The sequence below is a fragment of the Mustelus asterias genome, chromosome 24, assembly GCF_964213995.1.
Source record: "Mustelus asterias chromosome 24, sMusAst1.hap1.1, whole genome shotgun sequence".
Taxonomy (NCBI): domain Eukaryota; kingdom Metazoa; phylum Chordata; class Chondrichthyes; order Carcharhiniformes; family Triakidae; genus Mustelus; species Mustelus asterias.
In genome coordinates this window covers 56566477-56710655 of record NC_135824.1, presented here as the reverse complement: position 1 = coordinate 56710655, position 144179 = coordinate 56566477, and the positions used below count along the sequence as shown (strand labels likewise).

Genomic DNA, 144179 nt, shown 5'->3' with positions numbered 1-144179 from the left:
CCACTCCCCCCCCACTAACCCCCCGCCCCCTTCCCCATGCCACATTACTGCCCATCGGCCATTCAATAAGCTGTTCTACCACAGCAGCATCACAGTCTAACTCCCAAGTGGCAAATAACAACCTGCAGATATGACCTACTCAATAATTGTGTTTCCCCTCCTCCCCCCTTCCGCCTCGCTTCTCTCACCCTCTCCCCTCCCCTTCTTTTCCCTCTCTCCCCTTCCCCTTCTTCCCATCACCACTTCCCCCTCTCTCCCCTCCCTCTCTCCCCTCCCTCTCTCCTATCTCCCTCTCTCCCCTCCACCTGTCTCACCTCCCCATCGCTTCCCTCACCCTCCCCTCTCTCCCCTCCAACTCAGTTCTCACACCCTCCCTCCCTCTCTCCTCTTCCATTCCCTTCCTCTCTCCCCCTCCCCTCTCCTCCCTCCCCTCTCCTCGTTCTCTCCCCTCTCTCACTCTGTCCATCCCTTGCCCTCTCTCCCCTCTCCTCCCCCTCTCTGCCCTCCCCTCACCTGTCCCTCCCTCCCTCCTTTGTTCCCCTCCCCTTCTCCCCACTCTCTACTCTCTCCTCCCTCTCTCCCCTCTCCCTCTCTCTCCATCCTCTCTTCCCTCCTTCCTCTCCCCTCTCTCCCTCCACCTTTGCCCCTCACTCCCTCCCTCTCTCCGTGCCTCTCTCCCCCTCTCCACCCTCCTTCCCGCTCGCCTCTCCCTTTCTCTCCCCTGTAACTCCCCTCTCTCCCGTTCCCCCTCTGTCTCCTCCTTATCACCCCTTTCTCTCCCCACTCCCACTTTTTCCATCCCCCTCCACCTCTCCTCCCTTCCCTCCACCTTGCCATCCCTCCCCTCCCAGCCTTCCCTCTATCCCGCCCCCTCTTCTCTCCCCTTCTATCTCCTCCCTCTCACCCCTCAACCCTTCCCTCCTCGTCCCATCATGATCCACCTCCTTCCAACCCCTCTGTCCCCCCCATCATCCCCTCTCTCTTCCTCTCCCCTCCCTTCCGCTCACCCCCTCTCTCTTTCCTCTCCCCCCTCCTCTCCCTCTTGCTCACACCCCTCTCTCTTCCCTCTCTCCCTCCTCCATCTCTCTCTCTCCCTCTCTCCCCCCCTCCTCTGTCTCTCTCTTCCCTCTCCCTCCCCCTCTCTCTTCCCTGTCCCTCTCTCTCCCTGTCCCTCTCTCTTCCCTGTCCCTCTCTCCCATCTCTCCCTCCCCCTGTCTCTTCTCTCTTCCCCCCCCCCCCGCTTGCTCAGAGAAAGTGAGGACATGGGCCCTGGGTCCCGCTTCCCGGTGACCCCGCATCGACTATTCCCCAGGGTCAGACACGCACCAACGTTCCGGAGTTCGATCTTCGACTACTGGAGACTCCAGGCTGATCCTGGAGGGTTGGTGGGGGGGAGGGGTGAAGTTCTGGCGGGGTGGTGGGGGGGATGTTGGTTGTCTGGGGGCTCGCAAGGGAGGAAGTGATTGGATGATGGCTTGGGGTCTAATTTCTTCAATTCTTCTCGTCTCTCCTCCGCCCGCCCCCGCTCCCAGATCTGAGGCCGAGGGTTTTATCGGAATCCGTGAAGATGGTGATTATCGAACACATCGAGGAGACGAGGATAGTTCACCTTCCGGAGCCTGAGGATGAAGATAAGGAGGAGAGGATACTCGCCATGTTGGGAATCAGTGGCACTGTCCTCAATCTCCTTGTTATTATATTTGTCTACATCTACACCACGCTGTGACGACCAGAGACTAGGAGCGACGGCGAGAGAGAGGGAGGCGTACGGGAAGAGGTAAAACCGGGAGGGGGGGGTCACCCCCCGCCGAACTGCCCTCCCCCCCCCCCACTCCCATGGAAACCAACGACCCAACGGACGCCCGACTCCGGGAATGGCGACACGGGAATTGGAGCCCGCGCCGAGGTTAAACAATGTGGAACTTGCTGCGAGTATGGGATGACCTTTCGCCTTGGCTCGGGGTGGTCGGAGAGGCCTGAATTCCGGCTTCCAAAAGTCTCGCTGGAAAGTGACAATCGAGCGGCCACGTTTCTCCTGAGGGCGCTGAGAGTCGGGGGGAGGAGGGGGGTGGGGGAGAGAGGTTGAGGAACCTGAGATTCCTGAGCGTCATCGCTTGCCTCCCTCCCGCTCCGCCCCAACACCGCCCCCCCCCCCCCCCCCCCCCCCACCGCCACCCCAAATACCCACTTCCCTCCCCAGCCGACGCAGCCTTCGAGCCCTCCAGGTCGCTTCGCGTCCCCATTGCTCCGCGTCCGAGGGGAATCGGAAAAGCACAAGGGATTAAACCTTCCTTGGGGGGGACACGCGGAGGATATCCGAGCGACGCCTCGAGATGGAGATGGAGATGGAGGGAGCACCGAGTCGCTGAGGCTGATGCGAGGATGCGAGGCTGAGGAGGAGATACGGCGGGCCTTGCCGAGGGGTCGCTGGCTGTTCCGTCGCTGGAGGAGCGGCCATTTTCTTTTCATCTCTGTCTCGAGCGGGCGAATCAGAGGGGGCAGCTACGGCGCAGACGGAGATTCCTTTTCAGAGATTCTTCTTATTTTTATTTATTTTTACTCGCCAACTCAATAAGGATCCAGCGGGGCGGGGTGGAGGGGGGGGGGGGGGGGCGGCGGGGGGGCGGGGGGGGCGGCAGGGGGCTTGGATTTTCCCACTCGGTCCCGCCTGGCTCTGCTGGAAATTTGTCCATGGCAACAGGTTGCCAGCTGTTCCCTCCCTCCCTGTGGCCATCGTGTTGGCGTGGGTGGCAAACAGCGCCACTTGGTGTGGCACTGAATCCAGGGTCCATAGCTGCGTCGCTGGTCAGGCTTTGACCTCGTGGGGTTGGGCTTGGGGTGGGGCTGGTGGAGAGAGAATCATTCAGAGACTCCCTGCCCCTCGTCACCATTCACTGGGGCGAAGACAAAGGTTTACCGTGATTCAGATACTGAGTGCCTCCTCAGTTCAGGTTATGGACTGCCTCCCTACTCCCCTCTCTGTGATTGTGACTGAACCCCCCCCCCCCCACCTCTCCAAGTGAGAGATTTTCCCCTCCCCCCAATGCAACCCCCCCCACTCTGACGCAACCCCCCCCCCGCCACCAACCTTCCTCTCCCCCCCAAGGCAGAAAGTATCTATCTGCTGGCTCATTCTTTTCCCTCCTGTGTTCGGCCCAGGCCGGATCACACATTCACAAGGCTGGTTTAATGAGAAGGACCCAAACATGAGATCCTTAAAAGGGGCCATCCTGCCAAACTCAAAGTCCTTTCCAGCCATTGATCTGGAGGCAAATCCCACTGGCAACCATCATTCCCAATACAGGTGAAGACCTTCCCCTGTAAGTGCCTAAGAACTCGAGTCATTCCAGCCGAGTAGTTTCCTGATCGTTGCACAGTGTGCAACGTGACTCCTCACACACTGAAGCAGTCCATGTCCAAATGCAGCTAGACCCTGGACAACATCCAGGCTCGGGCTGACAGGTGACATGCAACATTCGCGCCACGCAAGTGCCAGGCAATGACCATCTCCGATGAAAAAGAATCCAACCATCTCCCCATGATGGTCAATGACATTATCATCATTGCATCTCCCCATCAATATCCGGGGGGGTTACCATTGACCATTGCTGAATCCCCCCCACTATCAACATCCTGGGGATTACCAATGACCATCACTGAATCCCTCTCCACTGTCAACATCCTGGGGGTTACTATTGACCATCAATGAATCCCCCCACCCTCCCTGTCAACATCCTGGGGGCTACCATGGACAAGAAACTGAACCGGACCAACCCTATAAATACTATGGCTACCAGAGCAGGTCAGAGGCTGGGAATCCTGCGGCGAGTAACTCACTTCCTGACTCTCCAAAGCCTGTCCCACCATCGACAAGGCACGAGTCAGGAGTGTGATGGAACACTCTCCACTTGCCTGGATGGGTGCAGCTCCAACAACACTCAAGAAGCTCAACACCATCCAGGACAAAGCAGCCCCGCTTGATTGCTACACCATCCACCAAACATTCACCCCCTCCACCACCGACACACAGTGGCAGCCGTGTGTACCATCTACAAGATGCACTGCAGCGACTCACCAAGGCTCCTTTGCCAACACCTTCCAAACCCACGACCGCTACCATCCAGAAGGACGAGGGCAGCAGACGCATGAGGAACACCCCCACCTGTGAGTTCACATTGAAGTCAGCCACCATCCCAACTCAGGAAATATATCGGCTGTTCCGTCACTGTCAAAATCCTGGAACTCCCTCCCTAACAGCACGGTGGGTGTATCTACGCCGCAGGGACTGCAGCGGGTTCAAGATGGCGGCTCACCCACCACCTTCTCAAGGGGCAACTAGGGACGGGTGATGCCAGCGATACCCAGATCCCCAGAATTATTTTTCTAAACGCGCTTAAGGGAGAAAGGACTGAGAAGACTGACTCACTGAGTTCCTCAGAGACACAGCCTGCCATCATGTACTCAAATAATTCAGCTAGTGCTTCAACCTTGGTGCAGTCTTTGTCACTGTATCTGCCTGAAAACTGTACTCCGACAATAATATAAAAAGGAATTCTGAATGTCGCACACTCCCATCACAGTTCCGTCTCTAATGGTGTCATTCCCTTATCACACGCCACTACGATGGGTTCCTAATCACGTAAGTGCTAACAACGCAGTGGTCACACATTCAATTCCTTTGCCGCCCATTCGCTTTTTTCTCTGTAGATTGTTGGTCTTGATCCCAGAATCCACAGAATCTCTGCAGTGCAGAAGGAGGCCCATCGAGGCTGCACCGACAACAATCCCACCCAGGCCCTATCTCCGTAACCCCATGTGTGTACCCTACTAATCCCCCCTGATACTAACGGGCAATTTAGCATGGCCAATCCACCTAACCTGCACATCTTTGGACACTCAGGGGCAATTTAGCATGGTCAATCCCCCCAACCTGCACATCTTTGGACACTAAAGGGCAATTTAGCATGGCCAATCCCCCCAACCTGCACATCTTTGGACACTAAAGGGCAATTTAGCATGGCCAATCCCCCCAACCTGCACATCTTTGGACACTAAAGGGCAATTTAGCATGGCCAATCCACCTAACCTGCACATCTTTGGACACTCAGGGGCAATTTAGCATGGCCAATCCACCTAACCTGCACATCTTTGGACACTAAAGGGCAATTTAGCATGGCCAATCCCCCCAACCTGCACATCTTTGGACACTAAAGGGCAATTTAGCATGGCCAATCCACCTAACCTGCACATCTTTGGACACTCAGGGGCAATTTAGCATGGCCAATCCACCTAACCTGCACATCTTTGGACACTAAAGGACAATTTAGCACGGCCTATCCCCCTAATCTGCACATCTTTGGATGCTAAGGGGCAATTTAGCATGGCCAATCCCCTTAACCTTCTGCCTGATTCAGAGTGTTAAAGCCTTGTTTAAGTGCATAATGAGGGAGTGCTGCACTATCAGACACTCACCTAGAACATAGAATCCCTACAGTGCAGAAGGAGGTCAAATGACCACAATCCCACCCAGGCCCTATTCCCGTAACCCCATGTATTTACCCCGCTAATCGCCCTGACACCAAGGGGCAATTTATCATGGCCAATCCACCTAACCTGCACACCTTTGGAATGTGGGAGGAAACCGGAGCACCCGGAGGAAACCCACGCAGACATGGGGAGAACGTGCAAACTCACACAGACAGTGACCCAAGCCGGGAATTGAACCCAGGTCCCTGGCACTGTGTGGCAGCAGTGCTAACCACTGTGCCACCCTCAATCCCAGTTAAAATTGGAAAATTATTCTGGTTCTCTGGTGGGATAAAGAAAGACACAAACTTCTTGATATCAGGCTGGGGGAGATCCATACAACGTCTTAGTGTCTGAGACCTGGTTTCGGCCTATATGTGACTCCTGTCCCATGTCAGCCCAGTCGGCTGGAGGAATGATGCATAGTGATAATGTCACCAGGCTAGTAATCCAGAGGCCCCAGGTTAATGTTCTGGAGGACATCCAGTCCCACCATGGCAGCTGGTGGAATTTAAATTCAATAAATTCTGGAATTGAAAGTAGTCCCAGTAACGGTGACCATGAAACTATCACCGATTGTCATAAAAACCCATCTGGTTCACTAATGTCCCCTTTAGGGAAGGAAGTCTGCCATCCTTATCCGGTCTGGCCTACATGTAATCCAGACCCACAGCAATGCAGTTGACCCTGAACTGCCCTCTGAAATGGTCGAGCGAGACACTCAGTTCAAGGGGCAATTAAGGATTGGCGATAAATGCTGGCCCAGCCAACGACGTCCACATCTCGTGAAAGAATGAATAAATTCATTGCAAAAATAAGTCAGAGCTTCCTGAAGGCAGCTTGGCATCCCTTGCAAGAGGCAACTAGAGATTGATATTAAAGTGCTGACCGAGCCAGTGATGTCCACACCCCAAAAAATTAATTGCAAAGTGTGATAATCCCCATGATGTCCATGGGGAATCACTGACTGATCTCCCTGCGGGGTTCATTGGGTACGAGTTCCCCTGGTAACAGTAGCCTGCACTGCTGGAACTCATTACCTGAGCCTTTTATGAGGCAGGCCCAGGACTGTGCCTGCTGAACGGCAGCCCCAGAGTCTAGTGTGCATACACCACGGTAGGAGTTTTACTTTGCATTCTGTAATGAACTATGTTCCTTTCCAGTCGGGGTTCCCGAGTCATTACACTGGCGACGAGGAACAACAAAAGTTTTGGATAGCCTTCCCTTTCAACGGACCCAGTCAGACAGTGATGGGGAAATACTGCAAATGTCGCTGTTTGGGAAACTGATGCGGGTGAGGAGGATTGGACCTAGCACGCCAAAAGAATGAGATATTACTTCCGGGAACACGGGATAGAAGTGGATAATCGGGAAAGGTCATCCTCCTGACTGCGGCCCCAACATCCAGCATCATAAAAAGTTCAATCGACCCGGCACCGACTTTCAAATTATTTGATCTTGGAACACTACCTTCCTGAACCGCCTGTTATCTTGCAAGGCTACAGGTCTAACACGTTCTCCTTGGGGAATCAATCACTGAATTCTTGACGAGACTGGGGAAATTGGCAGAACACCGTGAGTACAGGTCAGCACTTTAGGATATGTTAAGAGACCGATTGGTATTCGGAATTAATAGTATTACAACGTCAAGGAAGCGACTGATCAAACCAACTCCAGTGCCCAAGGAAGCCATGGAATTGGCCCTTCCCCTTGAAAATGCTGGAAAAAGAGGCCCAGGATCTTCAGGGATCCATCGGCGCTTCCGCCCAACCAAGTCACCAGTGGATAACGCTCACGTCTCCCAGTTGCTGCCACGAAAGGGCGATTGGAGTCGCGAGATTCCAGAACTAGATAGGAAGACTCTCCACATAAGTGAGCACATCCGTGCCACACTTGAAGTCATCGGGTCCGCCCCAGACAAGGCTACCGAAACAGGCAAAGCACCTACTGCTGAGGCCAAAGCCACTTCAGGACAGGCCTTTACAAATAAACCAGCCCCAGGATGTGGAATTGCACCCAAAGTAGCCCCAATCAAGATTAGCCTCCAGGTAAATGGCCACCTCCAAGACATGGAGGTCAACACAGAAGCCGCTGCTTCTGTTATTGGGGAGCAAAGTGACTTCGATTGGGCATCTTGCCTTTAAGCCTGCGAGATACCAAGGCTAGATTGTTCACCTACACTGGGGGGGAGCCCTTATGTATTGTTGGAACCACTGTAAGCCCAGTTATGCGCGTAACAGTCCCACCACCCCACGTATGTGGCGCAAGGACCAGGGCCCAGCCTTTTGGGATGGGGCTGGTTACAGAAAATCCATCTGGACTGGCAACAGATCTTTAAAATGGTGACTGGCGATTTATATAATGTCATTGGGAAGTATCCCAAAGTGTTCCAAAAAGGCCTCGGGAAGATGAGAGGCGCGAAGGCCAAGATCTGCGTGGGCCCAGAGGGCCGACCTGAATACGACAAGGCACGACCGGTCCCCTATGCCCGACGTGCAAAAGTAGAGGCCAAATTGGAATGTCTAAAGGAACTCGGCATTATACCCAAAAGTACAATTTGCTAAATGGGCCACGCCGGTAGTGCCAGTATTAAAACCCGACAACTCGGTCCGTCTCTATGGTGATGAGAAGTTGACCGTCAACAGAAACTTCCCAATTAGACAAATAGCCTATGCCACGCATTGAAGACTTGTACGCGAAGCTGGCTGGAGGGGGGAAGGTCACATATTTTCCAAATTGGACATGAGGCCATGCCGACCACAAACTGGAGCTTGAGACGTCTTCTGGGAAATATGTCACCATAAATACTCACGAGGGATCATACAAGCTTGCCCATTGGGGTGTCCTTGGCTTGTGCCATTTTACAAAGAGTGATGGCGAACGTCTTTAAGAGCGGCAGTCGATCTGGATGACATTTCAATCTCAGAAGCCACTGGATGTTTGGAGGAGGACTTGTGGCATATTACTGATGCTATCGTCTGATTAAAAAGGGAAATGCGTGTGTGTTCTCGGTCAATGAGGTAACGTACCTCAGATACAGAGTTGACAAGGCCATAAAAGGGACGGTGAAGGCCATAAAAGGGACTCCAACTCCAAGGAACACAGTGAATATAAGTCTTTCCGAGGGCTCATAATTTACTATAGGAAATTCATATCGCGCTTGGCGACCCTCTACGTATTGTCAAAACAAAATCAAAAATGGTCCTGATAAGCGTCAGGAGAAAAAGCCTTCGCAAATCAAACAACAAGTGCTCGCAACAAATATACAAGCTCACTATGACCCCCTGAGATTCAGTGGATCCTCCAATGCCTCCCCCTATGGGATGGGAGTGGTATTATTGCACCATTGGGATGATGGGACAGAACGTCCAAACGTGGTACGCATCACGAACCCTGGTGGCTGCAGAGTGGAAGTGTGCCCAGATTGAAAAAGGATGAGGCCATGGTGGTCACGGTGGCATTTCACCACAGTTACATCCTTCTACAAACCTCTGCTGGGCCTCGTCAAGGAAGATGAGGTGATTCCTCCCATCGCGTCAGCTCGGATCCAACGCTGGCCTCTTATGATAGGTCCTAATGAATAGACCTTAGAACGTCGTCGAGGGAGACATGTGGCCAACGCAGGTGCCTTGAGCTGCCTGCTGCTACCCACCAGCCTACCCTCCCCACCGAAGTCATCATGGCTCTGATCTTCATGGACGCTCTGCCAAGCAAATCCGGGCATGCACCCAAAGCGACCCCACGCTGACGAAACTACATCGCGTCATCCTAAGTGGTGGACCACAAGAGAGGGTTCCAAATCCTTCTACGTATCAGGAGTTGAGGATTGGAAGATGGCATCATCTTGTGGGGAGCCCGAGAGGGGGCGTTGTTCCGCAACCAGGCCAACTTCAAGAATTGCGCAACGGCCCTCCAGGAATCTCTAAGATGAAAATGCTATGGTCTGGCATGGCCAGTGATACTGAAAACATGGTCAAGTGGTGCAAAACTTGTCAAGATAACTGGAAGGCCCCACCAGTGCCTCGCTGCACCCTGGCGAATGGCCGGGGAGAGCCTGGGAGAGCATGGGACTGCGCGGGGCCATTTATGGGTTGCATGTTTTTAATTCTCATCGACGCCCATTCAGAATGGATCGACATGCATCGATGATCTCTGTTATCTCTTACACTATCACAGAGAAACTCCATCAGTCTTTTAGTATACGTAGTATACCCGAGGTTCTCGGGACAAACAATGGGACCTTATTTAGCAGCGGGGAGTTTCAGGCCTTCAGTAAGGCACTCTCGCCAACTTCTACAGATGCATCATAGAAAGCACCATTTCCGGATGTATCACAGCCTGGTATGGGCTCCTGCTCTGCCCAAGACCACAAGGAACTACAAAAGGTTGTGAACGTAGCCCAATCCATCACACAAACCAGCCTCCCATCCATTGACTCTGTCTGCACTTCCCGCTGCCTCGGCAAAGCAGCCAGCATAATCAAGGACCCCACGCACCCCGGACATTCTCTCTTCCACCTTCTTCCGTTGGGAAAAAGATACAAAAGTCTGAGGTCACGTACCAACCGACTCAAGAACAGCTTCTTCCCTGCTGCCGTCAGACTTTTGAATGGACCTACCTTGCATTAAGGTGATCTTTCTCTACACCCTAGCTATGACTGTAACACTACATTCTGCACTCTCTCCTTTCCTTCTCTATGAACGGTATGCTTTGTCTCTATCGTGCGCAAGAAACAATACTTTTCACTGTGTGCTAATACATGTGACAATAATAAATCAAATCAAACATCCACCCGACCACCTATCCTCAAACGGCCCGTTTGAGCGAGAGGTCCCGACATCCAAAGGTGGGATGAAGAAACCAACCATGGTTCCCCAGAGACAAAGCTCGCATGTTTCCTTTTTAACCACAGCGCCGGTAGAGTTATTGATGGGCTGAGGCCTTCAGCCTAGGCTTTAGCCTGAGTTCCCAAATGTGGCCAGCAACGTCAAGTTAAAACAAGGCGCCCAGAAAAGTGTCCACGATGGTCGGAGAAAAGATAAGAGACTTCAAACCGGGAGATACGGCCCACACGAGGAACTGCGGCCATGGCTCTCCGCGGGAGTCATCCTCAAGCGAACAGGACTGGTGTCTTACGTGGTTAGAAACCAGGGAGAAGACCTTAAAGACATCTGTAGATCACCCACCATCACGGGGATTGGCAGAGGCAACTGTTTTGACGGATGCGCCACCCTCGGCGTCCGTGGCACCAGCCCGTGCGCGGGAAACTCCGCCTGCTTAAAACTCAAGAGCCAGTCAGCAGAACGATTTTGGTTCAGGTGTGGAGGTAGAGGTGACGGGCACCCAGTCAGAAGTCACCACTGAGGACAAACCCCCTGTAGTGGCTCTTCCGGCGTTTACTTATCCATTGACCCCCCCCCCCCCCTTTACCCGACCCTACAAGCGACATGGATGAGGCCACAGGGCAAAGTGACGGAGAAGGCCCCATTGTCATGGGAGTGAGGGGGGAACCCTCAGATTCGGGGGTGGTGCTGGGGAGGGGTGTTGATAACCCCCCCCCCTCCACGAGATCCATGGGGGAATCACTGGTTGATCTCCCCATGGAGCTCGCTGAGTACGAGTTCCCCTGGTAATAGGCGGTGGTGGCCTGCCCAGCCAGAACTCATTACCCGAGCCTTTTAATAAGGCAGGCCCAGGACTGGGCCTGCTGAGTCCCAGGCAGGAACTCGTGTGTGTGTGTGTATACACCACGGCAGTGGTTTTACTTTGCATTCCATAATAAACGACGTTCCTTTCCAGTCCGCCTTCCTGAATCATTACCAAAAAGAAAAGAATTCAATCAGGATCTCCCAACCTTGCTTTGTGGCCACTGCTGTTTATGCAGCTCACGTGGAACCTCTAGTGGTGAATGGATTCCCCTACAAGGGGATCTTTCACAACTACAGATTAAAGGCACTCACCAATTCACAATCTCAGCAACAAGAGGGTGAAAGTACAGAGGACTAGTGGGTGGGGAGGGGGGGGGCGGGGATTGTGGGGAGGGGGGGGGGCGGCGAGGGTTGTGGGGGGGAGGAGGTCCAGCAACACGGAGGAAGGCAAAGGAAGGGAGGGGAGAATTCCAATCTCTCACAATGTCTTTCGTCCACCGAATCTCACAGCAACGGAGAAGGCTATTCGGCCCACTGTGGCCCTGCTAGCACTTTGAAGGAGCTGTCCAAATAGCCGCACGCCCCTTACCCTTTCCCCACAGCCCTGCTAGCGTTTATCCGATTCCCTTTTTGAGAGTTCCTATTGAATCTGCTTCCACCGCCCTTTCGGGCAGCGCCTTCCACATTTGATGCATTTTTAAAAAATAAACCCCTCATCTCCCCGTCCCCTCCTTAAATATCTTCAATCTGTGTGCCCCCTCCTGCCCCCCCATCCCATTTATGGACTGTCCTTACTGACCCTCTGAGAGGAATTCAGACAGTTATATCCCAGACATTTCAGACCGTAATCTTAAACGGGTTTAACATACGCGAAAACAAAATTAAAGGTTCAATTCTAGTATAAGAAATCGCCAAGAGTCGGAAACGATTTATCACATTGCCTGCGTGACAGGGTGGCAGGGATTTGAAGTACTTTATTCAGGAGTGTGGGAAATTATTAACAAAAATGTATATTTTTTGATAATTGTCTCGTATCTTCAAAACCTCAAAGCTTGGGGTGGGATTTTGTCTCCCTCTCTGTAGCGTGTTTCGCTGTGGTGGGGGGGTAGTGATTGCGCCATTGTCGGCCCGGTTTCCCGTTGAATGCGCCCCCCTCGCCGCGGGGTAGCGCGCGGTGGTGTGGCATCAGCAGCACGGTAAGATCCCACTGGTGTGAACGGCAGCGGGATTTCGGCACAAGATGACTGTGTGGTTGGTCACAGAATCGTGGATGCTGTCATTCATTATTTGTTCATTGAGTGAAAGGAAGAGTGGGGGGGGGGGGGGGGGGGGGCGGCGGATGTGGGGGGGGGCGGCGGATGTGGAGGCAACGCTTTCTGTCTGTGATACCTGGAGAACGCGGGTACAGATCGTCCTTTCCTTCCCCTCAACACCCCCCCCCCCCCCCGCCCCCTCCCCGAGATCCATGGGGGAATCACTGGTTGATCTGCTCATGGAGCTTGCTGAGTATGAGTTCCCCTGGTAATTGGCGGTGGTGGCCTGCTCAGCCAAAACTCATTACCTGAGCCTTTTAATAAGGCAGGCCCAGGACTGGGCGTGCTGAGTCTCAGGCAGGAACTCGTGTGTGTGTGTGTGTGTGTATACACCACGGCAGTGGTTTTACTTTGCATTCCATAATAAACGACATTCCTTTCCAATCCGCCTTCCTGAGTCATTCCCAAAAATGACCGTGGAACCAGCTCTTCCACCCAACCTGTCCCCGACATGTACCATCTACGCCTGCTTACAGAGATTGCACCTGCCTCATTGTGGCAGGATTGCAGCATTAATGTGGGACACACAGCTGGTACGGCTAATACGGGGAAAGTCGTTCGAACCTGGCTTTTGCCTCTCAGCCTTTTGGCTAAGATCAAAAGTCCCTAAAGCTGGAGTCCAACACCTTATCTCATCCGCTTGGCTCTCATTTGTCTCTCGTGTGGGAATAGAATCCCGACAGTGCAGAAGGAGGCCATTCGGCCCATCGAACCTGCACCGTCCACAATCTTACCCAGACCCTATCCCCGTGACCCCAAGTCTTTACAATGCTAATCCCCCTGACACTAAGGGGCAATTTAGCATGGCCAACAATATCTTTTACTGTATCTCGGTACATGTGACAATAAATAAGTCTAAATCTAATACTGGGACACTAAAGGGCACTCTAGCATGGCCAATCCACCTAACCTGTACACCTTTGGACACCAAGGGGCAATTTAGCATAGTCAATCCATCCAACCTGCAAATCTTGGGGCACTAAGGTGCAATTTACCATGTCCAATCCCCCAAACCTACACATCCTGGGACACTAAGGGGAAAATTTAGCATGGCCAATCCACCTCACCTGTACATCTTTGGACACCAAGGGGCAATTTAGCATGGCCAATCCATCTAACCTACACATCGTTGGACACTAAGGGGCAATTTAGCATAGCCAATCCCCCTAATCTACACATCTTTGGACACTAAGGGGCAATTTAGCATAGCCAATCCCCCTAATCTACACATCTTTGGACACTAAGGGGCAATTTAGCATGGCCAATCCACCTCACCTGTACATCTCTGGAGTGTGGGAGGAAACTAGAGCGCCCGGAGGAAACCCACACAGATAGTGACCCGAGGCTGGAATTGAACCCGGGTCCCTGGTGCTGTGAGGCACCAGTGCTAACCACTGTGCCACCGTGCCATCCCAAAATTGAATTTGAATTGTTTTTTGGAGCGAGTGAAGAGATGGATTAAGGGCTCGCGCTGTCCATTCCACACATCGGTTTCGTAGTGTTAAGAAAGGAATAAAAATGAAATTTTAAAAAAACGTTCCTGGCTGGCTTTCGGCTGTGGAGGGGATATCAGGCCCCAGAGCTGAGGAAGAGGGGAGAGGCGGGACCTGGTTACCTTCCTGAGTGGCAGGGATAGCACAGAGGTCTATTGCGATGCACCCCTTGGTGCAACAGCCACTCATTGACTCCTCTGGTGGGGGGGGGCGGGGAGTAGTTGACTGTCCCTCCATCCACAGACGACGGGGGGTGTTGTGAGCATCAGAAGCCGAGAGGAGCGATTGGGGGGGGGGGGGGGGGGGGGTGAAGGGAGGGGGGGGGGTGTCAAAGGAAGTGGAGATTGAAGAAAAAAACCTTGCCTGCTCTGAATTCAGAGAATGCTACTAACTTTCCAACAAATTGCAAAGCCAATGTTTCTTCCCTGCCCAGACATGTTGCGTGCTCCACTAAACTGGTTCTGAAAGCTGTTTTACTTTTGAGAGTAGTAAGAAGTCTCACAACACCAGGTTAAAGTCCAACAGGTTTATTTGGTAGCAAATACCATAAGCTTTCGGAGCACAGCTCCTTCGTCAGATGGGGTGGATATCTGTTCTCCAACAGTGCACAGACACAGAAATCAAGTTACAGAATACTAATTAGAATGCAAATCTCTACAGCCAGCCAGGTCTTAAAGGTACAGATAATGTGGGTGGAGGGAGCATTCAACACAGGTTAAAGCGATGTGTATTGTCTCCAGACAGAACAGCTAGTGAGATTCTGCAAGCCCAGGAGGCAAGCTGTGGGGGGTTACTGATAATGTGACATAAATCCAACATCCCGGTTTAGGCCGTCCTCATGTGTGCGGAACTTGGCTATCAGTGTCTGTGCACTGTTGGAGAACAGATATCCACCCCATCTGACGAAGGAGCTGTGCTCCGAAAGCTTACGGTATTTGCTACCAAATAAACCTGTTGGACTTTAACCTGGTGTTGTGAGACTTCTTACTGTGCTTACCCCAGTCCAACGCCGGCATCTCCACATCATTACTTTTGAGAAACAGTGTCTCTTTAAAGGTAAAGTGGCCACAGTCTCAGATGACCATAGGCCCTTTGCAGTGGAGGGGGGGGGGGGGGGGGGGGTGGGGTGGGGGGGGGGGGGTGGGGGGAAGGAAGAGAGCTGACGAGGGGTGATTTAACCTGAAGGTCGCCACACCTCAGGCGAGGGGCAAGGGTGAGATGACGGGGGCCTCCATAGACAACTTCAGCCGGTACGGGAATCGAACCCAGGCTGTTGGCGTTGCAAACCAGCCGTCCAGCCAACTGAGCTAAAGTGACTCACCAGGTCTGTTGAATGACTTTTGCCAGCAGGCCAGGATAGGCAGACGCTGGTGAGTTGTCTGGTTGTGTGTCAGGTGGAGTGACACACTGCCGATAACTTACCGCTGCCCGGGTTTCTTTCCCTGCTTGACCTAAGGGCGATTTAATGGAGGTGTTCAAAATAGTTATAGATCTCAAAGGAATGAATAGAGGAAAAGCACTCGGGGGAGAGTCGGGGTAAGGGGAGCAGGGAGTCGAACCACTCCCAGTCTAATGTAACGTGCAGCGAGTGATGGCTGTGACCTTATTTCTATCTGGCGAAGAGAGGGCCTTACCCAGAATTCTCTGATCTCGCCACCGCTGCCAGCGAGAATGGAAAATTTGGCGCTCGGCCGAATCTCCGTTCACTGCGGCGGGACTGGAAAATCCCAGCCGCGGGCGAGGCCGGAGAACTCAGGTCTCCGTCTGTCCGAGAAGCCAGTGCCTTTGTTGACTGAACCGCGCGGGCTGCCAAATCTGTGTCCCTTGGTATAACTTACTTTGTGGTCTCGCGCTGACTGTGTAGCCCTCTCCATCAGCAGAATCCGCACCCTCTCCCCCATCCTCACTTGCACCCCCCCCCCCTCCCCCCTACAACCCCGTTACTTGTTGGTGTCTTGGGTTTGAGCGGTTGCCACATTTGGTGAAGGGGTACCTGAATTGGAGGTCGGAGGTCAGAGTTCGGTCTGGACAGGGGTGGAAATTCATGGGGGGGGAGGGGCGGGCGGGCAGAGACAGGCCTTTCAACCTCTGACCCTTTGAGATCCAATAGGCCAGGGTTAAGACATCTAGTTTGGACAATGCGTGATAGGAGATGGGTACAGTGAGGTGCTATGACACTTATTTCAGCCGCAGTTATCATGCAGTTTCACTGAAGGTGACTTTAAATGTATAAATTACTCTTTTTTTTCCAAATAAAATCAGTATTACACTTTTGTACTTAAAGAGGCTTCCGTCAATTGTATTGTCGGCTTGCTGTTTTCGAAATCTCGCTCCATCTGGGAAATGTCACAGAAACGGCTCAGCTACTAGTCATTGCTAGTTAACCATGAGAGGCTGCACCCTCAACAACAACAACCCTGGGCACCTCCTCCTCTGATACCCACACATCGCTCTGATTACAGCAGATAGGTCTAGACCAGGCAGGGTAGATGCTGGAAGGATGTTCCCAATGGTGTGGGGTGTCCAGAACCAGGGGGTCAAAGTCTGAGGATACAGGGTAGACCATTTTAAAGTTTATTTATTAGTCACAAGTAGGCTTACATTAACACTGCAATGAAGTTACTGTGAAAATCCCCTAGTCGCCACACTCCGGCGCCTGTTCGGGTACACTGAGGGACAATTTAGCATGGCCAATGCACCCTAACCAGCATGGCTTTGGACTAGACAGAGATAAGAAGACATTTCTTCATCCAAAGAGCGGCGAGCCTGTGGAATTCGCTACCACAGGAAGCAGTTGAAACCAAAGCACTGACTGTTTTCCAGAATCAGTTAGATAAGGCACTTGGGGCGAACAGGACCAAAGGATATGGGTGAGAAAGGGGGGGATCAGGATATTGAGTTGGGCGATCAGCCATGATCAGAATGAATGGTGGGGCAGGCTCGAAGGGCTGAATGGCCTCCTCCTGCTTCTAAATTCTATGTTTCCAACCCAAACTGAGATGCCCAGCTCTATTCCCCATGAGGAAAGTTCAGAACAGTTAGGATTGTTCTCGGGAACAAGGGTGAGGCTGGAGGGGGAGTCGGGGGTGGGGGGGGGGGGGGGGCGGGGGGTGGTTGTCTACTGAGGAGAGTTTGAGCAAGTTGGCCTCTACACATTGGAGTTCAGAATGGTGTGAGGTGATCTCATTGAAACATATAAGACTCTGAGGTGGGGTGGGGGGGCTTGGATGCTGAGAATATATTTCCTCTCGTATTGGAGAGGGGGAATCTAGAACTAGGGATGGAATAATCCAGCCCTTGCATTTGAGACTGGAAAATCCAGGCCTGAGGAAGGTAGGGGGCTGTGGAGAGGGGGTTGTTTGGGGAGGGGGGGAAGGGAAGTGTCGGGGGCACAGTTTAAAGACAAGGGATCCACCATTTAAAATGGAGATGAGGAGGAATTTCCTCTCTCTGAGGGTTGTTAGTAATTCTCTCCTTCCCCCCTCCCAGACAGCAGTGGGAGGGCTGGGTCTTTGAATATATTCAAGGCTGAGTTATATTTTTGATCGACAAGGGACTCGGTGGGGGTGGGGATGTCCTTATCTGGCCTTACTCGTGGCCTTCCCAGGTTGGGTCACTGTCTGTGTGGAGTTTGCACATTCTCCCCATGTCTGCGTGGGTTTCCTTCAGGTGCTCCAGTTTCCTCCCACACTCCAAAGATGTGCGGGTTAGATGGATTGGCCGTGCTAAATTGCCCCTTATGTCCAAAGATGTGCAGGTTAGGTGGATTGGCCATGCTAAATTTCCCCTTAGTGTCCAAAGATGTGCAGGTTAGGTGGATTGGTCATGCTAAATTGCCCCTTATGTCCAAAGGTGTGCAGGTTAGGTGGATTGGCCATGCTAAATTGCCCCTTAGTGTCCAAAGATGTGCAGGTTAGGTGGACTGGCTATGCTAAATTGCCCCTTAGAGTCCAAAGATGTGCAGGTTAGGTGGAATGGCCATGCTAAGTTGCCCCTTAGTGTCCCGAGCTGTGTTGGTTAGGTGGATTGGACATGCTAAATGTGCGAGGTTATGAGGAGAGGGCAGAGATAGGAGGGGCTGGGTAAGATGCTCTGTCAGAGAGTCAGTGCGGACTCAATGGGCCGAATGGCCTCATTCTGCACTGTAGGGATTCTATGAACAGCTTGGGTTTTGCCTGGCACAGAGGGAACAGGTCTGCATCCTGCGCTGTATATTTTCTGTGCTCTGACATATGTGATTGAATCGACCAGTTTGATACACATAAAAACTGATGCTTATTAAAATCTGTGGCTTTGGGTTGCGACATGATGCAGGGTGAGAGTGCCAGATTCATGGATGGATCGGTCGACTTGGATGCATTTCAAATGTTCTCTCCTTCCAGAACATTCTGAAAGGTGGAGGCTTTCTCGCCGTCAGGACAGTGTGAACTGCTGCTTGGTGAGAGCAGACAGCAGACATTCCCCAGGGCGAGAATGGATATTAGGACAAAGCATCAGAGAATCTGCTCTGATTTTTATCTAAAGCTCTGCATCGAGTTCCCCCGAAAGCCCAGCAGGAAATCTCATTCTGGATTCTTCAACAAAAGAACGGTAAGGGGGAGAAATACAGAGATGGCACAGTGGCACTGCTGCCTCACAGCACCAGGGACCCGGGTTCGATTCCCACCTCGGGTCACTGTCTGTGTGGAGTCTGCACGTTCTCCCTGTGTCGGCGTGGGTTTCCTCCGGGTGCTCCGGTTTCCTCCCGCACTCCAAAGATGTGCAGGTTAGGGTGGATTGGCCGTGCTAAGTTGCCCCTTAGTCTCCAAAAATGTGCAGATTAGGGAGATTGGCCATGCTAAATTGCCCCTTAGTGTCCAAAGATGTGCAGGTTAGGGGGATTGGCCATGCTAAATTGCCCCTTAGTGTCCAAAGATGTGCAGGTTAGGGGGATTGGCCATGCTAAATTGCCCCTTAGTGTCCAAAGATGTGCAGGTTAGGGGGATTGGCCATGCTAAATTGCCCCTTCGTCTCCAAAGATGTGCAGGTTAGGGGGATTGGCCATGCTAAATTGCCCCTTCGTCTCCAAAGATGTGCAGGTTAGGGGGATTGGCCATGCTAAATTGCCCCTTCGTCTCCAAAGATGTGCAGGTTAGGGGGATTGGCCATGCTAAATTGCCCCTTCGTCTCCAAAGATGGGCGGGTTAGGTGGATGAGCTATGCTAAATTGCTCCTTAGTGTCAGAGGGATTAACAGAGTCAATACGTGGGGTTATGGGGATAGGGCCTGGGTGGGATTGTTGTCGGTGCTGGCTCGATGGGCCGAATGGCCTCCTTCGGCACTGTAAGGATTCTATGATTCTAAGTGTGAGGTGATACACTTTGGAAGGAGTAATTTGACAAGGAAGTATTCACTGAACGTCACGGCACCAGCAAGTTCTCTGAAACAAAGGGACCTTTGCAGCATTGGTGCAGAAGGAAGAAGGATCTTTTCTGTGCTGTGTAACTCTGATCCTTGTTCTGATACGTCTCTGCTTCTCTGGCTACCTCCTACATTGTCTTTTCTTCCTCCTGTCAGCTGCGGGGTTCAGCACTCTCCGCCCCCCGCCCCCACACCCCGAGTCAGGTAGTTTGTTCCATTTGGGAGATTTAAGCACATGATCCAGGTTGCCAACAGCAGAACAACAAATAGAGACAGAGATGGGTAGTGACAGATGGAAATTAGCGTCAAGGATATTCATGCCACTCTGAAATTTCACAGACATTCAATTTAGGTTTGGTTGCTGCCTCAGTTAAAATAATGAACAGAGGAATCTCTTGCAAAGAAATTCAGAGGTTTTGACGTCAGATTATGGGAAAGCAAATGAGCCTGGCATCGACCAGTGAGTCATCCAGTCAGAGCAGAGGCTGTCCGGTTGGAGAGTGTCTGCTCACTCGTATCTTGATCCTCCTTCCCAGTTCCGAATGTATATCACTTCCCTTGTGTGTGAGGAAGTCCCGGGGCTGCCCTGACAGAGATGTGGTCCAATTCCTGAGCGCCGTCTCAAGCTGGGCAAGGGGCTGGGCACTAATTACTTCATCCCGGCTTTGACTACTCGCTGGATTGAGGAATCACAGAGCACGGGAAGCCATTCAGCCCTCTGTGCCAGCATTGAGCCACTTGCAGTTATGTAGCAGCTTTCAGATAATAAAGGCATGCTGAATGCTCGCCTTCATTAGTCAGGGCATAGAAGAGCCTGGAGCAGAGGAGGTGAGGGGGGGAGCCGATAGACGTATACAAAATTGAGAGACATAGATAGGGTTAAGTATCTTTTCCCCATGTCAGAGGTGCCTAACACCAGAGGGCATAGGTTTATAGTAAGGAGTAAATGGCTTGGAATTATAGAATTCCTACAGTGCAGGAGACCATTCTGCCCATCGAGTCTGCACGAGAGCATCGTACCCAGGCTCTCTTCTCCGTCCTATCCTTGTAACACCACGCATCTACCATGGCCAATCCAACTTAACCTGCACATCTTTGGACACTAAGGGACAATTTAGCCTGGCCAATCCACCTAACCTGCACATCTTTGGATACTAAGGGGCAATTTAGCACGGCCAATCAACTTAACCCGCACATCTTTGGATACTAAGGGGCAATTTAGCATGGCCAATCAACCTAACCCGCACATCTTTGGATACTAAGGGGCAATTTAGCATGGCCAATCAACCTAACCCGCATATCTTTGGATACTAAGGGGCAATTTAGCATGGCCAATCCACCTAACTTGCATAGCTTTCGACACTAAGGGGCAATTTAGCATGGCCAATCCACCTAACCTGCACATCTTTGGATATTAAGGGGAAATTTAGCATGGCCAATCCACCAAACCTGCACATCTTTGGATACTAAAGGGCAATTTAGCATGGCCAATCCACCTAACCTGCACATCTTTGGACACTAAGGGGCAATTTAGCATGGCCAATCCACCCGAACCTGCACATCTTTGGACACTAAGGGGCAATTTAGCATGGCCAATCCAACTTAACCTGCACATCTTTGGATATTAAGGGGCAATTTAGCATGGCCAATCCACCTAACCTGCACATCTTTGGATACGAAAGGGCAATTTAGCATGGCCAATCCACCTAACCTGCACATCTTTGGATACTAAAGGGCAATTTAGCATGGCCCATCCACCTAACCTGCACATCTTTGGACACTAAGGGGCAATTTAGCATGGCCAATCCACCCGAACCTGCACATCTTTGGACACTAAGGGGCAATTTAGCATGGCCAATCCAACTTAACCTGCACATCTTTGGATATTAAGGGGCAATTTAGCATGGCCAATCCACCTAACCTGCACATCTGTGGGAGCACCTGGAGGAAACCCACGCAAACACGGGGAGAACGTGCAGACTCCACACAGTCACCCGAGGCCAGAATTGAACTTGGGTCCCTGGTGCTGTGAGGCAGCCGTGCCAACCACTATCCCACTGTGCTGCCTATTAGAGGGGATCAGAGGAAACATTTTTCACGTAGAAGATAGTGGAAATATGAAATGTGCTGCGTGAGAGGGTGGTGGAGGCAGGGACTCTCGCAACATTTAAGTAGCATCTGGATGAGCACTTAAATCATCAAGGCTATGGACCAAGTGCTGGCAAATGGGATTAGTGTAGATTGGTATTTGATGGTCGGCATAGACATGGTGGGCTGAAGGGCCTGTTTCTGTGCTGTATTGCCCTATGACGCCATGGTGTTTCACAGGAGCATCGTAAAACTAAATTTCACATTGAGCCACTTGGCCTAAATCTCAGTTATCATGGAATCGCTACAGTGCAGAAGGAGTGCTAGTTGGCACATCAAATCTGCACCAACTCTCTGACAGAGCATCTCACCCAGGCCCTAATCCCCGCCCTCTCCCTGTAACTCCACACATTTCATGGCCAACCCACCTAACCTGCACATCTTTGGACACTAAGGGGCAATTTAGCCTGGCCAATCCACCTAACTGGGGCTCGAGGAGGAAACCCGCGCAGACATGGGGACAACTTGCAAACTCCGCACAGTCAGTCACCCAAGGCCAGAATTCTATTTAGGTCCTTGGCGCTGTGAGGCAGCAGTGCTAACCACTGTGTGATCGTGCCGCCCAGTAGTTTCAAGAAAAAAAGTGCTGCAAAAGTTTAGGGAGCAAATTTTAGAGCTTGGGGCCCACTTAAATGTCCAATTATCAACGATGAAGCAATTATGGATGTTTGCTTTTCAGGAGATAGGTCTTTTTTTCATCCATCATATTCACATTAGTAAGGTTGTGATTACATGAAAGATCTTGCACTTAAAAGAGCTTCAATTTTAACCTCTTGTGCCTGGCGAGAATGGGGTTAAAGTCCCGGCAATAGGACACCGCCTCCATTTTAACAGGCAGAGTTTGGGCACCACATGATGCCCTCATTCACATTTGATGGTATAATTCAGAAACCAATGGCAATTTCAACCATAAACAGCTACAGTAGCGTTATATATTTAAGTGGTTGCAGATTGCTTTGAGAGCTGATCACATGATTTACTGGTGATGTCATTAGGGTGTTGCACAGTCTGCCATTTTAGTTAGTTTGTATTCTGTACAAGCCAGAGCTCTTAGAATAAATGCTGTTGTTAGTTTGAGTCTACATGTGCAAACCACAGGCGTGCTTTTCCCAAAATAAATCTTAAGTGCCCGATGATGGGAAAATGGGAGGTTTTCCCACCCATTTTTTGGGCGAGCTGACTTTTGATAATTTATGGCACCCTGTGCAAGAATCACGCCAGTGGGGCAGGGGACAGGGGGGTGAGACTTATCCTGCTGGAGAGGCCGCAGCAGAGTGCTCAGGGGGCCATTTTGTATGTGCCGATCTCTCAGTGTACTGGGAGATCGGCTGACATGTTCGCCCCCCCCCCCCCACCCCGCCGATTTCCAGCTACAATACCACCCCCCCAATCTCTGGCTTCCTAATGGCTGGCCCTGACCACCCACTGGCCGGGCCCACATGCAGAGTTCCCACCCTCCTACATTACCCCCACTCCCCAGCCTGGCTCTGCACCTGCTTGGCCCCACTCCGCGAGGCCCCGATCCCTTGGCACTGCCCAGTGCCAGAGTGTGCCAGGCTGGCAGTGCCAGGGTACTGTCCCTTAAAATAAAGCACGTCCAAAGGTCAGCAGAATCCCAGGTGCATCTCCTCCTTGTGGAGGCCCTGTACTGAGAATGTGTTGACGCAGATCCAGCCGGCTGGATTGATATAGAGTGATTGAGAGTTTAATGATATTCAAAGGCTCTCAGAGTTTGCTCTTTGCATATGTGACTTTCCCTAATGTTCAGTGATGGTAAAGGAGTGTGAGAAGCAAATAACAGTAGAATTGGCAATAGTGCATTGACTTACCTTACTTAGCTGCCCTTGTGAGCTCACTGAACTTCTTCCTACACCTGTACTCTTGGGATGGCTTAGGCCCCTTTGCCAAAACTATATTCCACTCTTTGCTTTAAAAGAAATCTCAAATAAACTTTTTATTTTCTATTTTTTTTCTCTCAAAACATAAATAACATTGTAAAATGTCACAGTCTACGGCAGAGTTTGATACAGTTTTCAGAACACGACTAAACCACTTCACAACGGAACTAACCAGAGATGTGCTAGAATCCTGCGGGATGGGCAGAAGAGGTAATAACATTTTTTTTTGAAGGGTCTCAATGTTGTCTGTACAAAGAATCTGTAGCTGTTTACTCGGTCCGAACTGGGCTGACATATCGCCCCGCACTTCTTACAATCTGCTAAAGCCTCTCGTGCGGAACATCTGGGGCGGATCTGAGATCTGTGCTTCCCCCCCCCCCCCCCCCCCTCATTTGACCTGGGTTCGTACGCCACTTGTCAATCAACATGTGTGGTCACTGCACAGTTGGAGTCACATTTTGGCATGCTGGGTCCATCAAGCCATTTGAACGGAGCATCCCCCCCACTCCCCCACGTTTTGCGAGTAACCTGTTCTGGGGGGTGGAGGAAAGCTCTGCAATGTCTAAACCATTCATCGCTTCACCTGTGTCTGGCCGGCAGACTGAGTGCTACAGGTGCCTCCCCTCCCCTAAGGACACTAACAGAGGCAGATGCAGCCAGAATGCGGGGCGTTCTGACCACTCGCACCGGGAGAGAGCTGCCTTTTAGGCCGACTGGATTCTGTCACATGGATTGGATTAGAACGGTGCAGCAAAAGAAACAGCGGAATGGATAGGGACAAAAAACACAAAACTGGAAATCATTCAAGAGGCAGTTGAATGACGTCTCTGTGGGCGGACGAGTGCAGTGTCTCCTGCAAACCTGCTTCACTGGGGGAGGGGGACACACACACACACACAGCAGAGGAGGAGGCCATTGGACCCATCGTGTTTGTACTTAGGTAGCATGCCACCTTTAAAAAAAAATGACAGAAACAAGGGGCGTGCTAACATTTCAGGTGCAGTGAAGGATCTGGTGAAAGACTTTGCTCTTTTAGACACTGGAGGTTGCAAGTTGCTGCAAACTCCTGATGCGGAACATTTGATGGGGGGGGCGGGGGCTACAAGAACTGGCCAGCTTTCAAATCAAAAGAGGAAATCACTGTTTAGGTTTATTTATTAGTGTCACCAGTAGGCTGACATTCACACTGCAATGATGTCAATGTGAAAATCCCCTAGTCGCCACACTCCGGCGCCTGTTCGGGTACACCGAGGGAGAATTCAGCATGGTCGATGAACCTAACCAGCACGCCTTTGGACTGTGGGAGGAAACCCATGATGTGGAGATGCCGGCGTTGGACTGGGGTAAACACAGTAAGAGGTTTAACAACACCAGGTTAAAGTCCAACAGGTTTATTTGGTAGCAAAAGCCAAATAAACCTGTTGGACTTTAACCTGGTGTTGTTAAACTTCTTACGGAGGAAACCCACGCAGACACGGGGAGAACGTGCAAACTCCACACAGACAGTGACCCAAGCCGGGAATCGAACCCGGGTCCCTGGCGCTGTGAGGCAGCAGTGCTAACCAGTGTGCCGCCCCATAGACCCTCTGGGACAAACGGCCTGTTTGCATGACTGTGAAACCTGTTGTTCATCGATGACGTATCCGGCACCGGTCGTGAATTGGCCCAGTTGGAGTACAGAGAGGCGGAGAGGTCTAATTTTAACCCCGGCAAGCTGGGAGGGGCAGAGGCTGCCCAAGGAGGGTTAAAACACGGAATATATTCCAGAAAGGTTATGAGATTGGGTGGACTGTTCCCGATCTAATGGGGGTGCATTTGAGGGCAAAGCTGGATAAATGCATGAGGGAGAAAGGGGAAGGATATGTCGAGGGGATGGGATGAAGAGGAGACTCGCAGGAGGTTCGAGTGGAGAATAAAGACGGGCACGGAGCGGTGGGGCTGAATGGCCTCGATGATGTAAATGCTGCATAACTATGTTGTGCATACAATCATTGCAGCCACGCCTCGGAGATGAATGAAGAGTATTTGGCTGCACCTTATACCATGCTAGTTGTTAACCTCTGACTTTGCAACAACTGGAAGCCCCGTCTGTGTGCGAGTGTGTGTATTAGTGTATGTCTAGGTGTGTGGGAGGAGTGAGTGTGTGCATGTGTGTATTGGTGTATGTATGCATATGTACTTGTTGGATTATGTATGTGTGTGCATGTGTGTTGGTATATCTATGTGTGTACGTGTGAGCATGCTTTGGTGTATGTGGGTGCCTGTTGGTGTATGTGTGCACATGTGTGTTGGTGTATGTATGCACGTATGTGTGCGTATTGGTCCATTTGTCGGGGAGTTTGCAGAGTACACTGTAGAGTCCTGAGCAGCTTCACATGCTCCCGATGCCAGTGTGTCCTAGCCCGACTCGGTCAGAGAGCTGCGGCGTGCCAGGTGGGTGTGGCTGGTGCTCAGAACGCGGGATTCCGTCAGGCTGCTGGTCAGCTGCTGCAGCGGGACAGAAAGAAACAGGGGAACAGTGAAGGCCGAGATACTGCCCTGGAAATCTCTCTCATGGATCAGGTCAGAGACGGAGGCCGTTCGGCCCATTGGGTTCACCCGTGACTGGCCTTGCAAAATATAAATGTCTCAGGCTCTTAGGGAATATGCTAGTTCAAGAACAGAAGAGTGGCCTGTGACTACTCTTGGACCCAGAGGATATGATTAACTCCCCTCAGTCATGAAGGGTCACACTCACCTCCGAGGAGCAGGGCAAGTTTGTCAAGTGCCCATCGCCAAAACTCACTGCATTTTTCACAAAAGAAAGACTTGCATTTCTACAGCGCCTTTCATGACCTCCTGGATGTCCCAAAGCACTTCCCAGTCAAGGAAGGACTTTGTGGTCATTGTTGTAATGTAACGCGACAGTCCGATTGTGCACAGCAAGCTCCCACAAACAGCAATGGCATAAATGACCAGATAATCTGGCTTGTTATGGTGAGGTTGAGGAATAAATATTGAGCAGACCAGCGGACAGAACTCCCTTCCCTGACTGGTCGCAGAGTACTTTACATCCACCTGAGAGAGAAGACAAGGCCTTGGTTTAAAAGACGGCACCTCTGACAGTGTAGCACTCCCTCAGTACTGCACCAGTGGTGTCAGCATGGATTGTTCTACCATGGAATCCACTGCCAGAGAAGGCTGTGGAGGCCGGGTCATTGAGTGTATTTAAGACAGAGATAGATGGTTTCTTGATTGGGAAGGGGATCAAAGGTTAAGGGGAGAAAGCGGGAGAATGGGGTTGAGAAACTTATCAGCCATGATCGAATGGCGGAGCAGATTCGATGGGCCGAATGGCCGAATTCTGCTCCTAGATTTTATGGTCCAAGTCTTGGAGTGGGACTTGAACCCACAAACTTTGGGGTTAAAAAGTTAAGGTTTATTTATTTATTAGTCACAAGTAGGCTTACATTAAGTTGCAATGGAGTTACTGTGAAAATCCCCTAGTCGCCACACACTCCAGCGCCTGTTCGGGTTACACTGAGGGAGAATTTAGCACCTAACCAGCACGTCTTTCGGACTGTGAGAGGAAACTGGAGCACCCGGAGGAAACCCAGGCAGACACGGGGAGAACGTGCAGACTCCGGACAGACAGTGACCCAAGCCGGGAATAGAACCCGGGTCCCTGGCGCTGTGAGGCAGCGGCGCTAACCCACTGTGCCACCGTGTCGATAAAGGGTGTTCGGCACGACTGGGTCTGCGTAACTTTGTGACGCCCGAGTCCCAGCATCTCCGACAATGAGGCACTCACTCAGTGCTGCACTGTGGCGGCAGCAGAGAGCGGGGAGCCGGTGCCCCAACATTCGGAGCAACAGGGGGTGGGAGCTATCTACTGAGCCAGGACTAATACACAGTGGTGAATGTGAGAGAGAGGTGGCACTAATGGGACTGATAAACCCCATCGTAAAAAGCTGGAGGACGGATCAATACTGGTTTAAAAGATCTGGTCTTGTAGGTACAGAGCGGGGTAAGAGTTTACCTGGTAGGTGTCTCCAGTTGTCCTGCTGCTCACGTTCAAAACGTTCAGGGAATTTGCTCGCTTCATCCTGCAAGGCAAACATTTCTTTCATTTTTAACCTGCTGTAGGACCATGCACCATCCCCAGTGGGGTGAGTCGCTGACAGGATTTCTAACTCGCTCACAACCTCCAGCAACCCAGTTAGATACTCATCTCCCCTGATCAAAATGTCCAGCCTTTTTATTTATTAATTATTATCGTCACAAGTAGGCCTGCATTGACACTGGAATGCAATTACTGTGAAAATCCCCCAGTCGCCACACTCCGGCGCCTGTTCGGGTAACACGGAGGGAGAATTCTAGCACGGCCAATGCACCCTAACCCAGCATGTTTTTCGGACTGTGGGAGGAAACGGGAGCACCCGGAGGAAACCCACGCAGACACGGGGAGAACGTGCAGACTCCGCACAGACAGTCATCCAAGCCGGGAATCGAACGCGGGTCCCTGGTGCTGTGAGGGTCAGCTAACCATTGTGCCACCGTGTCGTGCATTGGCAACTTGGCACTATCCTATTGGGAGCCTTGGGTTGCTCCTAATAGGATAGGGGGGTAATCTTAGAGCCTGATGTGGTCTTGTACTGAAATATGCACCTTAGAATGTACCGCCAATAATCCCAGCGTAGGCACAGCATTGATTAGATCGAATAAAGCTCCCTTTACACTAGTACGGCACAGTGGCACAGTGGTTAGCGCTGCTACTTCACAGCGCCAGGGACCTGGGTTCGATTCCCGGCTTGGGTCACTGTCTGTGCGGAGTCTGCACGTTCTCCCCGTGTCTGCGTGGGTTTCCTCCGGGTGCTCCGGTTTCCTCCCACAGTCCAAAAGACGTGCTGGTTAGGGTGCATTGCCCTCAGTGTTACCCGAACAGGCGCCGGAGTGTGGTGGCTAGGGGATTTTCACAGTAACTTCATCGCAGTGTTAATGTAAGCCAATTGTGAGGCTAATAAATAAACTTGAAAATTTAAACAGATTTCCATTTGCTTAGGGATACAGGAGGGCAGGAGTAGGGTTAAGGTTTAAAAAAGCCGATTACAAGGAGGAGGGAGGTGGAGAGTTTTATCAAGGGAATTCCAGAGTTTCGGACTCAGACAGCTGAAGGCAGGGCTGCCAATATAAGGCAGTGAGGAAAATCTAAGAGATCAGAACCGGGGCGGGGAGATGGGGGCAGGCAGAGTCCTCAGAGACTTGTGGGGCTGGAGGAGGTGACGGGAATGGCGAAGGGGCAACAGATGGAATTTTTAAAGCCTGTTAGATTGCAAGGCCGCTGTGGCACAGTGGAATTATCATAGAATCATAGAAACCCCACAGTGTAGAAAGAGGCCATTCGGCCCATCAAGTCTGCACCGACCACAATCCCACCCAGGCCCTACCCCCATATCCCGACATATTTACCCGCTAATCCCTCTAACCTACCCATCTCAAGACACTAAGGGGCAATTTTATCACGGCCAATCAACCTAACCTGCACATCTTTGGACTGTGGGAGGAAACCGGAGCACCCGGAGGAAACCCACACAGACACGAGGAGAATGTGCAAACTCCACACAGACAGTGACCCGAGCCGGGAATCGAACCCAGGTCCCTGGAGCTGTGAAGCAGCAGTGCTAACCACTGTGCTACCGTGCCGCCCTGGGCTATAGCCCTGGGCTATAGCCCTATCATTGGGCTAGTAATCCAGAGCCCCGGGGTAATGCTCTGGGGACTAGGACTCGAATCCCACCACAGCAGATGGTGAGATGTGAATTCAATTAAAAAAAATCTGGAATTAGGAATCTACTGACGACCATGAAACCATTGTCGGAAAAACCCATCTGGTTCACTAAAATGTCCCCTTTAGGGAAGGAAATCTGCCATCCTTACCCGGTCTGGCCTACATGTGACTCAAGAGCCACAGCAACGTGGGTGAATCTCACCTGCCCTCTGAAATGGCCGAGTGAGACCCTCAGTCCAAGGACAACTAGGGATGGGCAATAAATGCTGGCCCAGCCAGCGACGCCCATGTCAATTGTCATAAAAACCCATCTGGTTCACTATAATGTCCCCCTTTAGGGAAGGAAATCTGCCGTCCTTACCCGGTCTGGCCTACACGTGACTCCAGAGCCACCTTTGACTCTCAGATGCCCTCTGAGATGGAGGGAAGCTAGGGGATAAACGCTGGGCCCAGCCAGCGACGCCCACGTCCCATAAAAATGAAAATAAAGGCCAGCCGCCGGTCAGGAGTTCCGTACCCGGGGTTCCTCGGCCGCGCATCCTGCGCCGTCACTCCTTTCAGCTTCCGGACCAACTTCTCGCTGCTTCTCCGGATGGAGTCGCGGAGCTTGGTGAAGGACCCGCTGCGCTTCAGGCTCCCGAGCGTGTCCTGCGGGCGGGCATTTCAAAAGGAGAAAATTAAAGCTGCGAGTGTACTTCATCCGCGCAAGACCAACCTGCAGCAACGCTGGTAGAAAGGGTTAATTCAAACACAAGCGCTGGGGGGTGGGGGGACTGAATACATGTAAACCCTTCGAAAAGACATGATTTTAGCTATAAACACGTGCATTGTTTTAGGCTTCACTTCAAAGAAGGCTGTGTTGCCCTGGTAAGCCTTTGATTAGCTCTTAGGTAGATTGAACCTGGATACACATCCTTGACTATTTGCCAGCAGGCGACGCTTTACAGGGTTCAATAGCTGCTGCTCGCTGCATACACCCATTCCAAACACAAACGCCTGGCATGAGTGGGTTTATTGACTGCAACCGGCATCCGAGGCTGTTGACAGCCTGCGCATGCCCGGTGCAGTTTGAATCTGCTTTACCCCAGCTCAGTCACTTGGCAGACTCTTGTCACGATTAATATTCAGAGAGGGAAATAAAAACAAAACAGACAGTGTTCTTGGCACACCCTCCCTCGCCCTCTGCCTTAACACAGCAACAAGGTTATCAGACAGCAGAGAAGGAACAAGAGGTAGATGTTATTTAGTCTTCACGTGGTGGGTAAGTGTTAGTGTCAGGAAGGTCGCTGCATCGAGGAAACTGAAAAAGAGCAGAGAAAGGGAGGGTTAATGTGGCTAAAGAAAATGATTGGACCCATTACAGATTTTAAAGTAAAATTGATCAGTGAATTATTGTGTTCATCAAACACAAACACGTCAGGTGCAGCTAGGGTTAGAAGCAGCTATCTTCACATCCCCCATCCACCTCCTGGCAGGCATGGGGAGGTTCCGCTTCCAACCGGCTTGCCAATTTGTCCACTACTAGGCGTGAACAAAGAGAATGCGGCCTCGCAGGGTCTGGCTTTGCCACTTCCCTCCTCATCAGTATCAGGACCAGGGTAAAACGCACTCTACACCGTTCCATCAAACTCTCCCAGGACAGGTACAGCACAGAGTTAGATACAGAGTTAAGCTCCCTCTGCACTGTCCCCATCAAACAACTCCCAGGACAGGTATTACACAGGGTTAGATACAGAGTTAAGCTCCCTCTACACAGTCCCCATCGAACACTCCCAGGACAGGTACAGCATGGGGTTAGATACACAGCAAGGCTCCCTCTACACTGTCCCCTCATCAAACACTCTCAGGATAGGTACAGCATAGGGTTAGATACACAGAAAAGCTTCCTCTACACTGTCTCCTCATCAAACACTCCCAGGACAGGTACAGCACAGGGTTAGATACACAGTAAAGCTCCCTCTACATTGTCCCCATCAAACACTCCCAGGACAGGTATAACACGGGGTTAGATACAGAGTAAAGCTCCCTCTACACTGTCCCCATCAAACACTCCCAGGACAGGTACAGCACGCGGTTAGATACAGAGTAAAACTCCCTCTACACTGCGCCCCATCAAACACTCCCAGGACAGGTACAGCACGGGGTTAGATACAGAGTAAAGCTCCTTCTACACTGTCCCCATCAAACACTCCCAGGACAGGTACAGCACGGGGTTAGATACACAGTAAAGCTCCCTCTACACTGTCCCCATCAAACACTCCCAGGACAGGTACAGCACGGGGTTTGATACCGAGTAAAGCTCCCTCTACACTGTCCCCCATCAAACACACCCAGGACAGGTACAGCACGGGGTTAGATACAGAATTAGGACCCTCAAGCCTGTTCCACCATTTGATACAATCATGGCTGATCTGATTGTGGCCTTGAATCTAACTTCCTGTCTACCCTTGAAACGTTTGACAATTTAGGGCTGGACTGGGGAGGGATTGTATATTTACGGACCCAGGAACTGATCGAGTCTCAATGTAATGGGGTGAGTGGGTAAGCAGCAAACGGTGGGGTTGAGAGCCAGTTGTAGATTAGCTGCCTATGAAATGCCCCTGTGCAGTTTTCCTGTGCATTGCCGTGGGGTTGCAAACCATCATCACGGGTGCCTGCACTTTGGGTGAAAACTACCTCTGGGATCGATGAACAGCTAGCATGCAGTGCCAACTTATATTGTCAGTGTGGAATCGTACCAATCTCCTGGAGTTTAAAGGTCAATCACATCAATTACTTTAAACAATGTTCGCTGAAACTTTTTTTTGTTCAGTATTTTCGTAGAAGTTTCATAGAATCCCTACAGTGCAGAAGGAGGCCATTCAGCCCATCGAGTCTGCACCGACAACAATCCCACCCAGGCCCTAACCCCGAAACCTCACATGTTTACCCTGCTAATCCCTCTAACCTACACATCCCGGGACACTATGGACAATTTAGCACGGCCAATCCACCTAATGTGCACATCTTTGGACTGTGGGAGGAAACCCACGCAGACACGGGGAGAATGTGCAAACTCCACACAGACAGTGACCCAAGCCGGGAATCGAACCCGGGTCCCTGGTGCTGTGAGGCCGCAGTGCTAACCCACTGTGCCACCGTGCCGCTCCCCTGAGGGACAGGTTTTGGCCCAGATCAGCAGGGATAACTCCCCTACTGGTCTTCGAAACGGTGTCATGCCATCGCTTCCGTCAACACAAGGGGGCAGCAGGCAGGCCCTGGATTGAACATTATTATCTGAAAGCCAGCAGGCTTCGACGGTGCGGCACTCCCTCAGCACTGCACCGGGAGAGAGTTAAGTCACTGAGGTCTGCTCATCACCCAGCCCCAGCCACTCCTTTACAGCTGGTTCCTCTCCAGACACCATCGACGTCCTTCAAATCGCACCCCCAATTCTCGGAACGCAATGACTGAATCACTGCACCTCATTCTCCACCTTACTTGCTGGAAGATTAAACCCCAGGCCTTCCCCTGACAAACCCATTCCTTCCGTGGCTAACACTGGCACCAAAAGGGTTTGATTTTACGCTCAATACTTTTCCCTTCGATTCTCTTTAAAGCTCAAAGTTGGAACAGAATTCATTCTTGCCCCTGTATCTGGGGAGGCTCCTCCAGGGGCCCTCTGGTCCAGCACACCAAGGGAACACATGCCTGTACCCTGGCAGGACTGTTATTACCTCCAGCTCCTAATCTCTCTTTTGCACCTTCTATAGAAGCAGTGTGATGGTATATTTTCTGTTTAAGATGGGGCTGCCTTAAGAGGCAATGTTTTGTCACAGGAGTCGATTTGGCTGGGAAAACATGCAGCTCAAGTGCTGAGAATACAGCATTATGTCTAATTTTAGATAGGGATGCTTTGTAGGGATGGCAGAGTGGCAAAGTGGTTAGCACTGCTGCCTCACAACGCCAGGGACCCGGAGTCAATTCTGGGGTGACTGCCTGTGCAGAGTCTGCACGTTCTCCCTGTGTCTGCGTGGGTTTCCTCCGGGTGCTCCAGTTTCCTCCCACAGTCTGAAAGGCGTGCTGGTTAGGGTGCATTGACCTGAACATGCTCCGGAGTGTGGCGACTAGGGGAATTTCACAGTAACTTAATTGCAGTGTCAATGTAAGCCTTACTTGAGACTAATAAATAAATGGAGTTTGCACTTTCTCCCCATGTCTGCATGGGATTCCTCTGGGTGCTCCGGTTGCCTCCCACAGTCCAAAGATGGACTGACCATGCTAAATTGCCCCTTAGTATCCAAAGATGTGTAGGTTAGGGGGATTACCCATGCTAAATTGCTCATTTGTGTCCAAGGATGTGCAGGGTAGGTGGATTGGTCATGCTAAGTTGCCCTTTTGTGTCCAAGGATGTGCAAGTTAGGTGGATTGACCATGCTAAATTGCTCCTTAGTGTCCCAAAATATGTAGGTTAGCGGGATTAGTGGGTTAAATACATGGGGTTATGGAGATAGGCCTGGGTAAGATGCTCTGTTGGAGACATGGTGCAGACTCGATGGGTCGAATGGCTTCTTTCTGCGCTGTAGGGAACCTATGATTCTAATCGACCTTTTGTTTACTTGTGTTCTCCTGGGATTTTAAACTAGGTGTGCAGAGTCCTGTGAGTTTTGATTAAGTTGATGGACAGGCACAATGTCATGTGGTTAGTGGGAGGAGTTAAGCTTGTCAGAAAAAACTATTTCATTTTCACGTTAAACTAAGAACAGTTGCTGCCTGAAGCTGGTTGAAGAAGTATCTCTTTGTCTGGCGCCTCTCTGTCTCTCTCCTCAAAGGTTTTCTGAAAGCTCCAGGCCTGTTAACCTAAGTCAAAGCAAGTATGCCTGTGTTTTGCTAACTAATTTTAAAGAGGGGTTTGAGTCTATAAGAGAAGTATTGCTTGATTGGAACCAATAGTGATAGGTTAGCAATTAAGAATTGTATCTTGTCATGTTTAAGTACTGTTCAATTGTTAAAGGTTAAGCTAATTCATTTGTTATAGTTAAACTGTGTTGTTAAATGAAATTTGTTTTGGTAAAAGCTCCCTGGTTTGTCAGTAGAATCGTGCCTGGAATGAAACACCTTATTCCCCCATATTAATGCCAAAATAGCTAATTGATGGGTCTTGTCTGTGTAATATTCCTTGGGGTTTTTGATCGGTACCCTAACAACAGGTTCACCAACATTCGAAGCAAAGGAGACTGGAGGGGATTTGATGGAGGTGTACAGGATCAGGACACGTTGGACAAGGCTGAGAAATGCCATTAGATATAGGATCAAAACTGAGCCATTCGGCCCATCGCGTCTGCTCCACTATTCGATCGTGGCAGATACATTTCTCAACCGCACTCTCCCGCCTTTTCCCCGTAATCTTTGATTTCCTTTCCAATCAAGAACCTATCTATTTCTGTCTTAAATATATTCAATGACCTGGCCTCCACAGCCTTCTGTGGCAATGAAATCCATAGATTCACCACCCACTAGCTGAAGACATTCCTTCTCATCTCGGTTCCAAAGGGGCGTTACTCTGAGGTTCCTAGTCTCTCCTGCGAATGGAAACATCTTCCCCATGTCCTCGCAAGTATAGAGGTATAGGGGAGACAGATGTGAGATCTTGGGTGAAGAGGTGAGGGCGGGTGGGAGATGTGAGGAAGAACTCTCTTCATGGAGCGGGTGGCAATGACCTAGATGGAACTCATTATCTATGAGGAGAGTCGCAGCGGAGACAACAAATGGTTTCATAAAGAAATTGAGTAGATGTTTGAGGGAAATGATTCCGCAAGGCTAAGGGGATAGAGTGGTAGTCGGGGGGGGGTGGGGTGCGATGGGGGGATGGGGGGGGGGTGCGATGGGGGGATGGAGGAGGGGACAGGGCTGATTGGATTGCTCCACAGTGGGTCAGCACAGATTTGATGAGCCGAATAGTCTCCCTTATGAATAATAAAGCCGCTTTCCTCTTTTATCTTCATTGCAGTGGCTTTTACTATCGGCTAATCTCCACCCCTCTGATTTACCCTGCAGCACTTTCCCGGTTTCCCGTCCTGGGTGGGGTCCTGCACTCTGGGACACTGCCGCCCCCCCCCCCCCTCCCCCACCTGTGTTTCGGAATGAAAATATTACCGCGTTTGCAGCGGTGGGAATTGATAATAACGGTCACCGGTCAAATTTCGTTTCCCCACCGCGCCTCCCATCCACAGTCCCTCGAGGGATTCACTGAGCTGCTGGAGTACATGCAGCAATATCACTCGAGAAAGCAGCTAATTCCTAATAGCTTATGATGTACTCACCCCATTCCATTCCAGTGCCATACTCACTTCCTCGCAGCCCTCCGGCCCATTTGCAAATAAGACAGTGGTGGCGTCCAGGTAGTCACAGGGGTAGGGCCGCCAGTAGGGACGGGCGTCGAGTGCGCTGCCCAGTGCCTGAAGAGGAAGGCATACAGATCAGTAAATGGGCGCTGTTGACATCTGGAAGATTCAATAAGTTTGTGCACCTATTGTTCTCCCGATTCCAAATCAGATATTACTCTCCAACAACAGAATGCATTTGTATTCACGGGTTCCTGCGACAGGTGAAGCCAGAGGAGTGGGGACTGAATGGATTAGATGGATCCCCCGCCATTTCAATATAGATAGGACGGGGTGTCCAGACTGGCCTCGATGTGCCTGGGCACAACCAATGAAATCACGTTCCCAATTAGATTATTATGATATTAGTTTATTTGTGTCACAAGTAGGCTTACATTAACACTGCAATGAAGTTTCTGTTAAAAATCCCCCAGTCGCCACACACTCTTCCTTCAGATCAAAAGAAAACTTGCATTTCTATAGCGCCTTTCATGAGCTCAGGACATCTCAAAGTGCTTTCCAGCCAATGAGGTGCTTTTTGAAGTGTGGACATTGTTGCAATGTAGCGAACGGGGCAGCCAACATTGGCACAGCAAGATCCCAGAACCCGCAGAGATAAGTTAAAATTTATTTATTAGTGTCACAGGTAGGCTTACGTTAACACTGCAGTGAAGTTACTGTGAAAATCCCCCAGTCGCCACACTCTGGCGCCTGGTCGGGTACACTGAGGGAGAATTTAGCATGGCCAATGCACCCTAACCAGCACGTCTTTTGGAGTGTGGGAGGAAACCGGGGCACCCGGAGGAAACCCACGCAGACACGGGGAGAATGTCAGACAGTGACCCGAGCCGGGATCGAACCCGGGTCCCTGGCACTGTGAGGCAGCAGTGCTAACCACTGTGCCACCGTGCCGCCCAATTAAAGGGAGTGCGGGAGCAGGCGCAGCTGAACTACAGGCCAAGCCACGATCTAACTGAAAAGGGAACAGGCTCAAAGGGCTGAATGGGCTCCTCCTGCTGTTCCTTATGTGGGTTGGGCAGCTGAAACATGAGGGGAAAGGCAGGAAACCCAGCCATCCTTTTAATTTCAAAAGAAGGCAAGGCTGTGCTCGTCCCCATTGGAGCTTTCACCAGCTGGGCGTCCTCACCCACTGGACTAGGAGTACGTCCGGGGCCAGAGCGGTAGGGAGAGAGTAGCAACAAAATGGGAACATAGCAAATAGAAGCAGGAGTAGGCTATTTGGCCCTCCAAGCCTGCTCTGCCACTCATTATGATCATGATGTGGGGATGCCAGCGTTGGACTGGGGTGGACACAGTGAGTAGTCTCACAACACCAGGTTAAAAGTCCAACAGGTTTATTTGGAATCACGAGCTTTCAGAGCGCTGCTCCTTCATCAGATGAGTGGAGAGGTAGGTTTCACAAACACGGCTTATATAGACAATCGTGCCTTTGTCTATATGTGCCCTGTTTGTGAATCCAACTCTCCACTCACCTGATGAAGGAGCAGCGCTCCAAAAGCTCGTGATTCCAAATAAACCTGTTGGACTTTAACCTGGTGTTGTGAGACTTCTTACTGTGCCCATTGTGATCATGGCTGATCTTCCAACTCAGTAGTCTGATCCCGCCTTTCCCCCATATCCTTTGAGCCCCTTCGCCCCTTAGCCTTACTAACCGTACCCACTAGAAATCCATCATTCCAGTTTTGGCTTTTCAATTCTGGGGAGATTTCCACTCCCCCACTGTGTGAAAAAGTGCCATATCTAATTGCTTCTTGAAAACATTCAGTTTTTGGCTTCAATGCTTTTTGTGGTAGCCAATTCCACAGGCTGACCACTGTCCGGGTGAAGCCATTTCTCCCCATCTCCGTCCTAAACGGTGTACCCTGTATCCTCAGACCGTGACCCCTGGTTCTGGACACCCCCACCATCGGGAACGTCCTTTGTGCATCTACCCTGTCTAGTCCTGTTAGAATTTTATAGGTTTGTGTGAGGAAATCCCCTTGTTCTTCTGAACAAGTACAATCCTAACCGACTCGGGTCACTGTCTGTGTGGAGTTTGCACGTTCTCCCCGTGTCTGCGTGGGTTTCCTCCGGGTGCTCCGGTTTCCTCCCACAGTCCAAAAATTTGCGGATGAGGTGGATTGGCTGTGCTAAATTGCCCCTTAGTGTCGGGGGATTAGCAGGGTAAATATGTGGGGTTACAGGGATAGGGCCTGGGTGGGATTGTGGTTGGTGCAGACCCGATGGGCTGAATGGCCTCCTTCTGCACTGTAGGGATTCTATGACTCAATCTCTCCTCATATGTCAGTGCTGCCATCCCAGGAATCAGTCTGGTAATCCTTCTCTGCATCCTGAGCAATCAGTAAAGTTAATTTATTAGTCACAAGTCAGGCCTACATTAACACTGCAATGAAGTTACTGCAAAATTCCCATAGTTGTCACACTCCGGCGCCTATTCGGATTAACGTACCTAACCAGCACGTCTTTCAGAATGTGGGAGGAAACAGGAGCACCCGGAGGAAACCCACACAGACACGGGGAGAATGTGCAGACTCCACACAGACAGTGACCCGAGCTGGGAATCAAACCCTGGCGCTGTGAGGCAGCAGTGCTAACCGCTGTGCCACCGTGCCATTGCAGCGACTCAGAAGGGGCCACGTTACCCAGGGGTGCCATCACCTTCGGGAAGGAACCGGTGAACCTTTTGCTGGGGATCGGGACGATCTTGCTGCCTTCCTTTTGCAGCTGCGGGGTTCGGTCACCGTCCGGCAGTCCTGCTGTATCACTGAAAAGGGCAGATTCTGTCAATGTTTAAATCCAGCTTCTGATTGAGAGAACAAAAACATCATTAGTGTACATTTTCACTTGCCATTCGGATGATCCGAGCTTCCCGACAGCTGAGCAGACGCCACAAATCCAATGGCACTCGGGGAGTCCATTCGTGCCCCCTCCCGGTGCCTGCGCTGTCTCTTTGAAAAAGCTGTTCAGTTCCCCCACAAACCACCCTGCACCCCGCCCCGTGAAATTTTCTTCAAGTATTCATCAGATTCCTCTCCTGGAAGTTCCTACTGAATCTACTTCCACCGCCCTTTCGGGCAGCCCCTTCCCCATCACAGTGACTCTCTGCGTTAAAAAAAAGCCTGGCTTTATTGTTAATTATCTTCAATCTGTGGTTACCCGATTACCATCAGTGGAGACTGCTTCTTTATCTATCTTTATCTATGGGGCCGCACGGTGGCACAGTGGGTTAGCACTGCTGCTTTACAGCTCCAGGGACCCGGGTTCGATTCCCGGCTCGGGTCACTGTCTGCGCGGAGTCTGCACGTTCTCCCCGTGTCTGCGTGGGTTTCCTCCGGGTGCTCCGGTTTCCTCCCACAGTCCAAAGACGCGACACCAGAGCCATAACAATGTGGTTGACTCTCAACTGCCCTCGGGCAACTAGGGGATGGGCAGTCGCAGGTGGAGGAGGTGGTTAAGAAGGCGTATGGTGTGCTGGCCTTCATCAATCGAGGGATTGAGTTTCGGAGTCCGGGGATAATGATGCAGCTTTATAAGACCCTCGTCAGAACCCACTTGGAGTACTGTGCTCAGTTCTGGTCGCCTCATTACAGGAGGGATGTGGAAATGATTGAAAGGGTGCAGAGGAGATTTACAAGGATGTTGCCTGGATTGGTTGGCATGCCTTATGAGGATAGGTTGAGGGAGCTCGGTCTTTTCTCCTTGGAGAGACGAAGGATGAGAGGTGACCTGATAGAGCTGTACAAGATGTTGAGAGGTATAGATCGGGTGGATTCTCGGAGGCTTTTTCCCAGGGCTGAAATGGCTGCTACGAGAGGACACAGGTTTAAGGTGCTGGGGAGTAGGTACAGAGGAGATGTCAGGGGTAAGTTTTTCACTCAGAGGGTGGTGGGTGAGTGGAATCGGCTGCCGTCAGTGGTGGTGGAGGCAAACTCGATAGGGTCTTTTAAGAGACTTCTGGATGAATACATGGGACTTAATAGGATTGAGGGTTATAGGTAAGCCTATATATAAGCCGAGGTAGGTAGGGACATGACCGGCGCAACTTGTGGGCCGAAGGGCCTGTTTGTGCTCTAGTTTTTCTATGTTCTATGTTCTAATAAATGCTGGCCCAGCCAGCGACACCCATGTCCCTCGAATGAATAATAAAAAAACGCTAGCTGAACAGGGTTTGAACCGCACACTGTTGGCACCAACACTGACCATCCAGCCAACTGAACCCACCTCCTCCCACCAAGGAATTCGAGCTGCCGGGGCAACATGAACTTTTACACGCATGGTGTAACCTGGAGCTATTACTAGTGACGTTCGAGGTTCCAACTTTCTTTCTGTCACACGGCTGACCAGGAGTCTCTCCTGCTCTTACCGCCAGCCATTGGTGCAAGTCGGAAGGATATTGCAGGCTTTTATTCAACCTATTTGGTTGCTTTACGATGGAAGCTCCCTTGGCCATTGAGATCCAGCGTGGGGCTCAAACCCGGAGCTTCTGGCTCCAAAACATCGCAACAAAATGTCTTGACAAAACTAAATTTTGCCGAACAGTTCACAACCAGAGGAAGCAGTCCTTCCGTGGTCAGCATCATAATATATAAAAAACGTAATAAATCTCCCCTAAACTTCCTCCGTTCCGCTGGATACAGTACTAGTGTCTTAAGTTCTTGGATACATTTATAACATTACACTCCGAGCACCATTCTGGTGAATCTCTCTGCAATGGGGACATGAACAATAGATGCAAACTGTCAGAGGTAGGGTTGGATGCTTTCCACATTGCATTTGGCATTCTGAGCGGCACGGTGGCGCAATGGGTTAACACTGCTGCCTTGCAGCGCCAGGGACCCGGGTTCGATTCCCGGCTTGGGTCACTGTCCATGTGGAGTCTGCACGTTCTCTCTGCGTGGGTTTCCTCCGGGTGCTCCGGTTTCCTCCCACAGTCCAAAAGACGTGCTGGTTAGGGTGCATTGGCCGTGCTAAATTCTCCCTCAGTGTTACCTGAACAGGCGCCGGAGTGTGGCGGCTAGGGGATTTTCACAGCAACTTCATTGCAGCGTTAATGCAAGCCAACTTCTGACACTAATAAATAAACTTTAAACTTTATATAATTTTGTCTTTTAAAAAGCTTTTAGACAGTTACATGGGTAAGATGGGTATAGAGGGATATGAGCCAAATAGCTTCGGGGTTTAAAAAAAAAGGGCGGCGTGGACAAGTTGGCTGAAGGGCCTGTTTCCATGCTGTAAACCTCTTTGACTCCAGTGCATTCCCTGACCTGAAGTGAACCCGGTCACCGGTACAAGATAACCATTGTAAAACTACTGTGGCATTGGGTCTTCCCCACTACCCCTCTCCGCTTCTTGGCTTGAGAATTCTGTGCAAGAGCAGCGCAGTTTTGTGGCATCAGATTGGCATGCAGTTTCAGAGACTGAATACTTTTGGCGGGGGGGGGGGGGGGGGGGGGGGAGTTGAGCTGCAACCTGGATTTTCATTGCACCTTTCCACCCCCTTGACTGAATCCATTGTTTGAGTCACATTTTTCGTTACTGATAAGCAGCAGGGTTCAAAGTTCTTGCTCGAGAGCAAAGCGGCTCGGTACGGGACGCGAAACGGTCGTACGGGTACCTACCTGCAGGCTGTGCAGTAGATTGAAGGCTCGATGGGCTCCCAGTAGCTGTCTGCAGGGATCAGTCTGCCCTAAATGTCAGAAAAAGAGGGGGGAAAAAATCCTCTTCAGAGGGTCCCAGCTGTTCATTCACCCTCGCAGCAGGAAAGGAAGGGAGAGAGAGCGAGAGGGAGGAGAGAAAGAGAGAAAACGAGAGCAAGAGAATGTGCGAGCTAGAGTGAGGAACAGAGAGAGAGAAAACAATGTGGAACAGACAAAAGGAGAAAGAACTCAAAAATTGCTGAGATACAGATCGGGCATGATCTAACTGAATGGCAGCGCGGGTTAGAGGGGCTGAATGGCCTCTTCCAGTTCCTGTGAATCCTCTCTCAGCCTTTCTTGAGCAATCGATCATGCAACATGTGAGCAAACACCAGGGTGGCACAGTGGGTTAGCACTGCTGCCTCACAGCGCCAGGGACCCGGGTTCGATTCCCGGCTTGGGTCACTGTCTCTGCACGTTCTCCCCGTGTCTGCGTGGGTTTCCTCCGGGTGCCTCCGGTTTCCCTCCACAGTCCATAGATGTGTGGGTTAGGTGGATTGGCCATGCTAAATTGCCCCTTAGTGTCAGGGGGACTAGCTCGGGTAAATGCATGGAGTTAGTATTTGTGGGGATAGGGCCTGGGTGGGATTGTGGTCGGTGCAGACTCAATGGGTCGAATGGCTTCCCTTCTGCGCTGTAGGATTCCATAAAAATGGAGATTGAAAGCAAACTGAGAAGGCGGCAGGGAGCTGGGGCACAAACAGAAGAGAACTCGCAAATATTTGAGGTACTTGCTAGATAGGTAGGTATCTCAAACAACTAGAGGCACCCTCAATCTTTCTTAATACTATCAGATGTAACCCAGGGTACAGGCTCCCTCCCATTCACTCTGACAAAGGTCCTATACCTTCAGAAACAGCGCCAATGGAGTTAAACCCTAGCCTATGTTTATCTTGTGACTGACTATTTGGATAGATGGTCAAACAAAACTGTTGCCCTGTCTACCTGTGCTACAAGTTAATCATTTCAGTGTAATTCACTATCCATTAAGCAATGGGAAAAGAGATAAGATAAATTGATAGCAAACTGCACAGGCTTATCAGGGAATCAAAACGCTCTCTATTCAACACTCTCTCAGTAGGCATGAACGTGATCTAATTGAGGTGTTTGAGATGATCAAAGGATCTGATCGGAAAGATAGGGAGAAACTGGTGGGGGAATCGCAGAATTGTTTACTGCGCAGGAGGCCATTCGGCCCATTGTGTCTGCACCAGCTCTGCAACTGGGAATCAGGAAGAACCTTACAGCCAGGAAGCACTTCTTCACACAAAAGGCTTGTGGGAATTTGGAACTCTCTCCTTTAAAAAAACCTTTGAGGCTGGAGGTTAATGGGAAATGTCAAAACTGAAATCATTCGGGATGGGTATGAAGAGATGCAGAACCCAATGGCATTGGGATATCGATCAGCCATGATCTAACTGAATGGTGGTAAAGGTTCAAAGGCCTGAGTGGCCTCCTCCTATTCATGTCAACCCCATTCACATCCTTTTTCAGCAAATAAGGCATGTGCCAGAATAAAATAGCACGTCCAACAAAACGCCCCACAGCAATGGGCGGCATGGAGGCACAGTGGTTGGCACTGCTGCCTCACAACGCCAGGGACCCGGGTTCGATTCCCAGCTTGGGTCACTGTCTGTGTGGAGTTTGCACATTCTCCCCATGTCTGTGTGGGTTTCCTCCGGGTGCTCCAGTTTCCTCCCACGGTCCAAAGATGTGCAGGTTAGGTGGATTGGCCGTGCTAAATTGCCCCTTAGTGTCAGGGGGACTGGTTGGGGTAAATGCATGGGGTTACGGGGATAGGGCCTGGGTGGAATTGTGGTCGGTGCAGACTCGATGGGCCGAATGGCCTCCTTCTGCACTGTAGCACTCTATGATTCAAAGCACACACCATGATTAAATATCATCGCAAGGTTTTTCAATGTGAGCCTCGATGTCAGAGACATGGTCCCAAAATGTGAGGAGTCAGTGGTTAGAATGAGCCTCTTGTACTCTGTCAGGTTGGAAGGGTCGAACGGAGATGAGGAATTTGATGACGTCTGGGGATCAGAATGTTTCTGGGGAATGCAGTTCGCTCCTGACAGGAAGGGTCAGAATAATCTGAGAAATCGATTGGAATTTACTCTGTGGATTCCCTCTGCCTGTACTTGAATGTAAAGGATTGCATCTCCAGACCTTGAGGAAAATCAGGAGGCGGTCCCCACTTGCTCTCTGCCTTCAGCAGAGAACAATCCGCTCAAATATGTTGTTCCTCGTATCTAAACGTTCCCCATCTGCCTGCTCCCATTCATGATATATCCCATCTTCCGACTGTCACTGGACCCCGAAATCGGATATCCCTCCAATTCTGAGTCTTCTCTCCCACCTCTAAATGGTTGAAGATTATAACAAACAGGAGCTGGAGTGGGGCATTCAGTCCATCAAGACTTCCGTCATTCGATAAGATCGTGGCTGATCTGATGGTGGACTTAATTCCATTTTCCTGCCTGTGCCCCATAACCCTCGACTCCCTGGTCGACCAAAAATCTGTCTAACTCAACCTTGAATAGATCCAGCCCCCCACTGCACTGGGGAAAAGAATTCCAAATACTAATGAACCTCTGAGAAAAGAAATTCCGCCTCATATCCATCTTAAATAGGGGGTCCCTTGTCATTAATTGATGTCCCCTAACTCCCACGAGAGGAAACATCCTCTCAGGATCTTATATGTTTCAATAAGATCGCGTCCCATTCTTCTTAATTCCAATGAGTGTGAGGCCAACCTCATCAGAAGACACCTTTATTCCAGGAATCTGCCTGGAGAATCATCTCTGAACTGCCTCCAATACAAGTTGACTTGTTACCTCACTTGCTGCCCCATTCTTCAACCTGAATGGTGGGCCGCAACCCTTCAGTTGCTGTCTCCATAAAAATAAAAACAGCCTACTTCTCCTACTCCCATATCCAAGAATCAGAAGGGTTTCCTCCGGGTGCTCCAGTTTCCTTCCACGCTCAAAAGATGTGCAGGTTATGGGAATTGGCCGTGCCAAATTGCCTCTTAGTGTCCAAAGATGTGTAGGTTAGGGGGATTAGCCAGAGTAAATTGCACCTTAGTGTCCAAAGATGTGTAGGTTAGGTGGATTGACCATGCTAAATTGCCCTTAGTGTCCAAAGATGTGTAGGTTAGGTGGATTGGCCATGCTAAATTACCCAAAAGTGTCCAAAGATGTGCAGGTTAGGTGGATTGGCCCTGCCAAATTGCCCCTTAGTGTCCAAAGATGTGTGGGTTAGGTGGATTGGCCATGCTAAATTACCCAAAAGTGTCCAAAGATGTGCAAGTTAGGTGGATTGGCCCTGCCAAATTGCCCCGGAACGTCCAAAGATGTGTAGGTTAGGTGGATTGGCCAGGCTAAATTGCCCATTCGTATCCAAAGAACTGCAGGTCAGATGGATTGGCCGTGCTAAATTGCCCCTTAGTGTCCAAAGATGTGCAGATTAGGTGGATTGGCCAGGCTAAATTGTCCATTAGTATCCAAAGAACTGCAGGTCAGATGGATTGGCCATGCTAAATTGCCCCTTAGTGTCCAAAGATGTGTAGGTTAGGTGGATAGGCCATGCTAAATTGCCCCATAGTGTCCAAAGATATGCAGTGTTAGGGGGATTGGCTATGGTAAATGCACGGAGTTACAGGGATAAGGGGTGTGCCTGGGTGAGATGCTCTTTCGGAGAGTCGGTGCAGACACGATGGGCCGAATGGCCTCTTCCTGCACCGTGGGGATTCTAAGAGGGCAGTTGATATCAAAGTGGCTGAATACTGCACCTGCTAGCTGACTTTTCAATGGGGAGCAGGGCTGACTAGAACCTGCACCGCCAGGGACCACTTATTGCAACAAGCACTTCAGGTTCTGAAAAATCAGATGTACCAGCCCCAAGTGGTTAGAAGGAATAGTGCAGACAGCAAAAGGAATTAGGAGAGGAGACATCAGGCAGAACAAGAGGCAGCTCAGGAAACATCTCGTGGGATGCACTAGAGAGAGAAAATGGAGTTAGATCACATCGAGCAACAATTATAGCGGAGTTTCGAACACTTCTAGGGCTGGTTGTCTTGTGGAGCCTCGAGTGGACAATGTTGAGTAACTTTACTGTGACAAGAAATCTTATAATGAGGCTGCGCTGGACAATCATCAACCCAAACATTATTGTCCCAAGCAACTTAAAAAGAGACGGCTCACTCAGTGGCTCGCTGCACCAGGCTGGTGCGAGAGACCTGCGAGATCTCAGATTTGATCGCTGGTCTGTGCTGAGTACTCCAATCTCAATCTGGAAATGCTCCGATGGGCCTCAGAACGTCCTGGCTACTGGGAGAGGAAGGAGAGGATTTCAGCCACAACCCCCCACGCCATTACTGATAGTGACCCTCCTGAAAAGCACAAGGAGGCTTAGATTGAGAAAAGACAGGAATGTCGGAACAAGAGGCCATTCGGCCCCATGAGACAGCTCTGCTATGAACCGGATGGCGGGCGGGGGCAGGACTGGTGGCGATGTGGCCCTCATGGCACAACGGCTGGACTCTGTTGCTGGGCTGGTCAGCAGGGTTGGGAGGGGAAAGGTCACGCATACGATGCCATCAAAAGCTTCAGGGAGGAGGAACTTAGGATGAAAAATAACACATGAATAGCATTTGTGTGTGGACTGCGGCGTCCCAACGCAATTGAGAGGGCAGCTCGTCAGCGTCGGAATGTCAGGAAAGCTGAGATGAATATGTGGCTTGAGGGTTGGTGTAAGAGGGAAGGATACAAATTCATAGAATTTCATACAAAATAAATCAATCACCTGTGCGGGTTCATTTCTCAGAACCAGGTCTAAGGTAGCCCCTTCCCAAGTTGGGAAATTCCTGGGACATTTGAACCGGTTCTGGGGGAGATGGGAGCAGCACAAATCGGACGGTCTGCACCTGGGCAGGACTGGAACCACTGTTGAAGACGGAAGTGTTTGCTCGTGCTGTTGGGGAGGGTTTAAACTAATGTAGCAGGGGGATGGGAACCGATGCAGCAAGTCAGGGGGAAGTGGGGACAGAAACAAAAGACAGTCGGGGTAAAGTGAAAGGCAGAGGAACCAAAGACAAAAATCAAAAAGGGCCGCAGTACAGAGACAGTGGAGAACTCAGTAAGGCTGAGAGGAATAAAAACGCAGGGAGAGTGTACTAAACGTGGCAGGAGACTTACCTGGATAGTCACATGAGCAGCCTGGGAATGGAGGGATACAAACGATTGGTCTAGTTGGACCAAGGAGCGGCACAGGCTTGGAGGGCCGAAGGGCCTGTTTCCTGTGCTGTACTGTTCTTTGTTCTAGGACAAGATGGTCTGAGGTGTGTTTGCTTTAACGCAAGGAGTATGACAGGTAAGGCGGATGAGCTTGGATTACTACATGGAACTATGATGTTGTGGCAATTACGGAGACTTAGATGAAAGAAGGGCAGGACTGGCACCGCAGCATTCCAGGATTTAGATGCTTCAGGCGAGATAGAGAGGGTGACAAAAGAGGTGGGGGTGTTGCTTTACTGATTAGGGAGAACGTCACAGCTATACAGAGGGAGGACACCTTGGTGGGATCATGCAGTGAGGCTATATGGGTAGAACTCAGGAACAGGAGCGGTGCAATCACACTGTTGTGGTTATATTACAGACCTCCCAACAGCCAGTGTGAAGTGGAGGAACTGACATTGTTCCTCTGTTTAATAAGGGCAGAGGAGACAATCCGGGAAATTACAGGCCTGTGAGCCGTATGTCAGCGGCGGAGGAAATAATTGGAGAACACTCTTAGAGACAGGATGTACTCACATCTGGAAGAGAATAGGCTTATTAGTGACAGGCAGCATGGTTTTGTGAAGGGGAGGTTGAGTCTCACTAACTTGATTGGAGTTCTTTGAGGAAGTGACAAGAAAGATTGACCAGGGCAATGGATGTTGTATACATGGACTTTAGTACAGCCTTCGATAAGGTTCCTCAAGGCAGGCTGATACAGAAGGTGAAGTCATATGGGATCCGAGGTGAGCTGGTAAGATGGATCCAAAACTGGCTTGAGCACTGAAGGAGGGAGTAGCAGTGGAAGGGTACTTTTTTTATTGGAGGTCTGTGACAAGCAGTGTTCCACAAGGTTCAGTGCTGGGGCCTCTGATTTGGAGGAAAATGTAGGCAGTCTGATTAGTAAATTTGCAAATGATACAAAAATTGGGGATAGTGAGGAGGATTGTCAGAGGATACAGCAGGATATAAATCGGTTGGAGAGCTGGGCTGAAAGATGGCATTTGGAATTTAACCCGGACAAATGTGAGGTGATGTGATTTGGAAGGTCTACTGCAGAAGGACAGTCTACAGTAAATGGTAGAGCCCTTAGAAATATTAGCATACAGAGGAATCTAGGCATGCAGATCCACAGTTCCCTGAAGGTGGCAACTCAGGTGGACAAGGTGGTCCTGCCCCCCTACCATAGCATCATGTGACTATCAGTGATGTTCTAGCATGAGGGGGAACCAATAAACAGAGTTCATGGTGAGACACTGGATGGGCAACAGTGGCTGAATAGAGACTATAACCTCTTGAATCTAGCCTCAGCTCAAATGGAGAGGATTAATGTCTCTGGCTGGAAGCAACCGGTCAATGCGAATGAAGTCTCAATCCAGCTCCTAAGGTCCTATCTGTCATTCTCAGTGGGTTAGCACTGCTGCCTCACAGCGCCAGGGACCCGGGTTCGATTCCCGGCTTGGGTCACTGTCTGTGCGGGAGTCTGCATGTTCTCCCTGTGTCTGCACGGGTTTCCTCCCACAGTCCGGAGGACATGCTGGTTGGGTGCATTGGCCGTGCTAAACTCTCCCTCAGTGTACCCGAGCAGGCGCCGGAGTGTGGCGACTAGGGGATTTTCACAGCAACTTCACTGCAGTGTTAATGCAAACCTACTTCAAACTTTAAACTCATTCGGAGGAACAACAGCCAGTGTGGGGGAAATGGAAAAATCTGACGGTAGGGCTGTGAAAGGAAGCTCTCCTGAGAGTTGGGCCTGGATAGTCGGAGCTTTCCTCTGTATCTAACCATGCGACAGCTGACCTGGGGAGCGTTTCATCTGTGTACAAAATGAAAGCGTCTCCCTCCCAGTGCCAACAATTCTCACAATTAACCAACACAAAACTTCACACACACACACACACACACACACACACACACACACACACACACACACACACACACAAAATCAAATTAGAAACAGCCATGGATGGCCGTCGCAACAAATCCTAGTGACACGAGCGAGTCTTAGCGGCACTTGCCTGTTGACAACATGGCAAAAAACACAACCTGGATGAGGGAGCGACCAGAAAAAAAAAAGCAAAACAAGAATAACCTCTTTTGTTTGCAAATATTAGAAAGCATTTCTGTACAAAACCTTTTCGTTTCGCAGAGCTGTGAAGGAAGAGTTACCGGCGACAGAATTCACAAAACATTACGGAAAGAACGTGAGGCAACCAACAAGACTACGCACTGCATCGGAGAAAGAGGCAGCTGCCCTTCAAACATACGGCAAAATGCTAAAGGTGCTGTCCACAGGGGGAATTAAAACCAAATCGCACCTTCACTGCTTACTCAGATGCAGGGTTAGTTTGATGCTTGCTGACTGTTGAGTCGTGCCAGTTTGTGACTGAGTTTAGGGATAAAGTGGTCATGATTTGGTGTCATAGTTTGGTATTTTCGAGCACTGAAACAGGTTTTTGCTCTTCATCGTACGCCTCCCACTGATCCTCGACTCACCCTATATCCCTTTCCCCATTTTTTAAATCTAGCTTTCGTTTAATGCACCGAACTGTTTGACCTCAACTACTCGCCCGCCCTACCTCCTCACCACTCTCTGGGGAGAGAGGTGCCTCTCCCCTGTTGAGTCTATTCCACACTTGTGACCCCCCCCCCCCCCCCCCAAGTTCTGAAAGTATTGCTGGAGGGAGAAGGCTCCAGCCAGCCGAGCTTGCCAGCTACGACCGAGACCCAAGTCAATGTCCTTCACAAAAATGGTTTGACTAAAAAGCCTTGCTACCGAGAATGCAAAATCGAATGAATAACTTGACAAGATCACATCCCTCACTCATCCCAGAAAAAAAGACTGCTCGCCTCATCAAAGCATCCACTTGGCTCTTGGGCGAGATTTGGCTTCAGAATGGCCTTTTAACAAGAGCTGAACGCGTCAAACGTAAAACTCGCCATCAAAATCAAACCCAAGTTCTCCCCTAACCTGTGCTCCTAGCCTTATGATCAGGGTTGGCAGGAGGCTGCTTCTGTTCTCGACTGCTTAGTAGCACATCTCCTCCTACAGGGAATGCCCATCTCACCGCCTCAGTCACCTTCTGCGCAGGCTTCAGCATTCTAGTTTCTCTGATCTTTCCTCATGGCTCAGCCCTCTGATGTTGGGGATCAGTTGTGGGGTTCTCTTCTGCTCCGCCTCGCTGACTTAAGTACAACGCGCGGATCATCGTGACCAGGGCTGGACCTGATTATCTTTAAAAAGTTGAAATGATATTGGTCCAAACATGAATCCCTTGAATCAAGTGATTCAATTCCTCATTCAGTACCAGGTTCTGCATCGTGCAGTTCAGCCAATACCTTATCTCAGTTTCAGCTTTGGAATTCAGCTTGTAACCAAGCAGCCAAGGCAATACAATCGACTCAGTGCCTGGCTCCCTGCAATAGGCTTAATATCAAGCTTGGCCCTTGCAGCGGCACGGTAGCACAGTGGTTAGCACTGCTGCTTCACAGCGCCAGGGTCCTGGGTTCGATTCCCGGCTTGGGTCACTGTCCGTATGGAGTTTGCACGTTCTCCCCGTGTCTGCGTGGGTTTCCTCCCATACTCCAAAGATGTGTGGGTTAGGTGGATTGGCCATGCTAAATTGTCCATTGGTGTCCCAAGGTTAGGTGGATTAGCCATGGTAGGTTACGGGGCTAGGTTGGGGAAGAGGGCCTGGGTAAGAGACTCTGTCAGGGGGTCAGTGCAAACTTGATGGGCTAAATGGCCTCTTCTGTGCTGTAGGGGTTCAATGATGACCAGCCAGCCCAGGCCAATTTGGAGTAAATATTCAGGTCAGTAACATAAAATAAACTACCTGAAGATAACTGAGAGTTCAAACAGGACTGCTCACAAGCATTGGCTGATCTAAGAGAAAAAAAATCCAATGCATAATGATATATTTTTGTTGAAGCCCGGTAACAGATGTAGAGTATGTGAGGAGACAGATTAAAGCCCACTTTAATCCTGAGTGGGAGTGGTCCTATTCCTATTGTCCCAACGCGATGCATTGAAACTCTGATTCCCACCATTCCCAATTCTCCACAGCAAAGCTTACGCGAGAGCTTTCCTGAAATGGGTTTGGGCTCCTTGTTCACAGACTCCCTCCTCCAGTGCCAGAGTTTGGAGGACACTGGGTCCCACTGAATGGCAAGCCACTCAACAGCCTACAGCTGTACAGCCCACAAGGCGGCCATTCAGCCCATCCTTCCTGTGCCAGCCCTTTGAAAGAGCTACCCCTGACTGGCGGAGGCAAGCGATGAGGGAGAATTTGGCACTCAGCCAAATCCCGGTTCACTGCTAGTGGGACCAGAGAATCCCACGTGCACGAGTTGGCCGGGAGGTTCCGGCCATCGGGCGGGATTTTATGGCCTCGCGCGTCTTGAAACCCCGCCCGAGGTCAACGGGACCTTCCCGTGGTCCGTCCCTCGCTGGCTCCAATTCCCGTGACGGGAGGGGTGTTAAAATTCCAGTCATCATGTCTGAAAAAGCGTTGGTTCACATTCTGGCGGGGGGGGGGGGGGGGGGGGGGGGTGGCGGCGGGGGGGGGGGTGAGGGAGTGAAACAGAAAACTCTCACAAAACTCTTCCAAAACTCTTTGCCGTCTTTGCTAATTGCAGAACTTTCTGTTTTTCCTTTTATTTCATCTTTGCAGCATTTGTGGCTTTATTTCCTATTTGCTTTCTTTGGTAGATACCGACCGGGCTCCCGTAGTGTTGCTTACAGCGGCCGCAGCGGGGGAAAAGGAACAGCTTGGAGGCTGAATACTGCGATGGATGTGTTGTTATTACCTTGTTCGAGTCATCTCCGCCCTCAGAGTGTATCCACACCCGTCTGTGGTCACCTGCACGAGAGGCAAGAACACGTTCAACATGATGCTCACTTTTGTTGAGGTTTAAATCCTCGGTCCTAAAACGGGTTCCCTTAGCTCACATTATGCTTCACACACCGATACCTCTCAGGGCCCTGACTAGGACGGTTAAGCAAGGATGCAAAGGAAGCATGGGACACAGTAACATGGGTGGCACAGTGGTTAGCACTGCTGCCTCACAGTGCCAGGGACCCGGGTTTGATTCCCGGCTTGGGCCACCGCCTGTGTGTGCACTTTCTCTCCATGTCTGCATGGGTTTCCTCCGGGTGCTCCGGTTTCCTCCCACATCATGAAGAACGTGCTGGTTAGGGTGCATTGACCCGAACAGGCGCTGGAGTGTGGCGACTCGGGGAATTTCACAGCAACTTCATTGCAGTGTTAAGCCTTACTTGTGACTAATAAATAAACTTTAACTTGTAACTTTCCTCACTTAATGTCCCAGTTACTTGCCTGAAAATTGCAACAAGCGCAATATTAAGCACATCAAATTTTCTCCACAAGAACTAGAATCATAGAATCCCTACAGTGCAGAAGGGGGCCCATCGAGCCTGCACCAAAAACAATCCCACACAGGCCTTGTCCCCTTAACCCCACAAATTTACCCTGCTAATCCCCACACACTCCCCCACACACTAAGGGGCAATTTTGCACGGCCAATCAATCTAACCAGCAGGTCTTTCAGACTGCGGGAGGGAACCAGAGCGCCCGGAGGAAACCCACGCACGGGGAGAACGTGCAAACTCCGAGCAGGTCAGTGACCCGAGGCCGGAATCGAACCCGGGTCCCTGGCGCTGTGAGGCAGCAGTGCTAACCACTGTGCTGCCTCTGCAAACTGGAGTTAAGCTCTTTTTGATATTTCTTGTTGAAAGAAAATAATTATAAGTTGACCCTCTGTAATATAGAGAACATTGCTAAACTAAATTACAGAACATTGCTAAACTAAACATTGCTAAACTAAATTACAGAATTCCCACTCACCTGAAGAAGGGGCTTGGAGCTCCGAAAGCTTGTGTGGCTTTTGCTACCAAATAAACCTGTTGGACTTTAACCTGGTGTTGTTAAACTTCTTACTGTGTTTACCCCAGTCCAACGCCGGCATCTCCACATCAAAACTAAATTACTTACAGGGCTTGATATTTCAGAGATAGATGGGAATTTTAAAAAAATTCTATCACAGGATGTGGGTGTTGCTGGCTCGGCCAGCATCTGTTACCCATCCCTAGTTGCCCTTGAAAAGGTGGTGGTGAGCTCCCTTCTTGAACCACCGCAGTCCATATGGTGTAGAGACACCCACAGTGCTGTCAGGGAGGACGTTCCAGGAATTTGACCCAGCGACAGTGAAGGAATGGTGATACAGTCCCAAGTCAGGATGGTGAGTGGCCGGGAGGGGAGCTTGCAGGTGGTGGTGTTCACATGTTGTCTGCTGCTCGTGCCCTTCTAGATGGTAGAGGACATGGGTTTGAAAGGTGTCATAGTCATGGAGTTCTACAGCACAGGAAAGGTCCTTTGGCCCATCATGTCTGCGCCAGTCAAAAGAAAACACCTCACTATTCTCATCCCAGAGCCTGGTATGTCTTGGCATTGCAGGTGCACACAGAATCATAGAACCAGAGAATCCCTAGCCCATCAAGCCTGCACTGACAATTATCTCACCCAGACCCTATCCTCATAACCCCACATATTCACCCTGACCCCAAGGGGCAAATATTAGCATGGCCAATCCACCTAAAATATTTGGACACGAAGGGGCAATTTAGCATAGCCAATCCACCTAACCTGCACATCTTTGGACACTAAGGGGCAATTTAGCATGGCCAATCCACCTAACCTGCACATCTTTGGACACTAAGGGGCAATTTAGCACGGCCAATCCACCTAACATCTTTGGACACTAAGGGGCAATTTAGCATGGCCAATCCACCTAACCTGCACATCTTTGGACACTAAGGGGCAACTTAGCATGGCCAATCCACCTAGCCTACACATCTTTGGACACTAAGGGGCAATTTAGCATAGCCAATCCACCTAACCTACACATCTTTGGACACTAAGGGGCAGTTTTGCATGGCCAATCCACCTAACCTACACATCTTTGGACACTAAGGGGCAATTTAGCATGGTCAATCCACCTAACCTGCACATCTTTGGACACTAAGGGGCAATTTAGCACGGCCAATCCACCTAACATCTTTGGACACTAAGGGGCAATTTAGCATGGCCAATCCACCTAACCTGCACATCTTTGGACACTAGGGGGCAATTTAGCATGGCCATCCACCTAACATCTTTGGACACTCAGGGGCAATTTAGCATGGCCAATCCATCTAACCTACACATCTTTGGACACTAAAGGGCAATTTAGCATGGCCAATCCACCAACCTACACATCTCTGGACACTAAGGGGCAATTTAGCATGGCCAATCCACCTAACCTACACATCTTTGGACACTAAAGGGCAATTTAGCATGGCCAATCCACCAACCTACACATCTCTGGACACTAAGGGGCAATTTAGCATGGCCAATCCACCTAACATCTTTGGACACTCAGGGGCAATTTAGCATGGCCAATCACCTAACCTGCACATCTTTGGACACTAAGGGTCAATTTAGCATGGCCAATCCACCTAACCCGGACATCTTTGGAGTGTGGGAGGAAACCGGAGCACCTGGAGGAAACCCACGCAGACACAAGGAGAACGTGCAGACTCCGCACAGACAGTCACCCAAGGCCAGAATTGAACCTAGGCCCCTGGAGTTGCAAGGCTAACCACTGTGCCACCATGCTGCCCATCTAAACACTTCTTAAAGTGCTGCTGGAGATGATGAAAAAGGCCACAGGACGCGAAAGAAGCAGTGCGTTGAGAGTGAGAATGATTTCTGTGGTGAAGAGGTTAACAAGCGGACAGGTTGGGGTTTCTGCAATTCTGCAATTCTGCTCCATTATGGTGATTGGCCAGACCTTCCACACAACTTTCCCTCAGGAGATTCAGTGAGTGGGCAGAGGACGTGACAGTACAGATTATACAAGGATATGGAAGCAGTTAGCCTGATGGTTTTTTCCTCTTGTTTGTTCCATATTTCCTAGGATTCATACATAATGTGATAATGGTCTCTGCCTGTTATAAATCTTTATGAGTACCACTTCATCGCACTTGTCATAAATCAGCCTCTTTTTTGTATTCTTTTTGGGTCATCATTGGTCATCATTTATTATTACCCATTCAAGGCAGGCGATGGCCTAATGGTATTATCGCCAGACTATTAATCCAGAAACTCAGCTAACGTTCTGGGGGACTCGGGTTCAAATCCCGCCATGGCAGATGGTGGAATTTGAATTCAATAAAATATATCTGGGATTAAGAATTTACTGATGATCATGAAACCATTGTCAATTGTTGGAAAAACCCATCTGGGTCACTAATGTCCTTTAGGGAAGGAAATCTGCCGTCCTTACCCGGTCTGGCCTACATGTGATTCCAAAGCCCAGCAATGTGGTTGACTCTCAACTGCCCTTGGGCAACTCGGGATGGGCAATAATTGCTCGCCAACCAGCGATGCCCATGTCCCACGAATGAATAAAAAAATAAATAAAATTGCCCTTGAACGGAGTGTCTCGCTCGGCCATTTCAGAGGGCAGTTGAGAGCCAACCACATTGCTGGGGTTCTGGATCACATGTAGGCCAGACCGGGTAAGGATGGCAGATTTCCCCTAAAGGGGCATTAGTGAACCAGGTGGGTTTTTCCAACAGTCAACAATGGTTTCATGGTCATCAGTAGATTCTTAATTCCAGATTTCCTTTATTGAATTCAAATTCCACCGTCTGCCGTGGCGGAATTCGAACCCGGGTCCCCAGAACATTAGCTGAGTTTCTGGATCAATAGACAATACCACTCGGCCATCAGCGCCCCAAAATAAATGACCAACTTGTTATCCCGGAGGGAGGTGGGGCTCAAAATGTAATAGTTCACTCAAAACATTTAACTCACCATCGACAGAGCCAAACTCCCTCTCGTGAGCCCTGGTTAGGATCTCCTTGTACAGAGCCTCAGCCTGTCTGTACTTGCCTTGCTTTAAGTAACAGGAAGCCTAGAACACAGAGAAAAACCAGAACTCAGGGTCAGCTCATTGACACAAACTGTAATCCAGGCAGGAGTTTCTCCTTCAGTGACAAACGCATATTCCGGTGCAACTTCTTATATCTCATATCACTGTCACCAACCCATCTGCTTCATTAAGGTCCTTTAGGGATGGAAATCTGCCGTCCTTACCCTGTCTGGCCTATATGTGACTCCAGACCCTGGCCCTGGACCAAGACCACAAGAAACTACAGAAGGTCGTGAATGTAGCCCAGTCCGTCTCACAAACCAACCCTCCCGTCCATTGACTCTGTCTACACTTCCCGCTGCCTCGGCAAAGCAGCCAGCATAATCAAGGACCCCACGCACCCCGGACATTCTCTCTTCCACCTTCTTCCGTCAGGAAAAAAGATACAAAAGTCTGAGATCACGTACTAACCGACTCCAGAATAGCTTCTTCCCTGCTGCCGTCAGACTTTTGAATGGACCTACCTCGCATTAAGTTGATCTTTCTCTACACCCTAGCTATGAAAGTAATATTACATTCTGCACCCTCTCCTTTCCTTCTCTACGAATGGTATGCTTTGTCTGTATCATGTGCAAGAAACAATATTTTTCACTGTAGACTAATCATAGAAATCATAGAAACCCTACAGTGCAGAAGGAGGCCATTCGGCCCATCGAGTCTGCACCGACCACAATCCCACCCAGGCCCTACTCCCATATCCCTACATATTTACCCGCTAATCCCTCTAACCTACGCATCTCAGGACACGAAGGGGCAATTTAGCATGGCCAATCAACCTAACCCGCACATCTTTGGACTGTGGGAGGAAACCGGAGCACCCGGAGGAAACCCACGCAGACACGAGGAGAATGTGCAAACTCCACACAGACAGTGACCCAAGCCGGGAATCGAACCCAGGTCCCTGGAGCTGCGAAGCAGCAGTGCTAACCTACTGTGCTACCGTGCCGCCCATAATACATTTGATTTGATTTATTATTGTCACATGTATCAGTATACAGTGAAAAGTATTGTTTCTTGCGTGCTATACAAAGCATACCATTCATAGAGAAGGAAAGGAGAGAGTGCAGAATGTAGTGTTACAGTCATAGTTAGGGTGTAGAGAAAGATCAACTTAATGCGAGGTAGGTCCATTCAAAAGTCTGATGGCAGCAGGGAAGAAGCAGTTCTTGAGTCGATTGGTAGCGCCACGAGGTGTTGATTAGGAAGCAGACACCACCTCCCCTATATGTGACATGAATAAATCACAGCAATGGGGTCGACTCTTAACTTTCCCTCTGAAATTGTCAAGCAAGTCACTCAATTGAGTTCCAGAATACGACTCAATACCACCTTCTCGAGGGCAATTAGGGTTGGTAAGTAAGTAGCACTGGCATCCTCTGAATATTTGCGTTTCCCGAAGCTGTAAATAACCCACATTCCTCCTCCTTTCCTGCATGCAGACCCCACTGAAACCAAGGCTCCGTGCATCATCTTTTATTCCAACTCACGCTTTCGTAAAGACTTCACACGAAACCTTTCACCACCCTCAGTATTCCCTTCAAAGGTACAAGACCCTGAGGGGGCTTGACAGGGTGGATGCTGAGATGGTGGGAGAGTCTCGAACAAGGGGACAGAGCTACAAGATAAAGGGCCGGTCATTTAAAACTGAGGGACGTAGGAATTTCTTCTCGCAGAGGATGGTGAGTCTCTGTCATTCTCTGCCCCAACGGGTGGTGGAGGCTGGATCATTAGAAGTAGTTAAAGTGGAGGTGGATAGATATTTGATAGATCGAGGAATAGAGGGCTATGGGGAAATGGTAAATTTCTCCAAGGCGGCCTTCACGACAGCGCAGAGTCGCTGAGCAGAAACTGAGAGCCAAGTTCCACACACATGAGGACGGCCTCAACCGGGATGTTGGATTTATGTCACATTATCAGTAACCCCCACAGCTTGCCTCCTGGGCTTGCAGAATCTCGCTGGCTGTTCTGTCTGGAGACAATACACATCTCTTTAACCTGTGTTTAATGCTCCCTCCACCCACATTGTCTGTACCTTTAAGACCTGGCTGACTGTAGGGATTCGCATTCTAATCAGTATTCTGTAACTCGATGTTGTGTCTCTGTGCACTGTTTGAGAGCACATTTCCACTCCATCTGACGAAGGAGCAGCGCTCCGAAAGCTTATGGTATTTGCTACCAAATAAACCTGTTGGACTTTAACCTGGTGTTGTGAGACTTCTTACTGAAATGGTACAGAACAGGAGCTGAGGCCGGCATAGATCAGCCATGATTGTATTGAATGGCGTGGCAGGCAGGAATGGCCTGGTGGCCTCCTCTTCCTGGTGTTCCCTCATACAGTCTAAAGGCTCTTTAGATAAGCTTGAAGCCTTCTGACTGGTGATTTCTTCAATCTCATCTCCAACTCTTTTCAATCTTGATGCCATCTGTAATATATTCACAGTACATGGACATCGCTGGCCAATCCTAATTGCCCTTGAGAAGGTGGTAGTGAGTTAGTTGTCTTCTGGAATACAATCGAGTGTCTCGCTGGGCCATTTCAAAAGGACGTTAAGAGTCGACCACATTGCTGTGGCTCTGGAGTCACATGTAGGCCAGACTGGGTAAAGATGGCAGATTTCCTTCCCTAAAGGGGCATTAGTGAACCAGGTGAGGTTTTACAACAATCAACAATGGTTTCATGATCACCATTACTGAGACTGGCGTTATATTCCAGATTTATTTGATTGACATTTTCCAGCTGCAGTGTTGGGATTTGAACTTGTGTTTCGAGACCATTAGTCTCGGAGTTGGATTCTATGTTTTCAGCCTGGGAACTCACCCCCCTTAAATGTGACGGATGACCACCCCACTACCTTCCTGCCCGTCCTGTAGTCTTCCAGCTCACTCCGCTGCCTTCCCGCTCACCCAGCTGCCTTTCCGCTCACCCCGCTGCCTTCCCGCTCACCCCGCTGTCTTCCCGCTCACCCCGCTGCCTTCCCGCTCACCCCGCTGCCTTCCCGCCCACCCCGCTGCCTTCCCGCCCATCCCGCTGCCTTCCCGCTCACCCCGCTGCCTTCCCGCTCACCCCGCTACCTTCCCGCTGCCTTCCCGCCCACCCCGCTGCCTTCCCGCTCACCCCGCTGCCTTCCCGCCCACCCCGCTGCCTTCCCGCCCACCCCGCTGCCTTCCCGCCCACCCCGCTGCCTTCCCGCCCACCCCGCTGCCTTCCCGCCCACCCCGCTGCCTTCCCGCCCACCCCGCTGCCTTCCCGCCCACCCCGCTGCCTTCCCGCTCACCCCGCTACCTTCCCGCTGCCTTCCCGCCCACCCCGCTGCCTTCCCGCTCACCCCGCTGCCTTCCCGCCCACCCCGCTGCCTTCCCGCCCACCCCGCTGCCTTCCGTCCCACCCCGCTGCCTTCCCGCCCACCCCGCTGCCTTCCCGCCCACCCCGCTGCCTTCCGTCCCACCCCGCTGCCTTCCCGCCCACCCCGCTGCCTTCCCGCCCACCCCGCTGCCTTCCTGCCCACCCCCGAACCGTTCTACCATTTTTTAAAAAGGCAATTAATGGACGATTGAGCTTGTCAACAAGCAGTGCCTTGTCTGAAAATAAATTCCTCCCGACTTCGCTGCTGCCCTGTGAAATCTGCCCACCTCTGTTTAAAAACTACGAACAATCAGCTTAGATGACAAGTGAGCCATACTGGCTAAGGGAGTTCTCAGCAGTGCTGCCCAGTCTGTGTCGGGTTCACTGATTTGCCATTTGCTTACGAGTGCTCTTGGTGCCTCTGGGCGACAGGGAGAAAGTTCAGCCACTGACTTTTCTCAGCGTTCTTGGGTTGCGAGTGTTGCCCGCAAGGCCAGCATTCATTGCCTGCCCCCAAGTGCCCTCGAGAGGGCTTTTGCATCCTGGTGACGCTGGTCATGCAAGGACAGGGGTTTGGGTGGACGGTGATGCCCTGAGGATCAAACAGCCTGCTGACACTCAAATTGGGTGGGCTCATTGCGTGAAACTCAATAAACTCAAACTTAAACCTATCTCTCCTGAGATGCTGCCAGACCGGCTGAGTCTGTCCAGCACTCCCTGTAAACACTTGATAACATGCTGGTGAATCTGTACTGCACTCTTTCCAAGGCCAATATATCCTGAGGGGCAGCGCCCAGATTGTATACAGCACTGAAGGGCTTTGTGTAGCTGTGGAAAAACTCCCCCTCCTTTATACTGTAGCTTTTACACACTAGTTCTTTCTATAAGACCAACAAGTCATCAGCCTTTAGAGCAAAGTTGACATTGGGGGGAATCTGTCTCCTCGCTGGAGGACAGCGGCGAGCCGAGCTCCTCACCAGGTTATTCTTCGTCTTGGCCACATTGGGATCCTCTGACCCCAGCTTGGTCTGGTAGATCTCCAGGGCTCGCTCATAGTAATACTCCACCTCCTCATACTTGCCCTGGTTCTGGCACAGTAGCGCCAGGTTATTCAGCTGCTTTGCCACGTCGGGGTGGTCCTTGCCCAGCACCTGAGGATTCAGAACACAAACGTTAGCAAAGCTCATTCAAGGAAGCCTCACACATCCACGATGCCTTTATACATCTACCCAAATGGGCTTGACTGCCACGAACTGCTTTGAAATGCAGCGAGCTGGTTGCTTGAGCGGCCGGTCTTCAGATAACAACGCTTCAACCAGCTGCTTTCAGGAGATGTTGGTCATTGAGTCATAGGGGTTTACAGCATGGAAACAAGCCCTTTGGCCCAACTTGTCCATGCCACCCTTTTTTTTAAACCGCTAACCTAGTCCCGATTGGCCCATATCCCTCTATAGCCACCTTAGCCAGAGAACTGTCTAAATGCTTTGGAAAAGACAAAATTGTACCTGCCTCTACTGGTCGAGGAAGGAACGCTGGCCAAGATGTGAGGCGAACCCTCTGATCTTAGAATCATGCCGTACAGAAAGAGGCCATTGGGCTCATTGTGTCTATGCTGGCTCCTAAAAAGGAGTTATCCAATTAGTACAATCTCCCGCTCTTTCCCACAAAGCCCTGCACATTCCAGGCATTTATCGAATCCCACTTTGAAAGTGCTGTTGAATCGGATTTCTCCACCTTTTCAGGTAGTGCATACTCCAGTCATAATGGCTTGCTGCGTTAATGAAGAATTCTCCTCACCTCCCCGCAACTTGGTGATCGTCTTAAATCCTCACCTCCCTTACCAGTAGAGACAGATTTTCTTTATTCCTATGTAGAAAAGCAAAATACCGCGGATGCAGGAATCTGAAACAAAAACAGAAAATGCTGGAAAATCTCAGCTGTGCATCTGTGGTGAGAGAATGGTGATGCTGTGCACTGGAAAAATTAGAACCAGACTTTTCGGGAGAGATGTTGGGAAAGGGTGGAACAGTGGTTACCACTGCTGCCTCATGGCGCCAGGGACTCAGGTTCGATTCCGGCCTTGGTTGACTGTGTGTGAAGGTTGCATGTTTTCCCTGTGTCTGCGTGGCTTTCCGCCCACAGTCCAGAGATGTGCAGGTTGGGTTGATTGGCTGTGCTAAATTTCCCCTTTATGTCCCAAGATGTTCCAAAACTGCATGGGATTTGGGGGAAGTGTATTGGGATGGATAGAAAACTGGCTGGCAGAGAGGAAACAAAGAGTAGGAATTAATGGGTGCTTTTCAAATTGGCAGGCAGTAACTAGTGGGGTGCCCCAGGGATCGGTGCTGGAACCCCAACTATTCACAATATATATTAATGATTTGGATGAAGGAACAAAATGCAACATCTCGAAGTTTGCAGATGATACCAAATTGGGTGGGATGAGGATGCAGAGATCCTTCAGAATGGACAGGCTGGGTGAGTGGCAGATGCAGTATAATTTGGATAAGTGTGAGGTTATTCAATTTGGAAGCAAAAACAAGAAGGTAGATTACTACCTGAATTGGGAGAGGGGAGTGTGCAGCGGGACCTGGGTGTCCTTGTGCACCAGTCGCTGAAGGTAAGCATGCAGGTGCAGCAGGCGGTAAAGAAGGCAAATGGTATGTTGGCCTTCATTGCGAGAGGTTTCGAGTACAGGAGCAGGGATGTGTTGTTGCAATTATACAGGGCCTTGGTGAGGCCACACCTAGAATATTGTGTGCAGTTTTGGTCTCCTTTTCTGAAGAAGGATGTTCTTGCTCTCGAGGAAGTGCAGCGCAGGTTTACCAGGCTGATTCCGGGGATGGCGGGACTGATGTATGAGGAGAGATTGACTAGGTTAGGATTGTTTTCACTGGAGTTCAGACGAATGAGGGGGGATCTCATAAAGACTTATAAAATTCTAACAGGACTGGGCAGGATAGATGCAGGGAGGATATTCCCGATGGTGGGGGGAGTCCAGAACCAGGGGTCACAGTCTGAGGATTCAGGGTAGACCATTTAGGACGGAGGTGAGGAGACATTTCTTCACCCAGAGAGTGGTGAGCCTGTGGAATTCATTACCACAGGAAGTAGTTGATGCCAAAACATTGAATGTATTCAAGAGGCGGCTGGATATAGCACTCGGGGCGAATGGGATCAAAGGTTATGGGGAGAAAGCAGGATTAGGCTATTGAGTTGGACGATCAGCCATGATCGTGATGAATGGGGGAGCAGACTTGAAGGGCCGAATGGCCTCCTCCTGGTCCTATCTTCTATGTTTCTATGTGTAGGTTAGGGGGATTAGCGGGGTAAGTATGTGGGGTTATGTAGATATGGTCTCAGTGGGATGCTCCGTTGGAGAGTCGTCGTAGATTCGATGGGCTGAATAGCCTCGTTCTGCACTGTAGGGATTCTATGATAATGTTTTGTGTCTGAATGACCCTTCGCGTTGGCTCTATTCTCTCTCCACAAAGCTATCGGACCTGCTGAGATTTTCCAGCATTTTCTGCTTTTGTCCCTTTATTCCTGCTCCTTTTTGAATCTGTAACATTACCTGGCCAGATACTGGCGGCACGGTGGCACAGTGGAGAGCACTGCTGCCTCACAGCGCCGGGGACACAGTTCAATTCCGGCCACTGTCTGTGTGGAGTTTACGTGTTCTCCCCGTACTGTGTGGGTTTCCTCCCACAGTCCAAAGATGCGCAGGTTAGGTTGAATGGCCATGCTAAATTGCCCCTTGGTGTCTGGGCGATTAGCAGGATAAATACTTGAAGTTACTGGGATAGGGCCTGGGTGGGATTGTTGTCCCTACACTCCCTTCTGCAGTGTAGGGATTCTATGATTCTAGGTGAGTGTCTAATTGTGCAGCACTCCCTCATTATGCACTTAAACAAGGCTTCAACATTCTGAATAAGGCACAAGGCACACATACAAAGTGCAATCATATGTTCAGGCACATAGGCACAACTGTGCACGCTCAAAGAACACACACACACAGAAATGTGCACAATCAGATGCTCAGGCATACACACATGCAACACACACACACACACGTACACACACGCACACATATGCACAGACACACACACATGCACACACTCTAGACACACACGTGTACACTCGCACACAAACTCACACCTGCCATTTTCGGGAGAGGGGAGAAATTTGAAAGAAGTGTCACGAGAAATTTTAAGTGTCGTGGGATCCTCACTGGTGACCAATATAGTTAAGTAAAAGCAATAAAAACATACTCACTATGGTTCTGCCCCTAATCGCAATGCACAAGGCGCCTCTGGAGCTCCGCTGCTAATTATATATCCCCCAAAGCATTGAAGAAATAGCATTTTAATCCTTTCAGCCTAATTTGCAGGCAGCTCATTTGAGACCCAAACTGGCTAAGGTTGAAAGACAATCTGGGATTAGTTAAAAGTCTCTGCAGCAAAGAATTCCTCAGAGGCCACATGGAATACAAAGTTGGATTCAGGCGGGCTAAAATCAAATTAGCTGCTGTTAGGACTCAGGACCCTACGCTGGTAGGGAGAAATGTTTTTTGAAATATTAGGAGATCTTCCATGAAATTACATACACAACATCAAAGGATTCACTCCTCACCAGGAGCAGAGTATCCAGCCTGCCTCTTTCAGCCAGGTTGCTATCTACAGCGGAATGATACATAGATTTCCACAGCATAAAATCAGTCAGCAAGCTACTGGACCGAACTGGTCCACATGTTTATGTGCCACTTAGGCCTCCTCTTGTCCCTATCAACTCATCCTTCTCTTCCTTTCTTAAGGCCAGAAGATATAGGAGCAGAAGCAAGCCATTTCTTAGAATCTTCGAAACCCTACAGTACAGAAAGAGGCCATTCGGCCCATCGAGTCTGCACCGACCACAATCCCACCCAGGCCCTATCCCCATATCCATACATATTTTCCCGCTAACCTACGGACACTAAGGGACAATTTAGCATGGCCAATCAACCTAACCCGCACATCTTTGGACTGTGGGAGGAAACCGGAGCACCCGGAGGAAACCCACGCAGACACGAGGAGAATGTGCAAACTCCACCCAAGCCGGGAATCGAACCCAGGTCCCTGGAGCTGTGAAGCAGCAGTGCTAACCACTGTGCTACCGTGCCGCCCTCAAAAATCCAGATATGTTTTATTGAATACAAATTCCACCATCTGCTGTGGTGGGATTTGAACCCAGGTCCCCAGACGATTAGCAGAGTTTCTGGATTAATCGTCGAGTGACAGTACCACAAGGCCATAACCTCCCCTAATAATTTGGCCCATCATGTCTGCTCCGCCATTCAATGAGATCATAACTGATCTGACGTGATAACCCTCAACTCCACTTTCCTGCCTTATCCCCATAACCCCTTGATTCCCTGACTGATTAAAAATCTCAGCCTTGAACATACTTAACGACCCAGCCTCTACAACCCTCTGCGGTAAAAGAATTGCACCGATTCACTCCCCTCTGGGAGAAGAAATTCTTCCTCATCTCTATAAATTACTGCGGATGCTGGAATCTGAAACCAAAAGAGAAAACGCTGGAAAATCTCAGCAGGTCCGGCAGCGTCTGTAAGGAGAGAAAGGAGAACTGACGTTTCGAGTCCGGATGACCCCTTGTCAGAGCTTTGACAAATGATGAAGGAACAGCCGATGTGTTTTCCAAGTCAGGAAGATGTGGGACTTGGACAGGGGACTCGCAGGCAGCATTCCCACTTGCCTGTCGCCGCGTCCCTCTGGATAGTAGCAGTCGTGGTTTTTGGGAGGTGCTGTCAGAGAAGCCTTGGCAAGTTGCCGCAGTACATTTCAACCACTCCATGTGGAAGCAAGTTCCACATTCTAACCACTCCGGATAAAGTGGTTGTGGGTAGAGGGGAAACTGGTATTTCATCAATTCCTTATTGAATTTATTAGTGACATTCTTATCATAGAATCCCTATAGTGCAGGAGGAGGCCATTTGACCCATCCAGTCAACACTGACTCTCTGACACAGCATCTTACCCACGACCTCCACCCTATCCCTGTCACCCCTGTATTTACCCCACTAATCATCCTAATCTACATATGGGGCAATTGGGACATTAAGGGGCAATTTAGCATGGCCAATTCATATCTTTGGACTGTGGGTGGAAACCGGAGCACCCAGAGGAAACCCACGCAGACACGGAGAGAGAATGCAAACTCCACACAGCCTGACATCACCCGAGGCTGGAATTGAACCCGGGTCCCTGACGCTGTGAGACAGCAGTGATAACCACTGTGCTGTCCCCTATACCCTTGTGATACAGCTTAGCAGGAAATCCTTTGATTCCCCTGTGCTTGCAGTCTTTGTTAATAGCTCACCAATTAAAAATTACCCATCTAACGAGTTCCCAGGTCCACACTTTGAGAAAAATAAAAATGTTGCCCCTCTAACTGTCAATTGGTGTTAGTTACCTCAGTCCTGGAGCTGAAATTGAAACTGGGCAGGCCATTCAGCCCCTCAGTTCTGTTCTATCAGTCTATTAGATTATAGCCAATGTGCATCTCAGTTCTGTCCAGCTGCCTTTCCCCTTGGGTGTTTTATAGGTGGATATCAATGTACGGGATCGGGCAGCAGACGGAATTCTGTGGTTCACAACTGTTTTATTGTTACATTATGGTCCAACACAAATCTGAGTTTCCCCTCGACCCATCTGGATCCTCTCCCTGTCCAGAGGGGCGGCACGATGGCACGGTGGTTAGCACTGCTGCCTCACAGCGCCAGGAACCTGGGTTCAATTCCGCCCTCGGGGTCACTGCCTGTGCGGAGTCTGCACATTCTCCCCGTGTCTGCGTGGGTTTCCTCCGGGTGCTCCAGTTTCCTCCCGCAGTCCAAAGATGTGAGAGTTAGGTTGATTGGTCGTGCTAAATTGACCCCAATGTCAGGGGAGAGTAAGTAATGTGGGGGGTTAATGGGATAGGGCCTGGGGGGGACGGGATTGTGGTTGGTATGGACTCGATGGGCCGAATGGGGATTCTATGAAGCAATAACCCCCTACGAGAGGGAATCCCAGCTCTTAAGTACAGGCTTCAGTGAAAATCACCTGCTCTCAATCCACTCTTGATACAAGACTTGGTTTACTCTTGAAGGGACCTGCCTTTTCTAACACTGTCACTGGGTACAACGACCCAACAAAATCCTATCCATCTCAGTCTTTGATGCTTTCATCCACAGCCTTAACGGGAAGGAGTTTCCCAGATTTCCACCAGAATGCGTGTGGATAAAGTGCATTCTAATTTCACTCTTGAGTGGTCGAAGATTTATTGGGTCAGAGAAGAGACACTTTATGCTTCTTCCCTCCACATTTGGTATTCTTGCGAAGAGTTATGGTGAGTGCAAGACAAAAAGCTTTGACATGTCTCTTTTTTTCCAGCAAATTCAAGTTCTGTACCACCAAACGATTATGACACAATCATACTTCTATGGCCTTGCCTCTTTAAAAGAATCATGCATTACCTGTGTAATATCCTGCTGTTATAAAGGGGGTTCACTGCACTCACCATGAGCAATGCCACAGGACCATCAGCTCGTGAACATATTAGTGGACCTCCCAATGGCATTACTCAATCTCGGCCTTCGGAATGGGGCGAGAGGGGGGTTAGCACGCGGAGTGAGGCCCAGGGAAAGGCAGATATGTTGAGGAAGGTGTGGAGAAAGGTTAGCACACTGAGGAGGGGATGGAGAGTGGTTAGCACACTGAGCAGAGGATGGTGGAGAGGTTAGCATGCAGGGCAGGGTAGGGGGAGAGGCTAGTACGTTGGGGAGGAGATGGGAAATGGTTAAGACACTGGCCAGGGGATGGGGAGGAGCACGCTGGCAGGGAGAGGATGGGACACTGAGCAGGGCACAGTAGGGTGGGGAGAGATTAGCACGCAGGGCAGGGTACAGGGAGAGGTTAGCCCACTGGGAGGGTACGGGGGGAGGTTAGCCTACTGGGCAGGGTATGGGGGGGGGAGGTTAGCCCACTGGGCAGGGTATGGGGGGGAGGGGGAGGTTAGTACATAGGGCAGAGTATGGGGGGAGGTTAGCCCACTGCGCAGTGTGCGGGGGCGGGATGGGGAGGTGTTAGCATGCTGGGAACAGTACGGTATGAGGTTTGGACACTGAGCAGGGGGCTGGGGATGGGGGAAGGTTAGCACAGGTTAGCACACTGGGCAGGGTAAGGGGCAAGATTAATACACTGAACAGGGGATGGGGAGAGATTAGCACACTGGGAATGATACAGGAAGTGGTTGGGACATTGAGCAGGGGACAGGAGCGGAGCGGGGGAGGAGGTCAGCACATTGGGCACGGGATGGGGAGAGGTTAGCACACTGGGAATGATACAGGAAGAGGCTGGGACACTAAGCAGGGGACAGGGGTGGAGGGGGGGGAGGAGGTTAGCATGCTGGGCAGGGGATGGGGAGAGATTGGGACACTGAGCAGGGGGCAGGGACGGAGGGGGAGGGGGTTAGCATGCTGGGCAGGGGATGGGGAGAGATTGGGACACTGAGCAGGGGACAGGGACGGAGGGGGAGGAGGTTAGCATGCTGGGCAGGGGATGGGGAGAGATTGGGACACTGAGCAGGGGACAGGGACGGAGGGGGAGGGGGTTAGCATGCTGGGCAGTTTCAGCAGCGTCGCTGGACTGTGGCCCTCTGTTTCTCACCTTTTCTCGGATTTCCAAAGCTCTCTTGCACAGCGGCTCTGCTTCCTTGTATTTTCCTCTCTTGCCAAAAAGTACAGCAAGATTATTCAAAGTGGCAGCGACCTGTGCAGGAAGGATCAAAGGGCCAGGTTAGCACGCAACGGTTTGTGTTCTGCACTCTGTAACTAGCTGGTTCTGAAGCTTCCCCAGAGTTCAGCGTTCTCCCGGTACTTCTCCTAGGACCATTTGGGTGGTGGGGTGTGTTAAACTGATTAATCAGCGTCCAGTGATCGTAGGCATGCCTGCTGGGGCCACCGTACGGTGCTCAGCAGCTTAAACACTGGCCCATTTCTCACCAACCTCTCTAATTCAGGGGCATTCCACCCAACCACAGGACCCTGTTGTTAGTCTGGCTGAGGTTAACCCACTCAACACAGAGCAGCGATTCGGTAACTAACTCAGCTTCAGTTACAGCACAGAAAGGCCATTCAGCCCAACAGCTCCAACACCACATGAGCCTTTTCCCATCCCATCAGCGTATCCTACTATGCCCTTCTCCCTCATATGCTTATCAAACTTCCCCTTAAATGCATCTATTCTGTTCACCTCAGCCAGGCCCTGTGGCAGCAGGTTCCACACCCTCACCACTCTCGAGGTAAATAAATCTCTCCTGAATTCCCAATTGACTACCTTCTACTGATGCCCCCTGGTTCTGGTCTTACCCTCGAATTACACCATCCAACACTTCCATAATCCTGAAGGTATTTATCAACACAAAATGGCGCAGGTCTTAACGCATTAAGTTAACTCACATAATTTGCATTTATGTCGCACCTTTCACGACAAGTTCAAGGCCCTAAGTGCCTATTATTTACTTTCCAAAGTAGTCAGAAACACGGAAGCCAAGCAGCGTAGAATCCCTACAATACAGAAGGAGACCACTTGGCCCATTGAGTCTGCATCGACCACAATCCCACACAGGCCCTATCCCCGTAACCCTACACATTTACCCTGCTAATCCCCCTGAGACTAAGGGGCAATTTAGCATGGCCAATCCACCTAACCCGCACATCTTTGGAGTGTGGGAAGAAACCAGAGCACCTGGAGGAAACCCACGCAGACACAGGGAGAACGTGCAAACGCCGCACAGACAGTAACCCGAGGCCGGAATCAAGCCCGGGTCCCTGGCGCTGTGAGGCAGCAATGCTAACCCACTGTGCCACGTGCCGCCCAGTGTGATAATGTGCAGCAGTGTGGTAATGACCAGATACTTTGTCTGCAGTGCAAACTGGGGGATTGAATACTGGCTAAGTCTCACTTGCTCTTCTTCGAATAGTCATTGGATGTTTTCTCACATCCATTTGAGTGGGTAGGCAGGGTTTAACATCTGATCCAAAAGATTACACCTGCGGCAGGGTGGCACTCTCTCAGTGCTGCACCGACAGTGTTAGAGTGGAAAACATGCTCAAATCTCTGTGGTTGCAGCTGGACCCACAAGCTTAAGCTTAAAATGGAAATGGTTGAGAGCTTCAGGTTTCTAGGTGTCCAGATCACAACAACCTGTCCTGGTCCCCCCACACTGACATGATAGTTAAGAAAGCCCACGAAAGCCTCCTGAGAAAGTAGAGGCAAAGAAAATTTGGCATGTCCGCTACGGCTCTCAGCAACTTTTACAGATGCACCATAGAAAGCATTCTTTCTGGTTGTATCACAGCTTGGTATGGCTCTTGCTCTGCCCAAGACCACAGGCTGAGTTAGAAAAGGTCAGAAAAGGTTAGAAAAAGGGCGGCACGGTTAGCACTGCTGCTGCACAGCTCCAGCGACCTGGGTTCGATTCCCGGCTTGGGTCACTGTCTGTGTGGAGTTTGCACATTCTCCTCGTGTCTGCGTGGGTTTCCTCCGGGTGCTCCGGTTTCCTCCCACAATCCAAAGATGTGCGGGTTAGGCTGATTGGCCACGTTAAAATTGCCCCTTAGTGTCCTGGGATGCGTAGATTAGAGGGATTAGCGGGTAGAATATGTCGGGATATGGGGGTAGGGCCTGGGTGGGATTGTGGTCGGTGCAGACTCGATGGGCAGAATGGCCTCTTTCTGTACTGTAGGGTTTCTCTGATTTCATGAACGTAGCCCAATCCATCACGCAAACCAGTCTCCCATCCATTGACTCTGTCTACACTTCCCGCTGTCTCAAAAATGCAGCCGACATAATCAACGACCCCACGCACCCCGGACATACTCACTTCCATCGGGAAAAAGATACAAAAGTCTGAGGTCACGTACCAACCGACTCAAGAACAGCTGCCATCAGTCTTTGAATGAACCTATCTTATATTAAGTTGATCTTTCTCAACACCCTAGCTATGACTGTAACATTACATTCTGCATTCTCTCCTTCCCTTCTCTATGAATGGTATGCTTTGTCTGTATAGCGCGCAAGAAACAATGCTTTTCACTGTATGTTAATACAAGTGACAATAATAAATCAAATTAAAATAAAAGTGAGAGGGGTGCTAGGCTGGGCAAAAGGTAACGTGTTGATGCTTTAATGAAGCAGGGGTTGCCTATGGAACTGCAGTCCAGTAATTATGAAGAGCACTCGAGAAAACTCAAGTGAGGCAACCTCCCCATCTTTTAACATCCACCAGCATAAAGCGCCAAAGAGCCCACTGCGTCCTGACAATCCACTTTTCCAAATCCCTTCATGACGTGGCCCCTTTCCTTGTTTGTATCCATCTCGCTCCCCTACAACCCTCCCACGTCCAATTCTGGACTCTTACATCCCCAAAATAAATCGCGCTACTGATGTCGGCTGGGACAGCAGCTGCCCGAGCCCCAGATATCGCCAGGCAGCCGCTGATCAGCCCATTGCCCAGCCAGTTACTGGCCGCACATCACAACAACAAGACTGACCGCCGGGTGATCCTGGCCTAGGGTTTTCTCCCGGATTGTCAGGGCATCGTTCAAAAGGTTTGCAGCTTCCTTGTATTTGTTCTGATCTCTGCAAAACAGGAGAGGAGGGATTGTTAGGAGGGTCTCCGAGAGGCACAGCGAAGATATAGCAAACAATTAACATCACTAACTGTCCTTGGAGCGGCTAATAAAGGACAGACAGCGAATAAAGGAAAATCTCATAGAATCGAATCCCTACAGCGCAGAAAGAGGCCATTCGGCCCATCAAGTCTGCACCAACTCTCTGACAGAGCATCTTACCCAGGCCCCACACATTTACCATGGTTAATTCCCCAAACTTATACATCTTTGGACACTAAGGGGCAATTTAGCATGGCCAATCCACCTAACCTGCACATCTTTGGAGTGTGGGAGGAAACCAGAGCACCCGGAGGAAACCCACGCAGACACGGGGAGAACATACGAAACTCCACAGAGACACCCAAGGCTGCAATCGAACCCGGATCTCTGGCGCTGTGAGGCAGCAGTGCTAACCACTGTGCGACCGTGCTGTAACCTTGCCTGAAGATGCAGATTTCCTCATTAACAAGACATCAATGGCGCCCTCTAAATCGCCCAAGGATGATGGTGCCATTGGGTAACTAAAGCAATTGCTCTACTCGGAATTTGGTCACAGAAATCAGGAGGCTCCTGGGCGGAAACATTTGAGAGGATGCCCTCAAAGCATCTCTGAAGAGGTCCAACATCCTCCCCCCTCTGCAGACCCATGCGAGACCATGGCTTGTGACTGACCAAAAATGAGAAGGTTCATTCTGGAAGACACCGGACACGGCGAGAACTCTGTTGGGAACACGCAGGCACAAGGTCAAGGCATCGGAGGGAGTGCACACACCTCATCTACCCAACGCTTCAAGCATCGTCTGCCCTGCGCGTGGCTGAGATTGTAGATCACACACGGGACTGATCAGCTATCTCAAAACCCATCAAAATAGAGTAGATGCCAGTCATCCTCGATCCTGAAGGACTGCCTAAGGTAAGCAAAGAGAGGATGTGGCAGCCGAGCCCGACACCATCTTTGGACGTGCACGTGCAGTAATGGCCAATGGACAGTAATTAGAAGTTAGAATCTCATGCAGTATTATATTCCTTAATGCACGGGGTACTGCCCCAGCTGTGAAGAGCTGATTCATTGAATTCATTTTTACAGATGCACCATACAATACATCCCTTCTGGATGTATCACAGCTTGGTCTGGGGCTCCTGTTCTGACCAAGACTGCAAGAAACTACAAAGGGTTGTGAATGTAGCCCAATCCATCACACAAACCAGCCTCCCATCCATTGATTCTGTCTACACTTTCCGCGGCCCCGGGAAAAGCAGCCGGCATAATCAAGGACCCCACGCACCCCGGACATTCTTTCTTCCACCTTCTTCCGTCGGGAAAAAGATACAAAAGTCACGTACCAATCAACTCAAGAACAGCTTCTTCCCTGCTGCTGCTCAGACTTTTGAATGGACCTACCTTATATTAAGCTGATCTTTCTCTGCACCCTCGCTGTGACTGTGACAGTGTATTGTGCACCCTCTCCTTTCCTTCTCCCCATGTACTCTATGAATGGTATGCTTTGTATAGCGCGCAAGAAACAATACTTTTCACTGTATTCCAATACATGTGACAATAATAAATCAAATCAAATCAAAAGTCTCTCCCCAACTCTGCAACCTCCTCCATCTCTTGAAGCCTCTGAAATCTCCAAATCCCAAACTTTTATCATTCCACCATTGTCAGTGGCGCCTTTGTCGGTCTGGGCCCCGAGCTCTGGAATTCCCTGTCTAAACTTTTCCCCCCTCTCAGTATGAAAAGATGATGCTGGGTGACATCTTGACTTGCGGGTGTCTGCATTGCAAAGATGGTCTCACGATATCATTAGGTAGGGAACTCCAGGAGTTCTGCCCAGCAATAAGGCACGATGGCACAGTGGTTAGCACTGCTGCCTCACAGAACCAGGGACCCGGGCTTCAATTCCGGCCTTGAGACACTGTCTGAGGAGTCTGCACGTTCTTCCCGAGTCTGCGTGGATTTCCTCCGGTTTCCTCCTACGATCCGAAGGATGTGCAGTTAAGGTGGATTGGCCATGCTAAATTGCCCCTTAATGTTTCCTCCCACAGTCCAAAGATGTGCGGGTTAGGTTGGTTGGCCGTGCTAAATTGACCCTCGTGTCAGGGGGATGAGCTGGGTAAATATGTGGGGTCACGGGGATAGGGCCTTGGTAGGATATTGTGGTTGTTGCAGACTCGAATGGTCAGCCCATCGAGCCCATCAATCCCACCCAGGCCCTATCCCCACAACCCCTGCTACTTTATATTTACCCTGCTACTCCCTCTAAACTAAGCATCCCGGGACAGTAAGGGGCAATTTAGCATGGCCAATCAGCCTAACCCACACATCTTTGGAGTGTGGGAGGAAACTGGAGCACCCCGAGGAAACCCACGCAGACACGGGGAAACCGGGGCACCTGGAGGAAACCCACACAGACACGGGGAGAATGAACAAACTCCACAGAGTCAGTAACCCAAGCCGGGAATTGAACCCAGGTCCTTGGAGCTGTGAGGCAGCAGTGCTAACCGCTGTGCCACCGCGCCGCCCGCTATTCTATGATAATTCTTCAGCCTGCTGCCAGAGATGAACACTCACTGTGGTGTAGGAGTCTGGAGCCAAATCGAGAATTAACGTTTTAGCCCGGTTCCATCTCCTGTACCCCCTGTTTATATCATGCACACCAAATGGTGAACTTTGGGATTGAGCGGGGGGGGGGGAGGGGGGTTGGTGGAGGAACCTGATAATTCCAGTCACCGGGAAGAAGAGACCTTGTTCTAACCTTTTCCTAAGCAGCAAGTCGCTCACATACCCACGCTCTGGTCCTGGAGATGAAATACAATGTGGGGTTAGGTTGTGGGGGAAAGGAAGAGGCAGATAGGAAATAAAAATCTAAAGAGTAGGGAAAAAGTAATAAAACAGAAAAGATGCGCGATGTGGGGCTGCTTGCTGGAATGAAACTCTCTCATTTTCCTTGTGGAGAAGCACATTTTTCTCTTCTACCCTTCCTCTTTTCAGCCTCTTTGTGTCCTCCTCACAGCTTCTATTCCCACCTTTATTTATTTTTTCTTTATTTAGTTTATTTTTAAAATTAGTTTCACAAGTAAGGCTTACATTAACAGTGCAATGAAGTTACTGTGAGAATCCCCTCGTCGCCACACTCCGGCGCCTGTTTGGGTTTACTGAGGGAGAATTTAGCACGGCCAATGCACCCTAACCAGCACATGTTTCGGACTGTGGGAGGAAACCGGGGCACCCGGAGGAAACCCATGCAGACATGGGGAGAACATGCAAACTCCACACAGACAATGACCCGATCTGGCAATCGAACCTGGGTCCCTGGTGCTGTGAGGCAGCAGTGCTAACCACTGTCCCTTGTTTTGTATCATCAGAAAAATTAGATACAATACTCTCTGTCTAAATCATTATTATAAATTGTATTTTTGAGAGAACTTATGAGAGAACTTATATATGAGAGAACTTCTTCTCTCAGAGGGTAGTGAATCTCTGGAATTCTCTGCCCTTTGAAGTGGTGGAGGCTACCTCGTTGAATATCTTTAAATCACGGGTAGATAGATTTCTGATCGATAAGGGAATTATAGGGTATGGGGAGCAGGCGGGTAAGTGGAACTGATTCGCTTCAGATCAGCCATGATCTTGTTGAATGGCGGGGCAGGCCCGAGGGGCTAGATGGCCTACTCCTGCTCCTATTTCTTATGTTCTTATATAGTTGAGGCCCCAGTTCTAATCCTTACAGAATTCCACTGGTCATTTAATGTTATATTAATTCTATTGCGAAGGTTAAGGATAAACAGGTGGAGGTTGTTGACTGATCAAGTATCCAGAGCACATATAAAGAGAGACTGCCCCTTTAAGAGGCAGCTAACTTGTTTATTAGTTAATTTGTTTATTTTTATTGGTTAGAGAGTATAAAGAGACATTCCCTTCAAGGGTTGGGTCTTTACTTTAATTGGTTTAATTCTTTATTTGACTTACTCAAGGGTATAAAAACAGACTGGTGACAGCTAGTTAGCTTGGATGGTTGGAGCATTGTGCTAATAATGCCAAAGTTGAGGATTTGATATCCTTAAACTGGCCAGTGTACCTGTTCTAAAATAATCGGAGGCGTTCATCAGTCCATTAGTTTATTTGATACACAAAAGAATACCAAGGGGGACTGCTGGGACACTGGGTTGGTTAATAAGTTCAGCCAGTGGGCGATTGAGGGGGCCCTCCGACCCCCTGACTGTCTGCCCCTCTACCATGGCTACATTTGCGGCCGGTTGTCCCGAGAGAGGGAGCACACAGAGTCGACCAGAGTCTACTCTCGAACACATTTCTGTGGCTTTGGAGTCACAGGTAGGCCAAACGAGATAAGGACGGTAAATTTCGTTCTCTAAAGGACGTTAGTGAACCAGATGGGTTTTTAGTGGTTAGCGCTGCTGCCTCACAGCGCCAGGGACAGATACGATTCCCAACCTCGGGTCACTGTCTGGGTGGAGTTTGCACATTCTCCCCGTGTCTGCGTGGGGTTCCTCTGGGTGCTCCGGTTTCCTCCCGCAGTCCAAAGATGTGCTGGCTTTGTTGCATTGGCCATGCTAAATTCTCCCTCAGTGTACCCGAACAGGTTCTGGAGTGTGGCGACTAGGGGATTTTCACAGTAACTTCATTACAGTGTTAATGTAAACCTTACTTGTGACTAATAAATAAACTTTAAGACTTTAACTTTTAAGACAATCGACAATGGTTTCATGGTCATCAGTAGATTCTTAATTCCAGATTTTTTTTACTGAATTTAAATTCCGCCATCTGCCGTGGCGGGATTCGAACCCGGGTCCACAGAACATTAGCTGAGTTTCTAGATTAAAAGTCTAGCCGATAATACCATGAGACCATTGCCTCCCCTAACCTACACATCTTGGGACATTAAGGGGCAATTGATCATGGCCGATCCACCTAATGTGCACATCTTTGCCCTCTTTTTAGATCAAACCAAATATGTGCACATCTTTGCACAGTGGGAGGAAACTGGAGCACCCGGAGGAAACCCACGTAGGCACAGGGGGGAACGCGCAGACTCCGCACAGACAGTGACCCTGGCTGGAATCGAACCCAGATCCCTGACGCTGTGAGGCAGCAGTGCTAACCCACTGTGCCGCTCCTATGATAACGTCAAGGAAAACAATCATCTTTACACCAAATGAGTCTGAGTGATCTGAAAAGCATTAATCCAATTCTGGGACAAAGGAAAGCCTGTTAAAATCCTGATGACCTCTGTAAACCCCTCAACAGCATTAATGCCTTTAGGTGCTCAGGATCCTCTTAGAGAACTAAATATAGTTAATCTGCTGCAAACATTCACCTGGAGAAGACCCAATTTTCAGATGTTTGAGGGAAATGAAAGAATAATACTGATTCTTTTGCTCAGATGTTTGCGATTTGGACACAAGTTCACAGCAAAAGGAAGACTCAAGGCGTGGGACTAAGATCTCCCAATTATTCAGCGTCCTGAACCAAGGTGTAATCTTACTATAATTATGCATCTAGCGATGGGAGTACTTTAACAAAAAGTAAGACACTGCAGCTGCTGCTTGAGGTCTGAATTTAAAAGCAGAAAAATGTTGGAAACGGTCGGCGGGTCTGGCAGCATCCATGGAGTGAGGAACAGAGTTAACGTTTCAGGTTGATAACTTACATCGGAACTGCAAGTTGGATTTAACCGTTTACCGGTATCTGTATTTTAGTTTCTTTTTAATCAACTCTAATGCCAGCATTTTACATTGAGATGGAGGCCAGAGTGCCTGGATGGACAGCCCAATTGGTATTTGCCTTGTGTGGAAAGGAGCTATTCTGTTACCTTTAATGACTGGTTATTGGAAAGGGAACTCATTGCAGGCACAGCGTTTACCTGCTGCAAGAAGAGAGGACGAGCCCTAAACTGTCTTCAAATGAAAGGACAACTTACTACATAATTTAAACAGGTTTTCAAGTAGTACAAGGAAGGTTAAGTCCTGAAGACCACAAGCTATGACAATAGGAAAAGAAGCACAGTTTCAACGAGCTACGAGCTCCAGGGTCGATTCTCGTACAAGTACTGATATTCTCCCAGGGACCCCCAGCAACTGCTGACATGCTCCCCAGGGACCCCCTGTAAATACTGACACACTCCCCAGGGACCCCCTGTAAATACTGACACACTCCCCGGGGACCCCCCTGTAAATACTGACACACTCCCAAGGAGCCCCTGTAAATACTGACACACTACCCAGGGACCCCCTGTAAATACTGACACACTCCCTGGGGACCCCCCTGTAAATACTGACACACTCCCAAGGAGCCCCTGTAAATACTGACACACTACCCAGGGACCCCCTGTAAATACTGACACACTCCCCAGGGACCCGCTGTCAATACTGACACACTCCCCAGGGACCCCCTGTAAATACTGACACACTCCCCGGGATCCTCTGCAAATACTGACACACTCCCCAGGGACCCCCTGCAAATATTGACACACTCCCCAGGGACCCCCTGCAAATACTGACACACTCCCCAGGTACCCCCTGCAAATACTGACACACTCCCCAGGGACCCCCTGCAAATACTGACATACTCCCCGGGAACCCCTTCTAAATACTGACACACTCCCCAGGGACCCCCTGCAAATACTGACATACTCCCCGGGAACCCCTTCTAAATACTGACACACTCCCAAGGACCCCCTGTAAATGCTGACACACTCCCCAGGAACCCCTTCTAAATACTGACACACTACCCGGGAACCCCCCGCAATGAATGACACATTCCCTGGGGACACTCTGTAAATACTGACACACTCCCCGGGGACACCCTGTAAATACTGACATACTCCCCAGGGATCCCCTGTAAATAGTGACACACTCCCCGGGGACCCCCTGCAAATACTGACACATTCCCCGGGGACCCCCCTGTAAATACTGACACACTCCCCGGGGACCCCCCTGTAAATACTGACACACTCCCAAGGAGCCCCTGTAAATACTGACACACTCCCCGGGATCCCCTGTAAATACTGACACACTCCCCGGGATCCCCTGTAAATACTGACACACTCCCCAGGGACACCCTGTAAATACTGACACACTCCCCAGGGATCCCCTGCAAATACTGACACACTCCCCGGGGACACCCTGCAAATACTGACACACTCCCCGGGGACCCCCTGTAAATACTGACGCACCCCCAGGGACCCCCTGTAATTACTAACACACTCCCCAGGGACCCTCTGTAAATACTGACACTCTCCCCGGGGACACTGTAAATACTGACACACTCCCCAGGGACCCTCTGTAAATACTGACACTCTTCCAAGGAGCCCCTGTAAATACTGACACACTCCCCGGGGACACTGTAAATACTAACACACTCCCCGGGGACCCTCTGTAAATAAACAAAGAACAAAGAACAGTACAGCACAGGAAACAGGCCCTTCGGCCCTCCAAGCCTGTGCCGCTCCTTGGTCCAACTAGACCAATCGTTTGTATCCCTCCATTCCCAGGCTGCTCATGTGGCTATCCAGGTAAGTCTTAAACGATGTCAGCGTGCCTGCCTCCACCACCCTACTTGGCAGCGCATTCCAGGCCCCCACCACCCTCTGTGTAAAAAACGTCCCTCTGATATCTGAGTTATACTTCGCCCCTCTCAGCTTGAGCCCGTGACCCCTCGTGATCGTCACCTCCGACCTGGGAAAAAGCTTCCCACTGTTCACCCTATCTATACCCTTCATAATCTTGTACACCTCTATTAGATCTCCCCTCATTCTCCGTCTTTCCAAGGAGAACAACCCCAGTCTACCCAATCTCTCTTCATAGCTAAGACCCTCCATACCAGGCAACATCCTGGTAAACCTTCTCTGCACTCTCTCCAATGCCTCCACGTCCTTCTGGTAGTGCGGCGACCAGAACTGGACGCAGTACTCCAAATGTGGCCTAACCAGCGTTCTATACAGCTGCATCATCAGACTCCAGCTTTTATACTCTATACCCCGTCCTATAAAGGCAAGCATACCATATGCCTTCTTCACCACCTTCTCCACCTGTGTTGCCACCTTCAAGGATTTGTGGACTTGCACACCTAGGTCCCTCTGTGTTTCAATACTCCTGATGACTCTGCCATTTATTGTATAACTCCTCCCTACATTATTTCTTCCAAAATACACACTCCCCAGGGATCCCTGTAAATACTGACACTCTCCCCGGGGACACTATAAATACTAACACACTCCCCGGGGACCCTCTGTAAATACTGACACACTCCCCAGGGACCCACTGTAAATACTGACACTCTCCCCGGGGACCCCCTGTAAATACTAACACACTCCCCGGGGACCCTCTGTAAATACTGACACTCTCCCCGGGGACACTGTAAATACTGACACTCTCCCCGGGGACCCTCTGTAAATACTGACACTCTCCCCAGGACACTGTAAATACTGACACTCTCCCCGGGGACACTGTAAATACTGACACACTCCCCAGGGACCCACTGTAAATACTGACACTCTCCCCGGGGACCCCCTGTAAATACTAACACACTCCCCGGGGACCCTCTGTAAATACTGACACTCTCCCCGGGGACACTGTAAATACTGACACACTCCCCAGGGACCCTCTGTAAATACTGACACTCTCCCAAGGAGCCCCTGTAAATACTGACACACTCCCCGGGACCCCCTGTAAATACTAACACACTCCCCGGGGACCCTCTGTAAATACTGACACTCTCCCCGGGGACACTGTAAATACTGACACACTCCCCAGGGACCCTCTGTAAATACTGACACTCTCCCAAGGAGCCCCTGTAAATACTGACACACTCCCCGGGGACACTGTAAATACTAACACACTCCCCGGGGACCCACTGTAAATACTGACACTCTCCCCGGGGACCCCCTGTAAATACTAACACACTCCCCGGGGACCCTCTGTAAATACTGACACTCTCCCCGGGGACACTGTAAATACTGACACACTCCCCAGGGACCCTCTGTAAATACTGACACTCTCCCAAGGAGCCCCTGTAAATACTGACACACTCCCCGGGACCCCCTGTAAATACTAACACACTCCCCGGGGACCCTCTGTAAATACTGACACTCTCCCCGGGGACACTGTAAATACTGACACACTCCCCAGGGACCCTCTGTAAATACTGACACTCTCCCAAGGAGCCCCTGTAAATACTGACACACTCCCCGGGGACACTGTAAATACTAACACACTCCCCGGGGACCCTCTGTAAATACTGACACTCTCCCCGGGGACACTGTAAATACTAACACACTCTGGAGATTCTACTGTAAATACTGTCGCACTCCCCGGCTCTAGGTGCTGACACATAATTTTTCTATTATAAATGTTGTGTTTTTAAATAAAAATTCAGCACACCTGTTATTAGGTGGGCAATTTAAAGAAATACTCAACAGAAAATTTTGTTTGAGGAAATTATTTTAAAAAGAGTACACCGCAACAGCGAAAATGTACCGGTAACTCAATAAAGACAGAGAGGCAGAAACTCATATCCCTGCAACCTCCGTGCTTGTATGAAATGGTCAGAACAACAAAAAAGCAAGTTGATGTTTTGACTAAGAGGATCACACAAGGTGCAAGCTGATGTAATAAGTATAATAATCTCGCCGTGGCCAGGCTCCAGTCACCTTTATTTATAAAGTGCCTCTTGGCTGTTACAGAGTGCAGGTCAAGCCTCGGACTCCTTAGACTTCTGGCTTGAGTGGAGCCAGCTGGTTTTAACAACACCGCGCCCCCCCCCTCCCCCCACCTTCCCTCCCACCTCCCACCCACCACAGCTGTACCTTCCCTATTGTGCAAGCCTCCGATTGCCCAATCGAGGAGCTCGTACTCTACAAGCCTCATGGGGAGAGATCTATTGACGATTCCCCCCAACCCCTCCTCCCCCACCCCGAGGACAATAAGGTACAACAACAGCAAATGCTGTAAAATCTCAGCAGGTCTGACAATCTGTGGAGAGAGAATAGAGCACTGCTGCCTCACAGTGTCAGGGACTCGGGTTCAATCCCGTCCTTGGGTGACTGTCTGTGCGGAGTCGGCACGTTCTCCTCGTGTCCAGGTGGGTTTCCTCTGGGTGCTCCGGTTTTCTCCCACAGTCCAAAGATGTGCGGGTTAGGTGGATTGGCCATGCTAAATTGCCCCTTCGTGTCCAAAGATATACAGGTTAGGTGGATTGGCCATGTTAAATTGCCCCTTAGTGTCCAAAGATGTGCCGGTTAGGTGGATTGGCCATGCTAAATTGCCCCTTAGTGTCCAAAGATGTGCCGGTTAGGTGGATTGGCCATGCTAAATTGCCCCTTAGTGTCCAAAGATGTGCAGGTTTAGGTGGATTGGCCATGCTAAATTGCCCCTTCGTGTCCAAAGATATACAGGTTAGGTGGATTGGCCATGTTAAATTGCCCCTTAGTGTCCAAAGATGTGCCGGTTAGGTGGATTGGCCATGCTAAATTGCCCCTTAGTGTCCAAAGATGTGCCGGTTAGGTGGATTGGCCATGCTAAATTGCCCCTTAGTGTCCAAAGATGTGCAGGTTTAGGTGGATTGGCCATGCTAAATTGCCCCTTAGTGTCCAAAGATGTGCAGGTTTAGGTGGATTGGCCATGCTAAATTGCCCCTGCCCCTAGGGAATTGTGGTCAGTGCAGACTCGATGGGCCAAATGGCCTTCTTCTGCACTGTTAGGGGTTCCACGATTTTAGCGTTTCTAGAGTCGAAACATTGGCTCTATTCCTTCTCAGTAAGAAGTCTGACAACACCAGGTTAAAGTCCAACAGGTTTATTTGGTAGCAAACGCCACTATTCCTTCTCCACAGATGATGTCAGACCTGCTGAGATTTTCCAGCATTTTCTGTTTCAATTTCCGATTCCAACATCCGCAGTATTTTGCCTTTGTAACAGGGGAATTTCACAGTAACTTCACTGCAGTGTTAATGTTAGCCTTACTTGTGACTAATAAATAAATAAACTTAAAACTTAAATAAACTTTATAATAAATAAGTCAGGCCCATTGACCTAAGTGACCAGTCCTATTGTCCCGACAGTCGGAGTGTTAAGCAAGCCTGTGGCTCTGGAGCAATGAAGGGGCCATACCTGTAGACCAAGGCAAGAATATTTAGCATGGTGGCTACATCAGGGTGGTTGTGGCCTGACGTTTTCTCCAGGTCCTCCAGTGCTTGTTTACAGAGGGGGACAGCCACTTCATAGCGGCCTTGTGAAGCATACTGTATGACCAGGTTGTGCAGGGTCCGCAGTCGTGCAGGGATCTCGTAGCCGCCCTGCTGGGCTGCAGCTGCTGCGCTGCTGTGCGGTTGGTGTACTGCAACACACAAGGAGAGAAATCAATCACTCGCGCGCTCAGCGTCCCCTCTCTCTCTCTCTCGATAAACACTACTTCCTACTCCAAACCGTCTTCCCTCCCCACAATGACTTGCGCTCACGGCCCTCACTTACCTCTTCCAAGGAGGCCTAACTGAGCTGAGGCAACAAGTATCGTAAGTAGTCTCGCAACGCCAGGTTAAAGTCCAACAGGTTTATTTGGTAGCACGAGCTTTCGGAGCACTGCCCCTTCATCAGGTGATGAAGGAGCGGCGCTCCGAAAGCTCGTGCTACCAAATAAACCTGTTGGACTTTAACCTTGGTGTTGTGAGACTACTTACTGTGTCTACCCCAGTCCAACGCTGGCAACTCCACATCATGGCAACAAGTATCGACAGAGGATTCAGTCACTGCCAAAGCCGAGGTCCTCAGTCTAAATTGACTATTAACTGGAATTTAACTCAACAGCCACGTCACACAATCATTACAGCATGGGAGGAGGCCATTGGGCCCATCACGTCTGCACCAGCTCCATGAATGCGCAATTCACCTAGTTCCATTCTCCTGCCTTCTCCCCGTAGCCCTACACATTCTTCCTTCTCAGATAACTACCCAATTCCCTATTGAATGCTTAAATTGAACCAGCCTCCACCACACTCTTGGGCATTGCATTCCAAACCCGACCTCTCGCTAAAAGAGAGAGTTTCTCCTCACATCACTTTTGCTTCTTTCTTTAAATCCGTGCCCTCTCTGTCTCCATCCTTCCATGAGTGGGAACAGTTTCTCCCTCTATACTCTGTGGAGACCCTTCATGATTCTGAACACCTCTGTGAGATCTCCTCTCAAACTTCTTAAGGAAAACAGTCCTAACATAGAAACATAGGAGATAGGAGCCATTTGGCCCTTCGAGCCTGCTCTGCCATTCATCACGATCATGGCTGATCGTCCAACTCAATAGCCTAATCCTGCTTTCTCCCCATAACCTTCGATCCCGTTCACCCCAAGTGCTATATCCAGCCGCCTCTTGAATACATTCAATGTTTTGGCATCAACTCCTTCCTGTGGTAATGAATTCCACTGGCTCACCACTCTTTGGGTGAAGAAATGTCTCCTCACCTCCGTCCTAAATGGTCTACCCCGAATCCTCAGACTGTGACCCCTAGTTCTGGACTCCCCCTTCATTGGGCGTATCCTTCCTGCATCTACCCTATGAAATCCCCCCCCCCTTCATTTGTCTGAACTCCAGCATAAACCTCTCCAGTATAAACAGTGTGGCTACAAGAGCAGGTCAGAGGCTGGGAACTTTGCGGTGAGTAACTCACCCGCTGACTTCCCGAAGCCTGTCCACAAGGTACAAGTCAGGAGTGAGATGGAATACTCTCCACTTGCCTGATTGAGTGTGGCTCCAACAACACTCATGAAGGTCAAAGCCATCGGGGACAAAGCAGCCCCGCTTGATTGGCACCCCAACTACCTCCTTCAACAACCTCCACCATTGACGCAGCAGTGTACACCATCTACAAGATGCACTGCAGCAACGTACCATGATTCCTTTGACAATATCTTCCAAACCTCCGACTTCTACTGCCTAGAAGACCAAGGGCAGCTGGCATCTGGGAACACCACTATCTGAAAGCCTCCTCACCCACCACCCTGACTTAAAATAAATCACTGCTCCTTCAGTGTTGCTCGGTCAAAATGCTGGCACTCAGATCAAGGTGACCCACCACCAGATTCTCTAGCCAGCAACCCCAGCAGCCGCTCCCACTAAGACTGGTTAATTCAACACAGACTGGGGTCAAACATGAGACCCTTTCTGACCTGTATAACTCAGCGACTTCACTTAGAGGAAATATTGACTTGGGAGTCCTTGGGAGAAGTTCGCCCAAGATCGCTTCACCTGGCACAATGAAAAAAAAGGTGTGGCCTCCTTCGAATATTCAGAAAACGCAAGGAGAGTTGTCTCAAGGGACTGCGGAACTGTACAAAAAAAAAAATCAGCAGAAAGACTTTGCCTCAAGTGTGTAAGCAGCACAATCAAGTACAGGCCTCAGTCCCTAGACGCGTTTGTCAATTTTTTTTGAGCCCTGAATTTCATCCTGTTCCGGATCGAGGTTGCAGCTAAAACATAAAGGCTGCCTGGCCTATCAGCCCGCCTGCCGACCGTAACAGCAGACGGGCAACATAAAATTCCAGTCAATTGCTGCTTAATTAATCTTAATTTGCTTCGCCATTGTCAGCAGGGCCGCTTCCAACTCGAACCCGACATCTTCTCACACAAATATACACGCTTCCAGATCGGGCTCACGCCCAAGCTTGATACATAGGTCGGGCGGCACGGTAGCACAGTGGTTAGCACTGCTGCTTCACAGCTCCAGGGTCCCGGGTTCGATTCCCGGCTCGGGTCACTGTCTGTGTGGAGTTTGCACATTCTCCTCGTGTCTGCGTGGGTTTCCTCCGGGTGCTCCGGTTTCCTCCCACAGTCCAAAGATGTGCGGGTTAGGTTGATTGGCCAGGTTAAAAATTGCCCCTTAGAGTCCTGGGATGTGTAGGTTAGAGGGATTAGCGGGTAAAAATATGTGGGGGTAGGGCCTGGGTGGGATTGTGGTCGGTGCAGACTCGATGGGCCGAATGGCCTCCTTCTGCACTGTAGGGTTTATATATATGATTATACAATTCTGGCCCAAAACTGGACTCAGTACTCCAGATGTGGTCTCAGTAATCATAGAAACCCTACAGTGCAGAAGGAGGCCATTCGGCCCATCGAGTCTGCACCGACCACAATCCCACCCAGGCCCTACCCCCCTATCCCTACATGTTTTACCCGCTAATCCCTCTAACCTACGCATCTCAGGACTCTAAGGGGCAATTTATAGCCTGGCCAATCAACTTAACCCGCACATCTTTGGACTGTGGGAGGAAACCGGAGCACCCGGAGGAAACCCACGCAGGCACGAGGAGAATGTGCAAACTCCACACAGACAGTGACCCGAGCCGGGAATCGGACCCAGGTCCCTGGCGCTGTGAAGCAGCAGTGTTAACCACTGTGCTACCGTGCCGCCCTGTACAACTGCAGCAGAACTTCTCTATTTTAATATTCCATTCCCCTTGCGATAAACAACATTCCATTTGCCTTCCTAATTGCTTGTGACACTTGTATACTAACTTGCAGTTGTCTCTTAATGAAATAACTTGGCAAACCACTAAACACAGGAACACAAGAAATAGGAGCAGGAGTCAGCTACCAAGCCCTTCCAGCTTGCCCTACATGGCTGATCTATGCTGCTCAATTCCTGTTCTGTACCATTTCGTGATTTCCACTCCATCTGACGAAGGAGCAGCGCTCCGAAAGCTAATGGTATTTGCTACCAAATAAACCTGTTGGACTTTAACCTGGTGTTGTTACTGTCTGTACCATTTCCCCATAGCCCTCTATTCCTCGATCTATCAAATATTTATCCACCTCCACTTTAAGTACTTCTAATGATCCAGCCTCCAGCATCCTTTGGGGCAGAGAGTCCCAGAGGTTCACCACCCCCTGTGAGAAGAAATTCCTATGCCCCTCAGTTTTAAATGACCGGTCCTTTATCTTATAGCTCTGTCCCCTTGTTCGAGACGCTCCCACTCGTGAACCCATCTCACCATCTACCCTGTCAAGCCCCCTCAGGATCTTCTACATTTGAATAAGGTCACCCCTCACTCTTCTAAACTCCAAGGGATACAGACCCGGATCATTTAGTCTCACTTGATAGGACAACTCGAGGAGTTAACCTGGTAAATCTTCTTTGGACTGCCTCCAATGTTACTATACCCTTTTTTAGCTAAGGGGACCAAAGCTGTATACAGTATTGCAGGTGAGGCCTCACCAACCCCCTGTACAATTGCAACAAAACCTCCCCATTTTTAAACTCCAACCCTTTTGCAATAAAGGCCAAAATGCCGTTTGCCTTCTTAACTAGAATCATAGAATCCCTTCAGTGCAGAAGGAGGCCATTCGGCCCATTGAGTCTGCACCGACCACAACCCCACCCAGGCCCTATTCCCGTAACCCCACATATTTATCCTGCTAATCCCCCTGACACTAGGGTCAATTTAGCACGGCCAATCAACCTAACCTGCTCATCTTTCGGACTGTGGGAGGAAACCGGAGCACCCGGAGGAAACCCACGCAGACACGGGGGGAACTCCGCACAGACAGTCACCCCCGAGGCCAGAGTCGAACGTGGGGTCTCTGGCACTGTGAGGCTGCAGCGCTGACCACTGCGCCGCCTTGCCACCCTTGACTTGCTGCACAAGCCTGCTCGCATTCTGTGGTTCAAAATAATAATGTGTGAGTAATTGCTGCAACATTCGCAGCGCTGCTCGGAGTGCGGGTGGCCTTGACAAGCGGCACCCTAAATTCCTGAGGGCATGTTTTTTCAAAAAGAATTACTGGATCAGAGAAGACTGTTCAAGGAGGATAGGAAGGAGGAAACATTAATTATTTAATCTAAAAAGGAAGGTGAAATGAGACAGCCACCTAGCTCTCTGTAAACTTCCACCTACCAAAGCCAACCAGGTATCCAGCGTTGTATAAAACAACAAACAGCAACATGTTTCAGTCTGAACCCTTCAATTATCCCCACCCTTTGTTTGTCAGTTGTCTCCATTCCTTTTATCAGATCATTTTTCATCTTTCAGGTGCAGAGTCTTGCCTGCTTTTTACTTTTTGGGATTTTTTCCAAACAAAAACCCTTCTGGATCATCTCCCAGTATGGGTGGTTTGTTTTGTATGCTCAGTCACGTCTCGCAAGTTTGGGGGGCGGGGGGGGGGGGGGGGGGGGGGAAGGTGGAACCTGAATTTTCTTTCAAAAGGGAAGCAATGAAATGCAAACGTTAGCTCCCGTAAGGCGTGCAGGGTACGTACGTTGAGTCGGCTCATCCTCATTGGGGAACAGGTCATCCAGTGGCCCCTTCTCGAACTCACTGACTTTATCTTCCTGTCAAACAGAGAAGGGAAGCGGGAAGAACAGTCGTGAGAGAATACATTACCACAGTGACTATGCTTCAAAATGTGCCTCCGTTGAGTGTAAGGTTTTTTGGGATATCTTGTGGCTGTGAAAGTGACCCCTTGATAAAGGAGGCTTGATTTTCAACACCCCACTGTCAGGAACGGGGGGGGGGGGGGGGGGGGGGGGGGGCGCGCGCGGGAGGGAGCGGTGCACTTTGATTATAGCACTCCGAGAATCATAGAATCCCTACAGTGCAGAAGGAAGCCATTTGGCCCATTGAGCCTCCACCGAGAACTATCCCACCCAGGCCCTATCCCGTAACCCCACATATTTACCCTGCCAGTCCCCCTGACACTAGCAATTTAGCATGGCCAATCCAACTAACCTGCACATCTTTGGACACGAAGGGACAATTTAGCACGGCCAATCCACCTAACCTGCACATCTTTGGACACTAAGGGGCAATTTAACATGGCCAATCCACCTAACCTGCACATCTTTGGACACTAAGGGGCAATTTAACATGGCCAATCCAACTAACCTGCACATCTTTGGACACTAAGGGACAATTTAGCATGGCCAATCCACCTAACCTGCACATCTTTGGACACTAAGGGGCAATTTAACATGGCCAATCCACCTAACCCGCACATCTTTGGACACGAAGGGACAATTTAGCATGGCCAATCCAACTAACCTGCACATCTTTGGACACGAAGGGACAATTTAGCACGGCCAATCCACCTAACCTGCACATCTTTGGACACTAAGGGGCAACTTAGCATGGTTAATCCACCTAAACTGCACATCTTTGGACACTGATATATTAGTGTGACAAGTAGGCTTACTTTAACACTGCAATGAAGTTACTGTGAAAATCCCCTAATCGCCACACTCCAGTGCCTGTTCGAGTACACTGAGGGAGAATTTAGCATGGCCAGCGCACCCTAACCAGCACGTCTTTCGGACTGCGGAAGAAACCGGAGCACCCGGAGGAAACCCACGCAGACACAGGGAGAACATACAGATCCCCACACAGTCACCCAAGCCGGGAATCAGCAGTGCTAACCACTGTGCCACCAGGAAAAAAGGGAAGAAATAAAGAAAAAAAATGGTCGAATCATATAGCACAGGTGGTGACCATTCAGCCCATCATAACTGTGTTGGCTCCTTGAAAGAGCTCCAATTAGTCCCACTCCTCTGCCCAAAGCCCCTTCAAATTTCCTTCAGTTGAAGAACTGGAGCGTAGGAGGATGAGGGGGTGACCTTATAGAGGTTTATAAAATCATGAGGGGCAGAGATAAGGTGAATAGCCAAGGTCTTCTCCCCAGGGTAGGGGAGTCCAAAACTAGGGGGTATAGGTTTAGGGTGAGAGGGGAAAGATTTAAAAGGGATCTGCAGGGCAACTTTTTCACACACAGGGTGGCACGTATATGGAATGAGTTGCCAGAGGAGGTGGAAGAGGCGAATACAATTACAACATTTAAAAGACATTGGACAGGGACATGGATAGGAAAGGTTTGGAGGGATATGGGCCAAAGACAGGCAAATGGGACTAATTCAGTTAGAAAACCTGGCCAGTATGGATGCGTTGGGCCGAAGGGCCTGTTCCGTGCTGTATTTCTCTATGACTCTAGAGTCACAGAGGTTTACAGCATGGAAACAGGCCCTTCAGCCCAAATTGTCCGTGCCGCCCAGTTTTTACCACGAAGCTAGTCCAAATTGCCCGCGTTTGGCCCATGTCCCTTTATACCCATCTCACCCATGTAACTCTAAATGCTTATTAAAAGACAAAATTGTACCCGCCTCTACTACTACCTCTGGCAGCTTGTTCCATATACGCACCAAAGTCTGTGTGATAAAATTGCCCCTCTGCACCTTTTTGAATCTCTCCTCTCTCACCTTTAACCTATGCCCTCTGGTTTTAGACACTCCTACCGTTTGGGAAGAGATGTTGGGGGCGATTCTCCCAAAAAAATTCAAAGTGTCAAATTGCATGAAAAGTATGTGGAGTAAATCCTGGTGGTCAGCGGGCGGGGCCTATTTCTGCCCAAGAGGCTGGCAGCATAGCGCTGAGTGGGCCATAGCGCGTGTGCTGATCTGCCAGAGCCGTGATCGGCGCGTGCGCAGTAGCCCTGCACTGCCGGCCTCCCGATCGCTGGCCAGTCCCGTGACCCCCGCAACGCCGGCCCCCTCACCCCTCCCCACGGCCTGATCGCTGGCCCCATGAATATGTCCGGGTCCAGCCTTGACCCCGCCAACCCCCACCCCCCGGCCCGCCTCGATCTCTTCCCACCCCCCACAGATCCCACCCCTCCCCATGCCACCAATTCCACCCCCCCCCCCCCGACCATAAACCAGCCCCCGCCCCGCAGCCCCGAACTCCTCCCAGCAGGCTGCCCGCCCCCACCCCAATGGCCAGCCCCGAACGCTGACCTCCCACCCTCCCCCACCGATCCCGACTGCAGAGTAGCAGCGGGACCCCCCCCACCCCCACTGATTGCTCCCAGAGGCCCTGCCCCATCAAGCTCCACCCCTTTGGCACTGCTCCATGCCCAGTGGGCAGTGCCAAGGTGCCCTTGGGGGCCCAGGTTGGCACTGGCAAGGTGCCAATGCCAAGGAGGCAGTCTCCCGGTGCCCGCAAGTGGGGAGCTACTGTAAACCCCGCTGGAGTGAAATACTCCTGGTAGGGTAGGGGGGGAGATGTTAGCAGGTCCGGAGATTCCAGTCCTGGGCTTACTAATGGCATTGAAATGATATGTAAATTGAGGGCTGTGCACATTATGGAGCTCCGTGCCAGTTTCCGGTGTAGAGCTGACAGCGCTGGAAATACGGCGCTGGGAGACGCGCTGAGACCCGGATGCCCAGCACGGATCGCGCATATCAGGCGCCGCTAGAATCGCCTGGCCCGCTGCGCTAAAAAAACCAGGGCAGCGGGATGGGAGAATCGCCCCCGGTTGAATATCTAACTAGCTTATCTATACCCTTCATTATTTTATAGACCTCTATAAGATCACCCCTCAGCCTCCTACGCTCCAGGAAAAAAAGTCCCAGTCTATCCAGCCTCTCCTTATAACTCAATCCATCAAGTCCCGGTAGCATCCTAGTAAATCTTTTCTGCACTCTTTCTAGTTTAACAATATCCTTTCTATAATAGGGTGACCAGAACTGTACACAATATTCCAAGTGTGGCCATACCTCGTGTGGAGGACGGAGAAGATCTGCAGAGAGATTTGGACAGGCTGAGTGAATGGGCGAGGATATGGCAAATGGAGTATAACGTTGATAAATGCGAGGTTATACACTTTGGAGGAAATAATAACAAATGGGATTACTATCTCAATGGAAACAAATTAAAACATGCTACTGTGCAAAGGGACCTGGGGGTCCTTGTGCATGAGACGCAAAAGCCCAGTCTGCAGGTACAACAGGTGATCAAGAAGGCAAATGGGATGTTGGCCTATATCGCGAGGGGGATAGAATATAAAAGCAGGGATGTCTTGATGCACCTGTACAGGGCATTGGTGAGGCCGCAGCTGGAATACTGTGTGCAGTATTGGTCCCCTTATATGAGGAAGGATATATTGGCATTGAAGGGAGTGCAGAGAAGGTTCACCAGGTTGATACCGGAGATGAGGGGTTTGGATTATGAGGAGAGGCTGAGGAGATTGGGTTTGTACTCATTGGAGTTTAGAAGGATGAGGGGGGATCTTATGGAGACTTATAAGATAATGCGGAGGCTGGATAGGGTGGAGGCGGAGAGATTCTTTCCACTTAGTAAGGAAGTTAAAACTAGAGGACACAGCCTCAAAATAAAGGGGGGTCGGTTTAAGACAGAGTTGAGGAGGAACTTCTTCTCCCAGAGGGTGGTGAATCTCTGGAATTCTCTGCCCACTGAGGTGGTGGAGGCTACCTCGCTGAATATGTTTACAGCGTGGATGGATGGATTCCTGATCGGTAAGGGAATTAAGGGTTATGGGGATCAGGCGGGTAAGTGGTACTGATCCACGTCAGATCAGCCATGATCTTATTGAATGGCGGGGCAGGCTCGAGGGGCTAGATGGCCTACTCCTGCTCCTATTTCTTATGTTCTTATGTTCAATGTCCTGTGCAACTTCAACAAGACGTCCCAACTCCTGTATTCAATGTTCTGACCAATGAAACCAAGCATGCCGAATGCCTTCTTCACCACTCTGTCCACCTGTGACTCCACTTTCAAGGAGCTATGAACCTGTACCCCTAGATCGCTTTGTTCTGTAACTCTCCCCAACACCCTACCATTAACTGAGTAAGTCCTGCCCTGGTTCAATCTACCAAAATGCATCACCTCGCATTTGTCTAAATTAAACTCCATCTGCCATTCGTCAGCCCACTGGCCCAATTGATCAAGATCCCGTTGCAATCCTAGATAACCTTCTTCACTGTCCACTATGCCACCAATCTTGGTGCCATCTGCAAACTTATGAACCATGCCTCTAAATACTCAATTGTGATGCTGCTCTTTGACGTACCGCTGCCTCCTCGTCATCATACTTTTTGATTTGGTTCATGAACTCCAGATGCTTCTTCTCCTCCTCCAGCTGGGCCACCATCTGCTCGCTCTTCTGCAGCTTCTGCTGGGTGCCCGCCAGCTCATCCCGCAGCCACTGGTTCTCCTGGCACAGCCTCCGCACCTGCGCTCGCAGCTTCTGCTTCTCCGCCTCCACCATGCCGAGGTGGGTAGACAGAGCGGTCACCACCTGAAACACAGGGGGAAGAATAAAAACGGGCAGGTGAGTCACGCAAATCGTAGAATCCCTACCGTGCAGAAGGAGGCCATTCGGCCCATCGAGTCTGCACCGACCATAATCCCACCCAGACCTCATCCCCATAGGTTAGCACTGCTGCTTCACAGCTCCAGGGACCTGGGTTCGATTCCCGGCTTGGGTCACTGTCTGTGTGGAGTTTGCACATTCTCCTCGTGTCTGCGTGGGTTTCCTTCGGGTGCTCCGGTTTCCTCCCACAGTCCAAAGATGTGCGGGTTAGGTTGATTGGCCATGCTAAAAATTGCCCTTAGCGTCTTGAGATGCGTAGGTTAGAGGGATTAGTGGGTAAATCTGTCGGGATATGGCGGTAGGGCCTGGGTGGGATTGTGGTCGGTGCAGACTCGGTGGGCCGAATGGCCTCTTTCTGTACTGTAGGGTTTCTATGATAACGCCAGGCATTTACCCCAGCTAGTCTCCCTGACACTAAGGGGCAATTTAGCCAATGCACCTAACCTGCACATCTTTCGGACTGTGGGATGTAACCGGAGCACCCGGAGGAAACCCACGCAGACACAGGGAGAACGTGCAGACTCCGCACAGACAGTGACCCTAGGCTGGGAATTGAACCTGGGTCCCTGGCGCTGTGAGGCAGCAGTGCTAACCACTGTGCTACCATGGAATATCTCCAGTTCCTCCGGGAACTTACTTCAATGGCTTCTCCACTTCCTGCTTCTCTGAAAAAGGAAAAGAACATTAAAGTGGCAACTGCTAAGGAGCCAAAGTGCTATTCAATATAATTCTGGAGTCGGTCATGTCCAGGAGTTGGGATTTGCAAGCAACATTTAAAAAGTATATTATAAATATATATATTAAGGTATGTGAGTGTCGCCGGCTGGGCCAGCATTCATTGCCCATCCCTACCTCCCCCCTCCATTTCAGAGGACAGTTCAGAGTCAACCACATTGCTGTGGCTCTGCAGCCACGTGTAGGCCAGACTGGGTAAAGACAGCAGATTTCCTTCCCTACAGGGCATTAGTTTTGAGAACAAGCCATGGTTTCATTCCTTATTTTTAGTGAATTCAAATTTCACCATCTGCCGTGACAGGATTCGAATCCAGACCTTGTTCTGGGTCGTTGGATTATTAGCCCAGTGACAATACCACCATGCCACCAACCCCTCCCCTTACGATTTCCTTCCCTATAGGACATTGGTGAATCAGATGGGTTTGTTTTACAGAATCGGTGATAGTTGTCATGGTCACCCTTATTGTGACTAGCTTTCAATTCCAGATTTTTATAGAATCTTAGAATCCCTACAGTGCAGAAGGAGGCCATTCGGCCCATCAGGCCTGCATCGGCAACAATCCCACCCAGGCCCTATCCTCGTAATCCCACATATTTACTCTGCTAATCCCCCTGACAGTAAGGGGCAATTTAGCATGGCCAATCCACCTAACCTGCACATCTTTGGGCACTAAGGGGCAATTTAGCACGGCCAATCCACCTAACCTGCACATCTTTGGGCACTAAGGTGCAATTTAGCACGGCCAATCCACCTAACCTGCACATCTTTGGCACTAAGGGGCAATTTAGCATGACCAATCCACCTAACCTGCACATCTTTGGGCACTAAGGGGCAATTTAGCACGGCCAATCCACCTAACCTGCACATCTTTGGGCACTAAGGGGCAATTTAGCACGGCCAATCCACCTAACCTGCACATCTTTGGCACTAAGGGGCAATTTAGCATGACCAATCCACCTAACCTGCACATCTTTGGCACTAAGGGGCAATTTAGCATGGCCAATCCACCTAACCTGCACATCTTTGGGCACTAAGGTGCAATTTAGCATGGCCAATCCACCTAACCTGCACATCTTTGGCACTAAGGGGCAATCTACCATGGCCAATCCACCTAACCTGCACATCTTTGGAACTGAGAGAGAAAACTGGTGCACCTGGAGGAAACCAACGCACCACGGAAAGCACGGGGAGAACATCCAAACTACACACAGACAGTAACCCGAGGCCGGTATCGAACCCGGGTCCCTGTTGCTGTGAGGCAGCAGAGCTAACCACTGTGCCACCGTGCCGCCCCTATCTTTGTTGACTGAACTGAAATTCCACCAGCTGGCGTGCTGGGATTTGAACCCACGTCCCCCATGAAGCCTGGGGCCTCTGGATTACTAGCCCAGTGAACAATACCCATGCTATTTGAGGGCTGTTGGGCCTGTGGAGTTAAACAGAAATGAAGCAGTTTTGAGCGGCAGAAGGGGAGGCACTGGAGTCTCCATGACTCAGAGAAACTCCAGCCATCCAATAATTGGTACTGCAGCGTTACAGTGTGAAGACACATTCTTGCCAAATACCGAACGATCTGATTATTTTAGCAACGTGTGGGGAAAACGTTTCACTCTTTTTCTGTCTGCCTTTCTGTAAAACCTTTCGGCTACAGACCAATTCTGGGACAAACTGTCAACGAAGAGTAGGATTTAAAGATTGGATTCGAGATCCTCGAAAGCAAACGGGCAAAGTCGTTCACTTGTGGAAGGTGCTGTGAGGTTTTCACTTGCAGACGTCTGTCAGGTTTTTAAACACCAGAGTCCTTCGACAAAGGATTTCAAGTTGCTGAGGTAAGGTGTCTCTGCAACCGAGGGATGGGGAGTATTGGCTAGGTGGGCGGCGTGGTGGCACAGTGGTTAGCACTGCTGCCTCACAGCGCCAGGGGCCCGGGTTCGATTCCCAACTTGGGTCACTGTCTGTGTGGAGTCTGCACGTTCTCCCCGTGTCTGCGTGGGTTTCCTCCGGGTGTTCTGGTTTCCTCCCACAGTCTGAAAGGCGTGCTGGTTAGGTGCTAAATTCTCCCTCAGTGTAGCCGAATAGGTGCCAGAGTGTGACGACTGGGGGATTTTCCCAGTAACTTCATTGCAGTGTAAATGTAAGCCTACTTGTGACACTAATAAGTAAATATTTAATTAAACGTATTTAGTGAAATGCTTCAGCCAAACATTAGGATGGATTTCGGGGGGAGGGGGGGTGGCGGGGGGCGCTTGCCGAATCTTCCAATCCCCTCGCCAGGGAGGGCAGGAAAATCCTGCCCATTGCTTCAAGGAGTTTGATTTCTTCACAGGTCAGGGACCCATTCATCAAATCCACAAGTTTAGTTTGCATCTCCCGCAGCGGGTTGGCACAAGTGATGCTTTTTGGGATTGAAGTATTCAACTAGAGTGGGTGGTCTGGTACTCCGACAACCCCTTTGCAGCAGAGGGAAGGATAGGCCTGTGGAGGAATGATAGGGGAGGAAAAATCCAGAAATGCACTCCAATTGGATTGGATGCACATGAGCTACGAAAAGGAAGGAGTACGTGGTGGGAGTATGGGGAACTGACAACTGTGTAGAAACAGAGCAACACTGAATGTGCTCAGTGAATACAGGGGAAATGCCATTTGGAAATCATAGCCCATAATTTGCTTCCAGGTCGATTTGCCATGTTAAATTGCCGCTTAGTGTCCAGACATATTAGGTGAGGGGCAATGGCCATGCTAAAATGCTGCTTAGTATCCAAACATGTGGAGGTTAGGGGGATTGGCCATGCTAAAATGCTGCTTAGTATCCAAACATGTGTAGGTTAGGGGGATTGGCCATGCTAAAATGCTGCTTAGTATCCAAACATGTGTAGGTTAGGGGGATTGGCCATGCTAAATTGCCCCTTAGTGTCCAAAGATGTGCAGGTTAGGGGGATTGGCCATGCTAAATTGCCCCTTAGTGTCCAAAGATGTGCAGGTTAGGTGGATTGGCCATGCTAAATTGTCCCTTAGTGTCCAAAGATGAGTAGGTTAGGTGGATTGGCCATGCTAAATTGCCCCTTAGTGTCCAAAGATGTGCAGGTTAGGGGGATTGGCCATGCTAAATTGCCCCTTAGTGTCCAAAGATGTGCAGGTTAGGGGGATTGGCCATGCTAAATTGCCCCTTAGTGTCCAAAGATGTGCAGGTTAGGGGGATTGGCCATGCTAAATTGCCCCTTAGTGTCCAAAGATGTGCAGGTTAGGGGGATTGGCCATGCTAAATTGCCCCTTAGTGTCCAAAGATGTGCAGGTTAGGGGGATTAGCCATGCTAAATTGCCGTTAGTGTCCAAAGATGTGTAGGTTAGGTGGATTAGCCATGCTAAATTGCCGTTAGTGTCCAAAGATGTGCAGGTTAGGTGGATTGGCCATGCTAAATTGCCGTTAGTGTCCAAAGATGTGCAGGTTAGGTGGATTGGCCATGCTAAATTGTCCCTTAGTGTCCAAAGATGTGCAGGTTAGGTGGATTGGCCATGCTAAATTGCCGTTAGTGTCCAAAGATGTGTAGGTTAGGTGGATTAGTGGTGTAAATATGTCGGGTTATGGGGATAGGGTCTGAGTAAGGTGCTCCATCAGAGACAGCCAGTGCAGACTCGATGGGCCAAATGGCCTCCTTCTGCACTGTAAGATTCTTATCTATATGAAGGCGTGCTTTACATATCTACATTTTTGAAAAATCCACATGTGTTACGATCCTTGAAAAATAAGCGTTCTGGGGAACATAGAACAGGAGAAGGCTATTCAGCCCATCAAGCCTGGCCCACCATTCAATGAGATCATGCCTGATCTGCGACCTAGCTCCACTTACCCACCTTTGTGCCCTATCCCTTAATATCTTTGAATAATAAAAATCTATCAGAGCTTTAACATTTACAATCGATGGAGTAATAATTGTCATTTCTGGAAGAGAATTCCAAATTTCTCCCATCCTATGGACGGCACATCCGCCCGAGTTTCACACGATCCCGCCCGAGACCGATAGAGAATGCCGTTCTCCGAGCCTCGCCCACCCCCGGAATCGGGGTGGGTGTGCCGGGAAAATTCCGGCCTGTGCGTGTGGAAGTGTTTTCTAATTCGCCCCTGAAAAGTTTGTCTCGGATTTTTACTCTCTGCCCCTTTAGTCTCAGACTTCCCAAAACCAGTGGATATAACTTCTCTCTGTTAATCCTATCAGCTCCCCTGAATATCTTGATCAATTCACCCCATCATTTGCTCATGACAAATGTGCGGAGGCAATGTAAATGACAGAGTTTAATTCTGAAAGGAGTGCAAGAACAGAGAGAAGGAGGTGTACGAGCAGAAAATTGTTGAAGCGAGCGGGGCAGTGAGGGAAAGACCATAAGACCATAAGACCATAAGACATAGGAGCGGAAGTAAGGCCATTCGGCCCATCGAGTCCACTCCACCACTCAATCATGGTTGATTTCAACTCCATTTACCCGCTCTCTCCCCATAGCCCTTAATTCCTCGAGAAATCAAGAATTTATCAATTTCTGTCTTGAAGACGCTCAACGTCTCGGCCTCCACAGCCCTCTGTGGCAATGAATTCCACAGACCCACCACTCTCTGGCTGAAGAAATTTCTCCTCATCTCTGTTCTAAAGTGACTCCCTTTTATTCTAAGGCTGTGCCCCCGCGTCCTAGTCTCCCCTGTTAATGGAAACAACTTCCCTACGTCCATCCTATCTAAGCCGTTCATTATCTTGTAAGTTTCTATCAGATCTCCCCTCAACCTCCTAAACTCCAATGAATATAATCCCACGATCCTCAGACGAAAGAGGTTAGAAACGCATATGAAATCCAATTCGTAAACCGAGGCAAAGAGTACATAAGCAAGGAAATGATGATGAACTGATGTGGCCTTAACCGGAATATTGTGTCCAATTCTGGGCACAGCACTTCAGGAAGGATGTTAAGACATTAGCGAGGGCGACACGGTGGCACAGTGGTTAGCACTGCTGCCTCACAGGGCCAGGGACCCGGGTTTAATTCCGGCCTTGGGTGACTGTGTGGAGTTTGCACGTTCTCCCCGTGTCTGCGTGGGTTTCCTCCGGGTGCTCCGGTTTCCTCCCACACACCGAAGATGTGCAGGGTAAGTGGATTGGTCATGCTAAATTGCCCCTTCATGGCCAAAGATTTGTAGGTTATATTGATTATTGCCATAGAATAGAATAGAATCCTACAGTGCAGAAGGAGGCCATTCGGCCTATCGAGTCTGCACTGACCATAATCCCACCCAGGCCCTATCCCCGTAACCCCATGCATTTAACCTAGCTAGTCCCCCTGACACTATGGGGCAATTTAGCATGGCCAATTCACCTAACCTGCACATCTTTGGACTGTGGGAGGAAACCGGAGCACCCGGAGGAAACCCACGCAGACACGGGGAGAATGTGCAAACTCCACACAGACCCAGCCGGGAATCGCACCCGGGTCCCTGGCTCTGTGAGGCAGCAGTGCTAACCACGCCACCCGTATCAGTGCAAAAGAAGTCAAAGTTTACAACCAAAAGCAAGAAGTACCCAAAATCACAACGAAAGCCTTCGTGTTCAGGGGTTAATACCAGAGATCAAAATGATACGGAAAATGGGAGGTAAGAGTTCTTATCTGGAAATGAGGCATCTGAGAGGTGACTTTGCGCAATAAAGCAAATGATATTGATAAGGTAAATCTAGAATATTATTGTCAACATAGCACTCCACAATGATCAAGAGTAAACTGATGAGTTGGCAATTTGCAGGGTTGGATTTGCACAGCCTTTTGGAGACGGAACATACCGGAGGAGATTTCCACATTGTTGGGTGGATGCTAATGTTGTAGCTGTACTTGAACAAATTGGCGAGGGGTGCAGCTAATTCCGAAGTCATCAATACAAGTGCCAGGATGTTGTCAGGGCCCATACACACCTTGAGACACTAAGGGGCAATTGAACATGGCCAATCAACTTAATCTGCACATCTTTGCACCGTGGGAGGAATCCGGAGGAAACCCACGCAGCCAAACTCCACACAGTCACCCAAGGCCGGAATTGAACCTGGGTCCCTGGCCAATGGCCCCGACCAACAGCTTCATAGAAATCATAGAAATCATAGAAACCCTACAGTGCAGAAGGAGGCCATTCAGCCCATCGAGTCTGCACCGACCACAATCCCACCCAGACCCTACCCCCACATATTTACCCGCTAATCCCGCTAACCTACGCATCTCAGGACTCTAAGGGGCAATTTTTTCAACGTGGCCAATCAACCTAACCCACACATCTTTGGACTGTGGGAGGAAACCGGAGCACCCGGAGGAAACCCACGCAGACACGAGGAGAATGTGCAATGGCTTCCGATCTCACCCTGCGTACCCATCGCTCCTGGTCTTCACTAGTGGCACGGTGTCACAGTGGTTAGCATTGCTGCCTCACAGCGCAAGGGACCTGGGTTCGATTCCTGGTTTGGGTCACTGTCTGTGCGGAGTTTGCACGTTCTCCCCATGTCTGCGTGGGTTTCCTCCGGGTGCTCCGGTTTCCTCCCACAGTCCACAGATGGTTAGGTTGCATTGGCCGTGTTACATTCTCCCTCAGTGTACCCGAACAGGCACCGGAGTGTGGCGACTGGGGGATCTTCACAGTAACTTCATTACAGTGTGAATGTACGTCTACTTGTGACTAATAAATAAACTTAACAGTACTGATTCGCGCCAGTGTGACCTCCTGCCAGAGGGGTGGGGACATTCTGGGAAGGGGATGATTGCATGCCAAACTCACTAATGTGATTGAAATCCAGTCAATCTCATGCTCATCCGCTGGCGCAATCTGGTTTGCGGCAGTAGAAAGGGGCTGGGGCAATTGCTAACCATTTGGCACCAGGCGCAGAACCAATATTTTAGGTCTGCGCCGTGCTATTTGCCGGGGTCAGTGTGCTCTGCACCAAGCGGGTGGCGAGGTCAGAGAATTGCCCCCATTGCTCAGTCTTGAAGGTCTAAATGTTTTTTTCCTACATAATTGTTCATAAATTGGACTATTGGGGAAAAAAACCTGCTGAGAGAAATAAAAGCAAAATAGTGCGGATGCTGGAATCTGAAACGCAAACAGAAAATGTGTGAGGTTGCGGGGAGAGGGTGTGGCTAAGATACTCTGTCAGAGAGTTGGTGCAGACTCCTTCTGCCCTATAGGGATTCTATGATTTTATGGAAAGACTCACAAGAATAGTTCCAGGGATAAGGGACTTGGATAACCATTTTGATTTGATTTATTATTGTCACATGTACAGTGGAACCCCGATTTTACGCGCCCCGATTTAGCGCGAATTCGGATATAACGCGATGAATCATTGGACCCTTTTTTCCCCCGCAAGAAATTGGCACGACCCCGATTTAGCGCAACCCCGCTTTTTTCACGATAACATTTTATGGACCCCAACCATCGCGTTATAACGGGGCCGCACTGTATTAGTATACAGTGAAAAGTATTGTTTTCTTGCGCGTTATACAGACAAAGCATAGCGTTCAAAGAGAAGGAAAGGAAAGGGTGCAGAATGTAGTGTTGCAGTTATAGTTAGGGTGTAGAGAAAGATCAGCTTAATATATGATAGGACTTAGATCGATTGGAGAAGCTGGGGCTGTTAGAAATCATAGAAATCCTACAGTGCAGAAGGAGGCCATTCGGCCCATCGAGTCTGCACCGACCACAATCCCACCCAGGCCCTACCCCCACATATTTACCCGCTAATCCCTCTAACCTACGCATCTCAGGATTCTAAGGGGCAATTTTTAACCTGGCCAATCAACCTAACCCGCACATCTTTGGACTGTGGGAGGAAACCGGAGCACCCGGAGGAAACCCACGCAGACACGAGGAGAATGTGCAAACTCCACACAGGCAGTGACCCGAGCCGGGAATCGAACCCGGGACCCTGGAACTGTGAAGCAGCAGTGCTAACCCCTGCGCTACCGTGCCGCCTGTTCTCCTGTTCTACTGTTCTCCTGAGAGAAGTGGAAGTCGAGAGGAGGTGCGATAGAAGTGTTCAAAACCATAAAAATCTAGAGGGAGTAGATGAGGAGAAACCGTTCCTATTGGCTGAAGGGCCAAGAGAAGGGAACCACAGCATGCGGATTTACGACAAATGGCCATAAGATTATAAGATGTAGGAGCAGAATTAGGCCATTCAGCCCATCAAGTCTGCTCCACCACTCAATCATGGCTGATATGATTCTCATCCCCATTCTCCTGCCTTCTCCCGGTAACCCTTGATTCCCCTTATTGATCAAGAACCCACCTATCTCTACCTTAAAGACACTCAATGACTGGCCTCCACAGCCTTCTGCGGCAATGAGCTCCACAGATTCACCCCCCTCTGGCATTGGTACCAAAAGCGACGCGAGCTTATGCAGCGGGCGGTTAGGATCTGGAATGCACTGCCCTAGAGAGTGGTGGAGGCTGGTTCAATTGCAGCTTACAATCGGGAATTGGTGAGCATTGGAGAGCCGGGGGGGGGGGGGGGGCTGTATAGCCTTTCTTTTGTGCTGTAACCGCTCTATTGTATAAATTCCAGGACAAAAAGACCCTCCTTGGTGCAACGTCACTTTACAATTGACTCTTTAGCCCTACCTGTGCTTCACTTAGCCCCAACTCAATCATCTCCAGTGACCTCTGGACCAGGCAGGTCTTCTCTTCCACCAGGTGAGCTTCTTCATCCTCCGTCAGACCGGTCAGTGTTTCTTGCAGGTTCTGGAGGATATTGTTGTTTTCGTTCCTCAGTGCCTCCAGCCCCTGGATGACCTGCTTGGTGCCGGTAATGATCTCGTCCGCACTCAGCTTTTCATTTAACTGCACCATTGTGGACATGACGCTCTGGGTCCTGTGTGTGTGAAAGAGGTAAACAGTCCATTAGCAGCAATTAAATATGTATCCGCATCGATCGGAACACTGCTTGTGGCGGAAAAGACAACGCTGTAAACTTTCCCAAAGGTCTCGTGAAAGTGAGCCCTACCCGCTGTTTAACTTGGTCAGACTGGCCGGAAGGTCCTGGATTTGCAGCCAGGGATGGGTCGGCTTACCTCAAATGGGGAAAGGGACGAAGAATTAAAGCTGCCTTTTGCACCCGAGTAGGAAAGGGGGAATAAAGGACTGGGTGGCAGGGTGGCATGCTGCCTCACAGCGCCAGGGACCTGGGTTTAATTCCAGCCTCGAGTGACTGTCTGTGTGGAGTTTGCACATTGTCTACATGTCTGCGTGGGTTTCCTCCGGGTGCTCTGAAATTACAGGCAGAACCAAGCCTTGTGGTTTGGCAGGCATTGGCGATCACTTTTCAAGGAGGATTGGAGTGTCACCAAACGTCCCGGCAATGATCCTACCTCAATGCCCCCAAAAGATTGGTCGTTCCTATAATTGCAGCTTGTGGGACCTTGTTGCATTATAAAATGGCTGCCACCACTCTACTATCATTATGACTGTACTACTATAGAGACTGAGAGATGCGATGAGATGCTTTTTAAATTCAAAACCCACCCCGAAAGGTTGGGGAGGAATTTAAGGTCCCTTGTCTCCCCTCTAATTTTCTAAATACCCTTCATGAAGAAGCCGACTGTTTTGTGGGGGTATGTGGTGAACCATCGTTGGTTACCACTGTGGGTTGTTTCTATGTTACTGTTGGGTTAGGGTGTTGCCACTGTGGGGGTTGTATAATGTTGTTGGGTTAGGGTGTTTACCTGTGGTAAATGTTGTTATGGCACATCCCGGTCGGGCCCCGCCTCCTGGGGAGAGGTATAAGACCCTCTGCTCCGGCGGGACCCCTCCAGTCTGAACTGGTGTACTCGTGTTAGTTAGTTCCATTGTTTGCTAATAAAAGCCTTCAATAGCTGAAGCCTTGTTCCACGTGCTTGATTGTCGCGCATCAGGGTATTACAACTTTCACGGATGCATAGGCACTCCGAAGCATGGTTCAGCAGAATCTTTACACTCTGACAGTCCAAAGATGTGGGAGTTAGGTGGATTGGCTATGCTAAATTGCCCCTTAGTGTGCAAAGATATGAAGGTTAGATGGATTGGCCATGCTAAATTGCCCCTTAGTGTCCAAAGATATGAAGGCTAGATGGATTGGCCATGCTAAATTGCCCCCCTAGTGTCCCAAGATGTGCAGGTTAGGTGGATTGGCCATGCTAACTTGCCCCTTAGTGTCCAAAGATGTGCAGGTTAGGTGGATTGGCCATGCTAAATTGTCCCTTAGTGTGTAAAGATATGAAGGTTAGATGGATTGGTCATGCTAAATTGCCCCTTAGTGTCCAAAGATATGAAGGCTAGATGGATTGGCCATGCTAAATTGCCCCTTAGTGTCCCAAGATGTGCAGGTTAGGTGGATTGGCCATGCTAAATTGTCCCTTAGTGTGTAAAGATATGAAGGTTAGATGGATTGGCCATGTTAAATTGCCCCTTAGTGTCCAAAGATATGAAGGCTAGATGGACTGGCCATGTTAAATTGCCCCCCTAGTGTCCCAAGATGTGCAGGTTAGGTGGATTGGCCATGCTAACTTGGCCCTTAGTGTCCAAAGATGTGCAGGTTAGGTGGATTGGCCATGCTAACTTGCCCCTTAGTGTCCAAAGATGTGTCAGTTAGATGGATTAGCCATGGTAAATGTACGGCGTTACAGGGGTAGGCATGGGTAAGATGCTCTTTTGGAGAGTTGGTGCAGATTTGAAGGGCCAAATGGCCTCCTTCTGCACTATAGAGATTCTAAGGTTTCAAACCATACATCCGAGAAAGATGTAATGCCCACAAAACACTACAGTAGGAATAATCGGCTCCTTCATGAAGGGCAGGTAGAAAATTAGAGAGGCGACAAGGGACCTTAAATTCCTCCCCAACCTTTCAGAGAGTGTTTTGAATTTAAAAGGTACCTCATCGCATCTCTCAGTCTCCATAGTAGTACAGTTATAATAATAGTAGAGTGGTGGCAGCCATTTTATAATGCAGCAAGGTCCCACAAGCTGTAATTATAGGAACGACTAATCTTTTGGGGGCATTGGGGTAGGATTGTTGCCGGGGCATTTGGTGACACTTCAATCCTCCTTGAAAAGTGACCGCCAATGCCTGCCAAACCACAAGGCTTGGTTCTCCCGTTAATGAATTGTACATGTGGGTGACCCGGCGTTCATTACTGCCGATCCCTCCTGCCCCCATCCCACCCACCCCCCATTTCCCCCCCACACACACAATCGAGTTCAGAGACTATGGTTGTTCAATGGGGAAGGCCCACCACCAGCAATCAATCACTGCACGGTAGCACAGTGATTAGCACTGCTGCCTCACAGCGCCAGGGACCTGGGTTCGATTCCCGGCTTGGGTCACTGTCTTTCTCTCAAGTTGATCTTTCTCTACACCCTAGCTATGACTGTAACACTACATTCTGCCCTCTCTCGTTTCCTTCTCTATGAACGGTATGTTTTGTCTGTATAGCGCGCAAGAAACAATACATTTCACTGTATGTTAATACATGTGACAATAATAAATCAAATCAAAATCAAAAATCTGTGTGGGGTTTGCACGTTCTCCCCGTGTCTGCATGGGTTTCCTCCGGGTGTTCCGGTTTCCTCCCACTTTCCAAAGGTATGCCGGTTAGGTTGATTGGCCGTGCTAAACTGCTCCTTAGTGTCAGGGGGATTAGTAGGGTAAATCTGTGGGGTTACAGGGATAGGGCCTGGGTGGGATTGCTGTCAGTGCAGGCTCGATGGGCTGAATGGCCTCCTTCTGCACTGTAGGGATTCTATGATTCTACCTCAGGATAACTAAGGATCGGCAATAAATGCGGCCTTAATTAAAAAACAGAAAAACAAAATGTTTTTAAACTCCAGGTCTGGTCCTCTGCCACACCTTGTGAGTCAGCCAATTCAGTGGGGAGGAAGAAAATGAGGAAAAATACACTGCTTTTTTTGGTGTGCAATTTACCTCAGAACCAGCTGTCCCTCTTGAAGGTAGAAACCTGAAGGGAAATAGAGGGGTGTGCTGAAGCATCCTTTCTATAGCACCTGTTGCAATCTCAGGGTGCCCCAATGCACTTTGCAGACAATGGAGCTCTTTTGCGGTGTTGCAATGCAGGAAGGATGGGGCAGCCGAGCAGCACGCGGTAAGCTCCCGCGAAAAGCAATAGGGCGACCAAATAACCTGATTTAGTGGTTCTGATTGAGGGATAAACATTGGGCAGAACACCAGAGGAGAACCGCTGAGACAAGAGGCCTGGCTTTTACATCATATCTGAAAGATGGCATGTCCAACAGTGTGGCACCCCTCTGTACTGGCACTGCAGTGTCAGGCTTGAGTTTTGTGCACATGCCTCTGAACCAGAGAATCCGAATAGTACAGAAGGTGGCCATTCAGCCTATTGCACTTTCTCTCTCCAAAACAACATCTCGAAAAGGTGCAGAGGAGATTTACAAGGATGTTGCCTGGATTAGGTGGCATGCCTTATGAGGATAGGTTGAGAGAGCTAGGTCTATTCTCCTTGGAGAGGCGAAGGATGAGAGGTGACCTGATAGAGGTGTGTAAGATGTTGAGGGGTATTGATAGAGTGGATTCTCAGAGGCTTTTACCCAGGGCTGAAATGGTTGCCACAAGAGGTCACAGGTTTAGGGTGCTGGGGAGTAGGTTACAGAGGAGATGTTAGGGGTAAGTTTTTCACTCAGAGGGTGGTGGGTGCGTGGAATCGGCTGCCGGTAGTGGTGGTGGAGGCAGATTCGATAGGGTCTTTTAAGAGACTTTTGGATAAGTTTATGGAAGTTAGTAAGATAGAGGGCTATAGGTAAGCCTAGTAGGTAGGGACATGTTCGGCGCAACTTGTGGGCCGAAGGGCCTGTTTGTGCTGTAGCTTTTCTATGTTTTATGTTCTATGTTTTATCTTACCCAGGCCCACCCCTCTGCCCTATCCCTGTAACCCCACACATTTACCATCGTCAATCGCTTAACCTGCACAGTTGGACACTAAGGGACAATTTAGCATGGCTAATCCACCTAACCCGCACACCTTTGCACACTAAGGGTGGGATTTTTCTGGCCGCGTTCGCCCGAAAACCAGAAAATCCTACCCGAGGTCAACGGACATTTGTGTGGTCCTGTCCCGCTCGCTACGATTCCTGTGGTGGGCGGGACAAGAAAATTCCGCCCCAACAGGCAATTTAACATGGCCAATCCACGGCTGGCACAGTGGTTAGTCCTGCTGCCTCACAGCGCCAGGAACACGGGTTTGATTCCCGGCTTGGGTCACTGTCTGTGCGGAGTCTGCACGTTCTCCCCGTCTCTGCGTGGGTTTCCTCCGGGTGCTCCGGTTTCTTCCCACAGTCCGAAAGACGTGCTGGTTAGGGTGCATTGGCAGTCTGGGAGGACTGTGCTAAATTCTCCCTCCGTGTACCTGAACAGGCGCCGGAGTGTGGCGACTCGGGGAATTTCAAAGTAACTTCATTGCAGTGTTAATGTAAGCCAACTTGTGACACTAATAAATGAACTTAATAAACTTAAACCTAACCTGACACTAAGAGGCAATTTAGCATGGCCAATCCACCTAACCTGCACACCTTGTGACACTATTGGGCAATTTAGCTCGGCCAATCCACCTAACCTGCACATCTTTGGACTGTGGGAGGAAATCGGAGCATCCGGAGGAAACCCACGCAGACAGGGGGAGAACATGCAAACTCCGCACAGTCACCCGAGGCCGGAATTGAACCTGGGTCCCTGGCACTGTGAGGCAGCAGTGCTAACCACTGTGCCAACAGGACTTGGACCCACAAACAGTTGACGCTTAGGTAAGTGAAACTGAGAGGAAGGGGGAAGGAAGGATAGTGCCTGGCTAGGGTGCGTGGAGTGGGGGGCAGGGGCGGGTGGGGGGCAGGGGCGGGGGGGGGGGGGGGGGGGGGGGGGGCAGGGGCGGGGGGGGGGGGGCAGGGGCGGGGGGGGCGGGGGGGGGCAGGGGCGGGGGGGGCGGGGGGGCAGGGGCGGGGGGCACGGGCGGGGCGGGTGATTGGCAGTATTACTCTGATCTCTGTAGTGACGTTGCAGACACACTATTCTGGGATATATTGAAGATATCACTGCAGAGAATGGCTGAAGGAATTCCCTTCCCAGAATTGTTTCCCCCAGCGTGTCCTCACATACTTTTTCCCCACCCAAACGTGGTGGGGGGGGGGGGGGGGGGGGGGGGGGTGTGTGTGGTTCCATGCTGATTAACAACCCATGGAACCACGACACAAACACTCCTTCCACAGCCAACAAGACCATGGGACCTGGACCTGGACCTGGACCTGGACCTTCTGGCCCAGAGATGGGGACACTACCACTGCATCACAAGACCCCCTTCCTCCCAGACTGACAGAAGGCAAAAGCGGAGAAGACTAAAACAAAGAATGAACAGGGATGGCTGAAATTTCGCATCCTGCCTCGTTAGCTTTGATTTTCATTTTGTGGCTAGTGCCTCTCTGAGGACATTGCACCTCTTTCTAACGTGCTGTAATTACTGACGGATTACACTGCCTCACTCTCACGTGAGTTATAGAGGGTACCACAAGGTTGTTTCTACAATCGAACTCCCAGCTCGTATGCAGCAGACTGAACCAAACCCTTGAACAGTCCATTTCCACCCAATGCCCTCACGCTTGATAAACCCTGACTCATACATCAACATTGAAAAACAAACACCCGAGGCTTAAATATAAAATCATCTCCTCACGTCAGGGTTCATAAGTGTTCAGTTCACTAAAACAGTCAGTCTGCTGCTACACTTCAGCTGACAATAACAGCAAGCTTCAGTTAATCTCCCTCAGCTAGTACTCTTGAGTACGGCTGTGATGTTTAGCTGCTAATTTGGCCAATCCCTCCCGTGACCACTGGACACTCAAAGCCCGTCAGAAACAAATCATCTAATTTGGGGGGTGGCACAGTGGTTAGCACTGCTGCCTCACAGCGCCAGGGACCTGGGTTCGATTCCTGGCTTGGGTCACTGTCTGTGTGGAGTCTGCACATTCTCCCCGTGTCTGCGTGGGTTTCCTCCGGGTGCTCCGGTTTCCTCCCACAGTCTGAAAGACGTGCTGGTTAGGTGGATTGACCCGAACAGGCGCCAGAGTGTGGCGACTAGGGGATTTTCACAATAACTTCATTGCAGTGTTAATGTAAACTTTACTTGTGACTAATAAATAAACTTTTTAAAAAAGGGGTCTGCGTGGGTTTCCTCCGGGTGCTCCGGTTTCCTCCCACAGTCCAAAGATGTGCAGGTCAGGTGGATTGGCCATGCTAAATTGTCCCTTATTGTCCAAAGATGTGCGGGTTTGGTGGATTGGCCATGCTAAATTGCTTCTTAGTGTCCAAAGATGTGTGGGTTTGGTGGATTGGCCATGCTAAATTGTCCCTTAGCGTCCAAAGATGTGTGGGTTGGGGGGATTGGCCATGCTAAATTGTCCCTTAGCGTCCAAAGATGTGTGGGTTGGGGGGATTGGCCATGCTAAATTGTCCCTTAGTATCCAAAGATGTGCAGGTTAGGTGGATTACGGGGATAGGGTAAAGGAGAGGGCCTAGGTAAGATACTCTGTCAGAGAAAGTCAGATGTAGATTTGATGGGCCGAATGGTCTCCTTCTGTAGGGATTCTGTAAAGATTTGTTGTTTTTTTCCACCTGCACCCTCCACCCCCACACCACTCCCCATGGAACTTAGTCCCAAGATGGGAGAATTCCACCTGAGTTTTCAATTCGGGGTTTTTTATTCATTTAAATTCCAACAACGAGGCTGGGCCACTGGATTCTTAGTCCAGTGACATTAGCACAGAATTATTACAGCACAGTTGGCCGTTCGGCCTATCGCGTCTGCGCCAGCTCTCCGCACGAGCAATTCATCCAGTGTACGTCTCCCTTGTTACCTTTCAGGTAACAGTCTACTTCCTGTTTGATTGAACCTGCTTCCACCATACCACAATCTCCCCGGCAGGGAAGCACAGGGCAGATCAGGAATTCAGACAATAGTGCGTCACTTCACAACGCTTCATCCGATAGGTGCCCGCAAACTGATGCTCGCTGGAAGAGCAGCTTTGTGAGAGCTGTGCGAGAATACGGTTAGGCCTGGTGACAACTCTCTGTTGAGCCTGGGTCTCTCAGCGTGAAGCTTGCTAAGCTATCTGTCCGACAAAATCTCTCCCAACGTCTTGTCAAAAGCCCCTGGGGAAACAAATGCTGTTTTAAGCACTTTGGATCCACTGTGCACTTAAAACCTAGCCTGCAGGCAGCATTGTTAACCAGGGGCAAAATTCAAGTGGGAATGGTAGATTGTCAAATGTAATCAGACAGGGCGTAGCACTATATTTGTCCAGGGTTTGTCAGCCTTTAGCCTTCCCTGGTATTTTGCCCAGGAGTCGTCATCTTTTTTAAAAAATGAAAACAAGGAAAGAGTAAATGGTCGAACGAGCAAATTTAGTTGGGTGTCTGTTAAAACAGCAGTTTTCCCTTCTCTTCACCCACCCCTCCTGTCACAACACACATGCCTTTGCGGTGACCAACAAGGTGAATAGCTGCGTAAACAAAGAACAAAGAAAATTACAGCACAGGAACAGGCCCTTCGGCCCTCCAAGCCTGCACCGACCATGCTGCCCGACTGAACTAAAACCCCCGACCCTTCTGGGGAACCGTATCCCTCTATTCCCATCCTATTCATGTAATTGTACAGACACCCCGTAAAAGTCACTATCGTATCTGCTTCCACTACCTCCCCCGGCAACGAGTTCCGGGCACCCACCACCCTCTGTGTAAAAAACTTGCCTCGTACATCTCCTTTAAACCTTGCCCCTCGCACCTTAAACCGATGCTCCCTCGTAATTGACTCTTCCACCCTGGGAAAAAGCTTCTGACTATCCACTCTGTCCATGCCCCTCATGATCTTGTAGACTTCTATCAGGTCGCCCCTCAACCTCCGTCGTTCCAGTGAGGACAAACCAAGTTTCTCCAACCTGTCCTCAGAGCTAATGCCCTCCATACCAGGCAACATCCTGGTGAATCTTTTCTGTACCCTCTCCAAAGCCTCCCCATCCTTCTGGTAGTGTGGCGGCCAGAATTGAACACTATTGCGGCCTAACTAAGGTTCTATAAAGCTGCAACATGACTTTCCAATTTTTAAATTTAAGTTTTAAACGATGAACCTTACAAATGTAGGAACTTAGATTAAGAACAGAAAATGTTCAGTCACAGCTTGGTCGTGAGCCACTGGAAAGAGAAAAGGTTAATGTTATGGGAAGGCCGTTACGTCAGAGCCCGGGGCGACACGGTGGCACAGTGGTTAGCACTGCTGCCTCACAGCTCCAGGGACCTGGGTTCGATTCCCAACTTGGGTCACTGTCTGTGCGGAGTCTGCACGTTCTCCCCCTGTCTGTGTGGGTATCCTAAGGGTGCTCCGGTTTCCTCCCACAGTCCGAAAGACGTGCTAAATTCTCCCTGTGTGCCCGAACAGGCACCGAAGTGTGGCGACTAGGGGATTTTCACAGTAACTTCATTGCAATGTTAATGTAAGCCTACTTGTGACACTAATAGATAAACAAACTTTAAGTTCCACGTGCTTGAGCGCTGGAGTATGGCGTTGAGATAGAGGTGCAGTTAAGATCATGTTGAATGGCAGAACAGGCTCGAAGGGCTGAATGGCCTACCCCTGGCTCCTATTTCCTATGTGTCTGTTCCCCAAGACCCTTGCGGGTGGTCCCACTCCCACTCAAAATGTTACGGTAGCTTTTCCTCTTCAGATACCAAGTTGGCATTTGTGGATTGGATTCAAGCTTCTGGTGGGTGCCAGTATCTGGCATGTGGGCACACACGCTCATCAACGGTTAACCCGCTGCTGAATATTTCACTCTCAGGAGGGAAACTCTGGCTATTGTAGGAGAGGATTTCCGAGATCAATAAACAAGGGACATAGATTTAAAGTAAATGGCAGGAGGATTGGAGGATATTTCAGGAGAAATGCTTTCACCCAGAGGATAGAATCATTGAATAGAATCCCTACAGTGCAGAAGGAGACCATTCGACCCATTGAGCCTGCACTGACAACAATCCTACCCTATCCCCATGATCCCACATATTCACACTGACACTACGGGACAATTTAGCATGGCCAATCATCCTAACCCGCACATCTTTGAAGTGCAGGGGGAAACCAGAGCACCTGGAGGAAACCCACGCAGACATGGGGAGAACGTGCAGACTCCACACAGACAGTGACCTGAGGCTGGGTCCCTGGTGCTGTGAGGCAGCAGTGCTAACCACTGTGCCACCGTGTCACCTCTCTGGTCTCTTCTGACCGCAGCAAGTCAAACGCTTTACAAATGCACCATAGAAAGCATTCTTTCTGATTGTATCACAGCTTGGTATGGGGCTCCTGCTCTGCCCAAGACCGCAAGAAACTACAAAAGGTCGTGAATGTAGCCCAATCCATCACGCAAACCAGTCTCCCATCCACTGACTCTGTCTACAATTCCCGCTGCCTTGGCAAAGCAGCCAGCATAATCAAGGACCCCGCGCACCCCGGACATTCTCTCTTCCACCTTCTTCCGTCGGGAAAAAGATACAAAAGTCTGAGGTCACGTACCAACCGACTCAAGAACAGCTTCTTCCCTGCTGCCATCAGACTTTTGAATGGACCTACCTCGCATTAAGTTGATTTTTCTCGACACCCTAGCTATGACTGTAACACTACATTCTGCACTCTCTTGTTTCCTTCTCTATGAACGGTATGCTTTGTCTGTATAGCACGCTAGAAACAATACTTTTCACTGTATGTTAATACGTGTGACAATAGTAAATCAAATCAAATCAAATTAAACGTTAAAGATGCTGGTGAACACTGCGTTATCGCGTGGAGTGTGGACTATGCTGGACAGTTCTTTTTCAACTGACATGGACAGGAAGGGCCGAGTGGCCTCCCTCTAAGCTGTAAATTTCTATGATGCCCTCGCTGCACGTTCTCAAATGTCGTATTCTGTCATCACAGCTGACTTTCTTACAGCTTACAAGTCAAGGCCTGAGGGCAACCATTCTTGCCAAAGAAATTCAAAATCAATTTCACAGTGCATGTGACTGCTTCAGTGATTTATTCAACTGGCCCTGAATATGTTCTGTGATACGGACTGCACAGTTTAAGAGGAAGAGCTTAAAATAACTGCAGCAAACACTATTGTCAGGGTTGAAGGAACCATTATTTTTAGCTTTGGGAGAAGAGCTAGCTTCTCTTTAACAAAAGCACCAAAGAGGGAAGTGACTAGTGTAGTCAGTAACATGGCGGTGGCACGGTGGCACAGTAGTTAGCACGGCTGCCTCACAGCACCAGGAGCACAGGTTCAATTCCGGCCTCGGGTCACTGTCTGTGCGGAGTCTGCATGTTCTCAGTGACTGTGTGGGTTTCCTCCGGGTGCTCCGGTTTCCTCCTACAGTCCAAGGACGTGCGGGTTAGGGTGGTTGGCCATGCTAAATTGCCCCTTAGTGTCCAAAGACGTGCAGGTTAGGTGGATTGGCCATGCTAAATTGCCCCTTAGTGTCTAAAGACATGCAGGTTAGGTGGATTGGTCATGCTAAATTGCCCTTAGTGTCTAAAGACATGCAGGTTAGGTGGATTGGTCATGCTAAATTGCCCCTTAGTGTCCAAAGACGTGCAGGTTAGGTGGATTGGTCATGCTAAATTGCCCCTTAGTGTCAGGGGGACTAGCAGGGTGAATACATGGGGTTATGGGGGTAGGGCCTGGGATTGTTGTCAGTGCAGGGTCATTGGGCCAAATGGCCTCCTCTGCACTGTAGGGATTCTCTGATACTTCTATGATACATATTGTACAACAGTTGCCTTAGGAACTCAGATAAATGATTTACACCTGGATCTGATGAGACAACAACCCAGGGCACAGGTTAATTTGACTTTCTAAGCAGCTTACATTGGACTGACAGGTGCAACCATTACTGGCTGAACTTGCACCAGGACTGGGCAAAGTGGGAGCTGTACCCCCGAGGTGGTCTTCCCCTGAACTATGCTGGGGCCAGAGTTCTGGTGAATCTAGACGGTAGAGGGGGCTTTAAACTCAATGGTGAGGGCGAGGAATCAAGTGAGGGAAGGTGTGATAAATTAAAGAGAGAGAAAGGCAGGAGAGCAAGAAGGTTGACAACAATCAGAGTGTGCAAATTTAAGAGCATGTCAGCTGATGAGGTTGGAGGTAGTCAAATTGACAGCATAAATAAAAGTAAATAGGTATGATCTAATTCCCATTACAGAGACATGGCTGCAGGTGAACCAAGGTGAATAACTGAATGTTTAAGGTTATTCAGCATTTCGGAAGGAGAAACAAAAGGAAAAGGAGGTGGGTTAGCGCTGTTAATGAAGGACGAGATTAATACAGCAGTGAGAGGGAATCTTAGATTAAGATCAAAGTTATAGGACGCAACCTTACCGTTCATGCCATGCTCCCGCTGCAGTGAAGTTGGAGAATTTGGTGGCCAGCCGAATCTCTGTTCACGGCAGCAGAATGGGAAAATCCCGCCAACGTGAATGGTACTAAGATTAGGTTAGGTTGACTGGCCATGCTAAAATTGCCCCTTGGTGTCCTGAGATGTGTAGGTTAGAGGGATTAGTGGGTAAATATGTAGGGATATGGGGGTAGGGCCTGGGTGGGATTGTGGTCGGTGCAGACTCGATGGGCCGAATGCCCTCTTTCTGCACTGTAGGGTTTCTATGATCGATCTATGACTCTGGCCGTAGGATGGGATTTTGCGGCCGTTCCCAGCAGTAGGAACTTCCAGCCCTGCCAATGCTTCCCTGGTGACGGTGGATGCGAACAACGGGAAATGCCGTTGACAGCGATAGGACTGGAAGATCCCGCCAATGGTGGTGAGCTGCCACCGCCACTGCGAAAAAGGCCACGGAGGGTCGAAAATACCACCTGTAGAATCAGTTTGGGTGGAGCGAAGAAACAGCAGCGGGCAGGAAACACTGATAGGAGTTATTTATTGGCCAGCAAATGGTAGTGATAAGGTGGGCACAGGAATCAGGAAAATAGAGGTGTGTGTAATAAAGATAATACAATACAAAGAACAATACAGCACAGGAACAGGCCCTTCGGCCCTCCAAGCCCGTGCCGCTCCCTGGTCCAAACTAGACCATTCTTTTGTATCCCTCCATTCCCACTCCGTTCATGTGGCTATCTAGATAAGTCTTAAACGTTCCCAGTGTGTCCGCCTCCACCACCTTGCCCGGCAGCGCATTCCAGGCCCCCACCACCCTCTGTGTAAAATACGTCCTTCTGATATCCGTGTTAAACCTCCCCCCCCTCACCTTGAACCTAACACCCCTCGTGAACGTCACCACTGACCTGGGAAAAAGCTTCCCACCGTTCACCCTATCTATGCCTTTCATAATTTTATACACCTCTATTAGGTCACCCCTCATCCTCCGTCTTTCCAGTGAGAACAACCCCAGTTTACCCAATCTCTCCTCATAACTAAGCCCTTCCATACCAGGCAACATCCTGGTAAACCTCCTCTGCACTCTCTCTAAAGCCTCCACGTCCTTCTGGTAGTGTGGCGACCAGAACTGGGTGCAGTATTCCAAATGCAATAATCATGGGGGCAATCCACAAACAGACTGAGTGAACCTAATTAGCACTAATGTCGAGGAGAACAAATTCCTGAATGTAATTAAATGGTTTTCTGGAACAGTATGCCGAGGAACCAACTGAAATATGGGGTAATTTAGAACTTTTCTTGAGCAATGAGAAAGGACCAATTAATAATCTTGCTGTAAAGGAACCTTTAGGAAAGTGTGATCATAATATGGTGGAATGTTGCATTAAGTTTGAAAATGATGTACTTCAATCTGAAACTAGGGTCTCAAATCTAAACAAAGGAAACTATGAAGGTGTGAGGGGCCAATTGGTTGTGGTAGATTGGGAAATACATTAAAAAGTATGGTGGTAGACAGGCAATGGCTAGTAATTGAAGAATTAATACATGGCTTGCAGCAAATTTACATTCCTTTGAGGTACAAAATCTCAGCAGGGAAGGCAATCCAACCATGGCTAACAAGAGAAGTTATAGGTCAAAAGAAAAGGTTTGCAAAGTTGCCAAGAAAGTAGTAAGCCTGAGAATTGTGAGCATTTTGAATTCAATAAAGGAGGACCAACAAACTGATAAAGATAGAGAAGATAGAATATGAAAGTAAACTAAGGTGAAACGTGAAACTTGCCCCTTACCGTCCCAAGATGTACAGGTTAGGTGGATTGGCCGTGCTAAATTGCCCCTTGGTGTCCAAAGATGTGTAGGTTAGATGGATTAGCCACGGTAAAAGTGTGGGGTTACGGGGACAGGGTGTGAGAAAGAGCCTGGGTAAGGTACCCTGTCAGAGAGAGCAGGTGCAGACCCGATGGGCCGAATGGCCTCTTACTGCACTGTAGATTTCTGTGATTCATTCAACACTTTATGTTGAGGAAAAGGGTGTTCAATTCACTTTACTACCATTCCAAACAAAAAACGCAAAATAATTCACAAAAGGATGGGATTCCCTTCAAAAATTCTTACAAGCACGTCCAGTGCTTCGATGTTTTGGGTCAGGTTTATCACTCTCACCTGAGGCAGCAGGTAGTGGGGTTGAAGTCCCATACCAGGCCTTCAGCACAAAATCCAGGCGCTCACTCCCACTGCAGTACGGAGGGAGTAACTGTCGGAGGTGCGTGCCATCTTACGAATGAGGCATTAAACTGTGACCCCGTGTCCACCCTCAGGCGTAATCAGTCCCTTTGCTCTATTGGAAACAGACATTTCGCCCATATGCCTCTGGCGCATGTATTTAATCCCTCCACCAAAATTAGGAAAACAGGTTCTCTGGTCAATGTGGGTGCTGGGATCACTCGGCTGCTGTGTTTCCTACGTCACAACAATGACTGCACTTCAAGAGTGTTTCACTGGCTGTGAACTCGAAGCGCTCTGTGGCGTCCTGAGGTTGTGAAAGGTGCTATAGAAATGCAAATGCTTTCTTCTGACCTCTGCCCCTCTTGCCCTTTGTTACAAGGTCTGTACCATCAAAGATTCAAGCAGCAAACGCGACTCTTTTTATGCAATTAGCTCCACGAACATCCGCAGCACGATTAACCGCGGTGAAAGAAGGAACTGAAGAATCAATGGGAATCTCATTATTAATAGATTAAGAGGCCACACACTCCGGATACTTGGCTGCGTTTCAACGCTGAATAACTTGTTCTCCATTCTTGGTTCTCGGGTTTCTGTTGAGATGGCAGGGGATGGGGAGTAGCAGTTGCTACGATGGGCACGGTGGGTTTGCCCACAACTTTTATCACCGGGACTCTCTGTGAGGCACATTCAAAACTCATTGGAAGCAGACCGATGCTTCCTCTAACCTGCTGTTTCCCATACACTCCCCCCCCAGCCCTTGATGTTTGCTGGAGTACTGTTCTGCGAGCAAGGTAGGCCTCCCTAGTTCTTCACCCAGGCGGCCCTCCCTGCATATGAACCTAATGGATATACAGGTCGAGTGTTGGACTGGAGATCAAGTCACAGACAAACGCCATTTTCTGATCACACAACCAGCAATCCAAAGCTTGTTCCTCACCCCTCACGTTGCTCCCACCACCTTGACGGGGATGGGGCTAGCTCAGCCGTGACGAGGGGCAGAGGACGGGACGGCCCTGGTCTGTACACCTCCGTTCCGAGTTAAATAGTACACTTACTTGCAAGCGCTCTCAACACAATCACATCCACTGCTGTCAACCCTAATTTGAACTCAGGAAAGAGCAGCTTGAATACAAAACCTGAAGGACAGCAGCGAGAGTCGCTGTGACGGATTAAGAGGCGAGGGAATATAAAACACCGTCTTAATACTCACAAGCTAAACAGTTGCTACGTCTCTCAGTCTCGGGTGAAGCCAGAAAGTAGCTTTAGCTGGCTGACGAGCAGAACTCCTCAACTCCAAGAGAAGCGCTGACACTGAGCGTATAATTAATATTCATATAATTATACTCTCATTCACAGCTTTGTCGCGACAGCTGGTTAAACGACGAGCTACTCCAGCAAGTCAGCACAACCTTGCAGATAATAACTAGTAAAATGCAGGCAAATTAAGGCATGTAAATACGAGATATAAAAAGAATTTTACTTCATGTTCAACAGTTCCTCCTCCGAGGTCGCTTTCAGAGAAGGAGTTTTTTTTAAACAAAACAAAACATTGCCCTTTCCTTATCAATGTGTTAAAACAGCATCCCCCAGGATAAGGAGATTGCAAAGGCAATGGGAAAGGATTGTTTGAGGATTGATACTGGATGCCCCACCTTACGCCAACACTCCCCAGCCACAGCCTTGTTTTCATTGGCAAGAAACTAAACGGAGAGAGAGAATGGGTGACGCACTGGGGACCACACATCTCAGCTGATGTTTCAGCCAACTTAAGTAAACAGAGAATTCCCGAGGTGGGCACTTAATCTCAGCGGTATGCAGCGTGCAGAAGGCGCAGCGTGCTTTGTTGATGTGGGCTGAAATATGGAACTGTAAACCAGGGAACAATGTTGTTGCTACACCAAGCTAGTGAAGGGTGTTAGTTGCACTCACAGCAATGCACTTGCGTGTCACGCCAACATGTTTTTCCTGCAAGGCTTTTATCTTCCCCAAAACAAAGTGCAGCTTTGTAACGGCGGTTAATTCGCCCTCATGTCTGGCTGCGAGAATCGGCCCCCTCCTGAGCTCAAGGGGGCAAAACAACTCAGCGTACTCTGTCCGGCAGGTACTATTTAGGTAGACACAAGGTGAAAATTCCGCCACGGGATCGGAGGGAAAATACCGGGAGGAGCCATTGATCATAGAATCCCGACAGTGCAGAAGGAGGCCATTTGGCCCATCGGATCTACACTAACTTTCCGAAAGAGCATCTATCTCCGTAATCCTGCGCATTTAGCATGGCCAATCCACCGAACCTACACATCTTTGGACACTAAGGGGCAATTTAGCATGGCCAATCCACCTAACCTGCATATCTTTGGACACGAAGGGGCAATTTAGCATGGCCAATCCACCCAACCTACTCATCTTTGGACACTAAGGGGCAATTTAGCATGGCCAATCCACCCAACCTGCACATCTTTGGAACCAAGGGGCAATTTAGCATGGCCAATCCACCCAAGCTGCACATCTTTGGAACCAAGGGGCAATTTAGCATAGCCAATCCACCCAAGCTGCACATCTTTGGAACCAAGGGGCAATTTAGCATGGCCAATCCACCTAACCTGAATATCTTTGGACTGTGGGAGGAAACTGGAGCATCCGGTGGAAACCCACGCAGACACACGCAAATTCCACACAGCCAATCATCCGAGGATGGAATCAAACCCGGGTCACTAGCGCTGTGAGGCAGCAATGCCAACCACTGTGCCGCCATTGACCTGGATGTGAGGTCCACTATAGCTCCTTGTCTGGGGAGGTGTGTGCTACGCTGAAGGAAAATGAGGCAAGTGTCAGGCAAAAATATCATAGAATCCCTACAGTGCAGGACAGGCCATTCAGCCCATCGAATCTGCACTGACCGTCCAAAATAGCACCCGACCGAGGCCCAATCCCCCAGCCCTAACCCTGCATATATAATATATCAAAACAAATGATCACAAGATGATACCAGAACAGAGAGGATATGTTTATCAGGAGCCAGAAGGGGCTTAACTGGTGGCACACCTGCCTCTGAATTGCAAAGCTCCGGGTTTAAGACCCACTCGAGAGCTAGAGCACAATAATCAAGGCTGGCACTCCAATGCAGTGCTGCACTGTCGGAGATGCTGTCTTTTGGATAAGATATTAAACCAAAGCAGCATCTGGTGGATGTATAAAAACCCCTGGCACTATTCTGAAGAAGAGCAGAGCAGAGGAGGCACGGTAGCACAGTGGTTAGCACTGCTGCTTCACAGCTCCAGGGACCTGGGTTTGATTCCCGGCTTGGGTCACTGTCTGTGTGGAGTTTGCACATTCTCCTCGTGTCTGCGTGGGTTTCCTCCGGGTGCTCCGGTTTCCTCCCACAGTCCAAAAGATGTGCGGGTTAGGTTGATTGGCCATGCTAAAACAATTGCCCCTTAGTGTCCTGAGATTAGCGGGTAAATATGTGGGGATATGGGGGTAGGGCCTGGGTGGGATTGTGGTCGGTGCAGACTCGATGGTTTCTATGATTCTATGAGGCAACCCCTTTCCCTCCCCCGGCCAATATTTATTCTCAACCAACATCACTAACAACTACCTGTCGTTATCACATTGCCGCATGCAAATTGGCTGCCACATTTACAACAGTGGCAACATTTTAAGAGTATTTCATTGCCTATGAAGCCCTTTGAGACATCCAATGGTGGCGTTAAGCGCTATATAAAGACAAGCCTCATTTTAACCCAGAAAAAGAGCACTCGGCTGGTGTCCTTAATGAATGTCTTTAAAATTGTGAAGGGACTTGAAAGGGTAGATGTGGAGAAGATGTTCTCATTGCTGGGGGAAGACCAAAACGGGAGAACTTAAACAGATGATGGTCACCACCCGGAGAGACGTGAGAATGTGGAACCCGCTATCACAAGGTGTGGTTAAGCTGAATAGCGTTGATGCATTTAAGGGGGAGAATTAAGATTTGGAAATTTATGCCGAGATGCAGATGGTAGGGTAGGGGTGGGGAGGGGTTTGTATGCGGCGTAAATAATCAAGGTTTCATTCATTCATGGGACATGGGCGTCACTGGCTGGACCAGCATTTATTGCCCATCCCTATTTGCCCTTGAACTGAGTGTCTCGCTCGGCCATTTCAGAGGGCAAATGAAAGTCAACCACATTGCTGTGTCTCTGGAGTCACATGTAGGCCAGATCGGGTAAGGACAGCAGATTTCCTTCCCTGAAGGGACATTAGTGAACCAGATGATTTTTTCCAACAATCAATAATGGCTTCACGGTCATCAGTAGATTCTTAATTCCAGATATTATTTTATTGAATTCAAATTCCACCATCTGTCATGGGGGGATTTGAATCCGGGCCCCCCAGAACGTGAGTTTCTGGATTAATAGTCTAGCGAGAATACCACTGGGTCATCGCTTGCCCTGAAGTGGGTAAGTGTTGAGGTAGATCAATACGGTAAGAAGTCTCACAACACCAGGTTAAAGTCCAACAGGTTTATTTGGTAGCAAATACCATAAGCTTTCGGAGCACTGCTCCTTCGTCAGATGGAGTGGAAATGTGCTCTCAAACAGTGCAAACAGACAATATCAAGTTGCAGAATACTGATTTGAATGCGAATCCTACAACCAGCCAGGTCTTAAAGGTACAGACAACGTGGGTGGAGGGAACATTAAACACAGGTTAAAGAAATGTGTATTGTCTCCAGACAGAACAGCTAGTGAGATTCTACAAGCCCAGGAGGCAAGCTGTGGGGGTTACTGATAATCATGTGGGGTTGCCTCATAGAATCATAGAAACCATCGAGTCTGCACCGACCACAATCCCACCCAGGCCCTACCCCCATATCCCCACATATTTACCCACATGTAAATGCACTGTCCACCGCATGTAAATGCACTGCACCAGTCCAACGCCGGCATCTCCACATCATGACAACACCGAATGACAGGGCAGAGTTGAGGGGTTCACTTCAACTCCCATTATGTTCATAGGGACGCCAGCAGAGAAGAGTTGGGCTGACTGGCCCCCCCTTCTACGCTATATCTTCTATGAACGCGGAAGATATGTATTAGATTAGCTCCTGTGTCAAAACTTGACTGGTGCTCAAACACGCATGAAAGATATTAACACAACATTAATTGGGCTTCCACAGAAGGCAGCAAGTCGAGGTGAAAGCTTGGATTCGACTGCAGTCCATTAACCACAGTGATCCTTAAACATGCTCTCTCTGGAGTTCAACCCCAAATCTGCTTAATTTATGGTTTGCATTATAACTTTACAAGTTTCCAGTCGATATTGCCTTTCCACCTTGTCACACTTAATCTTCAGCCAGTCTGATTAATTAGCGATTATTTAGGTGTCTAATTAGTAGCCAGGTGGACTGTTAAATGTGAACTCATTAAAGTCATGTTCATTCAACTAATTGAAGAGTTAGACAAGAGCAGAAAATTTGCGTCGTCTTATCATTATGAGGTTACAAAGGGAGGCAATAGTTGTACAATTAAGTTAATTAGCACGGTTGCAATTGCTCACTGATTATCTAATGAGTCGAGGGTGTTAGGTTCGTGAACAAATTTGTTACTTAATTTAATAATTATCAGTTAGGTTAAATGAGGAGCAGAGTAGGCTATTCAGCCCTTCAAGCCCAGCTCCTCTTAATACTGTACTGGTTTCTGATCTTCCCGCACTTTCTCACCTCTCAATTCCTATCAATTGCACTCCTGAGAGTTTTGCATTTTTATTTATTTTATTATTATTTATTAGTGTCACAAGTAGGCTTACATTAATTAACACTGCAATGAGGTTACTGTGAAAGTCCCCGAGTCGCCACACTCCGGGAGCGCCTGTTCGGGTACAATGAGGGAGAATTTAGCATGGCCAATGCACCCTAACCAGCACATCGTAGAATCATGGAATTCCTACAGTGCAGAACGATGCCATTCAGCCCATTGAGTCTGCACCGACCTCAATCCCACCCAGGTCCTATCCCCATGACTCCATAACCCCATGCATTTACCCTTGCAAGTTCCCCCTGACACTAAGGGGCAATTTAGCATGGCCATTCCACCTAACCTGCACATCTTTGGACCGTGGGAGGAACCCGGAGCACCTGGAGGAAACCCATGCAGACACGGGGAGAACGTGTGGACTCCACACAGACAGTGACCCGAGCCGGGAATTGAACCCGGGTCCCTGGCGCTGTGAGGCAGCAGTGCTAACCACTGTGCCACAGTGAGTGAGATTCTATACAACTCCCTGGGCTAAGAGAACTTCCAAAGATTCACAATCCTAAAGTAAATAAAAATATTAAATCTAGATTGAAATATAATAACTTAATATTAATAATAATATAATAATTATTATGATAATAAATAAAGTTAGGTTTAACTGTAACATAAGTAACATAAAACAAATTAAATACATATATGCAATGAATTAAAATGTAGAGTAGAATATGGAATAAGAATAAATTACACAAAAAATATTAAAACTTTTTGAACAGATTAAAATTTGCAATATAAATAAATTATACAGAAATTTAAACGAAAATATTAAACAAACAAATCAAAATTTAGGATTTTAACCTAAAATATTCAACAAAATAGAAATAAAATACTCTATAGAAATATAAAATAATATCAAATGAAAAATTCACAAAATATAATTTGAAGAAAAATACTAAAATATTAAACAAAATATGAACAAAATTTTGTTCAGAAATTTTAAATAAAATATATTGATCAGATTTCATAATATGAAACAAAAATAAAGTGAAAATGTTCAAACAAAATATAAATATAAGTTTTAGAAATTTAAAAATATTTTTAAAATTTCATAAATTAGGATATGAAACAAAAATGAAACTGAAGTATTCAACAAAATAGAAATAAAGTACTGTACAGAAATATAAATAATATTGAATGAAAAATTCACAGAATGGGATTTAAAAATAAAATTAAAATATTTAACAAAATATAAAGAAAATTTCGTTCAGAAAATTTAAAGTATTAAACAAAGAAATTATAAGATAGGATAAACAACTTCAAATATTGAATGTGGAAATAAAATACTGTATAGCAAAATAAATGTTACATGAAAAATTTGCAAAATAGGATTTGAGAAAAAAACAAAAATATAAATAAAATTTCATTCAGAAATTTAATATAAAATTTCATAAATTAGGGGACGAAACAAAAAATAAAACTAGTATTCAACAAAATAGAAATAAAATACTGTACAGACACAAGTAAAATCTGAATGGAATAATTTGAATCTGAACCAAATAATCTAATATCCAAAATAAATGTAATTTATAAAATACATTAAATATAAAATATATAAAATATGGATTATAGTAAATATAAAATGTTATAAATATAAATTATATTAAATATTAAACATGAAATATCGAGTACAAATTATATTAAGTATAAAATGTATAAAATATAAATGATATTAAATATAATATAAATTATAAATGTCATTAAATATAAAATTGATATAAGTGATATTAAATATGAAATATATATAGATGTTATTAAATATTAAATATGTAATATGTTATTAAATATAAAATGTATAAAATAGAAATGATATAAAATATAAATGATATTAAATATGAAATATATAGTACAAATTATATTAAATATAAAATGTATAAAATAGAAATGTTATTAAATATAAAATTAATATAAATTATATTGAATATAAAATTAATAGAAATGTTATTAAATATTAAATATATATAATAAATGTTATTAAATATAGAATATGTGATATAAATGATATTAAATCTAAGACATTAGGTGAGGACAAGCAATATGAAGTTGCTGATGACCAGAGTCTATCTGACGGTGCTGGTTAGTTAGTGCTGGTTAATAACTAGTTAATGGGTTAACCTGCACCATCACCAGTGGCCCGGGCCTTTCCCGCTGCACTCACCGCTCTCCGCCGTCCGGGGCCGGGCCCGCACTCAGGGTGAGGGGCCGAATGGCCGGGGTGCCGCTGCTCTCCTCCGTCCTTCGCCTCCCGTCTCCAAGGCCCGGTTGCTAGGGGGGCAGCCCCTCCCCCTCCCGGGGTCAATGCTCCGCCCTCTCTGACTTCACCTGGGTGGGCGGTGCCCGGGGGGGGGGAGGGGGGCGGAGGAGGCGGGGACTTGCGGGAGGGGGGTGGAGTCTGTGGAGAGCGTGCGGAGTCTGCGTGGAGGGAGGGGGCGGGGTCTACGGGAAGGGGGGAGGAACCAGTGGGGAGAGTGCGGAGTCTGCGCGGAGGGAGGGGGCGGGGTCTATGGGGAGGGGGGTGGAGCCTGTGGGGAGGGGTTGGAGCCTGTGGGGAGTGTGCGGAGTCTGCGCGGAGGAAGGGGGCGGGGTCCATGGGGGAGGGGTGGAGGAGCCTGAGGGGAGCGTGCGGAGTCTGCGCAGAGGGAGCGGGACAGTGCCTGTGGGAGGAGGCGTGCGCCTGTGTGGAAGCGGGCGGAACCTATGGGGAAGGGGGCGGGGTCCGCGGGAGGGGGCGGCGCTCTCAGGACTGGGGGCGGAGTCCGCGGTGGATGGGCGGTGCACGCGAGGGGGTAGGCGGAGTCCACTTGGGAGTGGGCGTGGCCCGTTTGGGAGTGGGCGGGGCCTGTGCCCAATGACGCACAGGGCGCCGCTCTGATTAGTCGCGTCATTGTTCGGTCACGTGATTGGGGCTGCAATGACGTAATGGATTGCAATGACGTAATGGGCTACCCCGGAGACTCCCCCAAGTGATTCCAGTGGTGTTGCCAATTGTGCCCCATGGACCACACTCCTCACTTTCACAACCAATGTATATTTTACCCAAAAAGACAATTCCAAAGCAATTTATACAGCCAATTAAATATGTTTTTTGTGAAGTGCAGTCCGCTGTTGTAATGGGAAACACGGCAACCAATTTGTGCACAGCAAGATCCCACAAACAGCAATGTGATCAATGACAAGTCCATCTGTCTTCCAGATGGACGGCACAGCTCTACTCCAAATAGCGTCCCCTTCACAGGGCACCAATGGTTGCCAGTTTAATCATCGACTCAGGAAAATGGCACCTCTGACAGTGCAGCATTCCGACAGTGCTATGTGGCGAACGGGAGTGGGTCAGGATACTGAATTTGATGATCAGTCATGAATGAATGGTGGAGCAGGCTCGAAGGGCCGAAAGGCCTACTCCTGCTTCTAAAATTCCTATGTTTCTATGCGTTGCATCGGATCTGTGGGACTGAGCCCAAAAGCCACCACCTCTGGACTTAAGAAGTGAGAGTGTGGCCCACCCGGGCAACAGTTAACACGCTTGGTTTACAGTTATTGTCCATCTAGTTTCACGTACCCACAACTTCCCGACCTTCTGGGTTCCCGCTCAGATTCACATGCGTTGCTGACAGAATTAAGTGTTTCCAGTTACTTCCTTTCACTTTAGAATTCTCATCCTTAGCTTCGAAACTTTCCAAGGCCTCCCCCTCTGCAAACTCCTCAAGACCTAAACTCTCCAATATTGCTGCGCTCCATGAATTTTAGCCTCTTGTCCCCAATTTCCATCGCTCTGCCCCTGGCCGCCGTGTGCCTTCAGCTGCTAAACTCTGGAAATGTCTCCCTAAATGCCCCCGCCTCTCGATCTCTCTCCCCTCCTTAAAACCTCCCTCTTTGACCAAGGTTTTGGTCACCGGCCTAATATTTCCTTATATGGTTCGGTGTCAAATTTTATTTCATAATCACTCTTGTGAAGCACATTGGGATGTTTTGCTACTGAAAGGCACTATATAAACGCACACATTGCCTGATGCAGCTCTGCAGCTGGTAGGTAAGGGTCCCAGGTCAGGCTGATGCCTTCTGCACACTATTCAATCAGTGGATTCACTTCGCTTCACACTTGCATTGAGTGGGCAAAGGGGCTGGAACAGGCAGTTTCAGCTTGAGTGGTGAGGAGAAAGGGAAACAAATGTTATAAAATGGGCTGACAAGTGGTAAGTAACACTTGCGCCGCTAGAGAGCCTCAGGCAATAACTATCTCCAAGAAGACAGGATCTAAATATCTCCCTTTGACATTCAATGGCATTACCATCGCTGAATCCCCCAACTGTCAACATAGAATCATAGAATCCCAACAGTGAAGAAGGAGGCCATTTGGCCCATCGACTCTGCATTAATTCTTACCCATGCTTACCCCGTAATCTCCACTTACCCCACTAATCCCCCTGACCTATATATTTTACGACAATAAGGGGCAATTTACACAAAAATAGAAAATGCTGGAAAATATCAGCAGTTCTGATAGCATCTGTGGGGAGAGAATGGAGCCAACGTTTCGAGTCTAGATGGCACTTTGTCAAAGCTAGGGGCAATTTAGCATGGCCAATCCACCTAACCTACACATCTTTGGACACTAAAGGTCTATTTATCATGACCAATCCACCTAACATACACATGTTTGGACACTAAGGGGCAATTCCGCATGATCAATCCCCCTAACCTACACATCTTTGGACATTAAGAGGCAATTTAGCATGGTTAATTCACCTGACCTACACATTTCTGGTCAGAAAGAGGCAATTTAGCATGGTCAATCCACCTAACCTGCACATCTTTGGACACTAAGGGTTAATTTTGCATGGTCAATCCACCTAACCTGCATATCTTTGACACTAAGGGACAATTTAGCACGGCCAATCCACCTAACCTGCACATCTTTGGTCACTAAGGGGCAATTTAGAAATCATAGAAAACATAGAAAAACTACAGCACAAACAGGCCCTTCGGCCCACAAGTTGTGCCGAACACATCCCTACCTTCTAGACCTACCTATAACCCTCCATCCTATTAGGCTCCATGTACTCATCCAGGAGTCTCTTAAAAGACCCTATTGAGTTTGCCTCCACCACCACTGACGGCAGCCGATTCCACTCACCCACCACCCTGCACCCTGCTAACCTGCACATCTTTGGACACTAAGGGGCAATTTAGCATGGCCAATCCACCTAACCTGCTCATCTTTGGACACGAAGAGGCAATTTAGCATGGCCAATCCACCTAACCTGCTCATCTTTGGACACGAAGAGGCAATTTAGCATGGCCAATCCACCTAACCTACACATCTTTGGACACTAAGGGGAAATTTATCATGGCCAATCCACCTAACCTGCTCATCTTTGGACACTAAGGGGAAATTTATCATGGCCAATCCACCTAACCTGCTCATCTTTGGACACTAAAGGGCAATTTAGCATGGCCAATCCACCTAACCTGCACATCTTTGGACACTAAGGGGAAATTTAGCATGGCCAATCCACCTAACCTGCACATCTTTGGACACTAAGGGGAAATTTAGCATGGCCAATCCACCTAACCTGCACATCTTTGGACACTAAGGGGCAATTCCGCATGATCAATCCCCCTAACCTACACATCTTTGGACATTAAGAGGCAATTTAGCATGGTTAATTCACCTGACCTACACATTTCTGGTCAGTAAGAGGCAATTTAGCATGGTCAATCCACCTAACCTGCACATCTTTGGACACTAAGGGTTAATTTTGCATGGTCAATCCACCTAACCTGCATATCTTTGACACTAAGGGACAATTTAGCACGGCCAATCCACCTAACCTGCACATCTTTGGTCACTAAGGGGCAATTTAGAAATCATAGAAAACATAGAAAAACTACAGCACAAACAGGCCCTTCGGCCCACAAGTTGTGCCGAACACATCCCTACCTTCCAGACCTACCTATAACCCTCCATCCTATTAAGCTCCATGTACTCATCCAGGAGTCTCTTAAAAGACCCTATTGAGTTTGCCTCCACCACCACTGACGGCAGCCGATTTCACTCACCCACCACCCTGCACCCTGCTAACCTGCACATCTTTGGACACTAAGGGGCAATTTAGCATGGCCAATCCACCTAACCTGCTCATCTTTGGACACGAAGGGGCAATTTAGCATGGCCAATCCACCTAACCTACACATCTTTGGACACTAAGGGGAAATTTATCATGGTCAATCCACCTAACCTGCTCATCTTTGGACACTAAGGGGAAATTTATCATGGCCAATCCACCTAACCTGCTCATCTTTGGACACTAAGGGGCAATTTATCATGGCCAATCCACCTAACCTGCTCATCTTTGGACACTAAAGGGCAATTTAGCATGGCCAATCCACCTAACCTGCACATCTTTGGACACTAAGGGGAAATTTAGCATGGCCAATCCACCTAACCTGCACATCTTTGGACACTAAGGGGAAATTTATCATGGCCAATCCACCTAACCTGCACATCTTTGGACACTAAGGGGAAATTTAGCATGGCCAATCCACCTAACCTGCACATCTTTGGACACTAAGGGGAAATTTAGCATGGCCAATCCACCTAACCTGCACATCTTTGGACACTAAGGGGAAATTTATCATGGCCAATCCACCTAACCTGCACATCTTTGGACACTAAGGAGCAATTTAGCATGGCCAATCCACCTAACCTGCACATCTTTGGACACTAAGGAGCAATTTAGCATGGCCAATCCAACTAACCTGCACATCTTTGGACACTAAGGAGCAATTTAGCATGGCCAATCCAACTAACCTGCACATCTTTGGACACTAAAGGGCAATTTAGCACGGCCAATCCATCTAACCTGCACATCAAAGAAGTGGGGGAGGAAACCGGAGCACCCGGAGGAAACCCATGCAGACACGGGGAGAATGTGCAAACTCAATACAGACAGGCACCCGAGGCCAGAATCGAACCCAAGTCCCTGGCGCTGTGAGACAACAATGGACCAAAGGACACCAAAGATACATGAATATACATGAAGGCGTTCTTCTGGCCCAGAATTTGGCATCCAGGCCTCCGCACTGCAGTAGATCACGCTGAGGATGCCGGCGGGATACACCCACAGCTGAACGACCTCCGTCAGGTTGCTGTTGTTCCGCACTCTCCCCATCAACCAGCAACACGACGGCTGCAACTTCCACAACACACAAACATTTGACTGGTGGGATAGAATCATGGAAGAGTTACAGCATGCAGAAAGAGGCTCTTCAGCCCATCCAGCCATCCAGCCTGTGTTGGCTGACGTCCAATTCCCAGCCTAGCGATACTGAACCAGAGAAGGAGATGCAAGTGCCAGAATTGGTCAAAAGACCTGTTCCTTAAGGTGGGATTAGAATCAGGAAAATGAAGTAGAAAGGCAGAGAGTGGGTTTAGGGAGGGATTCCCAGAGTTAGGTCTTCGACAGCTGAATGGTGTTGCCCACTTGTTTTTGCAAAGTATACCCAAATTATTTTTTGCTGAATTTAACCTTTGGTGGTACGGTGGCACAGAGGTTACACTGGTGCCTCACAGTGACAGGGACCCAAGCTCGATTCCAGCCTCGGGTCACTGTCTGTGTGGAGTCTGCACGTTCTTCCTGTGTCTGCGTGGGTTTCCTCCGGGTGCTCCGGTTTCCTCCCACACTCCAAAGATGTGCAGCTTAGGTGGATTGGCCATGTTAAATTGCCCCTTAGTGTCCAAAGATGTGCAGTAATGCGGATTGGCCATGCTAAATTGCCCATTAGTGTCCATAGATGTGCATGCTAGGTGGATTGGCCATGCTAAATTTCCCCTTAGTGTCCAAAGATGTGCAGGTTAGGTGGATTGGCCATGCTAAATTGTCCCTTAGTGTCCAAAGGTGTGCAGGTTAGGTGGATTGGCCATGCTAAATTGTCCCTTAGTGTCCAAAGGTGTGCAGGTTAGGTGGATTGACCATGCTAAATTGTCCCTTAGTGTCCAAAGATGTGCAGGTTAGGTGGATTGACCATGCTAAATTGTCCCTTAGTGTCCAAAGATGTGCAGTTATGTGGATTGGCCATGCTAAATTGCCCCTTAGTGTCCAAAGATGTGCAGGTTAGGTGGATTGGCCATGCTAAATTGCCCCTTAGTGTCCAAAGATGTGCAGGTTAGGTGGATTGGCCATGCTAAATTGCCCCTTAGTGTCCAAAAATGTGTAGGTTTGGTGGATTGGCTATGCTAAATTGCCCCTTAGTGTCCAAAGATGTACAGGTTAGCTGGATTGGCTTTGGTAAATACATAGGGTTAAGGGATAGGGTGGGGGTGGGCCTGTTGGAGAGGTAGTGCAGCCTCGATGGGCCAAATGGCCTCGTTCTGCGCTGTAGGGATTCTATGATATCTAACAGCATACTGCTACTTTGTTAAATTCACTTTTGCCTGATATTTCTTCTGATTAGGGTTCTGTGGCAGATTGGGGAGGGGGAAAGCATTAAGAAGCATTAAACATAAGGATTAAAATGACAAGACATTAAATAACATTTAATGTTGGAGTGATATCCTCAAAGCAGTATGCAGTCTTCGCTGGCAAATCCTGCTGCTCAGCGCTCTGCCCTGTGGTGAAGAGAGGGATTACAAGAGGCATTTTACCTGTGCCAGCCTCCAGAAGGGGCACAAGAGCAATCAAAAGGGCAAGGAGATTCCCCCAAACAGAATGGCCTCACAAATCAAGTCTACATCCATCCCTATAATCTCGTGTTCACTGTTTCTGAGTCGATCCAGGGGCAGAGACGGAGATGAACACTTATATTTGATTTGATTTGATTTATTATTGTCACATGCATTAGTGCATTGGGCGGCACGGTGGCACAGTGGGTTAGCATTGCTGCTTCACAGCTCCAGGGACCTGGGTTCGATTCCCGGCTTGGGTCACTGTCTGTGTGGAGTTTGCACATTCTCCTCGTGTCTGCGTGGGTTTCCTCCGGGTGCTCCGGTTTCCTCCCACAGTCCAAAGATGTGCGGGTTAGATTGATTGGCCATGCTCAAGTTGCCCCTTAGTGTCCTGAGATTCGTTGGTTTGAGGGGTTAGCGGGTAAATGTGCAGGGATATGGAGGTAGGGCCTGGGTGGGATTGTGGTCGGTGCAGACTCGATGGGCCGAATGGCCTCTTTCTGCACTGTAGGGTTTCTATGATTCTATGATTAGTATACAGTGAAAAGTATTGTTTCTTGCGCGCCAGACAGACAGAGCATACTGTTCATAGAGTACATAGGGGAGGAGAGGAAAGAGTGCAGAATGTAGTGTTACCGTCATAGCCAGAGAAAGGTGTAGAGGAAGATCAACTTAATATAAGGTTAGGTCCATTCAAAAGTCTGACGGCAGCAGGGAAGAAGCTGTTTTTGAGTCGGTTGGTACGTGACCTCAGACTTTTGTATCTTTTTCCCGACGGGAGAAGGTGGAAGAGAGAATGTCCGGGGTGCGTGGGGTCCTTGATTATGCTGGCTGCTTTTCCGAGGCAGCGGGAAGTGTAGATGGAGCCAATGGATGGGTTTGCGTGATGGACTGGGCTATGTTCACAACTCTTTGTAGCTTCTTGCAGTCCTGGTCAGAGCAGGAGCCCATACCAAGCTGTGATACATCCGGAAGGGAGATCTCCACAACCCGGTTAATTTAGTGCTTTGTCCAGGGAATTTCACTGGGCAATGCAGGGCACCAAGATACCTAAAGAAAAGGCACAGAGGTAGGCCTGCAGCGAGAGGGGTGGAGCGAGGTAGAGAGGGGTGCAGGAAGGGGCTTCCAGAGCTTGGGTGCCCTCCCCACTCCCCAGGCAACTGAACGCACGGCCGCCAATGGGGAAGCAAGTAAAATCGGGCCTCCGCGAGGGGCCAGAATTTGAGGACAGCGATCTCCCCGGGGGTGGGGGGAAGACGGGGCGGCCTAGAGGAGATCACAGAGATAAGAGGGAATGAGGCGAAGGCAGGATTGGAAAACAAGGATGTGAATTTTCAAAACAAGGGCGTGAATTCTCAGGCGGTTCACACCCTGCTGCGGCTGCCAGTGAGGATAGCGGATTTCTGTCCACTGCATTGGCACCAGAAAAATCCCACGAGCGTGAACGGCTGGAGAATTCACGCCTAGATGTTGTCTGATTGGGAACCAATGTTGATCAGTGAGTTTATTTTTGTTCTTTCATGGGCGTTGCTGGCCGGGCGTAATTGCCCATCCCTAATTGCCCCTTGAACTGAGTGTCTCGCTCGGCCGCTTCAGAGGGCAGTTGAGAGTCAACCACATTGCTGTGGCTCTGGGGTCACATGTAGGCCAGACCAGGGTAAGGACGGCAGATTTCCTTCCCTAAAGGACATTAGTGAACCAGATGGGTTTTTCTGACAATGGTCTCATGGTCATCAATAAGGACTTTTCAAATGCAAGTTTTTATTGAATTCAAACTTGCCCATGGTGGGATTTGAACCTGGGTCCCCAGAGAATCACCCTGGCTCTTTGGGTCCCCTGGCCTATATTGCGAGGGGGATAGAATATAAAAGCAGGGATGTCTTGATGCACCTGTACAGGGCATTGGTGAGGCCGCAGCTGGAATACTGTGTGCAGTATTGGTCCCCTTATATGAGGAAGGATATATTGGCATTGGAGGGAGTGCAGAGAAGGTTCACCAGGTTGATACCGGAGATGAGGGGTTTGGATTATGAGGAGAGGCTGAGGAGATTGGGTTTGTACTCGTTGGAGTTTAGAAGGATGAGGGGGGATCTTATGGAGACTTATAAGATAATGCGGGGGCTGGACAGGGTGGAGGCGGAGAGATTCTTTCCACTTAGTAAGGAAGTTAAAACTAGAGGACACAGCCTCAAAATAAAGGGGGGTCGGTTTAAGACAGAGTTGAGGAGGAACTTCTTCTCCCAGAGGGTGGTGAATCTCTGGAATTCTCTGCCCACTGAGGTGGTGGAGGCTACCTCGCTGAATATGTTTAAAGCGCGGATGGATGGATTCCTGATCGGTAAGGGAATTAAGGGTTATGGGGATCAGGCGGGTAAGTGGTACTGATCCACGTCAGATCAGCCATGATCTTATTGAATGGCGGGGCAGGCTCGAGGGGCTAGATGGCCTACTCCTGCTCCTATTTCTTATGTTCTTATGTTCTTATGTAGTCCAGAGACAAAGGAAGGAAGTGAACCAGATGGGTTTTTAACGACAATCGATGGTAGTTTCACAGTCACCGTTACTGAGACTAGCTTTCAATTCCAGATTTTGTTCATTAAGTTTAAGTTCCACCAGTTGCCGTGAGGGGATTTGGACCCATGTCTCCCCCAATCATTAGCCCGGGGCCTCTGGATTACTAGCCCAGTAACGTTACCATTACCACTGGAATAAACCTTCTAAATGGATTGCTAGCTGTGTATAAAAGCTACTATGGTATCGTGCCCACCTACTCGGGGGCAGCACGGTGGCACAGCGGTTAGCACTGCTGCCTCACAGTGCCAGGGACCCAGGTTCGATTCCCGGCTCGAGTCGCTGACTGCATGGAGTCTGCATGTTCTCCCTGTGTCTGCGTGGATTTCCTCCGGGTGTTCCGGTTTCCTCCCACAGCCCAAAGGCGTGCTGGTTAGGTGCATTGGCCATGCTAAATTCTCCCTCAGTGTACCCGAACAGGCGCCGGAGTGTGGCGACTAGGGGATTTTCACAGTAACTTCATTGCAGTGTGAATGTAAGCCTACTTGTGACTAATGAATAAACTTTACTGTGTTGAAGCCATTATTGTTACTGCCTGAACCCTGACTGAATGTTCGGCCTATTTCAATGGTTGGAATTAATGACAGTCAGAGTGATGTGGGTTTAAGCCCCACTGCAGAGTACCCGAACATCTTTTCTTTTCCCTCTCTCTATCTCAGGGGCAACTAGGGATGGGCAAATAAATGCTGGTGTTGGCCACTAATACACATCCCCTAAGTGAATTCTGAAATTCTCTCTTTTTCTGTGTCTCTCTGCATCTATCTGAGTTCAGTATAGACCAGGCCATCAAATCTGGGATCCTCTGATCTCCATCATTCGGTGAGTAGCACCCTCCAGGCTGAGGCAGAGGAGCTTGGGCCTGAGTCCCGCACCAGAGGCCTGAACACACAATCCAGTCGGAGCCTCCCAGTGCAGCACTGAGGGAGTGCGGCACTGCCAACTCCGACTCTGAACTCTCACAGATGGAGGGAAGAGGTCCCGAGGCCGCTATTCCAGCACGCCAACTACCCAATTGTGGGATCTTCCAGCGTGCTAAACAGACGCTGTACTTGCTGACGTAACGACTCTTCGCTCTATGCGGACTTCTTCCGGAGGCTTCCGTGGGACCGGAGGCAGGTGGTAAAGATGCATTTAAAGGGTGGCTGGGAAAGAACACCTACAATCTCTACAATGCAGAAGGAGGCCATTCGGCCCATCAAGCCTGCACTGACAACAATCCCACCCAGGCCCTCTCCCCGTAACCCCACATATTTACCTGCTAATGCCCCTGACAATAAGGGACAATTTAGCATGGCCAATCCACCTAACCTATAAATCTTTGGACACGATGGGGCAATTTAGCACGGCCAATCAACATAACCTGCACATCTTTGGACACTAAGGGGCAATTTAGCATGGCCAATCCATCTAACCTGCAAATGTTTGGACAATAAGGGGCAATTTAGCATGGCCAATCCATCTAACCTGCAAATGTTTGGACAATAAGGGGCAATTTAGCATGGCCAATCCATCTAACCTGCAAATGTTTGGACAATAAGGGGCAATTTACCATGGCCAATCCTACTGTGCCGGTTCGATTCCCGGCTTGGGTCACTGTCTGTGTGGAGTCTGCACGTTCTCCCCGTGTCTGCGTGGGTTTCCTCTCACATTCTGAAAGGTGCATTGACCCGAACAGAGTGTGGCAACTGGGGGATTTTCACAGTAACTTCATTGCAGTGTTAATGTAAGCCTTACTTGTGACTAACAAATAAACTTCAACTTCAACTAACCTGCATATCTTCGGGGTATGGGTGGAAGCCGGAGCAGTCGGAGGAAACCCATGCAGACACGGGGAGAATGTGCAAACTCCACACAGGCAGTGACCCAAGGCCGGAATTGAACCCGGGTCCCTGGCGCTGTGAGGCAGCAGTGCTAACCCACTGTGCCACCGTGCCATGCAAGGGAGAAGGGAATGTTGGGATTGGCCGATGGGCCTGGATGAATTAGGAGTGTGAGCCGTTGGGGAGGAGAGACCAAAATGGTCTGTTTCTGTCAATTCTGTCTGTCTCTTTCTCTGTCTCTCTCTGCGATGTGCGCAATGGATGCCTATCAGGGCACGCACTGAAGGTCAATTTTCTGCTGGGCTGCTCCCAGCTTGCAGGAACTCTCAAACCCCAAGGCAGCGAGGTCTTGTCTGTTCATTTTAAGTCAGCGTTGACTAATGGACCCAGGCTGAGGGCCCCGTGGAATTGCTCACTCGCCACTAGCAGTGGAACTTTACACCACAACTCACTCAGTATCTGATGAGCAGAGTTAGGAATCACAGCACACACAATCTCCAGAACACCAGGAGCGACCCCTCATTGCAAGGTCTTTATATTCTCAGACAGTCTGAGACGGTAGAAGCTGAGAGGGTGTTTACCCCCCCCCCCCCCAAACACCCCTTCCCCCGCTACTGCCCGGACACTTTAGGACAACGGGGTCACGGTCTCTGGGATAGGGGGTCGGCCATTTTGGACTGGGGTGAGGAGAAACGTCTTCGCTCTAAAAGGTTGCGAATCTCCGGAATTCTCCCCGCGGTTCCTCCGTCCGTTGAGCATATTCAAGACGGACATCGACAAAGCGAAATATTGCGATCCCTTGGAATCTGAAGTAAGAAGGGAAAACGCTGGAAAACCTCAGCAGGTCTGGCAGCATCTGTGGAGGGGGAATAGAGCCAACGTTTCGAGTCTGGATGTCAGAGTTCTTTCGAAGCGTGGGTCACTGAAGAAAGGAAATTGAGGTACAAGGACAGTCATGGTCTAATTTGATGGTGGAACAGGCTCGAGGGGCTGCATTCTGAGACTGGAGCATTCTTCGAGGAGAACGTGCAAACTCCACACAGAGAGTGACCCGAGCCGGGGATCGAACCCGGGTCCCTGGCGCTGTGAGGCAGCAGTGCTAATTGCTGTGCCACCGTGCCGCCCACTTCGTTCAGAAAGAGGCACGGCAAACTTCGCCACTGACAAGTTGCGGATCATAATTCATAGAATTCCTACAGTGCTGAAGCAGGCCATTCAGCCCATCGAGTCTGCACTGACAACAATCCCTCCCAGTCCCTGTAACTCCACGTAGCTACCTTCCCTTGACACTATGGATCAATTTAGCACGGCCAATCAAACTAACGTGCACATCTTTGGAAGGTGGGGGGAAACCGGAGCACCCGGAGGAAACCCACGCAGACACGGGGAGAACGCGCAAACTCCACACAGAAAGTGACCCAAGCCAGGAAACGGACCCAGGTCCCTGGCGTTGTGAGGCTGCAGTGCTAACCACTGTGCCACCGTGTCGCCCACAGATGTTCACAGCCACTGGAGCAGTCACCCTCTCTACACTTTCCCAGCCTCCATGAAAGCCCAGGGGAAGGGGAGGGAAGGGGGCGGGGGGATGGGGGGGTTATTTTTGGAATGGTTGTATTCTCTATGCAGTGAGAATGCAAGTTGGGTGAAGCATTGTTCGCTCCGAACCAAGAGGTTGTGTGTACGGCTCCTACCCAGGAGGCTTAAGCACGCAAATCCAGGCCCCAGTGCGGTACTGCGGGAGGTGCCGCACAGTCTGTGGTGCCAACGGCTTCACCAGATAGAAACCCTACAGTGCAGAATTCGGCCCATCGAGTCTGTACCGACAGCAATCCCACCTCGGCATTAACCCAGTAACCCCTAATATTTACCCTACTAATCACTCTAACCTACAAATTCTGGGACACTAATGGGCAATTTAGCATGGCCAATCCACCTAACCTGCACATCTTTGGGCACTAAGGGGCAATTTAGCATGGCCAATCCACCTGACCTGCACATCTTTGGACACTAAGGGGCAATTTAGCATGGCCAATCCACCTAACCTGCACATCTTTGGACACTTAGGGGCTATTTAGCATGGCCAATCCCCCTAACCGGCACATCTTTGGACACTAAGGGGCAATTTAGCATCGCCAATCCACCTAACCGGCACATCTTTGGACACTTAGGGGCAATTTAGCATGGCCAATCCCCCTAACTGGCACATCTTTGGACACTAAGGGGCAATTTAGCATGGCCAATCCCCCTAACCGGCGCATCTTTGGACACTAAGAGACAATTTAGCATGGCCAATCCCCCTAACTGGCACATCTTTGGACACTAAGAGACAATTTAGCATGGCCAATCCACCTAACCCGCACCTCACTGGACTGTGGGAGGAAACCGGAGCACCCGGAGGAAACCCACGCAGACATGGGGAGAATGTGCAAACTCCACACAGACATGCGAGGCCAGAATCGAACCTGGGTCCCTGGCGCTGTGAGGCAGCAGTGCTAACCACTGTGCCACCGTGCCGCCCACGGTGATGTGAAACTCCACTCGCACAGGTGGCCTGCCGTCTTTCCCTTCTTGCAGCCGTTCACACTGACGGGAATGTAAGATCCCTCTGATGGCGTGCCCCTCCAACCCCTCGCCACGGATTTCCCGGCGGTGAGGAGTACGGTGAACAGGAAACCCCATTGATAATGGCAGGGCCATCGAGCAGCGTGCCACCCCGAAACACCCTGCGGAGAGGGAGAAAATCCCCACCCTTTCTTGGTAAAATATCTGAAAGGGAGTTACAAAATTTCAAAATGGCTGCCACGCTGAGTGCAATGACAGTCAGGTTTTCTACATTGGTTATGTTGTACTATCAATGTAATTGTGGTACACATAATATTCACTGTACACATTCACTGTGAGTCATGCAGGGTTGCATGGGGCCCTTGATTATGCTGGCTGCTTTTCTGAGGCAGCGGGAAGAGTAGACGGAGTCAATGAATTGAAGGCTCATTTGTGTGATGGACTGGGCTATGTTCACAACCCTTTGTAGTTTCTTGCAATCTTGGTCAGAGCAGGAGCCATACAATTCCCCCTTTGTATACAATTCTCCCTTTCCCACAGTTCACTGTAGCTGAAAGGTCTTAGACAGCGGCCTTCCCGCATTGTGCCTCTGTGACGGCTGCTCCAAGCTTTAGTGCGTCCTCAGCCACGTAGTCCCGGGCTTCGAAGTGTGCCAGTCTGCAACACTCGCTTAGGGACAACTCCTTGCTCTGGAAGACCAGCAGGTTTCGGGCGGACCAAAGAACGTCTTTCACCGAGTTGATGACCCTTCAGCAACATCTGATGTTTGTCTGGGTGGGAACAGCCCGTAGAGCACAGAGTTCCCGTCCCTGGGAACAGCCCGTAGAGCACAGAGTCCCCGTCCCTGGGAACAGCCTATAGACACAGAGTCCCCGTCCCTGGGAACAGCCCATAGACACAGAGTCCCCGTCCCTGGGAACAGCCCGTAGAGCACAGAGTCCCCGTCCCTGGGAACAGCCCATAGAGCACAGAGTCCCCGTCCCTGGGAACAGCCCATAGACACAGAGTCCCCATCCCTGGGAACAGCCTGTAGAGCACAGAGTCCCCATCCCTGGGAACAGCCCGTAGAGCACAGAGTTCCCGTCCCTGGGAACAGCCCGTAGAGCACAGAGTCCCCGTCCCTGGGAATAGCCCGTAGAGCACAGAGTCCCCGTCCCTGGGAATAGCCCGTAGAGCACAGAGTCCCCGTCCCTGGGAACAACCCATAGAGCACAGAGTCCCCGTCCCTGGGAACAACCCATAGACACAGAGTCCCCGTCCCTGGGAATAGCCCATAGAGCACAGAGTCCCCGTCCCTGGGAACAGCCCATAGAGCACAGAGTCCCCGACCCTGGGAATAGCCCATAGAGCACAGAGTCCCCGACCCTGGGAACAGCCCATAGAGCACAGAGTCCCCGACCCTGGGAATAGCCCATAGAGCACAGAGTCCCCGACCCTGGGAACAGCCCATACAGCACAGAGTCCAGCGTCACAGAACGACTCGAGATGAACTTGGGGTGACTCAGTGGGTTAGCACTGCTGCCTCACAGCGCCAGGGACCTGGGTTCAATTCCTGGCTTGGGTCACTGTCTGTGCGGAGTCTGCACGTTCTTCCCATGTCTGCGTGGATTTCCTCCGGGTGCTCCGGTTTCCTCCCACAGTCCGAAAGACGTGCTGGTTAGGTGCATTGGCCGTGCTAAATTCTCCCTCAGTGTACCCGAACAGGCGCCGGAGAGTGACGACTTGGGGATTTTCACAGTAACTTCATTGCAGTGTTAATATAAGCCTACTTGTGACTAATAAATAAACTTTACCTCAACAGAAATCATCTCATCTCTCTCCGGAACCTTCTTCGCAAAGGTACATTCCCCAAGGAGGTGGACAATGGTCTCTCCCTCACCACAGTCCCCTTGAGGGCAGTGTGCTGGTCGGGTGAGACTCCAGGCATGTACGGTGAATCTGACAGGGAGAGCCTTTCTCACCACCTGCCAAGCAAGGTTTGGGTGCTTGTTGGAAAGTTCTGGTGATGAAATGTTCTGCCAAATGACCCTGCCTGTCTGCTCAGGGATAGCCTTCAGGTTTCTAGGTGTCCAGATCACCAACAACCTGTCCTGGTCCCTCCATGCCGACGCTATAGTTAAGAAAGCCCACCAACGCCTCTACTTTCTCAGAAGACTAAGGAAATTTGGCATGTCAGCTACGACTCTCACCAACTTTTACAGATGCACCATAGAAAGCATTCTTTCTGGTTGTATCATAACTTGGTCTGGCTCCTGCTCTGCCCAAGACTGCAAGAAACTACAAAAGGTCGTGAATGTAGCCCAATCCATCACCTCCCATCCATTGACTCTGTCTACACCTCCCACTGCCTCGGGGAAAAGCTGCCAGCATAATCAAGGACCCCACGCACCCCGGACATACTCACTTCCACCTTCTTCCGTCGGGAAAAAGATACAAAAGTCTGAGGTCGCGTATCAACCGACTCAAGAACAGCCATCAGACTTTTGAATGGACCTACCTTATATTAAGTTGATCTTCCTCGACACCCTAGCTATGACTGTAACACTACATTCTGCACTCCCTCCTTTCCTTCTCTATGAATGGTATGCTTTGTCTGCATGGCGCGCAAGAAACAATACTTTTCCCTGTATCGCAATACATGTAAGAAGTTTAACAACACCAGGTTAAAGTCCAACAGGTTTATTTGGTAGCAAAAGCCACACAAGCTTTCGGAGCCCCAAGCCCCTTCTTAAGGCTCCGAAAGCTTGTGTGGCTTTTGCTACCAAATAAACCTGTTGGACTTTAACCTGGTGTTGTTAAACTTCTTACTGTGTTTACCCCAGTCCAACGCCGGCATCTCCACATCTCAATACATGTGACAATAACAAATCGAATCAAATCGAAGGCTGCAGCCAGTCTTTGGGTTCCAGGCTAATTTGGGGGAAACAGGGTGTGGAGTGGGGCGGGCCGGGGGCAGAGCTGGAGGGAGGCGGCGGGAGCTTGCTGGTTGGCAAAGGGTTAAATGAAATTGAGTGTAAACGGCAGCAGGTGAGAGTGAAGGGCAGTCGACGCGTGAGGACAGCTGTAAAACGAGAGAACGGGCCCGTTTCATAAGCTAACAGCTGCATCATTCAGCTCCTGTCTGGAATGTGGCAGACACTCGATCCGGTCACTGATCCGTCTGGAACTCATAAAACCCCCCAGAATATCATCCGCGCCAACCCTGTCTCCCCAGCCAGACACACACTCTGCTTCTGATATTATTTATCACCCACCCAGCCCCGCTTCACACCAAGAGGGGAGGATTTTCCCTTCCCGCCGCCGCAGGAAATGGAGCGGTGGCAGGGGAGGGGAGGAGAGTGGATCATGCAAAGGTCCGTTGACGTCGGATGGGATTTTTTGGTTTGTGGCGAGTGTGGCAGAAAATTCTGAGCTTTGCACAAATTGCCATCTCCTTCCGCGGAGTGAGCCTTGTGCGAGCACTGTGCGCTACTCAACTGCAGGGGGCATCACCATCCAACCTGATCCTACCCTCACTCCCACTCACACCCCCACTCCCACCTCCACTAACACTCCCACCAACACCCCCACTCCCACCTCCACTAACACTCCCACCACCACCCCCACTCCCAGTCCCACCTCCACTAACACTCCCACCTCCACTAACACTCCCACCAACACCCCCACTCCCACTCCCACCTCCACTAACACTCCCACCACCACCCCCACTCCCAGTCCCACCTCCACTAACACTCCCACCTCCACTAACACTCCCACCAACACCCCCACTCCCAGTCCCACCTCCACTAACACTCCCAACTCCACTAACACTCCCACCAACACCCCCACTCCCAGTCCCACCTCCACTAACACTCCCAACTCCACTAACACTCCCACCAACACCCCCACTCCCAGTCCCACCTCCACTAACACTCCCACCTCCACTAACACTCCCACCAACACCCCCACTCCCAGTCCCACCTCCACTAACACTCCCACCTCCACTAACACTCCCACCAACACCCCCACTCCCACCAACTCACACACGCACAGATTTTCCAACTGTTCGGGTTTTCAGGGGCTGCCCCCTCCCCGACCTTTCCCAAGGCATCAGGTGCTGAGGCCAATGATAAAGATCCCGCTGTGTTAGCGGACAGGCTTCCGATCTGGGAAATTCTGTTCCGACTTCAGTCGCTGCATTACTTGCTAAAACGCCATTAACGTCCCGACACTACCGGGTCAGGATTTTGAGAGTGCATTACCTAGTCTGTGATAATGCAAATAATCATCATCCTCTTCATATACACCACAAGAGATTTCGAAAGATTGGAGAGAGAGGCTGAGAGAAACAAAGACAGAGAGGGAAAGAGAGTGAGGCAGAGAGGTATATGAAGGGCAAGAGACAGTCTGAAGCTTGTCTGGTTTCCTCCCACAGTCCAAAGATGTGCAGGTTCGGTGGATTGGTCATGCAATATTGCCCCTTAGTGTCCAAAGATGTGTCGGTTAGGTGGATTGGCCATGTTAAATTGCCCCTTATTGGCCAAAGATGTGCAGGTTAGGTGGATTGGCCATGTTAAATTGCCCCTTAGTATCCAAAGATGTGTAGGTTAGGTGGATTGGCCATGTTAAATTGCCCCTTATTGGCCAAAGATGTGCAGGTTAGGTGGATTGGCCATGTTAAATTGCCCCTTATTGGCCAAAGATGTGCAAGTTAGGTGGATTGGCCATGCTAAATTGCCCCTTATTGGCCAAAATGCGCAGCTTACGTGGATTGGCCATGCTAAATTGCCCCTTAGTGTCCAAAGGTATGCGGGTTAGGTGGATTGGCCATGCTAAATTGCCCTTTAGTGTCTCAAGATGTGCAGGTCAGATAGATTGGCCATGCTAAATTGCCCCTTAGTGTCCAAAGATAGAACCATAGAATCCGACAGTGCAGAAGGAGGCTATTCGGCCTATCGAGCCTGCACCAACCACAATCCCACTCAGACCCTATCTCCATAACATCATTTACCCTAGCGTATTTACCCTAGCTAGTCCCCAACACAAAGGGGCAATTTAGCATGGCCAATCCACCTAACCTACACATCTTTGGGCTGTGAGAGGAAACCGGAGCACCCGGAGGAAACCCACGCAGACACAGGGAGAACGTGCAAACTCCACACAGACAGTCACCCAAGGCCAGAATTGACCCAGGTCCCTGGTGCTGTGAGGCCGCAGTGCTAACCACTGTGCCATCGTGCTGCCCCAAGATATGCAGGTTAGGTGGATTGGCCATGCTAAATTTCCACTTAGTGTCCAAAGTTGTGCGGGTTAGGTGGATTGGCCATGGTAAATTTCCACTTAGCATCCAAAAATGTGTAGGTTAGATGGATTGGCCATGCCAAAGTGTCACTAAGGGCGGAAACTTACCAGCACGTACACCCAAGATTTGTATGATCCTGCCTGAGGCCAACGGAGAATTCCATTCTCCAAGCCTCGCCCGCTCCCGGTATCAGGGCAGGATTGCCAGGAAAATTCTGGCCTAATTGTCCCAAGGTGTGCAGGTTGGGTGGATTGGCCATGTTAAATTGCCCCTCAGTGTCCAAAGATGGGTAGGTTAGGTGGATTGGCCATGTTAAATTGCCCCTTAGTGTCCAAAGATGTACAGGTTAGGTGGATTGGCCACTGCAAGAAAGGATGTCCCGAGGCATGGTACATTGGGGAAACTATGCAGACGCTGCGACAACGGATGAATGAACACCGCTCGACAATCACCAGGCAAGACTGTTCTCTTCCTGTTGGGGAGCACTTCAGCGGTCACGGGCATTCGGCCTCTGATATTCGGGTAAGCGTTCTCCAAGGCGGCCTTCGCGACACACGACAGCGCAGAGTCGCGGAGCAGAAACTGATAGCCAGGTTCCGCACACACAAGGACGGCCTCAACCGGGATATTGGGTTTATGTCACACTATTTCACATAAATATTTCTGCTTTTTTCCTCCTGAGTCTTTATCATGCGATCCTAGAATCAGAATTTATGTCACACTATTTGTAACTCCCACAGTTGCGTGGACCTGCAGAGTTTCACTGGCTGTCTTGTCTGGAGACAATACACATCTTTTTAGCCTGTCTTGATGCTCTCTCCACTCCCATTGTTTTGTTTCTTAAAGACTGGATTAGTTGTAAGTATTCGCATTCCAACCATTATTCATGTAAATTGAGTCTGTGTCTTATAAGTTCTGTTTGTGAACAGAATTCCCACTCACCTGAAGAAGGGGCTCAGAGCCTCGAAAGCTTGTGTGGCTTTTGCTACCAAATAAACCTGTTGGACTTTAACCTGGTGTTGTTAAACTTCTTACCATGCTAAATTGCCCCTTAGTGTCCAAAGATGTACAGGTTAGGTGGATTCGCCATGCTAAATTGCTCCTTAGTGTCCAAAGATGTACAGGTTAGGTGGATTGGCCATGCTAAATTGCCCCTTAGTGTCCAAAGATGTGTAGGTTAGGTGGATTGGCCATGCTAAATTGCCCCTTGCTTTCCAAAGATGGGTAGGTTAGGTGGATTGGCCATGCTAAATTGCCCCTTAGTGTCCAAAGATGTGCAGTTTAGGTGGATTGGCCATGCTAAATTGCCCCTTAGTGTCCACAGATGTACAGGTTAGGTGGATTGGCCATGCTAAATTGCCCCTTAGTGTCCAAAGATGTGCAGGTTAGGTGGATTGGCCATGCTAAATTGCCCCTTAGTGTCCAAAGATGTACAGGTTAGGTGGATTGGCCATGCTAAATTGCCCCTTCGTGTCCAAAGATGTGCACGTTAGGTGGATTGGCCATGCTAAATTGCCCCTTCGTGTCCAAAGATGTGCACGTTAGGTGGATTGGCCATGCTAAATTGCCCCTTAGTGTCCAAAGATGTGCAGGATAGGTGGATTGGCCATGCTAAATTGCCCCTTATTGTCCAAAGATGTACAGGTTAGGTGGATTGGCCATGCTAAATTGTCCCTTAGTGTCCAAAGATGTGTAGGTTAGGTGGATTGGCCATGCTAAATTGCCCCTTAGTGTCCAAAGATGTGCAGGTTAGGTAGATTGGCCATGCTAAATTGCCCCATAGTGTCCAAAGATGTGCAGGTTAGGTGGATTAGCCGTGCTAAATTGCTCCTTCGGACAGGGGGGTGGATCTGGTACGATGCTTTGTCGGAGAGTAGGTGCAGACTCGATGTGCAAAATGGCCTCCTTCTGTCCTGTAGGGATTCGACGATAACTCTTGACGGATCCGTCGTACGGTCTTAGCATTTAACTCGGCACGGAGTCCCTGCCAGGCCATCTGTTCAGGATTAATGTGTTCTCCTCCTAATCTCTTGTCGTGTCCATGTAACCTGAATGCCCCTTGTCTCCATTCACCAGTGCTTACTCTGGCTGCATTCCCAGACAGGAACCCATTACATCTTTCCCCACATTGTACAACACATCTGGAGCATTTCAGTGGCTGTTTCGCTTCCTCCCATCTGTTAATCTTTCTCCCAGGGATCGGATTCCCTGTCTTCCCTCCCTCCTGGGTTAGGGAAACAGCCACTCTGACTCAGCCACTGCGTGGTTTACGCCACTGGATTAACAAAA

The 144179-nt window shown here is 49.7% G+C and overlaps 1 protein-coding gene across 4 annotated transcripts; it reads right to left on the bottom strand.

Moving 5' to 3' along the window:
- Window positions 1-24848: 24848 nt before the first annotated feature.
- klc3 (kinesin light chain 3) lies at window positions 24849-123245 on the bottom strand. Of its 4 annotated transcripts, XM_078241745.1 has the most exons (17): window positions 123150-123194; window positions 117956-118005; window positions 101135-101384; window positions 91461-91688; window positions 86865-86937; window positions 81734-81959; window positions 70485-70572; window positions 67597-67698; window positions 59869-60042; window positions 55431-55530; window positions 51361-51413; window positions 41195-41262; window positions 38235-38340; window positions 35496-35630; window positions 29711-29841; window positions 27445-27511; window positions 24849-25913 (listed from the first exon to the last, which is right to left on the bottom strand). In XM_078241745.1, exons 3-17 carry the CDS (start codon window positions 101369-101371, stop codon window positions 25824-25826), a joined length of 1878 nt encoding a protein of 625 aa, XP_078097871.1. In that variant the 5' UTR covers window positions 101372-101384; window positions 117956-118005; window positions 123150-123194; the 3' UTR covers window positions 24849-25823. The 4 variants fall into 4 exon arrangements, with proteins under 4 accessions (XP_078097871.1, XP_078097869.1, XP_078097872.1 ...); XM_078241743.1 differs by lacking the exon at window positions 117956-118005 and having other exon boundaries at window positions 24850-25913; window positions 123150-123245; XM_078241746.1 differs by lacking the exons at window positions 35496-35630; window positions 38235-38340; window positions 41195-41262; window positions 117956-118005 and having other exon boundaries at window positions 24850-25913; window positions 123150-123245.
- Window positions 123246-144179: the final 20934 nt, after the last annotated feature.

What these genes read in the sequence shown, in the direction of transcription:
- klc3 (XM_078241743.1), bottom strand. Translation starts at nt 101,371, where the DNA reads ATGTCCACAATGGTGCAGTTAAATGAAAAGCTGAGTGCGGACGAGATC. An exon ending in ATGATGACGAGGAGGCAGCG is followed by an intron (nt 86,938 to 91,460) that starts GTACGTCAAAGA and finishes TCTGTTTGACAG; the next exon opens with GAAGATAAAGTCAGTGAGTT. An exon ending in TGAGGATGAGCCGACTCAAC is followed by an intron (nt 81,960 to 86,864) that starts GTACGTACCCTG and finishes TGTGTGTTGCAG; the next exon opens with TACACCAACCGCACAGCAGC.